The following is a 144,179-nucleotide window of genomic DNA, read 5'->3' on the forward strand; positions in this document are numbered from 1 at the left end:
AAATTTGCGTGCAGACCAATTTCTGAGGGAGCGCGGAGGCACTCTAGGGCCCCGTTCTAGGGCACGCCAGTGGACTCCCACTTCGCTGGCGGAGTTGAAGATATTTTTGGGCCTTACCCTCAAAATGGGGTTAGTACAGAAACCCACCTTGCAGTCCTACTGGACGACTCGCACGGTTTGGGTAACTCCCATCTTCGCACCATACATGAGCAGAGATCGTTTTTTGCTACTGCAGCGCATGCTGCATTTCAATGACAATTCTGCTGCATTGCCCCGGGACCATCCAGATCATGACAGGTTGTTCAAAATTCGGCCTGTCGTGGAACATTTGTCTGCCAGGTTTCCAGAGATCTATACTCCTGGAAAGAATATAGCAGTCGATGAGTCCTTGATCCTGTACAAAGGACGGCTGCTTTTCAGACAGTACATTGCGAGCAAAAGAGCTCGCTATGGCATAAAGCTGTACATGCTGTGTGAGAGCTCTACTGGCTATGTGTACAGCCTGAGAGTGTATACAGGGAAGGATTCTACCCTAAACCCTGTAGGTTGCCCTCCCGCGTTAGGGGTCACAGGTAAGATTGTATGGGAACTTGTCCAGCCACTTCTTCACAAAGGTTATAACCTTTATGTGGACAATTTCTATACAGGAGTAGAGCTGTTCAGTGAGCTCTACAAAGCAGGCACTGTGGCCTGCGGTACAGTTCGTTGTAACCGCAAAGGATTCCCGCGGGAGCTTGTTTGCAAGAAGCTCCAGAAATCACAGAGTACTGCATTGCGTTCTAACGAACTGCTCGCAGTCAAGTTCCTAGATAGACGTGATGTATACGTGCTCACTACAATTCATGATGAGAGCACTTCTCCCATCACGGTTTGGGGTCAGATGGCCGAAGTCCACAAGCCCATCTGTATACTCGATTACAATAAGTACATGGGTGGAGTGGACAAGAACGACCAGGTTCTTCAACCATACAATGCGTGTCGTAAAACTCGCACTTGGTACAAGAAACTGTTTACCCACCTGATTCAGATGGCAACATATAATGCGTATGTTGTTTACCGTCAGACAACAACAGGAAGACTCATGACTTTCCTTGACTTCCAGTTGTCTGTAATTGAAAGCCTCACTGCTGTTACTGAAGAAGCAGCAGCCTCCACCTCATATGTTCTGGAGGATGTGGCAAGGCTGCAGGAGCGACACTTTGCTGATCGCATACCTAAAACACCCAAAAAGGATCGCCCATGTCGTCGCTGTAAAGTGTGCTCAAAGCATGGAAAGCAGCAGGAGAGTCGGTATTACTGTCCCCAGTGTCCATCACAACCAGGCCTCTGTATCCCTACTTGCTTTACGCTGTATCATACTAAAGCAAAGTTCTGGGAAATCGACTGAGGTTGAGCTGCTGTTGGGTAATCCTTTCAGTGGCAGTGCATGAATACCGAACGTCCATGGGCCACTGCTTCGTTAGGCAAGGAGCCACAGAATTTTACTTCATCATGGACTTCCTTTTGGCGTGGTCGGTGTTCTGTTCAATTAACATGCATTTTCTTCCCCCTACTGCATATACTAGTAGACAGAACATATGCCACATTGCCACGGAGTACCCTTTCTTCACCTGCATGTCTTCCTTACTTTCAACGGTAGATATTCTCTCTCAGTTCGAGAAATCACTTTGTAGGGCATACTTGGAAGCCCCCAACTTGCTTCCACAAACTAGTATAGGTTCACTTGGCTATTATACAGGATTAGCCAGGACTCTGATGAGAACAGAGACATGGATGGGTAAGGAAAGCTTATGGTAGGAGTGCCTTCACAGGGTTATTGCACAGGTAGAAGGCAGATAGTAAAGGTAGTACAGATGTACATCATCTACACCTAGGATTCAAACCCATTGGTGCCATCCCAGCACTAAAGGAGAATGACTTGTATAGGTCAGTGTTTGACCTGCTTTTCATGTTCATCCTCCATCAGAACTTAGTAGATGTTCAGTTTGCTGTATAAGTGCATTATAGTCACATCACTGCACATAATGTTGGCTGGGACATATGCTACGTTCTCATGGACTCCCCTATGTACCAAACACTACCCTTTTCCATAGCCTATGACCTTCTCTTTAGGGAACATCATGAGAAATCCCCAGCATGTCTCCCTTAGTTTCAAAGGTAGATAAGCTCACTCAGTTCGAGGAATCGCTTTGGACGGCATACTCGGACACCCCCAACTTGCATCCACAAACTGGAAGGAGTTGGATTTAGCACAGAGATTGTGCTAAAGGCGCATGAAAAACATGTCTTCCTGAGCCTCAGGTGGCTGTCACAGGAGTCATTAGTAAAGGTTTGTTACGCATGCATTTGGTAATGTTAAGGAAGAAGGAGGCAGGTAGCCTATGACCTTCTCTTTAGGTAACAGCATGAGAAATCCCCAGCATGTCTCCCTTAGTTTCAAAGGTAGATATGCTCACTCAGTTCGAGGAATCGCTTTGTACGGCATACTCGGACACCCCCAACTTGCATCCACAAACTGGAAGGAGTTGGATTTAGCACAGAGAGTGCGCTAAAGGCGCATGAAAAACATGTCTTCCTGAGCCTCAGGTGGCTGTCACAGGAGTCATTAGAAAAGGTTTGTTACGCATGCATTTGGTAATGTTAAGGAAGAAGGAGGCAGTTACTTGACAGGTGGTAAAATGTAGTCAAACTTATTCCGTTCTGTGGCGTGTGAATGTGATGGGCCCTTGTCTGGCAGCGGTAAGTTAATGTGAGTGGAGTGATTGATTGGATTGGGCCCGTGGCTGGCGATATGAAAGGGTTGTTTGTTGTGCGTGAATGGCGTGTGAATGGACCATAAAGAGGTTGGTGCCTGGACGCGGCTTTATGGCCCACCTTCAGAAGGCTTGGTTTCAACATTCAGATACTTTGATAAGTAATCATGCTTTAAAACCATCATTTCTGGAGGTGCTAAAACCAACCAGTGTGAGTGGTGGGTTAACTTTAACAAACTAGTACCAGGGGAGACCAAGGGTGCAGGACTTGCATGGCTCTCACCAGTTTTCCTTCACCCAGAATCCCCTTGAAATTACATTATGTGCTTAAAAAACACATTTTCCTTGCATTCCAATGAGCAGAAGTCCAGGGATCTGCAGGGATCCTCAAAATTCCTACCACCCAGTGTTTCCCCACTTGTCCTGATAAAAACACAACCCCGCTTGTGTGCCTGAGCCTAGTGCCTGCTTCAGGAATGAATCACTCCAGGGTTAACAGTAGACCTCAAGCAAGGACTACCATTGACCCTTGTGTGATCCATTCCTGTCGCGGGCGCTAGGCCTACCCACACAAGTGAGGTATCATTTTTATCGGGAGACTTGGGGGGACGCTGGGTGGAAGGAAATTTGAGGCTCCTCTCAGATTCCAGAACTTTCTGTCATCGAAATGTGAGGAAAACTTGTTTTTTTAGCCACTTTTTGAGGTTTGCAAAGGATTCTGGGTAACAGAACCTGGTCAGAGCCCCGCGAGTCACCCCATCTTGGATTCCCCTAGGTCTCTAGTTTTCAAAAATGTACAGGTTTGGTAGGTTTCCCTAGGTGCCGGCTGAGCTAGAGGCCAAAATCTACAGGTAGGCACTTTGCGAAAAACAGCTCTGTTTTCTGTGATGTGTCCACGTTGTGTTTTGGGGCATTTCCTGTCGCGGGCGCTAGGCCTACCCACACAAGTGAGGTATCATTTTTATCGGGAGACTTGGGGGGACGCTGGGTGGAAGGAAATTTGAGGCTCCTCTCAGATTCCAGAACTTTCTGTCACCGAAATGTGAGGAAAACTTGTTTTTTTAGCCACTTTTTGAGGTTTGCAAAGGATTCTGGGTAACAGAACCTGGTCAGAGCCCCGCGAGTCACCCCATCTTGGATTCCCCTAGGTCTCTAGTTTTCAAAAATGTACAGGTTTGGTAGGTTTCCCTATGTGCCGGCTGAGCTAGAGGCCATAATCTACAGGTAGGCACTTTGCAAAAAACAGCTCTGTTTTCTGTGATGTGTCCACGTTGTGTTTTGGGGCATTTCCTGTCGCGGGCGCTAGGCCTACCCACACAAGTGAGGTACCATTTTTATCGGGAGACTTGGGGGGACGCTGGGTGGAAGGAAATTTGAGGCTCCTCTCAGATTCCAGAACTTTCTGTCACCGAAATGTGAGGAAAACTTGTTTTTTTAGCCACTTTTTGAGGTTTGCAAAGGATTCTGGGTAACAGAACCTGGTCAGAGCCCCGCGAGTCACCCCATCTTGGATTCCCCTAGGTCCCTAGTTTTAAAAAATGTACAGGTTTGGTAGGTTTCCCTAGGTGCCGGCTGAGCTAGAGGCCAAAATCTACAGGTAGGCACTTTGCAAAAAACAGCTCTGTTTTCTGTGATGTGTCCACGTTGTGTTTTGGGGCATTTCCTGTTGCGGGCGCTAGGCCTACCCACACAAGTGAGGTATCATTTTTATCGGGAGACTTGGGGGGACGCTGGGTGGAAGGAAATTTGAGGCTCCTCTCAGATTCCAGAACTTTCTGTCATCGAAATGTGAGGAAAACTTGTTTTTTTAGCCACTTTTTGAGGTTTGCAAAGGATTCTGGGTAACAGAACCTGGTCAGAGCCCCGCGAGTCACCCCATCTTGGATTCCCCTAGGTCTCTAGTTTTCAAAAATGTACAGGTTTGGTAGGTTTCCCTAGGTGCCGGCTGAGCTAGAGGCCAAAATCTACAGGTAGGCACTTTGCAAAAAACAGCTCTGTTTTCTGTGATGTGTCCACGTTGTGTTTTGGGCCATTTCCTGTCGCGGGCGCTAGGCCTACCCACACAAGTGAGGTATCATTTTTATCGGGAGACTTGGGGGGACGCTGGGTGGAAGGAAATTTGAGGCTCCTCTCAGATTCCAGAACTTTCTGTCACCGAAATGTGAGGAAAACTTGTTTTTTTAGCCACTTTTTGAGGTTTGCAAAGGATTCTGGGTAACAGAACCTGGTCAGAGCCCCGCGAGTCACCCCATCTTGGATTCCCCTAGGTCTCTAGTTTTCAAAAATGTACAGGTTTGGTAGTTTTCCCTAGGTGCCGGCTGAGCTAGAGGCCAAAATCTACAGGTAGGCACTTTGCAAAAAACACCTCTGTTTTCTGTGATGTGTCCACGTTGTGTTTTGGGGCATTTCCTGTCGCGGGCGCTAGGCCTACCCACACAAGTGAGGTATCATTTTTATCGGGAGACTTGGGGGGACGCTGGGTGGAAGGAAATTTGAGGCTCCTCTCAGATTCCAGAACTTTCTATCACCGAAATGTGAGGAAAACATGTTTTTTTAGCCACTTTTTGAGGTTTGCAAAGGATTCTGGGTAACAGAACCTGGTCAGAGCCCCGCGAGTCACCCCATCTTGGTTTCCCCTAGGTCTCTAGTTTTGAAAAATGTACAGGTTTGGTAGGTTTCCCTATGTGCCGGCTGAGCTAGAGGCCATAATCTACAGGTAGGCACTTTGCAAAAAACAGCTCTGTATTTTGTCAAAAAATGGGATGTGTCCACGTTGTGTTTTGGGGCATTTCCTGTCGCGGGCGCTAGGCCTACCCACACAAGTGAGGTATCATTTTTATCGGGAGACTTGGGGGAACATAGAATAGCAAAACAAGTGTTATTGCCCCTTATCTTTCTCTACATTTTTTCCTTCCAAATATAAGAGAGTGTGTAAAAAAGACGTCTATTTGAGAAATGCCCTGCAATTCACATGCTAGTATGGGCACCTCGGAATTCAGAGATGTGCAAATAACCACTGCTCCTCAAAACCTTATCTTGATCCCATTTTGGAAATGCAAAGGTTTTCTTGATACCTCTTTTTCACTCTTGATATTTCAGCAAATGAATTGCTGTATACCCAGTATAGAATGAAAACCAACTGCAGGGTGCATCTCATTTATTGGCTCTGGGTACCTAGGGTTCTTGATGAACCTATAAGCCCTTTATATCCCCGCAACCAGAAGAGTCCAGCAGACAAAACGGTATATTGCTTTCAGAAATCTGACATCGCAGGAAAAAGTTACAGAGTAAAACATAAAGAAAAATGGCTGTTGTTTTCAGCTCAATTTCAATATTTTTTTATTTCAGCTGTTATTTTCTGTAGGAAAACCTTGTAGGATCTACACAAATGACCACTTGCTGAATTCAGAATTTTGTCTAGTTTTTAGAAATGTTTAGCTTTCCGGGATCCAGCATTGGTTTCACACCCATTCCTGTCACTAACTGGAAGGAGGTTGAAAGCACCAAAAATAGTAAAAATGGGGTATGTCCCAGTAAAATGCCAAATTTGTGTTGGAAAATGTGGTTTTCCGATTCAAGTCTGCGCGTTCCTGAAAGGTGGGAAGATAGTGATTTCAGCACCAGAAACCCTTTGTTGATGGCATTTTCAGGGAAAAAACCACAATCCTTCTTCGGCTGCCCTTTTTTCCCATTTTTTTGGAAAAAACGAAATTTTCACTGTATTTTGGCTATTTTCTTGGTCTCCTCCAGGGGAAACCACAAACTCTGGGTAGCATTAGAATCCCTAGGATGTTGGAAAAAAAGGACGCAAATTTGGCGTGGTTAGCTTATGTGGACAAAAAGTTATGAAGCCCTAAGCGCGAACTACCCCAAATAGCCAAAAAAGGGCTCAGCAATGGGGGGGAAAAGGCCCAGCAGCTAAGAGGTTAATGTCAACAGCAATTAAGTAAAACACAAAACAGAAGACAAATCCAACAACAATTTATAAAAATAGATTACATTTTTAGCTTTAAATGACACCAAAAAAAAAAAAAATTCAAAAAAGGGAACTGGAGATATGAATTTTTAAAGATTAAGGCCCTCATTACAACCCTGGTGGTCGGTAATAAAGTGGCGGTAACACCTCCAACAGGCCGGAGGTAAAAAAAAATGGAATCATGACCACGGCCAACACATACAGCCACTTTAACACTCCAATCGCCACAGTGGTAGCAACAAACACCGCAACGGTAACCGCCAACAGTCAAGCGGAAGACAAGGTTCTGCCCGCTGTATTACAAGAGGCCTCTCCGCATCTTTTCTGGGGCGGTACAGACGCCATCAAAAGCACGGCGGAAACAGTGTTCTGAAGGGAAAAGACTCACCTCCTGACACTCAAGGTAGAACCAGGACGCCATGGAACCCGAGCTGCAGGTCTTCCCCATGCTGGTGTATCTGCTCATACATGAGGAGTACCAACGCCGGAAACGATGACCACGGTGAGTACTGCACCTAGCACACAGGGGAAGGGGGGAAAGAGAGTGACACAGACACGCAACACGCAATACCCCCCACCCCCAACATCATACACACAAACACATGCAACAACATTACATATACAGCCCGTAACCCTCTGGAATAATGCAAGGACTAAAGGAATGGATTAAAATGAGTGTTATATTAGAAATAGTTGGAAATACGTTTATTATTCAAAAACAGTATTTACAAAATATATAATATTTACAAAAGGTGGGACAATGTCCACTCAAAATGTCCTTGGCCAAAACACATAGGCAAAGCCCACACTTTACTCCTGCCTCAATACGGAGAGAACACTGCAGGGGAATCAGGTCGAAAACACACAGGCACCTCAGGGGGACGGGGAAGGGGGGCACCTCAGCCAGAAGATGGTACAATGCCACTGCTCCTGGAGAGGGCTACATGCCCACTACTCGGTCCTGGGGAGTGCAAAGCCACAATCTCTCAAGTGGGTGGTTTGCCCACTGTTTGGTACTGGGGCGTGCAACGCCACAGTCTCTCAAGTGGATGCCTTCTTCCACTGGTTCTGGAGGGGGCTTTGTGCCCAGTGTGCTTCATCCTGCCAAGGATAGGGTGAGTGGATGCCTTCTTCCACTGGTTCTGGAGGGGGCTTTGTGCCCAGTGTGCTTCATCCTGCCAAGGAGGGGCTGAGTGGATGCCTTCTTCCACTGGTTCTGGAGGGGGCTTTGTGCCCAGAGATGCAGCACATGGGGTGTGCAAGGTCACTGTCACTCACCTGGGTGTCAGATCCACACGATTTTCTGTGGGCAGGATGCATGACACACCATGGATGCAGGACTACAGTCCATCCACTGGCAGGGACAGCTGTACAATGGTTGCAGTGACAGTGCAGGTATAGGTGCTGACAGTGGAGGTGGGAAGGCTCTAGCCCTTCCCCTGCAGCCTCGGAAGGCTGCCCACTGGGGCTGCTGCTGCTGGTCGTGGTGCTTGCGGCGGTGCTTGCGACAGTGCAGGTGCCGCTGCTGGCCGTGGTGCAGCTGGCACTGCTGGCCGCGGTGCAGCTGGCACTGCTGGCCGCGGTGCAGGTGGCAGTGCTGCCAGTGGAGGGGGGAGGCTCCAGCCCTTCCTCTGCAGCCTTGAATGTTTTCCCACTGGTGCTGCTGCTGCTGCTGGTAGTGGTGCTGCTTGCGGCAGTGCTTGAGGCGCTGCTGGCCCCGCTGCAGGTGGTGGTGCTGGGCGCGGTGCAGGTGGCGGTGCTGCCAGTGGAGGCGGGAGGCTCCTGCCCTTCCCCTGCAGCCTTGGATGGCTAAAGTGCCCTGGCTGGTGTTCTGTGCCCCTTCCTGCCCTTGGCAGATGGTGGTGCCTCCTTGCTTCTGCCAGCTGGAGTCTTTGCCCTGGCCTTGTTGGATGGTTGTGCCTCCTTTTCCTTGCTGGATGCTCTCCCTTTTTTGCCCTTTCCTGGTGGCAGAACCTTCATGGCCTTGGCAGGTGTTGGTGGCACACTGGCTGGCTTGACGGGTGCCTCGTTAGAGCCTCTCAGAGCTGCAGAAACCACAGCGGACGTGGACTTGGTGGCTGAGGTGATGGGCTGGGTTCTGGCCACCCTAGCCTGAGGTGAAGGATGGGGGGAGGGGTAGGGAAGAGGTCAAGGGTGGTGAGGAAAAGCTTCTTAGGGACACTGAGGTGGGAAGAGGGTGAAGGTTTGGGAGTGGAGGAAGAGAGAAGTGTTGTAGGAGGGGTCAGTCTGCTGTGTTTGGGTGCAGGTGCATGAGCTGGATGCTATTGTGAGGTGGATGGCTGTTGGGTGAGTGTGTGCTTGCGTTTGTGTACTATGGGAGGAGGGGTCACTGACACAGTGGGAGAGGACACAGGGGACGTGTGCATGGATGTGGGGGTGGTGACTGCCAGTGAGGGGTGCATAGTGGTAGGCGTGCTGGTGATGGAGGTAGTGGATGAAGATGTAGTGCATGTAGGTGTAAGTGGAGATGCTACTGGGAGGGAGGTGGATGAAGAGGAGGAGGGGGACAAAGTGGAGGCAGTGGATGTTGGTGTGTCTGCTTCTGGATAGTGTTTGTGTGAGTGCCTGTGGGATGATGTGTGGTGCTTGTGTTTGCCTGAGACACTTCTGTGTGTTGATTTTGGTGAATGCTGGTCTGAAGGTGTGCTTGGGATAGGTTTGGGTTGAGGGGATTGGAACTGGGTAGAGGAAAGTGGAGGGGGTAGGCTGGAGACAGGGACAATGGCTGCCATCAGTGCGGAAGTCAGAGCCTGAAATGCTCTCTGTTGGGCCGCCACACCAGAGTGAGTGCCCTCCAGGTATACATTTGTTTGTTGCAAATGCCACTCGACACCCTGGATGGCATTCAGAATTGTTGACTGCCCGACAGTGAGGGATCTCAGAAGGTCAATAGCCTCCTGACTCGGGGCAGCAGGGCTGACTGGGGCAGGGCCTGAGGTGCCTGGCGCAAAGGAGATGCCCACTCTCCTGGGTGAGCGGGCACGGGAAACACACTGATGGGCTGCTGGGTGGGCGGTGCTGGTACGGGGTGGAGGCTGTACCTGTTGTTGGGGTGAGCACAGAGGTGTCCACCACTGCCAGGGAGCTTCCATCGGAGGAGGATTCGCTGTCTGTAGTGTCCCCTCCTGTCTCCGTCATGGTACTCCCCTCGCCCTCCGTCCCACTGGTGCCCTCACCGTCAGTGGATTCTGCCTCCAGGCCCATGTGGGATGCAGCTCCCTCCGGTGCCTCTGCTCTTCTGACAGATGATGCTAATGCACACAAGAACAGGGTGACAAAACAAAAAGGGGTGGGAGAAACAAAGGATACACTTGGTCAATGCTAGCAACAACACTACTGTTGGCGTGTACAACACACAGGGATCAGCCCTATGCACTAGGCCATGCACTACCAGTGACAATGCTAGTCACCAGCCCATGGGGTACATTGCCCAACACCATTGCCTGCACACCTGAAACCAACAGGACCCTGCCCAGTAGTAGATGCCCACTATTACTATTGGGGTTGGAGTGCTTCAGAGCGTGACAAACAAGGGACCTAACCCTGCCAGTTTGTTCTGGCCTAGGGGCACCCACAGCTCACATCCCCTACCCAGGTACAAGCTTAACCCGCGCAAAGTAATCTGAATCTGTACTCACCCCCTTGTGGCTGCTGTGATGCCTTCAAGCACCCATCCAACTCTGGATAGGCCACCGCCGGGATGCGGAATATCAGGGTGGTCAGGGTACGATGGGCACCCATTCCTCGTTGGGAGGCCAGCCCCAGCTGGGCCTCTGCCGCCTTCCTTGCCCAAGGCGCAGGTCCTCCCACCGTTTGTGGCAGTGGGTGCTCTGCCTGCCAAAGACCCCCAGGGTCCGCACCTCCTTGGTGATGGCACTCCAAATATCCTTTTTCTGATGGGCACTGACCTGCAGGAAACTGTGCATAGAAAAAAGGGATTAGTCGTACCAACCGGACTGTTACATTCATGTCCCACAATATCCCTTCCATCCCCTTACGCACAGACATTGACCACCAGACATGCAGCACTATGCCCAGGGACCCTCAGCCCCCCCTACACGAGGCTTACACACACAGCAATCCATACATTCATGGCCCACGCATCATGCTCACAGTGTACTCACCTGTTTGTCTGGAGGACCATAGAGTAAAGTATACTGGGGTAGGACCCCATCCACCAGTCTCTCCAACTCCTCCGAAGTGAAGGCGGGGGCCCTTTCCCCAGACACTCGATCCATTGTTGCTTCCAGACAAAGGTCACAGTAGCACTTGCAGTGTACGTCCTCTCCTGTTGAAGGGCAGGTAGCAAGTGATTGAACAGACAGAACATGGGGTCACGTGCGCGGTGGTTCGTACCGTCACCGCCCTCGTACATCGCCATTGGCTCCTGGAACTCATAGGGCCCAATGATAACCAATGTGAAGTTGCGCAGCGGTCATCGACCACCGACCGCAACTGTGCACAGCGCCAGCGGAATTACCTAATTTCCACTTGTCTCTCCTCACAGGCCAGGCAGCCGCCATTTCAGGTGGGCACAGTTCATGGCAACTAACTGCGTCACAGCAGACATTGGCACATCAACTGACTTTCGAATTCACATACTTGTTTCTGTAAAGGAAGAAATGCATTTTTATTTTCCCATATGTGCGAATATGACCCTCTGCTCACCGTTTTCCACCCTAAAGTTCAACCACTGAGGATGAATAGGAGATGAAGACATCCTCTGTGTACAGACCGCTGGTGGACCTGGCGACTATGGAGGACAGGCACATTATCCTTACCTACAGACTTGATTGGGCCACAATCCAAGAACTGTGTGCCCAATTGGAGCCAGACCTGATTTCAGCTATCCGCCAGCCCACAGGTATCCCCCTCTAGTGCAGGTCCTGTCAGTGCTCTAAGTGGTTCCTTCCAAACAACAGTGTCCATGGCATCATGGATGTCTCAGCCAATGTTCTCCAACGTGTTGACCAGAGTGTTGTCTGTCCTGCTGAAACACATGCGCAGCTACATCGTATTCCCCCAGGTGGAGGATTTGGCCAGAGTGAAGGCTGACTTTTATGCCCTGGGTCATATCCCCAACATCATTGGTGCCATTGATGGTACACATGTGGCATTTGTCCCCTCCCTCCCAGAGAAATGAACAGGAAATGTTCAGGAATAGAAAAAGCTTTCACTCTGAATGTGCAGATGGTGTATTTGGTGGACCAGTACATCTCCAATGTGAATGACAAGTATCCTGGCTCTGTGCATGATGCCTTTATCTTGAGGAATAGCAGCATCCCATATGTGATGGCTCAACTCCCGAGGCACCAGGTGTGGCTAATAGGTGAGCCCAAGGTCCCCACCTAGTATATGTTGGTGTATGGGTTTTGGGTTGTCCCTAAGGGTGAGTTTGTCGCTAACTGGTGTCCCTCGATATTTGCAGGTGACTCTGGTTACCCCAACCTCTCATGGCTTCTGACCCCAGTGAGGAATGACAGGACAAGGGCAAAGGAACGTTACAATGAGGCACATGGGCGAACAAGGAGGATAATTGAAAGAACCTTTGGCCTCCTGAAAGCCAGGTTCAGGTGCCTCCATCTGACAGGTGGATCCCTGTACTACTCACCCAAGAAGGTGTGCCAGATCATCGTTGCATGTTGCACAACCTGGCCTTGAGATGCCAGGTGCCTTTTCCGTAGGAGGATGAGCCTGGACATGGTCTTGTGGCAGTGGTGGAGACTGTGGACAGTGAAGAAGAGGAGGCAGAGGATGAAGATGTTGACAACAGAAGCTCTCTCATTCAACAGTACTTCCAGTGACACACAGGTAAGACACTTGAACTTCTCTTTACATTGCAGTTTTGTGTTAGATATTGGACACGGCAGCCTGATTTCCCTATGTCTATGGCCACTTACTGTACCCTTTGTCATCTCTATTTTCAGATCTCTGTAGCCCACTCTGGCTCCTGGTATGTTTACTGCTGCCCACTACAGATCATACCAATGTATATATAACTGTACATATTAATTGAAATGTTTACAGCTTGTGAAACTAATACATAGTTCAATCAATTGACAGACTCCATACTTGTATTTGTTCCAAGTGTGTTTATTTAAGTGCTAAGAGGTGGAGGGCGATGTGCAATGGGTTGGGGTGATGGTGAAGAATGTCCAGATACAGTCCAGTCTATTTGTATCACAGGTGCATTGTCCCAGGTGGCATAGGAAGTGGAGCAATGGCAGTTCAAGGTGGACAGGGTGACAGAGTAGGACATAAGGGTGACAATCAGGAGTGTCTTCTTTCTTGGTGGGGGTCTTGGCAATGTTCTCTGGCTTCAGCCTGGATCGCAGGGACCGTTTGCGGGGTGGTTCTCCTTCTGCAGGGGGTGGGGTGCTGGTGGCATGTTGGTCCTGTGGCGGGGCCTTCTGTCCACTAGCACCGGCGGAGGTGGAGGGCTGATCTTCAGTGTGGCTAGTGTCAGAGGCCCGTTGGTGTGCCACTGCCTCCCTCATGGTGTTGGCCATGTCAGCCAGTACCTCTGCAATGCTGACCAGGATGGTGTGGATGTGTTTGAGGTCCTCCCTGATCCCCAGGTACTCTCCCTCCTGCAGCCGCTGAGTCTCCTGCAACTTGGCCAGTATCTGGCCCAAAGTCTCCTGGGAATGGTGGTATGCTCCCAGGATTCCTGCAAGTGCCTTATGGAGAGTGGGTTCCCTGGGTCTGTCCTCCCCCTGCTGCACAGCAGTCCTCCCAGCTTCCCTGTTGTCCTGTGCCTCTGTCCCCTGAACGGTGTGCCCACTGCCACTGACCTCAGGCCCCTGAGCGTCCTGTGTTTGTGGGGTTGCCTGCGGTCCCTGTAGTGGTGGACACACTGCTGATTTTAGTGTCCTGGGGACAGTGGTATGGGCCCGCTGGGTGTGTGCTGTGCTGGTGTTTCCTGAAGGGGGAGGCTCTGTGGTCGAATGGGACTGTGGTAACCGACTGTCCAGAGGTCCCTTATGGGCCAGGTTGGTTATTGTGCAGAGCTGCTGTCATCACTGTGGGCCTCTTCTGGGGGGGGGGTGACTGGATGTTGGTGGCACCTCCTCTCCAGTGACGTTGAGTGGGGGTCCTGTGGGGATGTAAATGAAGTGTTATTGTATCTGCGTGTGCTATCTTGTGCATGGGTGTGTTGCCCTGTATGGTTGAGATTGCCCTGTCAGCTTTGCCTTGTGTGAGTGGTGATTTTGTGGGCTAGGTCATTCTCTCTAATGTGCATGCAGGTCTGTGATGGGTGTCCATGCATTGGTGTGGCATGCAGGGTTTGGGTTTGGGATGGGTGAGTTGTGATAGTGGGGTATGTGTGAGGTGGTGGAGTGATGGGGGTGAGGGTAGGGGTAGGAGAGTGTGATAGCATGCAGGTAGGGTGGGGGTTATAATAGTAAAGATTTGACTTACCAGAGTCCAGTCCTCATGCTACTCATGAGAGAACCTCAGGATGCATTATTGCCAAGACTTGCTCCTACCATGTTGTTAGTTGTGGGGGAGGAAGTGGGGGTCAACTGCTTGTCCTCCGTACAGCTTCCTATTGTCTTCCACCCACGGAACGCACCTTTCCCCGTAGGTTGTTCCACTTCTTCCTGATGTCATCCCTTGTTCTGGGTGCTATTTCACGGCATTGACCCTGTCCACGACTCTCTGCCATAGCTCCATCTTCCTAGCAATGGAGGTCTGCTGCACCTGTGATCTGAATAGCTGTGGCTCTACCCGGATGATTTCCTCCACCATGACCCTTAGCTCCTCCTCTGAAAACCTGGGGTGTCTTTGAGGAGCCATGGATGTGGTGTGAGTGGTATGTGTGAGGAAGTGTGGGGTGATGTGTTGGGGTGTGTGCTGTGAGGTGCGTGGATGGTGTATGGGTGATGATGTTCTGTGGCTCAGATTGAGTGGGTGATCCTGGCTTGTCTCTCTCTCAGTTAGCAATCTTTTTTTCGTTGAATGTGGGTGTGTGTTTTATAGTGGTCTGAGTGTGTGAATGTGGTGTGTGTATGTGTGTCAGGTGTGTGTATTTTGTATTGTCCAATGTGGTATTTTGAGTGCGGCGATGTGTACTGCTAATGGTTTACCAGGGTTGAAAGACCGCTGCGGTGATTCGTGGGTCCTGAGACTGTGGGTGTGTTTCTGTTGGCGTAACGGTGTAGGTTTTGGTACCGCTAGTTTATCACTGACCTTTGGTCTGGCGGACTTGTGTGGGTGTCTGTATAGTGGCGGATTTCTCTGTGTGGGTCATAATACCCGTAACGGTATACCGCCGCGGTCACAGTATGTTGGCGACCGTCAGCACGGCGGCAGGCGTCATTCACCGCCAATGTTGTAATGAGGGCCTAAATGTTTTCTAGCATCTCGAAATCAAAAGGGCCACTTTGGACATCTGGTCGCACTCTACCGGGGCAAAGTATTACCTTCACACTTAGTCGTTTTCTTGAAGATTTCCCTCGACTGGGACAAAGTCACAAGTTGAGGTCGACCTTGATGGAGTCCTCTTTGGATACGATGCGTGAGAGGCCTCGGTCAAGGTTTCAAAGTTTGGATGTAGAAACTTTTTCAGGACAGAATCCTTCATCTGGGATCAAGTCGAAAGTTGAAGCCAACCTCGCAGGAGCCTCCTCAGATACACTGCGTGGGAGGCCTCGGTCAAAATTTTACCTTTGGACATGGAAACTTTTCTGGAAATTTTCTTCCCCAACCTCCGAGTACCCTCCTCAGCAAGCCGATTTCAATGTGACGTCATCAGATTGCCTTTCCATGAGGCCCGAGTCAAATTCTGGAAATCTAGGGTTCCAGAGCATTTCAGCAGGGTGAGCCTGCAAGTCAGGCTGGGTCAAGGTTGAAGTTGGCCAGCTTCACTCACAACATCGGGTGGGTTCACTTATGGAGCTTTTTTCCAAAGTTTCTCCAAACTTCTCAAAACGTCTGGATCTTTTTCCAGAAGTACTTTTAAGGTCCTTCAAGTGTCCACAACATACCACAAGATTCCAGAAGCTCTGAGGTACTCCTTGGGGGGTTAGGTCTTCAACTCCCATTGTGCACCTAGTTCAAATCCTAAAATGACCCCTGGCCACTGGTCAGATGGGTTTTTTGTGGGACTTGATGCAGAGGACTCTGGTCAGCTCCTTTCTACCTGTAGCTTACAGGGAGTCCCTTTTTTGATTTGTAGAAGTAAGGCAAAGGCTTTTTCTTGGTGAAACCCAAAGTGTGCAGCTGGTGCAGTCCTTCTGATTGCAAGGTCCAGGTGCAGGCCAGGAGTCCAGCAAGGCAGTCCTTCTTCTTCTTGTCTTTTTCTAGTAGGGATCTGAAGTGTGGGGCAGCTCTGCCAATTTTATCCTTTCTCCTGGAGTGGCAAGCAGGAGGGTGCTCTGTTCAATCACATGCAAACTATTTTGGTGGTGCTTTGTGTTTATTTACTTCTACTATCCGATGTGTTTTTTGTGACTCTGGATTGTAAACTTATCTCATAACGTGATCATTAATGAATAACTTGGTTTGCTTTGGGTGTTAGTGATCATTTTTATATTTGACTACCACAATTAGGTGTTGACTTTCTGTCATTCCTTTTTCACATTTGAGGTCTTCTATTTTCTGGCGTCCATTTTTTCTCTTGTGGTTTTCCATTCACAGTATCTATTGGTGTGGGTTTCGATACAAATTTTTACTATACCATCTATTTCAAGTGTTCTGTTTTGATTACATTTCAGCCCTGAGGAAGTCGTTGGGGTATTCCCCTAAGATGAAACACGTGTTGGCTGTTTTCTCAGTTGGAAGGACTTTATTAACAGTGAACCGAAGAGTTTGTTAGCTTCATCATAAGAACCTTATGTATTCAACTGGAGAAGTAATACCATTCTACGGAATACAGAGCACTATGTGACTAAATTACAAAGACTGGTAAGTTATACGGAGAACTGTATACATATTATTTCCTTTTCTGGACTCTCAGCAATGTTTTACAGTATGTGAAGTGACTGTAGCATCAATTTTTCTTGTGAAATTACAAGAATATTGAATTTGCTGTATTTCAGTGAGTGCCTCATATATATTTTGTACACTTCTGGAACCAAGAGGAACCTCTGCCAAGGAGAAGAGCTGAAGATTTGAGGAGAAGTGCTGCCTCTGCTTGTGACTGTGCTTTGTTGGGCTTTCCTGCAGTTGCTGCTTCTGCCTGTGAAAGGGGACAAAGACTGGACTTTGTGGTGCATTCCTGCTTGAGAAGAATCTCCAAGGGCTTGAACTTAGCTTGCTTCCTGTTGTTGAAGTCTCAGGACCATCAAAGACTTTCCCTGCCAGCACCTGGACTCTCTGCTGAGACTCCTGCCCTGCCAAGTGGTGCCCTATCCAGTTCCTGGGCCCTTGAAAGGTGAAGTTGGCAGACAAGAACTGAAAATCCACTCACAGACCGCCGTACAGGGAAATTTACAATGCACCTTCCGTGACGGGGCTGACAATCGACGCGCCGGAGGTTTTGCGGCTGAAATCAATGCTCCACCTGCATCATGGATAGGAGATCAACGCAACACATCTGGAGAAACAATGCGCAGCATCTGCTAACGGAGGCTGATAACGACACAAACCCAATGCTGCATGGTTTCTGGATACCGTGCAACCCGATTTTTCACGCATCATCCCTAGGCGTAGAAGTCAACCCGACTCTGAGCGGATCAGAGGTGCCCCCTCTGGAAATCGACACATCGATCTCTTGCAGGAGAAAAAGAATGCATCGCCAACCGGGGAATGAAACAACGCACTTCCTCACTTGCGAGTAAGGAATCAACACATCACTGACTTTTTTGGATGCACGCTCACCTGTGTGGCTTATTTTTATACTAACCAGGTACTTTGTGTAGCAACAGCATTCTCACTGTTTTCTAAAGGATAGAGGGCCACATGTACTAAACTTTTTGCATGTCGCAAACAGCAAATCTGGCTGTTTGTGATGTGCAAAAAGCAAATCGCAATGCACAAACCCAGTTTTGCGATTCGGTAACTTAGTTACCGAATCGCACAACGGGTTTGAGACTCACAATTAGGAAGGGGTGTTCCCTTCCTAATTGCGAGTTGCAGTGCAATGTAGGATTGTTTTGTGACCGCGAACGCGGTTGCAAACCAATCGCAGATTTCACCCATTTCAAATGGGTGCTAAGACATTCGCAAAAGGGAAGGGGTCCCATGGGGCCCCTTCCCCATTGTGAATGCCACTGCCTGCTCTGAAAAAATTAAACAAAAACGTTTCATTTTTTGTTTTTGTAATGGAAAACGGGCTGCATTACAAAAACAAAACACTGCTTTATTGAAAAGCAGTCACAGACATGGTGGTCTGCTGTCCGCAGCAGGCCACCATCCCTGTGAGGGCCGCCATTTGCAAGGGGGTCGCAAATTGCGACCCACCTCATGATTATTCATGAGGTGGGCATTTGTGACCCCCTTGCAAATTGCAGATGGTGTCAGGGACACCACCCTACATTCTGATTTGCGACTCGCAATTTGCGAGTCAGAAATCTGAACCTACCCACATGTGGCCCTAAGACTCTTATGCTTTTGAAAATTCATAACGACTTGTATATTTTGGATTTTTATCATTTTGGTCTTGTTTTGTTTAGATAAATATTACCTATTTTGCAAAACCTGTGTTGTGTAATTTTGTAGTGTTCTCACTGAGTTACTGTGTGTGTTGGAACAAATATTTTACATATTGCTTCTGAAGTTTAGCCTGCCTGCTTGTGCCAGGCTACCAAAGGCGTGAGCGGGGGTTAACTGAGGGTGATTCTCCTTTACCGTGACTAGAGTGAGGGTCCTTGCTTGGACAGGGGGTAGCCTGACTGCCAACCAAACATTTCCAACATTGGTGATCAGCAATGATGATTAGACTTGTATTGGTACTTGACATACATTAAGTGTACACTACTGTTTTCAGTGCAGATCATTCCAAGACCACATACAGCTTGTTTTTCTTTCTTCTCTTGTGGATTGTTTTTTCCTACTTCCATAGTTTTTCTGATCTTTGATTGACTTTTTGAAATTCATTGGGAACTCTTTTTTATCTGCCTTGGAACTTGCACTTTTGTTGATTCTTCATCATGTCTCGATCTAGAGATGCATCAGCTGGAGCTGCTTTTGAATGAGGGGAACTGGAGAGCTATACAGTTGTTCATTTGAGGCAGTTCTGCAAAACTCTTGCCTGTCCCATTAAGGGATCCACCAGGAAGGTAGAGCTGCAGAAGACACTGAGGGACTGGGTGACAGCCAAGGAAGTTGAGGGGCATACAGAGGGGGAGGGGGAGGAGGTGCAATCGATACACAATGGTATAGTGGGTGGGCCTGTTATGTTCAGTGAGAAACTCTCCAGGGCAGGTAGCAGTGTGCCATCCAACAGTCTGACTCCTGAAGAGTTACAGGACAGACAAGCAGAGAGGGCTTACCAGCTGGACTTCGAAAAAGTTTAAGATGCAAAGAGAGATGGAAAAGAGGAGGATGGCCATAGAGGAGAATAAGATATGGTTGGCTCAGGAGCTCAGCTAGAGGGAGCTGGATCAGAGGAGCCAGACCAGTGGGGATTGTGCCAGCAATATCACAGTGCAGCCTGAGAGGAGGGTGCACATTCCTAAAGACCTTGTGAAGGATTACAAAAGGGAGGATGACATATTCTTTTGGTGCAAGGGGTATGAGTCTGCTCTCCATATGAATCTGGTCCCTAAAGCTCATTGGGGGGTGGGTCTGTGGAAGCACTTTGAGGTAGAGGGGAGGGATACTCCTACATCCTTAGGGGAGGCTCAGTAGCTCACCTACTCTATAATGAAGGATGCCCTACTCACAAGATATGATCTCACCTTTGAGAAGTATAAGGACACATTTAAGTCCTATAAGAAGAAGGAATCCCAAACATGGTTGAAATGTGTTGATTCGTATTGCAGGTCACTGGATGGTTGGGTGAAGGGCAGTAAGGTGACATCGTATGAGGGGCTTTACAATTTAATTGCTTGGGAGCAATGTACAGGTTATCTTTTCCAGAACTGCACCAGCACCTAATTGACAGCAAGCTGACTGACTGTAGGAGGCTGGCCTCATTTGTAGTGGGTACCTTGGGTACTTACACCTTACACCAGGTCCAGTTATCCCTTGTTAGTGAATGTAGTAGTTTCCTAGCAGCTTAGGCTGATCGAGGTAGGTATAGCAGAGCAGGTTAGGTTGAACTATGAGACATGCAAAGCTCATGCAATACCACTTATAGTAACACAGTACTTATACACAAGTAAAGACAGTACTCAGTGCTACCAAAAATAAAGGTCTTTATGTGGGTGACACAGTACCAAAAATATCTTAGAGACAATACTCCTTCTGGAGGTAAGTATTATACACAATATATGCACAAGACACCAAAATTAGACAAGTAAATAGTCATAGAACAATGCAAACAGCAGGAAATCCTATAAAATGCAAAGGGAGAAAATAGGTCTAGGGGCAACACAAACCATATACTAAAAATGTGGAATGTGAATCACGAATTCCAGCCTAGACAAGTGTAGTGTGGGCAGAATCACTGTGAGAGTAAGAATACAGTAAAGGTAAGTAAATTACCCCAACCCAGAGCCCAGAAAAGCAGGAGTAAAGTACTGCAAGCTTCCTTAGGACACACTGCACCTCGTTTTTGGGATTTTGCAGCAGCCAATCAAGTCTGCAAAGAACAACTGCTGGATTATTGGTCCTGAAGACCTGCAAAGGAAGGGGACCAAGTCCAGAAGTTGAAAGAAGTTCCAAGAAGGACAGGAGCCCCTGCCAACCCAGAAGAGGGTGCAAAAGAAGAGTCCACAGTTAGTCAAAGACTGCAGAATTGCACCCTAGGAAGATACCAGCAGGTTACTGCATGATTCAAAAAATGTCCCACAGTGAGAAGATTGTTGCAGATGAGATTTCATGTTGGAAGTCACCAACAAGCCTTGGCTACGACAAAAGTGATTTTTTTTTATCAAAATGGCGCTGGATGGACCCAGGAGGGACCTGGGGGCCTCAACTCTGCATGAGGAGGAAGAAGGGGCTATCAGCACTTTAGAGAGCCCTCAGGATGCCAGCCAGCACCCCCAGAAGTCACAGGATTGAGGTTCAAAGGAGATGCAAAACGCAGTTGATGCAGCACAACAAAAGAAGGTCCCATGCCGCCAGAGAACAACTCAGTGAGTTGAGCATCACAGGATGGAGTGCTGAGGAGCTGGACCAGTCTGTGCATGAAGGAATTTTGCAAAGAGTGCATAGAGGCTTTAGGAGGTGAATAAGATACAGTACACGGGTACCATCGTTCTTGGAGAAGGCAAGGTCTTACCTCCTCCAAATTGCATCAGCAGGACCTCAGGACAGTCTATGTCGATGATGCCCACCCTCTGTGTCCTTAGGAGCATGCTCATCATTGTGAGAGGAGTCCCAGGTTACAGGTTGTCATCTTGGAAGGAGCCTGCTTGGACCAGGGGAGTGACTCTGGCACTCCACTGGAGATTTCTTCGATTCTTCTGGTGCAGGATGAAGACAGGGAGTCCCCAGAGCGTGCACACCATGGAAACTGTTGCAGTTGCTGAGTTGGAGTTGAGATTGGTGAAGAAAAATGTCTCTTGTAGATACTTTGTTGCAGTTACAGCGTTTCTTAGAGCAGGCTGTGGTTGATCTGAGGTCAGAAGAGTCTGAAGTTATTGCAAAGGATTCCTGAAGGAAACTTACAAGCAGAATCCGAAGAGAACCCACAAGAGAGACCCTAAATAGCCCTCAGAGGGGGATTGGTTACCTTATCAGGTATGGACCTATCAGGAGGAGTCTCTGGCGTCACCTGCTGCCACTCAGAGCCCTCTAGAGTGCCCCCACACCTTGGAAAGCAAGATGGCTGAATCTGGGACACACTGGAGGAGCTCTGGGCACCACCCCTGGGATAGTGATGGACAGGGGAGTGGCCACTCCCCTTTCCTTTGTCCAGTTTCCTGAAAGAGCAGGGGAGAAGGGGCCCCTGAACTGGTGTAGACTGGTTTATGCAAGGAGGGCACCATCTGTGCCCTTCAAAGCATTTCCAGAGGTTGGGGGAGGCTACTTCTCTCCAGCCTGTAACACCTATTTCCAAAGGGAGAGGGTGTAGCACCCTGCTCTCAGAGGAAATGCTTTTTTCTGCCTTCCTGGGACTGGGCTGCCCAGACCCCAAGAGGGCAGAACCCTGTCTGTGAGGTGGCAGCAGCTGTAGCTGTAGTGCAAGCCTCAGAGAGTTGGTTTGGCAATACTGGGAGTCCATGGTGGAGCCCACAGGATGAATTGAATTGGCTCCTCAATACCATATTTGGAATGGGGGGACAATTCCATGATCTTAGACATGTTAAATGGCCATATTCGGAGTTACCATTGTGAAGCTACATATAGATATTGACCTATATGTAGTGCACACTTGTAATGGTGTTCCCACACTCACAAAGTCTGGGGAAATGGCCCTGAACTATTTGGGGGCACCTTTGCTAGTGCAAGGGTGCCCTCACACTTAGTAACTTTGCACCTAACCTTCTGCAAGTGAAGGTTAGACATATAGGTGACTTATAAGTTACTTAAGTGCAGTGAAAATGGCTGGGAAATAGTGTGTGCACTATTCCACGCAGGCTGCAATGGCAGTCTTGTGTAAGGGTTTGTCTGACCTCCTCATGGGTGGCAAAAGAAATGCTGCAGCCCATATGGATCTCCAGGAACCCCAATGCCCTGAGTACCTAGGGACCATATACTATAAGAGGGGTCCAGTATGCCAATTGAAATTGGTAAATGAAGTCACTGGCCTACAGTGTCAAAGTTAAAAGCAGAGAGAGCATAAGCACTGAGGTACTGGTTAACAGAGCCTCAGTGACACAGTTAGACACTACACCGGCATACATATTAGGCTACAAACTATGAGCTCTGGGGTCCTAGCTAGCAGAGACCCAGTGAGACAGGCAAAACATACTGACATATAGGTTTTTATCTATGAGCACTGGGATCCTGGCTACCAGAATCTCAGTGACACAGTAAAAACATACGGACACACACTCACAAACAGGCCAAAAGTGGGGGTACCCATGCATGAAATAGGCTACTTTCCTACACTGACCCCAGGAAGCTTGTACAGGAAGTGGACTGCTGGGAGAGCGCCAGCATCCAGAAGAGGTATGGGGGAGGCCACGCCAAGGGTGAGCAGGGTCCGTCTTAGAAGAAAAGTGGGGTAAGAATAAACAGGCAAAGTTCTCTAAGGGGCCCCAACCTAGTTCCTAGGGTAACGATTTCCAACCCTCCGGTGAAAAGCCATGGTTCTCCAAAGTGAAATCTGTTGAAGGGGGTCCCCCACTTAAGTGTTATGCATGTGACCAGCTGGGTCATGTGAGGGGGGACCCCAAGTGCCCGAGAGTACACTGGTACCCACTGGTGCTCAGTCCCAGGGTTTGGCCACTGTAGCGCTTGGGGAGGAGTTAGTTCTAGGTGGTTGGTAGCAAGCTGAGATGACCCTTGTCTCACTAGGGGACAGTGTGATGGTCCAGAGAACCCTAGTGCCTGAGAACACTAAGAAGTACAGGCAGTGAGTGACCATTAATGGACAGAGGGTGGAGGCTCTTAGAGACACAGGAGCCTGTGTGACTACAGTGAGGAGTCACCTAATATCTGAAGAGCAGATAGATCCCCGTGTACTTCACAAAGTATTTGCAGTGGACAACTCAGAGCGCCTGTGCAGAGTGGCACAGGTTTTCTTAGAATGGGGGAGGTCTCAGGTTCCTTGAAGGTAGCTATGAGTCCAACCATGCTTGTGGATTGTTTGCTAGGCAATGACCTGGAGGATTCCCCTTGGAAGGAGGTGGACCACAGGTCACACTCGGAGATGTTGGGTCTGCCTGGGTGGGTATGAGTATCCACCAGGTCAATTGCAGCCCACCAGGGTGGCCAGGAGCCCCTAAAGCCTGAAACAGTGGCCCAGGGGACTGCCAAGAAGAGGAAGGGCAAAGGGCACGGGAAACCGGCCCCAGATGTTCCCACAGTCCGGGAGGGGGCAGAACCTTGAGGGTGACACCCTGGAGCCTACAGGGAAATAGGTGGCTGAGCTGGTGGAGGTCCCTCAGTTGTCACAGTGGCAGCAAGAGGGGGGCCCACCATGGAGGCGTTCTGTGAGGCACAGAAATGATGCTCTACTCTAGTGGGTTTGCGGCAGCCGGCTGCAGACCAGGCGCCTGGCAAGGGGCCAGGATTTAACTTGATTTATTGGGAGGATGGCCTCCTGGATAGTGAGCCTAAAGTTGCTGAGCCTAGGTGAGCCCGTGTGCTGGTGGCACCCCAGTGCTTCAGAGTCTTCTTACTGGGTATGGCTCATGATTTGCCTTTAGCTGGACATTTGGGGCAGGACAAGACCTTTGCATGGCTTGTCATCCACTTTTACTGGCCCCTAATGCGCAGGTACTCAGATGCTCATTGCAGGTCTTGCCAGACTTGTCAGGCAAGTGGCAAGAGTGGGGGGAAATGTGAGGCTCCTCTCCAACCTTTTCCAGTGGTTAGCACCCCCTTTGAAAGGGTCGGTATTGACGCTGTGGGGCCTCTGGATCCCAAGACAGCCATAGGTAACAGGTTCATCCTGGTCTTGGTGGGCCATGCCACCTGGTACCCAGAAGCCACTCCTCTGAGGTCAATCACTTTCCCTGTTGGGGGTCGTGCATTGATGGAGGGTTTTCTCCACATGGGGTTCCCCCAGGAAGTGGTATCTGATATGGGTACCAACTTTATATCTACTTATATGAAGTCTCTGTGGCAGTAACATATACGTTCAGCACTCCTTATCACCCTTAAAACAATTGTCTGGTTGAAAGTTTCAACTGCATCTTGAAAGGCATGATCATGGGTCTGTCAGAGCCCTTAAGCTGAAGTGGGACGTCCTCTTGCCATGCCTTCTGTTCGGCTACAGGGAAGTGCCTCAAAAAGGGCTTGGATTTAGTCCTTTTGAGTTACTGTATGGCCATCCTGTCAGGGGACCTTTGAGCCTGGTGAAGGCGGGCTTACAGAAAGCCCCCAGCAAACCTCCCCAGGATGTATTTAGCTACTTGCTGGCCTTCAGAAACCAGACTGCCCGCTTCAGAGCTCTTGCACAAGAGAACCTGGAAGCAAGCCAGGCAGACATGAAACGGTGGTATGACCAGAATGCCACTCTGGTTGAGTTTCAGCCTGGGCAAGAAGTGGAAGTAATGGCTCCAGTGGAGTCCAGGGCGCTCCAGGACAAGTGGATGCAAAGACACCTACCTGGTGGACTTGTGGACTCCCAGGAATCCCTTACGGGTCCTTGCTTGGGCAGGGGGTAACCTGACTGCCAACCAGAGACCCCTTTTCTAACAAGAGTACTTTATCCCCTAAGGGTTCGCAGATCCAGTTTAAATTGACCTCCCACCCACTAAATCATGCAGGCCAGGGGATGGAGAAGTCCACTTTGATCCTCATTTAATAACACCACTCCACAAAACAGCTCAGTGTGAATCAACAGGCACTCATATGCTGATAGATTGGCAAAAGGAAGGGTCTCTAGACCTAATATAAAATAAGGTATAACTTCCACTGAGATTATACTACTTCTGCCTATCAGGGGGAACCTAGTGATAGAGAGATGTGTGAATGACAACAGATTGTAGTAAAGCAAAGCCCTTCACACCTGAACACAATGTGCAGGGAGGGCACTCCAGGGTTTAAACTGCTATCCTGGAATAGTGTAGGCATCAAGGTCAAAGTGAATGACTCTGATTGTGGTAAATTTATAAAATATGACATCTGTGTATTTCAATAAACTTGAGCCTTGCAACGTGTATATACAGTAGATAAGGCTTTATCAATTTTAGCATTGAAGGTACACCATCATCGGCTGGTCGCTTATCAGGAGAAACTAGTGATATGGACAAATATTTCATTGGCTTTTAAAGTAACACAACCTTATCACAAATCTACGGATTTATTGTGGATTGATATAAGCTTTGTGAACTGAGCCCAGTTTTGTCACGTTTATACTTTACCTCAATGTTTTGAATAACAAACTTTACGATTGCAATGGTGATCCTCTGAAATTGGCAAGTCAGAGAATCCCAGTTCTAATCTTTGTGGATGATATGCTATTAATCCTATTGGTGCGTGTGACATGCACATTCTCCCTGGTGCATATGACAGCCATTTCGCCGTCACTAGGGAGGGGTTAAAAGAATTCTCTGGTGAAAAGCACTGGAGAATTTGTTCCTCCTCCCAGCGGGGAGGAGATGCAGAATCACTTCCACGTCTCCCCTCCCTTCCCATCTGTGACTGCAGCATGCCAAGATGTGCAAGGAACGTCACATTTTTTTCCCAACCGAAGCTGAGACACAGCAGGTAAGGCTGCTCTCTACTCTGGTGGGTAAAAAAGGCCAAAACAGCCTCTACAGCTTTCAGGGATGCCTTGTTTGTAAATGAGAGAGTCTCCCCTTTATAACAAGGCCTTCCTGAAAGGGTTTGCTGGTTGTGGATCAGGGCCACCTTGCAGTCCATGTCCAGGAAACCCCACTAAATGCCAGGGATTTCATACAGGGGTATGCCCTCGTGTATGTGGGCTGCTACCTCCATGGAGTTATACCTTTTGTTATAAATATGTTGGTTTCCAACTGAAGGGCACAATCCCCCAGGGGTTAAAAGTAAAAATATATATATAAAGCTGCAAAATTAAGAGGGGGTCGGCCCGTGAGGAGGTTCAATCCTCTGTCAGGGGATTTTTTTTTTTTTTCATAGATGTGTGATTTATAAATGCAGGGAGAGAGAGCCTCCTTCTTTAGATATATATACACAAGGCTACGGCTGAAACGCATTGGTGTGGGAGCGTGTAATTCTGTGATTGTTAATTAAATAGTATTTGGGCAGTGCCAAGTAGTCCGGATCCTTCTTTACATTAACCTGTTCTGTGCCTTGGACGAGATGATCTCGTCCAAGGCTACAGTTCCCCTGTGCCTTGGACGACTCGTCCATGGCATAGGGGAACTTGGGGGAGCGCTAGCACGCACCCCCCAAGCCGGGGATGGAAGGGGAAGACCTTCCCCTTCCACCCCGACCCCCCCCCCCCTGTGACGTTAGCATGCGAGCGCACGCTGATTAGTCACAGGGGCCTCCCCCATCGCACTGGAAGCAGAGCTTCCAGCGCGATTGAAAGAGAAATGCTAAACATTTCTCTTTCAATCACGTGGGGGAGGCCCGGAGGGGCTTCAAAGAGAAGGAAATGTATTTCCTTCCCTTTGAAGTCTCTCCGAGGGTTTCAAAAGCCGGATTGCTTGCAATCCGGATTTTGAAATGCCACTAGACACCAGGGATTTTTTTTTTTTGTTGGTGATATTGTGATAAGGGAGCGACACCTTGGGCAAGGGTCGCTCCCAGGGGGGGCATGTTTTCGGGAAGGCCTTTTCTGCCCCCCCTGGGGGCAGAAACCTCTAGGCGCCAGGGCAAATTTTTTTTTGGTGTTTTTTTTTTTGTTTGTTTGTTTTTTTAGAGATGGGTAGCGACCCATCAGGCAAGGGTCGCTGCCCTGGGGGGGAAATTGTATTTAGGCCATTTCTGCCCCCCTTGGGGGCAGATTGGCCGATTTTAGGTCAATCTGCCCCCAAGGGGGCAGAAACCACTAGGCACCTGGGATTTGTTTTTTGGTGCCAATGTCACGCAGGGGGAGCGACCCCGTAGGCAAGGGTCGCTCCCGGGGGGGGGGGGGGGGCTGGGGGTTGGGGGGCCAAATTTATGTTTGGCCATTTCTGCCCCCAGGGAGGGCAGAAACCTCTAGGCGCCAGGGGATTTTTTTTTTTTTGTTTGTTTGTTTTTTTAGAGATGGGGAGTGACCCATCAGGCAAGGGTTGCTGCCCTGGGGGGCAAATTGTATTTAGGCCATTTCTGCCCCCCTTGGGGGCAAAGTGGCCGATTTGAGGTCAATCTGCCCCCAAGGAGGCAGAAACCACTAGGCACCGGGGATTTGTTTTTTGGTGTCAATGTCACGCAGGGGGAGCGACCCCGTAGGCAAGGGTCGTTCCCGGTCAGGGGGGGTTTGGGGGGGGGTGTGGGGGGTCAAATTTATTTTAGGGCATTTCTGCCCCCCCCCTCCCGGGGCCAGCTGAGCTAGAGGCCAAACTCCACAGGTAGGCACTTTGCAAAAAACACCTCTGTTTTCTGTGAAAAAATATGTTGTGTCCACGTTGTGTTTTGGGCCATTTCCTTTCATGGGCGCTAGGCCTACCCACAGAAGTGAGGTACCATTTTTATTGAAAGACTTAGGGGAACGCTGGGTGGAAGGAAATTTGTGGCTCCTCTCAGATTCCAGAACTTTCTGCCACAGAAATGTGAGGAACATGTGTTTTTTTAGCCAAATTTTGAGGTTCGCAAAGGATTCTGGGTAACAGAACCTGGTCCGAGCCCCACAAGTCACCCCATCTTAGATTCCCCTACGTCTCTAGTTTTCAGAAATGCACAGGGTTGGTAGGTTTCCCTAGGTGCCGGCTGAGCTACAGGCCAAAATCCACAGGTAGGCACTGTTTTCTTTAAAAAAATGGGATGTGTCCACGTTGCGCTTTGGGGCGTTACCTGTCGCGGGCGCTAGGCCCATTTTTATCGAGAGACTTAGGGGAACGCTGGGTGGAAGGAAATTTGTGGCTCCTCTCAGATTCCAGAACTTTCTGCCACAGAAATGTGAGGAACATGTGTTTTTTTAGCCAAATTTTGAGGTTTGCAAAGGATTCTGGGTAACAGAACCTGGTCCGAGCCCCACAAGTCACCCCATCTTAGATTCCCCTAGGTCTCTAGTTTTAAAAAATGCACAGGGTTGGTAGGTTTCCCTAGGTGCCGGCTGAGCTACAGGCCAAAATCCACAGGTAGGCACTGCTTTCTTTAAAAAAATGGGATGTGTCCACGTTGCGCTTTGGGGCGTTACCTGTCGTGGGCGCTAGGCCTACCCACACAAGTGAGGTATCATTTTTATCGGGAGACTTGGGGGAACGCTGGGTGGAAGGAAATTTGTGGCTCCTCTCAGATTCCAGAACTTTCTGCCACAGAAATGTGAGGAACATGTGTTTTTTTAGCCAAATTTTGAGGTTTGCAAAGGATTCTGGGTAACAGAACCTGGTCCGAGCCCCGCAAGTCACCCCTCCTTGGATTCCCCTAGGTCTCTAGTTTTCAGCAATGCACAGGTTTGGTAGGTTTCCCTAGGTGCTGGCTGAGCTAGAGGCCAAAATCTACAGGTAGGCACTTCGCAAAAAACACCTCTGTTTTCTTTCAAAAATGTGGATGTGTCCACGTTGCGCTTTGGGGCGTTTCCTGTCGCGGGCGCTAGGCCTACCCACACAAGTGAGGTGTCATTTTTATCGGGAGACTTGGGGGAACGCTGGGTGGAAGGAAATTTGTGGCTCCTCTCAGATTCCAGAACTTTCTGCCACAGAAATGTGAGGAACATGTGTTTTTTTAGCCAAATTTTGAGGTTTGCAAAGGATTCTGGGTAACAGAACCTGGTCCGAGCCCCACAAGTCACCCCATCTTAGATTCCCCTAGGTCTCTAGTTTTAAAAAATGCACAGGGTTGGTAGGTTTCCCTAGGTGCCGGCTGAGCTACAGGCCAAAATCCACAGGTAGGCACTGCTTTCTTTAAAAAAATGGGATGTGTCCACGTTGCGCTTTGGGGCGTTACCTGTCGCGGGCGCTAGGCCTACCCACACAAGTGAGGTATCATTTTTATCGGGAGACTTGGGGGAACGCTGGGTGGAAGGAAATTTGTGGCTCCTCTCAGATTCCAGAACTTTCTGCCACAGAAATGTGAGGAACATGTGTTTTTTTAGCCAAATTTTGAGGTTTGCAAAGGATTCTGGGTAACAGAACCTGGTCCGAGCCCCGCAAGTCACCCCTCCTTGGATTCCCCTAGGTCTCTAGTTTTCAGCAATGCACAGGTTTGGTAGGTTTCCCTAGGTGCTGGCTGAGCTAGAGGCCAAAATCTACAGGTAGGCACTTCGCAAAAAACACCTCTGTTTTCTTTCAAAAATTTGGATGTGTCCACGTTGCGCTTTGGGGCGTTTCCTGTCGCGGGCGCTAGGCCTACCCACACAAGTGAGGTGTCATTTTTATCGGGAGACTTGGGGGAACGCTGGGTGGAAGGAAATTTGTGGCTCCTCTCAGATTCCAGAACTTTCTGCCACAGAAATGTGAGGAACATGTGTTTTTTTAGCCAAATTTTGAGGTTTGCAAAGGATTCTGGGTAACAGAACCTGGTCCGAGCACCGCAAGTCACCCCATCTTAGATTCCCCTAGGTCTCTAGTTTTCAGAAATGCACAGGTTTGGTAGGTTTCCCTAGGTGCCGCCTGAGCTAGAGGCCAAAATCTACAGGTAGGCACTTCGCAAAAAACACCTCTGTTTTCTTTCAAAAATTTGGATGTATCCACGTTGCGCTTTGGGGCGTTTCCTGTCGCGGGCGCTAGGCCTACCCACACAAGTGAGGTATCATTTTTATCGGGAGACTTGGGGGAACGGTGGGTGGAAGGAAATTTGTGGCTCCTCTCAGATTCCAGAACTTTCTGCCACAGAAATGTGAGGAACATGTGTTTTTTTAGCCAAATTTTGAGGTTTGCAAAGGAGTCTGGGTAACAGAACCTGGTCCGAGCCCCGCAAGTCACCCCATCTTGGATTCCCCTAGGTCTCTAGTTTTCAGAAATGCACAGGTTTGGTAGGTTTCCCTAGGTGCCGGCTGAGCTAGAGGCCAAAATCTACAGGTAGGCACTTCGCAAAAAACACCTCTGTTTTCTTCCAAAAATTTGGATGTGTCTACGTTGCGCTTTGGGGCGTCTCCTGTCGCGGGCGCTAGGCCTACCCACACAAGTGAGGTATAATTTTTATCGGGAGACTTGGGGGAACGCTGGGTGGAAGGAAATTAGTGTCTCCTCTCAGATTCCAGAACTTTCTGCCACAGAAATGTGAGGAACATGTGTTTTTTTAGCCAAATTTTGAGGCTTGCAAAGGATTCTGGGTAACAGAACCTGGTTCGAGCCCCGCAAGTCACCCCTCCTTGGATTCCCCTAGGTCTCTAGTTTTCAGCAATGCACAGGTTTGGTAGGTTTCCCTAGGTGCTGGCTGAGCTAGATGCCAAAATCTACAGGTAGGCACTTCGCAAAAAACACCTCTGTTTTCTTTCAAAAATTTGGATGTGTCCACGTTGCGCTTTGGGGCGTTTCCTGTCACGGGCGCTAGGCCTACCCACACAAGTGAGGTGTCATTTTTATCGGGAGACTAAGGGGAAACCCGGGTGGAAGGAAATTTGTGGCTCCTCTCAGATTGCAGAACTTTCTGCCACAGAAATGTGAGGAACATGTGTTTTTTTAGCCAAATTTTGAGGTTTGCAAAGGAGTCTGGGTAACAGAACCTGGTCCGAGCCCCACAAGTCACCCCATCTTGGATTCCCCTAGGTCTCTAGTTTTCAGAAATGCACAGGTTTGGTAGGTTTCCCTAGGTGCCGGCTAAGCTAGAGGCCAAAATCTGCAGGTAGGCACTTCGCAAAAAACACCTCTGTTTTCTTCCAAAAATTTGGATGTGTCCACGTTGCGCTTTGGGGCGTTTCCTGTCGCGGGCGCTAGGCCTACCCACACAAGTGAGGTATCATTTTTATCGGGAGACTTGGGGGAACGCTGGGTGGAAGGAAATTTGTGGCTCCTCTCAGATTCCAGAACTTTCTGCCACAGAAATGTGAGGAACATGTGTTTTTTTAGCCAAATGTTGAGGTTTGCAAAGGATTCTGGGTAACAGAACCTGGTCCGAGCCCCGCAAGTCACCCCATCTTGGATTCCCCTAGGTCTCTAGTTTTCAGAAATGCACAGGTTTGGTAGGTTTCCCTAGGTGCCGGCTGAGCTAGAGGCCAAAATCTACAGGTAGGCACTTTGCAAAAAACACCTCTGTTTTCTTTCAAAATTTTGGATGTGTCCACGTTGCGCTTTGGGGCGTTTCCTGTCACGGGCGCTAGGCCTACCCACACAAGTAAGGTATCATTTTTATCGGGTGACTTGGGGAAACGCTGGGTGGAAGGAAATTTGTGGCTCCTCTCAGATTCCAGAACTTTCTGCCACAGAAATGTGAGGAACATGTGTTTTTTTAGCCAAATTTTGAGGTTTGCAAAGGATTCTGGGTAACAGAACCTGGTCCGAGCCCGCAAGTCACCCCATCTTGGATTCCCCTAGGTCTCTAGTTTTCAGAAATGCACAAGTTTGGTAGGTTTCCCTAGGTGCCGGCTGAGCTAGAGGCCAAAATCTACAGGTAGGCACTTCGCAAAAAACACCTCTGTTTTCTTTCAAAAATGTGGATGTGTCCAGGTTGCGCTTTGGGGCGTTTCCTGTCGCGGGCGCTAGGCCTACCCACACAAGTGAGGTATCATTTTTATCGGGAGACTTGGGGGAACGCTGGGTGGAAGGAAATTTGTGGCTCCTCTCAGATTCCAGAACTTTCTGCCACAGTGATGTGAGGAACATGTGTCTTTTTAGTCAAATTTTGAGGTTTGCAAAGGATTCTGGGTAACAGAACCTGGTCCGAGCCTGCAAGTCACCCCTCCTTGGATTCCCCTAGGTCTCTAGTTTTCAGAAATGCACAGGTTTGTTAGGTTTTCCTAGGTGCCGGCTGAGCTAGAGGCCAAAATCTACAGGTAGGCACTTTGCAAAAAACACCTCTATTTTCTTTCAAAATTTTGGATGTGTCCACGTTGCGCTTTGGGGCGTTTCCTGTCACGGGCGCTAGGCCTACCCACACAAGTGAGGTGTCATTTTTATCGGGAGACTAAGCGGAAACCCGGGTGGATGGAAATTTGTGGCTCCTCTCAGATTGCAGAACTTTCTGCCACAGAAATGTGAGGAACATGTGTTTTTTTAGCCAAATTTTGAGGTTTGCAAAGGAGTCTGGGTAACAGAACCTGGTCCGAGCCCCACAAGTCACCCCATCTTGGATTCCCCTAGGTCTCTAGTTTTCAGAAATGCACAGGTTTGGTAGGTTTCCCTAGGTGCCGGCTGAGCTAGAGGCCAAAATATACAGGTAGGCACTTTGCAAAAAACACCTCTGTTTTCTTTCAAAATTTTGGATGTGTCCACGTTGCGCTTTGGGGCGTTTCCTGTCACGGGCGCTAGGCCTACCCACACAAGTGAGGTATAATTTTTATCGGGAGACTTGGGGAAACGCTGGGTGGAAGGAAATTTGTGGCTCCTCTCAGATTCCAGAACTTTCTGCCACAGAAATGTGAGGAACATGTGTTTTTTTAGCCAAATTTTGAGGTTTGCAAAGGAGTCTGGGTAACAGAACCTGGTCCGAGCCCCGCAAGTCACCCCATCTTGGATTCCCCTAGGTCTCTAGTTTTCAGAAATGCACATGTTTGGTAGGTTTCCCTAGGTGCCGGCTGAGCTAGAGGCCAAAATCTACAGGTAGGCACTTCGCAAAAAACACCTCTGTTTTCTTCCAAAAATTTGGATGTGTCTACGTTGCGCTTTGGGGCGTCTCCTGTCGCGGGCGCTAGGCCTACCCACACAAGTGAGGTATAATTTTTATCGGGAGACTTGGGGGAACGCTGGGTGGAAGGAAATTAGTGTCTCCTCTCAGATTCCAGAACTTTCTGCCACAGAAATGTGAGGAACATGTGTTTTTTTAGCCAAATTTTGAGGCTTGCAAAGGATTCTGGGTAACAGAACCTGGTCCGAGCCCCGCAAGTCACCCCTCCTTGGATTCCCCTAGGTCTCTAGTTTTCAGCAATGCACAGGTTTGGTAGGTTTCCCTAGGTGCTGGCTGAGCTAGATGCCAAAATCTACAGGTAGGCACTTCGCAAAAAACACCTCTGTTTTCTTTCAAAAATTTGGATGTGTCCACGTTGCGCTTTGGGGCGTTTCCTGTCACGGGCGCTAGGCCTACCCACACAAGTGAGGTGTCATTTTTATCGGGAGACTAAGGGGAAACCCGGGTGGAAGGAAATTTGTGGCTCCTCTCAGATTGCAGAACTTTCTGCCACAGAAATGTGAGGAACATGTGTTTTTTTAGCCAAATTTTGAGGTTTGCAAAGGAGTCTGGGTAACAGAACCTGGTCCGAGCCCCACAAGTCACCCCATCTTGGATTCCCCTAGGTCTCTAGTTTTCAGAAATGCACAGGTTTGGTAGGTTTCCCTAGGTGCCGGCTGAGCTAGAGGCCAAAATATACAGGTAGGCACTTTGCAAAAAACACCTCTGTTTTCTTTCAAAAATGTGGATGTGTCCACGTTGCGCTTTGGGGCGTTTCCTGTCGCGGGCGCTAGGCCTACCCACACAAGTGAGGTATCATTTTTATCGGGAGACTTGGGGGAACGCTGGGTGGAAGGAAATTTGTGGCTCCTCTCAGATTCCAGAACTTTCTGCCACAGAAATGTGAGGAACATGTGTCTTTTTAGTCAAATTTTGAGGTTTGCAAAGGATTCTGGGTAACAGAACCTGGTCCGAGCCTGCAAGTCACCCCTCCTTGGATTCCCCTAGGTCTCTAGTTTTCAGAAATGCACAGGTTTGTTAGGTTTTCCTAGGTGCCGGCTGAGCTAGAGGCCAAAATCTACAGGTAGGCACTTCGCAAAAAACACCTCTATTTTCTTTCAAAATTTTGGATGTGTCCACGTTGCGCTTTGGGGCGTTTCCTGTCACGGGCGCTAGGCCTACCCACACAAGTGAGGTATCATTTTTATCGGGAGACTTGGGGGAACGCTGGGTGGAAGGAAATTTGTGGCTCCTCTCAGATTCCAGAACTTTCTGCCACAGAAATGTGAGGAACATGTGATTTTTTAGCCAAATTTTGAGGTTTGCAAAGGATTCTGGGTAACAGAACCTGGTCCGAGCCCCGCAAGTCACCCCATCTTGGATTCCCCTAGGTCTCTAGTTTTCAGAAATGCACAGGTTTGGTAGGTTTCCCTAGGTGCCGGCTGAGCTAGAGGCCAAAATATACAAGTAGGCACTTTGCAAAAAACACCTCTGTTTTCTTTCAAAATTTTGGATGTGTCCACGTTGCGCTTTGGGGCGTTTCCTGTCACGGGCGCTAGGCCTACCCACACAAGTGAGGTATAATTTTTATCGGGAGACTTGGGGAAACGCTGGGTGGAAGGAAATTTGTGGCTCCTCTCAGATTCCAGAAATTTCTGCCACAGAAATGTGAGGAACATGTGTTTTTTTAGCCAAATTTTGAGGTTTGCAAAGGAGTCTGGGTAACAGAACCTGGTCCGAGCCCCGCAAGTCACCCCATCTTGGATTCCCCTAGGTCTCTAGTTTTCAGAAATGCACAGGTTTGGTAGGTTTCCCTAGGTGCCGGCTGAGCTAGAGGCCAAAATCTACAGGTAGGCACTTCGCAAAAAACACCTCTGTTTTCTTCCAAAAATTTGGATGTGTCTACGTTGCGCTTTGGGGCGTCTCCTGTCGCGGGCGCTAGGCCTACCCACACAAGTGAGGTATAATTTTTATCGGGAGACTTGGGGGAACGCTGGGTGGAAGGAAATTAGTGTCTCCTCTCAGATTCCAGAACTTTCTGCCACAGAAATGTGAGGAACATGTGTTTTTTTAGCCAAATTTTGAGGCTTGCAAAGGATTCTGGGTAACAGAACCTGGTCCGAGCCCCGCAAGTCACCCCTCCTTGGATTCCCCTAGGTCTCTAGTTTTCAGCAATGCACAGGTTTGGTAGGTTTCCCTAGGTGCTGGCTGAGCTAGATGCCAAAATCTACAGGTAGGCACTTCGCAAAAAACACCTCTGTTTTCTTTCAAAAATTTGGATGTGTCCACGTTGCGCTTTGGGGCGTTTCCTGTCACGGGCGCTAGGCCTACCCACACAAGTGAGGTGTCATTTTTATCGGGAGACTAAGGGGAAACCCGGGTGGAAGGAAATTTGTGGCTCCTCTCAGATTGCAGAACTTTCTGCCACAGAAATGTGAGGAACATGTGTTTTTTTAGCCAAATTTTGAGGTTTGCAAAGGAGTCTGGGTAACAGAACCTGGTCCGAGCCCCACAAGTCACCCCATCTTGGATTCCCCTAGGTCTCTAGTTTTCAGAAATGCACAGGTTTGGTAGGTTTCCCTAGGTGCCGGCTAAGCTAGAGGCCAAAATCTACAGGTAGGCACTTCGCAAAAAACACCTCTGTTTTCTTTCAAAAATGTGGATGTGTCCACGTTGCGCTTTGGGGCGTTTCCTGTCGCGGGCGCTAGGCCTACCCACACAAGTGAGGTATCATTTTTATCGGGAGACTTGGGGGAACGCTGGGTGGAAGGAAATTTGTGGCTCCTCTCAGATTCCAGAACTTTCTGCCACAGAAATGTGAGGAACATGTGTCTTTTTAGTCAAATTTTGAGGTTTGCAAAGGATTCTGGGTAACAGAACCTGGTCCGAGCCTGCAAGTCACCCCTCCTTGGATTCCCCTAGGTCTCTAGTTTTCAGAAATGCACAGGTTTGTTAGGTTTTCCTAGGTGCCGGCTGAGCTAGAGGCTAAAATCTACAGGTAGGCACTTCGCAAAAAACACCTCTATTTTCTTTCAAAATTTTGGATGTGTCCACGTTGCGCTTTGGGGCGTTTCCTGTCACGGGCGCTAGGCCTACCCACACAAGTGAGGTATCATTTTTATCGGGAGACTTGGGGGAACGCTGGGTGGAAGGAAATTTGTGGCTCCTCTCAGATTCCAGAACTTTCTGCCACAGAAATGTGAGGAACATGTGTTTTTTTAGCCAAATTTTGAGGTTTGCAAAGGATTCTGGGTAACAGAACCTGGTCCGAGCCCCGCAAGTCACCCCATCTTGGATTCCCCTAGGTCTCTAGTTTTCAGAAATGCACAGGTTTGGTAGGTTTCCTTAGGTGCCGGCTGAGCTAGAGGCCAAAATATACCGGTAGGTACTTTGCAAAAAACACCTCTGTTTTCTTTAAAAATTTTGGATGTGTCCACGTTGCGCTTTGGGGAGTTTCCTGTCACGGGCGCTAGGCCTACCCACACAAGTGAGGTATAATTTTTATCGGGAGACTTGGGGAAACGCTGGGTGGAAGGAAATTTGTGGCTCCTCTCAGATTCCAGAACTTTCTGCCACAGAAATGTGAGGAACATGTGTTTTTTTAGCCAAATTTTGAGGTTTGCAAAGGAGTCTGGGTAACAGAACCTGGTCCGAGCCCCGCAAGTCACCCCATCTTGGATTCCCCTAGGTCTCTAGTTTTCAGAAATGCACAGGTTTGGTAGGTTTCCCTAGGTGCCGGCTGAGCTAGAGGCCAAAATCTACAGGTAGGCACTTCGCAAAAAACACCTCTGTTTTCTTCCAAAAATTTGGATGTGTCTACGTTGCGCTTTGGGGCGTCTCCTGTCGCGGGCGCTAGGCCTACCCACACAAGTGAGGTATAATTTTTATCGGGAGACTTGGGGGAACGCTGGGTGGAAGGAAATTAGTGTCTCCTCTCAGATTCCAGAACTTTCTGCCACAGAAATGTGAGGAACATGTGTTTTTTTAGCCAAATTTTGAGGCTTGCAAAGGATTCTGGGTAACAGAACCTGGTCCGAGCCCCGCAAGTCACCCCTCCTTGGATTCCCCTAGGTCTCTAGTTTTCAGCAATGCACAGGTTTGGTAGGTTTCCCTAGGTGCTGGCTGAGCTAGATGCCAAAATCTACAGGTAGGCACTTCGCAAAAAACACCTCTGTTTTCTTTCAAAAATTTGGATGTGTCCACGTTGCGCTTTGGGGCGTTTCCTGTCACGGGCGCTAGGCCTACCCACACAAGTGAGGTGTCATTTTTATCGGGAGACTAAGGGGAAACCCGGGTGGAAGGAAATTTGTGGCTCCTCTCAGATTGCAGAACTTTCTGCCACAGAAATGTGAGGAACATGTGTTTTTTTAGCCAAATTTTGAGGTTTGCAAAGGAGTCTGGGTAACAGAACCTGGTCCGAGCCCCACAAGTCACCCCATCTTGGATTCCCCTAGGTCTCTAGTTTTCAGAAATGAACAGGTTTGGTAGGTTTCCCTAGGTGCCGGCTAAGCTAGAGGCCAAAATCTGCAGGTAGGCACTTCGCAAAAAACACCTCTGTTTTCTTCCAAAAATGTGGATGTGTCCACGTTGCGCTTTGGGGCGTTTCCTGTCGCGGGCGCTAGGCCTACCCACACAAGTGAGGTATCATTTTTATCGGGAGACTTGGGGGAACGCTGGGTGGAAGGAAATTTGTGGCTCCTCTCAGATTCCAGAACTTTCTGCCACAGAAATGTGAGGAACATGTGTCTTTTTAGTCAAATTTTGAGGTTTGCAAAGGATTCTGGGTAACAGAACCTGGTCCGAGCCTGCAAGTCACCCCTCCTTGGATTCCCCTAGGTCTCTAGTTTTCAGAAATGCACAGGTTTGTTAGGTTTCCCTAGGTGCCGGCTGAGCTAGAGGCCAAAATCTACAGGTAGGCACTTCGCAAAAAACACCTCTATTTTCTTTCAAAATTTTGGATGTGTCTACGTTGCGCTTTGGGGCGTTTCCTGTCACGGGCGCTAGGCCTACCCACACAAGTGAGGTATCATTTTTATCGGGAGACTTGGGGGAACGCTGGGTGGAAGGAAATTTGTGGCTCCTCTCAGATTCCAGAACTTTCTGCCACAGAAATGTGAGGAACATGTGTTTTTTTAGCCAAATTTTGAGGTTTGCAAAGGATTCTGGGTAACAGAACCTGGTCCGAGCCCCGCAAGTCACCCCATCTTGGATTCCCCTAGGTCTCTAGTTTTCAGAAATGCACAGGTTTGGTAGGTTTCCCTAGGTGCCGGCTGAGCTAGAGGCCAAAATATACAGGTAGGCACTTTGCAAAAAACACCTCTGTTTTCTTTCAAAATTTTGGATGTGTCCACGTTGCGCTTTGGGGCGTTTCCTGTCACGGGCGCTAGGCCTACCCACACAAGTGAGGTATAATTTTTATCGGGAGACTTGGGGAAACGCTGGGTGGAAGGAAATTTGTGGCTCCTCTCAGATTCCAGAACTTTCTGCCACAGAAATGTGAGGAACATGTGTTTTTTTAGCCAAATTTTGAGGTTTGCAAAGGAGTCTGGGTAACAGAACCTGGTCCGAGCCCCGCAAGTCACCCCATCTTGGATTCCCCTAGGTCTCTAGTTTTCAGAAATGCACATGTTTGGTAGGTTTCCCTAGGTGCCGGCTGAGCTAGAGGCCAAAATCTACAGGTAGGCACTTCGCAAAAAACACCTCTGTTTTCTTCCAAAAATTTGGATGTGTCTACGTTGCGCTTTGGGGCGTCTCCTGTCGCGGGCGCTAGGCCTACCCACACAAGTGAGGTATAATTTTTATCGGGAGACTTGGGGGAACGCTGGGTGGAAGGAAATTAGTGTCTCCTCTCAGATTCCAGAACTTTCTGCCACAGAAATGTGAGGAACATGTGTTTTTTTAGCCAAATTTTGAGGCTTGCAAAGGATTCTGGGTAACAGAACCTGGTCCGAGCCCCGCAAGACACCCCTCCTTGGATTCCCCTAGGTCTCTAGTTTTCAGCAATGCACAGGTTTGGTAGGTTTCCCTAGGTGCTGGCTGAGCTAGATGCCAAAATCTACAGGTAGGCACTTCGCAAAAAACACCTCTGTTTTCTTTCAAAAATTTGGATGTGTCCACGTTGCGCTTTGGGGCGTTTCCTGTCACGGGCGCTAGGCCTACCCACACAAGTGAGGTGTCATTTTTATCGGGAGACTAAGGGGAAACCCGGGTGGAAGGAAATTTGTGGCTCCTCTCAGATTGCAGAACTTTCTGCCACAGAAATGTGAGGAACATGTGTTTTTTTAGCCAAATTTTGAGGTTTGCAAAGGAGTCTGGGTAACAGAACCTGGTCGAAGCCCCACAAGTCACCCCATCTTGGATTCCCCTAGGTCTCTAGTTTTCAGAAATGCACAGGTTTGGTAGGTTTCCCTAGGTGCCGGCTAAGCTAGAGGCCAAAATCTGCAGGTAGGCACTTCGCAAAAAACACCTCTGTTTTCTTCCAAAAATTTGGATGTGTCCACGTTGCGCTTTGGGGCGTTTCCTGTCGCGGGCGCTAGGCCTACCCACACAAGTGAGGTATCATTTTTATCGGGAGACTTGGGGGAACGCTGGGTGGAAGGAAATTTGTGGCTCCTCTCAGATTCCAGAACTTTCTGCCACAGAAATGTGAGGAACATGTGTCTTTTTAGTCAAATTTTGAGGTTTGCAAAGGATTCTGGGTAACAGAACCTGGTCCGAGCCTGCAAGTCACCCCTCCTTGGATTCCCCTAGGTCTCTAGTTTTCAGAAATGCACAGGTTTGTTAGGTTTTCCTAGGTGCCGGCTGAGCTAGAGGCCAAAATCTACAGGTAGGCACTTCGCAAAAAACACCTCTATTTTCTTTCAAAATTTTGGATGTGTCCACGTTGCGCTTTGGGGCGTTTCCTGTCACGGGCGCTAGGCCTACCCACACAAGTGAGGTATCATTTTTATCGGGAGACTTGGGGGAACGCTGGGTGGAAGGAAATTTGTGGCTCCTCTCAGATTCCAGAACTTTCTGCCACAGAAATGTGAGGAACATGTGTTTTTTTAGCCAAATTTTGAGGTTTGCAAAGGATTCTGGGTAACAGAACCTGGTCCGAGCCCCGCAAGTCACCCCATCTTGGATTCCCCTAGGTCTCTAGTTTTCAGAAATGCACAGGTTTGGTAGGTTTCCCTAGGTGCCGGCTGAGCTAGAGGCCAAAATATACAGGTAGGCACTTTGCAAAAAACACCTCTGTTTTCTTTCAAAATTTTGGATGTGTCCACGTTGCGCTTTGGGGCGTTTCCTGTCACGGGCGCTAGGCCTACCCACACAAGTGAGGTATAATTTTTATCGGGAGACTTGGGGAAACGCTGGGTGGAAGGAAATTTGTGGCTCCTCTCAGATTCCAGAACTTTCTGCCACAGAAATGTGAGGAACATGTGTTTTTTTAGCCAAATTTTGAGGTTTGCAAAGGAGTCTGGGTAACAGAACCTGGTCCGAGCCCCGCAAGTCACCCCATCTTGGATTCCCCTAGGTCTCTAGTTTTCAGAAATGCACAGGTTTGGTAGGTTTCCCTAGGTGCCGGCTGAGCTAGAGGCCAAAATCTACAGGTAGGCACTTCGCAAAAAACACCTCTGTTTTCTTCCAAAAATTTGGATGTGTCTACGTTGCGCTTTGGGGCGTCTCCTGTCGCGGGCGCTAGGCCTACCCACACAAGTGAGGTATAATTTTTATCGGGAGACTTGGGGGAACGCTGGGTGGAAGGAAATTAGTGTCTCCTCTCAGATTCCAGAACTTTCTGCCACAGAAATGTGAGGAACATGTGTTTTTTTAGCCAAATTTTGAGGCTTGCAAAGGATTCTGGGTAACAGAACCTGGTCCGAGCCCCGCAAGTCACCCCTCCTTGGATTCCCCTAGGTCTCTAGTTTTCAGCAATGCACAGGTTTGGTAGGTTTCCCTAGGTGCTGGCTGAGCTAGATGCCAAAATCTACAGGTAGGCACTTCGCAAAAAACACCTCTGTTTTCTTTCAAAAATTTGGATGTGTCCACGTTGCGCTTTGGGGCGTTTCCTGTCACGGGCGCTAGGCCTACCCACACAAGTGAGGTGTCATTTTTATCGGGAGACTAAGGGGAAACCCGGGTGGAAGGAAATTTGTGGCTCCTCTCAGATTGCAGAACTTTCTGCCACAGAAATGTGAGGAACATGTGTTTTTTTAGCCAAATTTTGAGGTTTGCAAAGGAGTCTGGGTAACAGAACCTGGTCCGAGCCCCACAAGTCACCCCATCTTGGATTCCCCTAGGTCTCTAGTTTTCAGAAATGCACAGGTTTGGTAGGTTTCCCTAGGTGCCGGCTAAGCTAGAGGCCAAAATCTGCAGGTAGGCACTTCGCAAAAAACACCTCTGTTTTCTTCCAAAAATTTGGATGTGTCCACGTTGTGCTTTGGGGCGTTTCCTGTCGCGGGCGCTAGGCCTACCCACACAAGTGAGGTATCATTTTTATCGGGAGACTTGGGGGAACGCTGGGTGGAAGGAAATTTGTGGCTCCTCTCAGATTCCAGAACTTTCTGCCACAGAAATGTGAGGAACATGTGTTTTTTTAGCCAAATTTTGAGGTTTGCAAAGGATTCTGGGTAACAGAACCTGGTCCGAGCCCCGCAAGTCACCCCATCCTTGGATTCCCCTAGGTCTCTAGTTTTCAGAAATGCACAGGTTTGGTAGGTTTCCCTAGGTGCCGGCTGAGCTAGAGGCCAAAATCTACAGGTAGGCACTTTGCAAAAAACACCTCTGTTTTCTTTCAAAATTTTGGATGTGTCCACGTTGCGCTTTGGGGCGTTTCCTGTCACGGGCGCTAGGCCTACCCACACAAGTAAGGTATCATTTTTATCGGGAGACTTGGGGAAACGCTGGGTGGAAGGAAATTTGTGGCTCCTCTCAGATTCCAGAACTTTCTGCCACAGAAATGTGAGGAACATGTGTTTTTTTAGCCAAATTTTGAGGTTTGCAAAGGATTCTGGGTAACAGAACCTGGTCCGAGCCCGCAAGTCACCCCATCTTGGATTCCCCTAGGTCTCTAGTTTTCAGAAATGCACAAGTTTGGTAGGTTTCCCTAGGTGCCGGCTGAGCTAGAGGCCAAAATCTACAGGTAGGCACTTCGCAAAAAACACCTCTGTTTTCTTTCAAAAATGTGGATGTGTCCACGTTGCGCTTTGGGGCGTTTCCTGTGGCGGGCGCTAGGCCTACCCACACAAGTGAGGTATCATTTTTATCGGGAGACTTGGGGGAACGCTGGGTGGAAGGAAATTTGTGGCTCCTCTCAGATTCCAGAACTTTCTGCCACAGAAATGTGAGGAACATGTGTCTTTTTAGTCAAATTTTGAGGTTTGCAAAGGATTCTGGGTAACAGAACCTGGTCCGAGCCTGCAAGTCACCCCTCCTTGGATTCCCCTAGGTCTCTAGTTTTCAGAAATGCACAGGTTTGTTAGGTTTCCCTAGGTGCCGGCTGAGCTAGAGGCCAAAATCTACAGGTAGGCACTTCGCAAAAAACACCTCTATTTTCTTTCAAAATTTTGGATGTGTCCACGTTGCGCTTTGGGGCGTTTCCTGTCACGGGCGCTAGGCCTACCCACACAAGTGAGGTATCATTTTTATCGGGAGACTTGGGGGGAACGCTGGGTGGAAGGAAATTTGTGGCTCCTCTCAGATTCCAGAACTTTCTGCCACAGAAATGTGAGGAACATGTGTTTTTTTAGCCAAATTTTGAGGTTTGCAAAGGATTCTGGGTAACAGAACCTGGTCCGAGCCCCGCAAGTCACCCCATCTTGGATTCCCCTAGGTCTCTAGTTTTCAGAAATGCACAGGTTTGGTAGGTTTCCCTAGGTGCCGGCTGAGCTAGAGGCCAAAATATACAGGTAGGCACTTTGCAAAAAACACCTCTGTTTTCTTTCAAAATTTTGGATGTGTCCACGTTGCGCTTTGGGGCGTTTCCTGTCACGGGCGCTAGGCCTACCCACACAAGTGAGGTATAATTTTTATCGGGAGACTTGGGGAAACGCTGGGTGGAAGGAAATTTGTGGCTCCTCTCAGATTCCAGAACTTTCTGCCACAGAAATGTGAGGAACATGTGTTTTTTTAGCCAAATTTTGAGGTTTGCAAAGGAGTCTGGGTAACAGAACCTGGTCCGAGCCCCGCAAGTCACCCCATCTTGGATTCCCCTAGGTCTCTAGTTTTCAGAAATGCACATGTTTGGTAGGTTTCCCTAGGTGCCGGCTGAGCTAGAGGCCAAAATCTACAGGTAGGCACTTCGCAAAAAACACCTCTGTTTTCTTCCAAAAATTTGGATGTGTCTACGTTGCGCTTTGGGGCGTCTCCTGTCGCGGGCGCTAGGCCTACCCACACAAGTGAGGTATAATTTTTATCGGGAGACTTGGGGGAACGCTGGGTGGAAGGAAATTAGTGTCTCCTCTCAGATTCCAGAACTTTCTGCCACAGAAATGTGAGGAACATGTGTTTTTTTAGCCAAATTTTGAGGCTTGCAAAGGATTCTGGGTAACAGAACCTGGTCCGAGCCCCGCAAGACACCCCTCCTTGGATTCCCCTAGGTCTCTAGTTTTCAGCAATGCACAGGTTTGGTAGGTTTCCCTAGGTGCTGGCTGAGCTAGATGCCAAAATCTACAGGTAGGCACTTCGCAAAAAACACCTCTGTTTTCTTTCAAAAATTTGGATGTGTCCACGTTGCGCTTTGGGGCGTTTCCTGTCACGGGCGCTAGGCCTACCCACACAAGTGAGGTGTCATTTTTATCGGGAGACTAAGGGGAAACCCGGGGTGGAAGGAAATTTGTGGCTCCTCTCAGATTGCAGAACTTTCTGCCACAGAAATGTGAGGAACATGTGTTTTTTTAGCCAAATTTTGAGGTTTGCAAAGGAGTCTGGGTAACAGAACCTGGTCGAAGCCCCACAAGTCACCCCATCTTGGATTCCCCTAGGTCTCTAGTTTTCAGAAATGCACAGGTTTGGTAGGTTTCCCTAGGTGCCGGCTAAGCTAGAGGCCAAAATCTGCAGGTAGGCACTTCGCAAAAAACACCTCTGTTTTCTTCCAAAAATTTGGATGTGTCCACGTTGCGCTTTGGGGCGTTTCCTGTCGCGGGCGCTAGGCCTACCCACACAAGTGAGGTATCATTTTTATCGGGAGACTTGGGGGAACGCTGGGTGGAAGGAAATTTGTGGCTCCTCTCAGATTCCAGAACTTTCTGCCACAGAAATGTGAGGAACATGTGTTTTTTTAGCCAAATTTTGAGGTTTGCAAAGGATTCTGGGTAACAGAACCTGGTCCGAGCCCCGCAAGTCACCCCATCTTGGATTCCCCTAGGTCTCTAGTTTTCAGAAATGCACAGGTTTGGTAGGTTTCCCTAGGTGCCGGCTGAGCTAGAGGCCAAAATCTACAGGTAGGCACTTTGCAAAAAACACCTCTGTTTTCTTTCAAAATTTTGGATGTGTCCACGTTGCGCTTTGGGGCGTTTCCTGTCACGGGCGCTAGGCCTACCCACACAAGTAAGGTATCATTTTTATCGGGAGACTTGGGGAAACGCTGGGTGGAAGGAAATTTGTGGCTCCTCTCAGATTCCAGAACTTTCTGCCACAGAAATGTGAGGAACATGTGTTTTTTTAGCCAAATTTTGAGGTTTGCAAAGGATTCTGGGTAACAGAACCTGGTCCGAGCCCGCAAGTCACCCCATCTTGAATTCCCCTAGGTCTCTAGTTTTCAGAAATGCACAAGTTTGGTAGGTTTCCCTAGGTGCCGGCTGAGCTAGAGGCCAAAATCTACAGGTAGGCACTTCGCAAAAAACACCTCTGTTTTCTTTCAAAAATGTGGATGTGTCCACGTTGCGCTTTGGGGCGTTTCCTGTCGCGGGGCGCTAGGCCTACCCACACAAGTGAGGTATAATTTTTTATCGGGAGACTTGGGGGAACGCTGGGTGGAAGGAAATTTGTGGCTCCTCTCAGATTCCAGAACTTTCTGCCACAGAAATGTGAGGAACATGTGTCTTTTTAGTCAAATTTTGAGGTTTGCAAAGGATTCTGGGTAACAGAACCTGGTCCGAGCCTGCAAGTCACCCCTCCTTGGATTCCCCTAGGTCTCTAGTTTTCAGAAATGCACAGGTTTGTTAGGTTTTCCTAGGTGCCGGCTGAGCTAGAGGCCAAAATCTACAGGTAGGCACTTCGCAAAAAACACCTCTATTTTCTTTCAAAATTTTGGATGTGTCCACGTTGCGCTTTGGGGCGTTTCCTGTCACGGGCGCTAGGCCTACCCACACAAGTGAGGTATCATTTTCATCGGGAGACTTGGGGGAACGCTGGGTGGAAGGAAATTTGTGGCTCCTCTCAGATTCCAGAACTTTCTGCCACAGAAATGTGAGGAACATGTGTTTTTTTTAGCCAAATTTTGAGGTTTGCAAAGGATTCTGGGTAACAGAACCTGGTCCGAGCCCCGCAAGTCACCCCATCTTGGATTCCCCTAGGTCTCTAGTTTTCAGAAATGCACAGGTTTGGTAGGTTTCCCTAGGTGCCGGCTGAGCTAGAGGCCAAAATATACAGGTAGGCACTTTGCAAAAAACACCTCTGTTTTCTTTCAAAATTTTGGATGTGTCCACGTTGCGCTTTGGGGCGTTTCCTGTCACGGGCGCTAGGCCTACACACACAAGTGAGGTATAATTTTTATCGGGAGACTTGGGGAAACGCTGGGTGGAAGGAAATTTGTGGCTCCTCTCAGATTCCAGAACTTTCTGCCACAGAAATGTGAGGAACATGTGTTTTTTTAGCCAAATTTTGAGGTTTGCAAAGGAGTCTGGGTAACAGAACCTGGTCCGAGCCCCGCAAGTCACCCCATCTTGGATTCCCCTAGGTCTCTAGTTTTCAGAAATGCACAGGTTTGGTAGGTTTCCCTAGGTGCCGGCTGAGCTAGAGGCCAAAATCTACAGGTAGGCACTTCGCAAAAAACACCTCTGTTTTCTTCCAAAAATTTGGATGTGTCTACGTTGCGCTTTGGGGCGTCTCCTGTCGCGGGCGCTAGGCCTACCCACACAAGTGAGGTATAATTTTTATCGGGAGACTTGGGGGAACGCTGGGTGGAAGGAAATTAGTGTCTCCTCTCAGATTCCAGAACTTTCTGCCACAGAAATGTGAGGAACATGTGTTTTTTTAGCCAAATTTTGAGGCTTGCAAAGGATTCTGGGTAACAGAACCTGGTCCGAGCCCCGCAAGTCACCCCTCCTTGGATTCCCCTAGGTCTCTAGTTTTCAGCAATGCACAGGTTTGGTAGGTTTCCCTAGGTGCTGGCTGAGCTAGATGCCAAAATCTACAGGTAGGCACTTCGCCAAAAACACCTCTGTTTTCTTTCAAAAATTTGGATGTGTCCACGTTGCGCTTTGGGGCGTTTCCTGTCACGGGCGCTAGGCCTACCCACACAAGTGAGGTGTCATTTTTATCGGGAGACTAAGGGGAAACCCGGGTGGAAGGAAATTTGTGGCTCCTCTCAGATTGCAGAACTTTCTGCCACAGAAATGTGAGGAACATGTGTTTTTTTAGCCAAATTTTGAGGTTTGCAAAGGAGTCTGGGTAACAGAACCTGGTCCGAGCCCCACAAGTCACCCCATCTTGGATTCCCCTAGGTCTCTAGTTTTCAGAAATGCACAGGTTTGGTAGGTTTCCCTAGGTGCCGGCTAAGCTAGAGGCCAAAATCTGCAGGTAGGCACTTCGCAAAAAACACCTCTGTTTTCTTCCAAAAATTTGGATGTGTCCACGTTGCGCTTTGGGGCGTTTCCTGTCGCGGGCGCTAGGCCTACCCACACAAGTGAGGTATCATTTTTATCTTGAGACTTGGGGGAACGCTGGGTGGAAGGAAATTTGTGGCTCCTCTCAGATTCCAGAACTTTCTGCCACAGAAATGTGAGGAACATGTGTTTTTTTAGCCAAATTTTGAGGTTTGCAAAGGATTCTGGGTAACAGAACCTGGTCCGAGCCCCGCAAGTCACCCCATCTTGGATTCCCCTAGGTCTCTAGTTTTCAGAAATGCACAGGTTTGGTAGGTTTCCCTAGGTGCCGGCTAAGCTAGAGGCCAAAATCTGCAGGTAGGCACTTCGCAAAAAACACCTCTGTTTTCTTCCAAAAATTTGGATGTGTCCACGTTGCGCTTTGGGGCGTTTCCTGTCGCGGGCGCTAGGCCTACCCACACAAGTGAGGTATCATTTTTATCGGGAGACTTGGGGGAACGCTGGGTGGAAGGAAATTTGTGGCTCCTCTGAGATTCCAGAACTTTCTGCCACAGAAATGTGAGGAACATGTGTTTTTTTAGCCAAATTTTGAGGTTTGCAAAGGATTCTGGGTAACAGAACCTGGTCCGAGCCCCGCAAGTCACCCCATCTTGGATTCCCCTAGGTCTCTAGTTTTCAGAAATGCACAGGTTTGGTAGGTTTCCCTAGGTGCCGGCTGAGCTAGAGGCCAAAATCTACAGGTAGGCACTTTGCAAAAAACACCTCTGTTTTCTTTCAAAATTTTGGATGTGTCCACGTTGCGCTTTGGGGCGTTTCCTGTCACGGGCGCTAGGCCTACCCACACAAGTAAGGTATCATTTTTATCGGGAGACTTGGGGAAACGCTGGGTGGAAGGAAATTTGTTGCTCCTCTCAGATTCCAGAACTTTCTGCCACAGAAATGTGAGGAACATGTTTTTTTTTAGCCAAATTTTGAGGTTTGCAAAGGATTCTGGGTAACAGAACCTGGTCCGAGCCCGCAAGTCACCCCATCTTGGATTCCCCTAGGTCTCTAGTTTTCAGAAATGCACAAGTTTGGTAGGTTTCCCTAGGTGCCGGCTGAGCTAGAGGCCAAAATCTACAGGTAGGCACTTCGCAAAAAACACCTCTGTTTTCTTTCAAAAATGTGGATGTGTCCACGTTGCGCTTTGGGGCGTTTCCTGTCGCGGGCGCTAGGCCTACCCACACAAGTGAGGTATCATTTTTATCGGGAGACTTGGGGGAACGCTGGGTGGAAGGAAATTTGTGGCTCCTCTCAGATTCCAGAACTTTCTGCCACAGAAATGTGAGGAACATGTGTCTTTTTAGTCAAATTTTGAGGTTTGCAAAGGATTCTGGGTAACAGAACCTGGTCCGAGCCTGCAAGTCACCCCTCCTTGGATTCCCCTAGGTCTCTAGTTTTCAGAAATGCACAGGTTTGTTAGGTTTCCCTAGGTGCCGGCTGAGCTAGAGGCCAAAATCTACAGGTAGGCACTTCGCAAAAAACACCTCTATTTTCTTTAAAAATTTTGGATGTGTCCACGTTGCGCTTTGGGGCGTTTCCTGTCACGGGCGCTAGGCCTACCCACACAAGTGAGGTATCATTTTTATCGGGAGACTTGGGGGGAACGCTGGGTGGAAGGAAATTTGTGGCTCCTCTCAGATTCCAGAACTTTCTGCCACAGAAATGTGAGGAACATGTGTTTTTTTAGCCAAATTTTGAGGTTTGCAAAGGATTCTGGGTAACAGAACCTGGTCCGAGCCCCGCAAGTCACCCCATCTTGGATTCCCCTAGGTCTCTAGTTTTCAGAAATGCACAGGTTTGGTAGGTTTCCCTAGGTGCCGGCTGAGCTAGAGGCCAAAATATACAGGTAGGCACTTTGCAAAAAACACCTCTGTTTTCTTTCAAAATTTTGGATGTGTCCACGTTGCGCTTTGGGGCGTTTCCTGTCACGGGCGCTAGGCCTACCCACACAAGTGAGGTATAATTTTTATCGGGAGACTTGGGGAAACGCTGGGTGGAAGGAAATTTGTGGCTCCTCTCAGATTCCAGAACTTTCTGCCGCAGAAATGTGAGGAACATGTGTTTTTTTAGCCAAATTTTGAGGTTTGCAAAGGAGTCTGGGTAACAGAACCTGGTCCGAGCCCCGCAAGTCACCCCATCTTGGATTCCCCTAGGTCTCTAGTTTTCAGAAATGCACAGGTTTGGTAGCTTTCCCTAGGTGCCGGCTGAGCTAGAGGCCAAAATCTACAGGTAGGCACTTCGCAAAAAACACCTCTGTTTTCTTCCAAAAATTTGGATGTGTCTACGTTGCGCTTTGGGGCGTCTCCTGTCGCGGGCGCTAGGCCTACCCACACAAGTGAGGTATAATTTTTATCGGGAGACTTGGGGGAACGCTGGGTGGAAGGAAATTAGTGTCTCCTCTCAGATTCCAGAACTTTCTGCCACAGAAATGTGAGGAACATGTGTTTTTTTAGCCAAATTTTGAGGCTTGAAAAGGATTCTGGGTAACAGAACCTGGTCCGAGCCCCGCAAGTCACCCCTCCTTGGATTCCCCTAGGTCTCTAGTTTTCAGCAATGCACAGGTTTGGTAGGTTTCCCTAGGTGCTGGCTGAGCTAGATGCCAAAATCTACAGGTAGGCACTTCGCAAAAAACACCTCTGTTTTCTTTCAAAAATTTGGATGTGTCCACGTTGCGCTTTGGGGCGTTTCCTGTCACGGGCGCTAGGCCTACCCACACAAGTGAGGTGTCATTTTTATCGGGAGACTAAGGGGAAACCCGGGTGGAAGGAAATTTGTGGCTCCTCTCAGATTGCAGAACTTTCTGCCACAGAAATGTGAGGAACATGTGTTTTTTTAGCCAAATTTTGAGGTTTGCAAAGGAGTCTGGGTAACAGAACCTGGTCCGAGCCCCACAAGTCACCCCATCTTGGATTCCCCTAGGTCTCTAGTTTTCAGAAATGCACAGGTTTGGTACGTTTCCCTAGGTGCCGGCTAAGCTAGAGGCCAAAATCTGCAGGTAGGCACTTCGCAAAAAACACCTCTGTTTTCTTCCAAAAATTTGGATGTGTCCACGTTGCGCTTTGGGGCGTTTCCTGTCACGGGCGCTAGGCCTACCCACACAAGTAAGGTATCATTTTTATCGGGAGACTTGGGGAAACGCTGGGTGGAAGGAAATTTGTGGCTCCTCTCAGATTCCAGAACTTTCTGCCACAGAAATGTGAGGAACATGTGTTTTTTTAGCCAAATTTTGAGGTTTGCAAAGGATTCTGGGTAACAGAACCTGGTCCGAGCCCGCAAGTCACCCCATCTTGGATTCCCCTAGGTCTCTAGTTTTCAGAAATGCACAAGTTTGGTAGGTTTCCCTAGGTGCCGGCTGAGCTAGAGGCCAAAATCTACAGGTAGGCACTTCGCAAAAAACACCTCTGTTTTCTTTAAAAAATGTGGATGTGTCCACGTTGCGCTTTGGGGCGTTTCCTGTCGCGGGCGCTAGGCCTACCCACACAAGTGAGGTATCATTTTTATCGGGAGACTTGGGGGAACGCTGGGTGGAAGGAAATTTGTGGCTCCTCTCAGATTCCAGAACTTTCTGCCACAGAAATGTGAGGAACATGTGTTTTTTTAGCCAAATTTTGAGGTTTGCAAAGGATTCTGGGTAACAGAACCTGGTCCGAGCCCCGCAAGTCACCCCATCTTGGATTCCCCTAGGTCTCTAGTTTTCAGAAATGCACAGGTTTGGTAGGTTTCCCTAGGTGCCGGCTGAGCTAGAGGCCAAAATCTACAGGTAGGCACTTTGCAAAAAACACCTCTGTTTTCTTTCAAAATTTTGGATGTGTCCACGTTGCGCTTTGGGGCGTTTCCTGTCACGGGCGCTAGGCCTACCCACACAAGTAAGGTATCATTTTTATCGGGAGACTTGGGGAAACGCTGGGTGGAAGGAAATTTGTGGCTCCTCTCAGATTCCAGAACTTTCTGCCACAGAAATGTGAGGAACATGTGTTTTTTTAGCCAAATTTTGAGGTTTGCAAAGGATTCTGGGTAACAGAACCTGGTCCGAGCCCGCAAGTCACCCCATCTTGGATTCCCCTAGGTCTCTAGTTTTCAGAAATGCACAAGTTTGGTAGGTTTCCCTAGGTGCCGGCTGAGCTAGAGGCCAAAATCTACAGGTAGGCACTTCGCAAAAAACACCTCTGTTTTCTTTCAAAAATGTGGATGTGTCCACGTTGCGCTTTGGGGCGTTTCCTGTCGCGGGCGCTAGGCCTACCCACACAAGTGAGGTATCATTTTTATCGGGAGACTTGGGGGAACGCTGGGTGGAAGGAAATTTGTGGCTCCTCTCAGATTCCAGAACTTTCTGCCACAGAAATGTGAGGAACATGTGTCTTTTTAGTCAAATTTTGAGGTTTGCAAAGGATTCTGGGTAACAGAACCTGGTCCGAGCCTGCAAGTCACCCCTCCTTGGATTCCCCTAGGTCTCTAGTTTTCAGAAATGCACAGGTTTGTTAGGTTTCCCTAGGTGCCGGCTGAGCTAGAGGCCAAAATCTACAGGTAGGCACTTCGCAAAAAACACCTCTATTTTCTTTCAAAATTTTGGATGTGTCCACGTTGCGCTTTGGGGCGTTTCCTGTCACGGGCGCTAGGCCTACCCACACAAGTGAGGTATCATTTTTATCGGGAGACTTGGGGGAACGCTGGGTGGAAGGAAATTTGTGGCTCCTCTCAGATTCCAGAACTTTCTGCCACAGAAATGTGAGGAACATGTGTTTTTTTAGCCAAATTTTGAGGTTTGCAAAGGATTCTGGGTAACAGAACCTGGTCCGAGCCCCGCAAGTCACCCCATCTTGGATTCCCCTAGGTCTCTAGTTTTCAGAAATGCACAGGTTTGGTAGGTTTCCCTAGGTGCCGGCTGAGCTAGAGGCCAAAATATACAGGTAGGCACTTTGCAAAAAACACCTCTGTTTTCTTTCAAAATTTTGGATGTGTCCACGTTGCGCTTTGGGGCGTTTCCTGTCACGGGCGCTAGGCCTACCCACACAAGTAAGGTATCATTTTTATCGGGAGACTTGGGGAAACGCTGGGTGGAAGGAAATTTGTGGCTCCTCTCAGATTCCAGAACTTTCTGCCACAGAAATGTGAGGAACATGTGTTTTTTTAGCCAAATTTTGAGGTTTGCAAAGGATTCTGGGTAACAGAACCTGGTCCGAGCCCGCAAGTCACCCCATCTTGGATTCCCCTAGGTCTCTAGTTTTCAGAAATGCACAAGTTTGGTAGGTTTCCCTAGGTGCCGGCTGAGCTAGAGGCCAAAATCTACAGGTAGGCACTTCGCAAAAAACACCTCTATTTTCTTTCAAAATTTTGGATGTGTCCACGTTGCGCTTTGGGGCGTTTCCTGTCACGGGCGCTAGGCCTACCCACACAAGTGAGGTATCATTTTTATCGGGAGACTTGGGGGAACGCTGGGTGGAAGGAAATTTGTGGCTCCTCTCAGATTCCAGAACTTTCTGCCACAGAAATGTGAGGAACATGTGTTTTTTTAGCCAAATTTTGAGGTTTGCAAAGGATTCTGGGTAACAGAACCTGGTCCGAGCCCCGCAAGTCACCCCATCTTGGATTCCCCTAGGTCTCTAGTTTTCAGAAATGCACAGGTTTGGTAGGTTTCCCTAGGTGCCGGCTGAGCTAGAGGCCAAAATATACAGGTAGGCACTTTGCAAAAAACACCTCTGTTTTCTTTCAAAATTTTGGATGTGTCCACGTTGCGCTTTGGGGCGTTTCCTGTCACGGGCGCTAGGCCTACCCACACAAGTGAGGTATCATTTTTATCGGGAGACTTGGGGAAACGCTGGGTGGAAGGAAATTTGTGGCTCCTCTCAGATTCCAGAACTTTCTGCCACAGAAATGTGAGGAACATGTGTTTTTTTAGCCAAATTTTGAGGTTGGCAAAGGATTCTGGGTAACAGAACCTGGTCCGAGCCCGCAAGTCACCTCATCTTGGATTCCCCTAGGTCTCTAGTTTTCAGAAATGCACAAGTTTGGTAGGTTTCCCTAGGTGCCGGCTGAGCTAGAGGCCAAAATCTACAGGTAGGCACTTCGCAAAAAACACCTCTGTTTTCTTTCAAAAATTTGGATGTGTCCACGTTGCGCTTTGGGGCGTTTCCTGTCGCGGGCGCTAGGCCTACCCACACAAGTGAGGTATCATTTTTATCGGGAGACTTGGGGGAACGCTGGGTGGAAGGAAATTTGTGGCTCCTCTCAGATTCCAGATCTTTCTGCCACAGAAATGTGAGGAACATGTGTCTTTTTAGTCAAATTTTGAGGTTTGCTAAGGATTCTGGGTAACAGAACCTGGTCCGAGCCTGCAAGTCACCCCTCCTTGGATTCCCCTAGGTCTCTAGTTTTCAGAAATGCACAGGTTTGTTAGGTTTCCGTAGGTGCCGGCTGAGCTAGAGGCCAAAATCTACAGGTAGGCACTTCGCAAAAAACACCTCTGTTTTCTTCCAAAAATGTGGATGTGTCCACGTTGCGCTTTGGGGCGTTTCCTGTCGCGGGCGCTAGGCCTACCCACACAAGTGAGGTATCATTTTTATTGGGAGACTTGGGGGAACGCTGGGTGGAAGGAAATTTGTGGCTCCTCTCAGATTCCAGAACTTTCTGCCACAGAAATGTGAGGAACATGTGTTTTTTTAGCCAAATTTTGAGGTTTACAACGGATTCTGGGTAACAGAACCTGGTCCGAGCCCCGCAAGTCAGCCCTCCTTGGATTCCCCTAGGTCTCTAGTTTTCAGAAATGCACAGGTTTGGTAGGTTTCCCTAGGTGCTGGCTGAGCTAGAGGCCACAATCTACAGGTAGGCACTTTGCAAAAAACACCTCTGTTTTCTTTCAAAAAATTGGATGTGTCCACGTTGCGCTTTGGGGTGTTTCCTGTCGCGGGCGCTAGGCCTACCCACACAAGTGAGGTATCATTTTTATCGGGAGACTTGGGGGAATGCTGGGTGGAAGGAAATTTGTGGCTCCTCTCAGATTCCAGAACTTTCTGCCAAAGAAATGTGAGGAACATTTGTTTTTTTAGCCAAATTTTGAGGTTTGCAAAGGATTCTGGGTAACAGAACCTGGTCCGAGCCCCGCAAGTCACCCCTCCTTGGATTCCCCTAGGTCTCTAGCTTTCAGAAATGCACAGGTTTGGTAGGTTTCCCTAGGTGCCGGCTGAGCTAGAGGCCAAAATCTACAGGTAGGCACTTTGCAAAAAACACCTCTGTTTTCTTTAAAAAATTTGGATGTGTCCACGTTGCGCTTTGGGGCGTTTCCTGTCACGGGCGCTAGGCCTACCCACACAAGTGAGGTATCATTTTTATCGGGAGACTTGGGGGAACATAGACTAGCATAACAAGTGTTATTGCCCCTTGTCTTTCTCTACATTTTTTCCTTCCAAATATAGGAGAGTGTGTAAAAAAGACATCTATTTGAGAAATGCCCTGTAATTCACATGCTAGTATGGTCACCCCGGAATTCAGAGATGTGTAAATAACCACTGCTCCTCAACACCTTATCTTGTGCCCTTTTTGGAAATACAAAGGTTTTCTTGATAGCAATTTTTTACTCTTTATATTTCAGCAAATGATTTGCTGTATACTCTGTATAGAATGAAAACGCACTGCAGGGTGCAGCTCATTTATTGGCTCTGGGTTCCTTGGGTTCTTGATGAACCTACAAGCCCTATATATCCCCACAACCAGAGGAGTCCAGCAGACGTAACGGTATATTGCTTTTGATAATCTGACATTGCAGGAAAAAGTTACAGAGTAAAACGTAGAGAAACATTTATGTTTTTTTCACCTCAATTTCAATATTTTTCTTTTTCAGTTGTTACTTTCTGTAGGAAACCCTTGTAGGATCTACACAAATGACCCCTTGCTGAGTTCAGATTTTTGTCTACTTTTCAGAAATGTTTAGGTTTCTGGGATCCAGCATTGGTTTCATGCCCATTTCTGTCACTGACTGGAAGGAGGCTGAAAGCACAAAAAATTGCAAAAATGGGGTATGTCCCAGTAAAATGCCAAAATTGTGTTGAAAAATTGGGTTTTCTGATTCAAGTCTACCTGTTCCTGAAAGCTGGGAAGATGCTGAGTTTAGCACCGCAAACCCTTTGTTGATGCCATTTTCAGGGGAAAAACCACAAGCCTTCTTCTGCAGCCACTTTTTTCAATTTTTTTGAAAAAAACGAAATTTTCCCTGTATTTTGGCCAATTTCTTGGCCTCCTTCAGGGGAACCCACAAAGTCTGGGTACCTCTAGAATCCCTAGGGTGTTGGAAAAAAAGGACGCAAATTTGGCTTGGTTAGCTTATGTGGACAAAAAGTTATGAGGGCCTAAGCGCGAACTGCCCCAAATAGGCAAAAAAAGGAGTGGCACAGGAGGGGGAAAAGCCCTGGCAGCGAAGGGGTTAAGAATTTTACTTATTATATATCTTACTAGAGCAGCTCTCCACCTAAAATTGGGAACTTCCCAGAGTTCTCCTTTGTTTTTTGTATAATGTTTGCGCACTCTAATCCTGAAAGGGCCTTGGTTTGACTTATACTGGGTGCTCCCTTGTGTCTGGACAAAGCTATACCCCTCTGAAGAGTTCTAATGAGAGCGAAACACGTGTCAGGGGTTACTTTACTCATTCCAGGTTGGCTTGGATGGTATTTGACCAGTCCAAAGCTGTAATACTGTGCCTGGAGTGGTAAATGGCTTTTGTCATTTTACAGCTCGGCGAGGATGACACTGTGTCAATCCTATGCTTAAAGATTTTGCTGTACAAATGGCAAAATACTTTGTCACTATCTAGCTCGGCAAGGATAGCACTGTGCTGATCCTATGCTTAAAAACTTTGCTAGGTAAGCAGACATTTGAGGTGAGCAAATCTAGAGTGTTGCTGGTGTTGCAGGGTGCTCCTTACTAGAGCAGCTCTCCACCTAAAATTGGGAACTTCCCAGAGTTCTCCTTTGTTTTTTGCATAATTTATGCGCACTCTAATCCTGCAAGGGCCTTGGTTTGACTTATACTGGGTGCTCCCTTGTTTCTGGACAAAGCTATACCCCTCTGAAGAGCTCTAATGAGAGCGGAACACGTGTCAGGGGTTGCTTTACTCATTCAAGGTTGGCTTGGACGATATTTGACCAGTCCAAAGCTGTAATAATGTGCCTGGAGTGGTAAATGGCTTTTGTCATTTTACAGCTCGGCGAGGATGACACTATGTCAATCCTATGCTTAAAGATTTTGCTGTACAAATGGCAAAAGACTTTGTCACTATCTAGCTCGGCAAGGATAGCACTGTGCTGATCCTAAGCTTAAAAACTTTGCTAGATAAGCAGACATTTGAGGTGAACAAATCTAGAGTGTCGCTGGTGTTGCAGGGTGCTCCTTACTAGAGCAGCTCTCCACCTAAAATTGGGAACTTCCCAGAGTTCTCCTTTGTTTTTTGCATATATATATATATATATATATACAACAACTCTTTATTTAGTTAAATAATATTAACTATAACTCACATAAATACATAACATATGAGATACAAAACGTTTAGAAAAGAATAAAAGTTCACATATTTAAAATCTTAAAAGCTTCCAATTTCATTTACAGTTAAAATAAAAAATAAAAAAATAGTTAATAACTAAAAAGAATTTACACTGTTCCGCCAACTTAAAGCTCTTTTTAAGAAGGACCCACCCCGACACACCAACACATTCGGGACCATACACAGCCACAAATAGGCTGGCCGGTATGCACGAAACCCTTTTTTCTCAGAAGGGGGAGTTAATAATCTTTGTCTAAAGGGTGCATAAAAATTACAAAACATGGTAAAATGTATTAAAGACTGTAAGGACACCCCATCACATGGGCAAGTTTGCATGGATTTCAAATCGGTCTAGCCCAGCGGGAAGCACAAATTTCTTCTAATTACTCCTAATCGGAAGCGAGTAATGAGTGACCTTTCCCACAGATTTTGTACCATCAAAAGATCCAGCTCCAGACCGACCTGCCCCTTTACCATTAAGAAGTCCCTCACCATTGGTTTCCTTAATACCTCTCCCTCCCTTTTTGCTCCCAGAATTTAAAAAAGTTCTCCTTTGCCCATTGTTTATCAGTAGGTATTAACCATTATGGGGCAGAAAACATTTCTGGGATGTGGTCACCTCTTTTATATTTCCCAACCAGGGATATCCAGAGCTCGATCACATGCCAAACAGTGATGCAACATTTTCCTATTTAGGCAGGCACAATCATTTGACCAGATGGAAATCCATAGCATAAGGGGCGCAATCTTAATCCCATCCTCCACAAATTCGATTCCTCGTGTAGGCAAAAGCCAGAGATATTTTACTGCAACATTTGCAATACAATTATTGATGAGAAATCTGTGCGTGATGGGGGTGCGAATTATAGTTACCTTTGGGCGTGAGTTATAGCTACTTGAATTAACCATAAGTATGAATGCTGAATTTCCATGGTTTTGTGTGAGACATTCAGGACCTAACTATAATGTCCCTGTAACCTTTGGTTATTTAGTTTATATATATATAAACTAAATATTTATATAGCTATAACTCACGCCCTAAGGTAACTATAACTCGCACCCCCATCATGCACAGTTTTCTCATCAATAATTGTATTGCAAATGTTGCAGTATCAATATCAATGATGCCATAGAAGGTGTCATCAATGATGTAATATGTGGATTAATTAGCTGTGCATGGCAAAGTCACAAGTTAGAGTTACCTTAGGGTGCGAGTTATAGTTACTTGAGTTAACCATAACTATATCTGCTGAATTTCTATGGTTTTCTGTGAGTAAATCCAGAACCTAATTATAACATCCCTGTAACCTTTGTTTTTTTCAGTGCATTTTTTTGTTTTTTTAGCACGCACAGACATAAATATAACCAGGCCTTGCACAGCCTTTGGCCGTGCTCAGCGTGAGGTTAAATGCATTGTGTTTTTTTTTTTTCAATTTTTCTCATGACCTGGGGATCCACTGGTGGATTTGCGAGTCCGAGTCTGTGGATCAGACAAAAAAAATAATTGAACAATTTTTTACATATGAGAGGTCCCTAAGAGACCTCTCTATTTGTCCCCTATGTGTCCTATGGGGTCAGGATACCTGTCTTCTGACCCCTTCTGTGTTTTTGCCCTAATCTTTTCCCACCCCAATGCAACAAACAAAATTGTAGCAGCAACTTTTTTGTCAGGTTGTGACCAGCCAATCAGGACCTAGCTTTTCCCCCAGATCTGCTAATCCGCACCCGGATCTGTTGGTCCTAATCAGCAGAGGATTTGTGTCCCTATATATCTATATTATTTAAATTCCAATGTCTCTTCGGGCTGTAGTCGTGTTCAGAAATTTGAAAAATCCCATTGATGTAAAATGGGGAAAAAATGTTTTGGGACCCTCCCTTGTTTCAGTCTTGATTATCCTGAAACTTTCAAGACACCAGCTGAACTGACCAAAGTATAAGTTTTTAACATTTTGTGAAGATTCATCAAACGGTGCCAAAGCTGTTGGCAAAAAAAAAAGCATATATATATATATATATATATATATATATATATATATATATGTGTGTTACCTACTGCCAGTCACCAGTTAGTAGTTATAGGGAGGACCATGTTTCAACAGAAAACACATTTTTTGACTTTCCTATATCTTTGCCACCATTTGGATCCCCGGTGATTCTTGTTGCACGTGAAATTTTCAGTGTGGTTGGTCAAGCAGGATCAGAGAAAAAAGGGGGTCAAAAAACATTCTTTTCCCATGTTAATTCCCATAGGAATTCTCACAGCCCGAACCACTGGATGGAATTTCACCAAGTTTGGCAGAAAGCTAGCTGTTGGTACGCACATTGTGCTTTATGGTATTTCCTGTAAAACCATTAAGTAGTTTTTGAGATGCTGAAATTTGTATATCTCTGGCCAAGACAACTTCACAAATAAATGAGCTCATATAGGGAAATGTGGAGCTTTGCTTGGCTGCCAGCACTTCAAACAGGAATTGTTGGCAGCCATCTTGGGACTCGACTTCAGCTGAGTCCGAACAACAAATGCCCCCCCAAAAAAAAGGGGCCAGGGTAGGTACACCCTGACCCTTTAGCTTTGCTGTGGAGTCCTAGAAAGACCCAGCCAGAGAAAATATTTTGTCGCAAATTTACTGCGAATCTGCAAATTTGCAGATTTTTTTTTTTTTAAAGCCTGGATTTTTAAAGTACCCAAATGGGCTAGGTACTGGGGGCATGTAAAAATGAGATGGTCATGAAGCCCAACCTCCATGGCTTATTGTTCCTCGGGGACCACCACCTCCCCGGGGCTTTAATAAAAAGTAATATGGGGATGCCTGGCCCTGCCACAGCCACAGGGGCTGCCACCTTCCCAGGGCAATTGATTGCAAATAAAGAGGGGCCACATGAGTGGGCAGGCAGTGATGGCTGCAGGGCAATACCTCTGGCCCAGTCCTGGGCCAACCTGCTATAACCACCCAACCCCGCAGGCATAAGTCTCTGAGTGGCTCTGTGAGTGTTTCCATAAATACCTCAGTGGGTCTGTTAATGGGTGCATGGGTCTCTGAATCGGTCTGTGAGTGGGTGCATGATCGTCTGAGTGGTTATGTGAGTAGGTAGTTGATGATCTGAGTGGGTCGGTGAGTGGGTGCAAGAGTGTCTGAATGGGTTTGTGAGTGGGTGCATGAGTATATGAGTGGGTCTGTAAGTGAGCACATGAGTCTCTGGGTGTGCCCCCCCATGGTCTCATTGCACACTGAGTGTCCTGAGGGGCACTCAGGAGACAGGGGGCCAGGCTCCAGGGGATGGGGTCCCCAGAGCCAAAATCATTGTGTTTACTCAACAATTCCATATTGAAAAACAATCTGAAATTCTTCATGGGGGTGAATTCATTGTTGAGCTGCTGAAGCGCAATCTGTATGTTACTGTGACAAGTTGGTACTTTCTTGTCCTCTCCTGGTGAGAGCAGAGTCCATTGTTCTCCTTTAAATTGCTACAAGTATGCAAATGTACAAATCACCTGGAAGCTCTACCCGCCTGGCCCTGTCCAGTCCACCTTAGTAGTATGCAAAGGTCTTTCCGCCATTTACCAGGCTGATAGATAGCTTATCAAAGCGCCCCCTCAGTACATTTCCTGCTGATTTGGGTAGCTCATTCTTGATGGCTCCTGCTGGAGCCAGCATTGCTATTGCACCCAGAGAGCTGCTAAACATGCAGCTCCCTGTGAGCAAGAGCAATCATTTCATCTGTTTCCCTGTCCGCATCTCTGCAGGTAGGGAAAAAGATGAAATCTCTGCTTCCAGCAAGCGAAAGCACTTTGATAGCTTTTGTCCCCTGGATCCCGAGTGTTTGCTCTGACTTGGTGGGAGCTGTCAATTCTCCTGCCAAGTCAGAGCAAACAGCTATGTCCTAGGAATGGGTACCCCGAGACATAGCAGGAGCCAGCCCTGAGGGGTGGTGGTCCCTAAAGCCATTATTGATTCATGGATGGGGCGTAGGGAGATAGTGGTCCCCAGGGCCATATTTGGCCCATGAGAGGGTCCGTGTGGCCCCTCTCCCATTCTTTTTAAAACATTTAGTTCCAGGGAGGCGGTGCTTCCACTTGCCCAGAAGTGTCCGCGGGGACACCATTACATGTAATTTAGCCCCACGTGGGTGGTGGCCCCTGGGGCAACCGGGGGTCTGCATGGCTCCGTCATTACTGCTCATTTAGCCCCAGGGAAGTGAGATCTCTGAGGCCTATAGAGCCCCAGGAGGAGGGCCCAGTGTGCCCCTCCGCTTCTTTTCTTAAACAATGCCCGCGGAACCTGGCCCACTCCGGTGCTTTTTTTCAAAATGAGTGCAGGAGCCAACGCTTGATTTAAAAAAAAAAAATTGGACCTGAGTCATGGATCTGCTGCGATTTTCGGTGAAAATTTTTAAAAAATGCTTTTTTGTTCTGTGTGCGGGGTGGTTCCTCTGGGAACCCAGCACCAGAGTTAATGGGTGAGGGTGTCCCTACTCTGGCCCATTTTTTAAAATCTTTTTTTCAGACTTCCAAGGGGGCAGCAGCTAAGGGGTTAATACAAAAAATGCATTGGTTTGCAGAATCTCACAAATAAAATCCTCAACTTTGAGCAACTAATACAGCTTATAAATCAGCGCTTTGTAAGCAAAATGTATGTCCTCTCACAACAGTGAAGTTAGATACCTCCCCCTTAGAAAAGGAGTTTGATTACTTGGGAGTGGTAATTGCTTTTCATGGGCTCCACAAATAGTGAAAAGCCAATTGATTTTAGAGTATGCTGGATGCACAATTGTTAGGAAGCTAAATCAATCAAACTACCGTCCAATCAAACCCACACTAGAAATATATCATGCCAGAGGGCATGCAGAGGCTCTGTGTGAGCAAAGCTATGGGGTTCAAAACAAAACCAGGGGACTAGAAAAAAGTAGAAAGCAGATTTATGTGAGCTGTTTTCAAACTGCCCAGCAGTACTCCACTTATCCTGGTGTGTCTTGACCTGAAAGTAAAAAATATATCACAGGTAGCAGCCTTGAAACCACTGATTTGCTAGTTGAGAATATGGACAAGTAAATCTCTGATTTCCTTGTGGAAAGAGCTTCTAGAGGTAAGCGATCTGATAAAAGTGGGCTCATTACCCTGGTTTAGACTCATTAAGTACTGGGGCCCATATTTATACTTTTTGACGCAAAACTGCGCTAACGCAGTTTTGCGCCCAAAATATTAGCGCCGGCTAACGCCATTCTGAAGCGCCATGCGGGCGCCGTATTTATTGAATGACGTTAGCCAGCGTTAGCCGCCGGCGCTGTCTGGTGTGCGTTAAAAAAAACGACGTACACCAGGCAGCGCCGGCGTAGGGGGAAAATGGCGTATGGGCGTCCACAAATGGTGCAAGTCAGGCTGAGGCAAAAAAATCGCCTTAACCCGATTTGCGCCATTTTTTTACGACGCCCATCCCCCATTGAAATGACTACTGTCTTAGCAAAGACAGGAGTCATGCCCCCTTGCCCAATGTCCATGCCCATGGGACTTCTGTCCCCTGGGCATGGTCATTGGGCATAGTGGCATGTAGGGGGGCACAAATCAGGCCCCCCTATGCCACAATTTTTTTTTTTTAAAAATACTTACCTGAACTTACCTTAATGTCCCTAGGGTGGGTCCCTCCATCCTTGGGTGTCCTCCTGGGGTGGGCAAGGGTGGCAGGGTGTGTCCCTGGGGGCAGGGGAGGGCACCTCTGGGCTCATTCTGAGCCCACAGGTCCCTTAACGCCTGCCCTGACCCAGGCGCTAAAATCCGGCACAAATGCGGGTTTTTTAGACCCGCCCACTCCCGGGCGTCATTTTTGCCCGGGAGTATAAATACGACGCATATGCATCGAAGTCATTTTTTAAGACGGGAACGACTACCTTGCATATCATTAACGCAAGGAAGGTGTTCACGCAAAAAAATGACGCTAACTCCATGAACTTTGGCACTAGACGCGTCTAACGCCAAAGTATAAATATGGAGTTAGTTTTGCGTCGAATTTACGTCGAAAAAAACAACGCAAATTCGTCGCAAACGGAGTATAAATATGCCCCTGGATGTTTGAGTTAGGTCTACACTTAGTTTGGTATAATCCAGAGCTGATCAGCAAAGATATGCTACCCCACTGAAAGGCAAGGTACTGGAGGTATATTGCAGAAGGTTGGCAGAATAAGTACAATAGGGGTTCTGTGATAAATTTCTGAATTTCAAATGTAATATGAGATTTCGAGCTATTATTAGATCGCATAGAACCGCCACTAGTGGGATCCATCTTTTTAAAATTCAGGTATACAATTTTACCTTTGAATAAATTTAAAAGCAGTTGGCAAGAGTGTTCTGTCTCTTCCATTTGGCCTGTACATAAAGAACATCATGAGTTTGAGGAACACTTTTGCTTCTTCCAAATTGAGGAAGACATGGATTATTCCAGTGTGCCATATTTTGTCCATAGTCTGTGTAAAGGAATCAATTTGGATACTAAGGGCCAGATGTATGAAGAAAGCCCTCTGAGAATCGCAAATAGCGATTTTTAAGAAATCGCTATTTCTGAGTTGCAATATGCTATGTAACATATTTGCGATTCGGAATTAGCGATTTCTTAAAAATCGCTATTTGTGGTTTGCGAGGCCCAAATACTGAATCGCAAAACATTTGCGATTCGGTAATTGAAAATCGCAAATTGCGAGAACGCACACCTGGCAGAGCCTGATGACATCACAAGCAGGAAGTGAGTCATCCCAGGCAGTTTCCAGGTGCCACACCCAGAGGAGCAGTGAGAGAGACACAGCCAAGCCACAGGGAGAAAGTCTGTGAACAAGCAGGACTGCACATCACCATGGACACCTTTGCACATGGAATGGAGAAGGGAGAGAGGAAAAGAAAACTCAAGTTCAGTGAGCAGGAAATGGAGGTGCTCACTGAGGAGGTGGTGAGGAGCCATGACCGTCTGTTTGGGAAGAGGTCACTCCAGGTCCCTGAGAGTGAGAAGCGCAAACTCTGGGCGGACATTCAAACAAAAATCTGCGCTGTCGGAGTTGTGCAGCGCTCAGTGGAGGAGCTCAAAAAGGTATGACCTCAGTTCCCGTGCCAAGGAGAGGGTGGCAAGAAGACTACAGGAGGCGAGGAGCACAGTAGGCGGACCATCCACCGAGACACCCTCCACCACGATGGAAGACCTGGTGGAGTTGACACTCCTCCCAGAAGCTGTCAGTGGGGTCACTGACATAGACACATCCGGCACATCAAGCACCAGTAAAGGTAAGTGCAATATTGAAATGTAACCCCATATGGGTATGTACAAATGCACCTTAGGAATTAGCAAGTAGTGCAAAGCATTGTGAGAAGTAGTCCATTCCACATTGTAGAAGCGGCACAACAATGCCTTATGGGAGTGGTAGTCCACAACCCAGAGCTGAAAGTAGCACATAGAATGTAATTAGGCAGAGCGACACCCAGAAGAACAGAACACCCACTACATAGTGATATGATGTAACTGTACATTTATTACCATTGTTGAACCTTTGGTGATACATACATAACTGACATGCTGCACATTGTCGTTGCAGGTGGCCCAGGCCCAGCAGCATCTGCAAGTGCCGTTGTGGGGGATGCTGAAACTCACCCTGCATCAGACTCAAACACCAGTGAGTCACTGAATATTGCGCCTCTCAGACGCAGGGCTAGGGCTGTACCACTACCCGAATTGAGCCAGGACTCAGACGACATGCAGGATGACGGCCACACACCTTCCCCAGACAGCAGATCCACTGTTATGCAGGAGTCCCAGCCCCAGCGTAACTCAACACCCCGCTGGAGGCCTCAGTATGCAGGCGCACAGCACATGGAAGCAGGAGAGGGCCCATCAGTCTTCGGTGGCCTGGAATCCGCTATGCTGAAACAGCAGCGCCTGCAAAACAGGAAAATATCAGCAATGCAAAGGCAGATGCAGGCACACAATGCCAACATGGGGGGGCTGCATCAGCAGTTGGAGTGCCTCAATTCCAACGTCTCAAAACTGCATGAGGGACAGATCACAGCTTCTGAGAACACCAGGGAGCTGACAATTGCAGTGAGGGAACTCTGCACAGAGCTAAGGCACGACAGAGTCAGCCACCGCAGGCAGGAGAGGTGTTTTATGGGCATGTTTGGTGGATTCTGTCGCTCGGTCAATCGCCTCGCTACTTCAACAGCCCTCATATTGTGGCGTGCTGTGGCCACACAGGTGGAGGCAGCGCACAGCAGTAGGGATGTGGCACAGGGACGGGTCCAGATCACTAATGTGCTGGATAATATGCCGGGTAACCGCTCTGCTACACCCAGTGAACTTGGACTAGGGGAGACTGAGGACTCATCTAGCCTCAGCAGCGTAGCAGTGCCCACCACTGATCCTAGGCATCGCAGTGCCAGGCACAGCACTGCAACTGAGGCCGATAACAGAGGTGCCAGTGAGGCCACTGCACACTCGAGTGGCTTGCGTGGCCGTAGAAAGTGACTGTAATGGCCACAGGGGACTGTTTACTTCTTTTGTGATACAGTAAACTATGAATCAATAGTGAGACACTGTTATCTGCTTATTCTAAGACACGTATTATTTTGTTTTTTCTGCTAGTGAAACTTCTGTTACCTGACGTTAAGGTAATAAATGTTGTAACTACCAGCACACATGTCAGTGAAGTTGTGTTGTTATTACTTACATCTGAAATGGTTGTGCGTGATGTCTGCACGCCTTTGCCTGCCCTCTGCTGCACTGGTTCTGCCTGCTGGCTGGGATCATCATCCTCATCAGAGTCTGAATCTGATATTTCCACAGGCATGCCCCTGGTGGTAGCTATATTGTGCAGGATTGCACATGTGGCCACTATTCTACAGGTCGTCTCCGGGCTGTACTGTAGTGCCCCTCCACTTTTGTGGATGCACCGGAAGCGACTCTTCAGAAGCCCAAAGGTGCGCTCCACCATATTGCAGGTTGCCCTGAGTGCTGAATTGTATCTCCGTTCTGCTGGTGTTGTAGGATTGAGGTAGGGCGTCATCATGTAGGTGCGCAATGCGTAGGCAGTGTCTCCTGGAAGGAACAGAAGGTACAATGAGTAAATGAGCCATCTGACGTCACAACGCCATCAATGCGCCAGTGTACAGAGGGACAATACCTAGTAGATATCCTTTACCAAACTCCCCAGCTAGCAGTCTTGTGTGAATCCCGCTGTGACTAAAGATGTATGAATCATGTGTGCTCCCTGGGTACCTGGCCACGAGATCAGTTATGATGTAGGAGGCATTGCATATCACCTGTATATTCATTGAATGTTGGTATTTACTGTTGCGGTACACATATCCTGTGGCCGATGGTGGACAGATTGCAACATGTGTTCCATCTAGGACATGGGGGTACTGTGCTATCTGGTAGAAATCTATTTTTTTCTGCTGTATTTCCTGTGAGGTGTGGGGGAATCTGATGTACTGGTGTATCCTACTCAGCATGGCGTTGATAAATGCATTGAAAAATCTAGAGAGGGCACTCTGTTTTACTCCACCAGCTGTACATGGGTGGGTATGCTATGAGTCCTATGTGTTGTGCGCTGCAGTATGGGTTGTAGCTCAGCTATCAGGTCAAGTATCATGGCTGAGTTCAACCTGTACTTATCATATATCTCCTCCTCAGTCTGATCAAAAAGGGTAAGACGCACTCTGAAAATGCGCTCCTGTCTCTTCCTCTCTCTCCTCAAACCTCCTCCTCATTCTCCTCGCCATGACGTAGAGTGCAGCCATTGTGGAAAAGAGGCTGAGGCATCCTGGGCCTCTTTATAAAGGTTGCACCTGGTTACCACCTGGTTTCACCTAGTGGTAATTTGCATGTGCAAAAGGCCATTCTGCGAAAAATCTTAATTAGTGATTTTTTGATGCACCGAATTGCAACTTGGTTTTGTGAGTCGCATTTTGCGTCTCACAATTTCCGACTTGAAATACCGAATTGCTAATTGCGATTCGGTATTTCATGTCGCGAATTGCGAGATGCAAATTGCAACACGCAAAATCAAGTCGCAACGCAAAAAATCACTATTTTTGCGATTCCTTATTTTTTGGCTGAGAATGCCTTTCATGCATCGCAGACCACGTTTTTGCATTTGCAAACGGCCAAATTTAGCTATTCACACCGTTTGCGAATGCAAAATCGTTTGATACATCTGGCCCTAAGATCGGAAACCACAGAATTTGTTGTTTACTTAGTATTTTGATATTTATTGTATGCATGGTACTGTAGTTGTAAAGCCTCCCAAACATGCTGAATTATAACTAGAACATGCGATAAAAGGGGGGTATTATATTTTATTTATGTAATACATATAGCAATGATGTATGTATCTTTTTATCTTTTGACATATAATGTAATTATGATGATTGTTCTAGTATTTTTAATGAGAATTATTTCCTGAAATAAATGAATAATTATTATTTTGCATTTAATTTTTTATATTTTGCAAGGGAAAAGGTTGCACACTTCAGTGCATTTTACAATTTGGACTAGTCTGCCCATGAGCCATCAACCAGTATTAATCATGGGCACATTAAATAACTGTTTCTGATATATATGTTATTTAAAACATCTTTTAGGCCATGGATGGCATTGGATGAATTAAAATGTGTTTTTTTGTATTTCAAATTTTTTTCTTGCAAAAAGTGGATTTTGGCGGGGTAACATTTTGGGGGTCATTCCGACCCTGGCGGTCCATGACCGCCAGGGCCAGGGACCGCGGAAGCACCGCCAACAGGCTGGCGGTGCTTCCTGGGCCATTCTGACCGCGGCGGTAAAGCCGCGGTCAGAAAAGGGCAACCGGCGGTTTCCCGCCGGTTTACCCCTGGCCCAAGGAATCCACCATGGTGGCGCTGCTTGCAGCACCGTCATGGGGATTCCGACTCCCTTCCTGCCATCGTGGTCCTGGTGGTAAATACCGCCAGGAGCAGGATGGTGGGAAGGGGTGTCGTGGGGCCCCTGGAGGCCCCTGCACTGCCCATGCCTCTGGCATGGGCAGTGCAGGGGCCCCCTCACAGGGCCCCATAATGATTTTCAGTGTCTGCACAGCAGACACTGAAAATCGCGACGGTTGCCACTGCACACGTCGCACACCAGCAACTCCGCCGGCTCCATTCGGAGCTGGCTTCATCGTTGCTGGGCCTTTCCCGCTGGCCCGGCGGGCGGCCTTTTGGCGGTCGCCCGCCGGCCCAGCGGGAAAGCCAGAATTGCCGCCGCGGTCTTTTGACCGCGGTGCGGTCATTCGGCGGTAACCACATGGCGGGCGGCTACCGCCGCCCGCCGTGGTTGAAATGACCGCCTTTATGCCTTGGGAGGATGTGTATTGTTGTAAACTTTGTAGAGCTCACTTAATTTTCATTTTTAGCATTCCTTAATTAATGTTAGTGTTTTCTTCATTGTTGCCATGCTTCCTTTGTCTGGCCAATGTGTGTTTGCCATAGACCACAATTTGTCTTTATTTGTTCTTCTTGCCATGTGGCCGGGGGTCATTTTGTGTAATCTGTGTTCATAGGCCTGAACTTGATCTTTGTTATCAATGCCTCCTTGTGCGCTTTTGCCATTGGCCTATATGTGTTCTTTGTTGTCCATGCCTTTTCACTTGTTATTGTCTAACCATGTGGCTGCTGATTATTTTGTGTAGGTAGTCAGTGTGCTTTTGCCATATACCTGCATGTGTTCTTTGTTCTCACATGCCTTCTTGCATGCTGTTGTTGTTTGACTATGTGGCCAACGGCAATTTTGTGCAGCCAGCCATTGTGCTTTATTTTCATAGGCCTACATGTGTTCTTTATCTCCATGCCTCCTTGCCTTTTGCTCATTTTACCATGTGGCTGGTGGCCATTTTATGTAGGCAGTCAGGGGCATATTTATACTCCGTTTGCGCCGGAATTGCATCGTTTTATTTTACGCAATTCCGACGCAAAACTAACTCCGTATTTATACTTTGGCGTTAGACGCGTCTAGCGCCAAAGTCCATGGAGTTAGCGCCATTTTTTAGCGTGGACACCTACTTTGCGTTAATTATATGCAAGGTAGGCGTTCCCGTCTAAAAAATCGACTCCGAGGCATGTGCGTCGGATTTATACTCCCGAGCAAAATTCACGCCCGGGAGTGGGCGGGTCAAAAAAAATGCGTACTGCCGTTTTTGCGCCGTTTTTTAGCGCCTGCAAAAGGCAGGCGTTAAGGGACCTTTGAGCTCTGAAGGAGCCCAGAGGTGCCCTCCCATGCCCCCAGGGACACCCCCTGTCACCCTTGCCCACCCCAGGAGGACACCCAAGGCTGGAGGGACCCATCCCAGGGACATTAAGGTAAGTTCAGGTAAGTGTTTTTTTATATTTTTTTTTGTGGCATAGGGGGGCCTGATTTGTGCCCCCCTACATGCCACTATGCCCAATGACCATACCCAGGGGACAGAAGTCCCCTGGGCATGGCCATTGGGCAAGGGGGCATGACTCCTGTCTTTGCTAAGACAGGAGTCATTTCTATGGGGGTTGGGAGTGAAAAAAAATGGCGCAAATCGTGTTGAGGTGAAAAAATTGCCTCAACCTGACTTGCCCCATTTCTTGACGCCCAAGCCCCATATCCCCCTACGCCGGCGCTGCCTGGTGTACGCCGTTTTTTTTAACGCACACCAGACAGCGCCGGCAGCTAACGGCGGCTAACGTCATTCGATAAATACGGCACCCGCATGGCGCTTCAGAATGGCGTTAGCCGGCGCTAATTTTTTTGACGCAAAACTGCGTTAGCGCAGTTTTGCGTCAAAAAGTATAAATATGGGCCTCAGTGTGCTTTTTCCATAGGCCTGCATGTGTTCTTTGTTCTCCAATGATTCCTTGCTTGCTGTTGTTGTTGTTTGACCATGTGGCCAATGGCCATTTTGGGAAGTCACACAATATGCTTTTGTCATAGGCCTGCATGTGTTCTTCTTTGTTGTTCATGCCTCCTTGCTTGTTATTTTACAATGTGGCCAGTGGCAATTTTGTATAGGCAGTCAGTGTTCTTCTCCCATAGGCCTGCATGTGTTCTTTGCTGTGATCATGCCTCCTTGCTTGTTGTTGTTGGATGACCATGTTGCCAGCAGCCAGCCATTGTAATCCTTTTTTTCAGTTTCCAAAGCCATTTTCTATGGAGTTTTAAAGGAGAAGACTATGCCTTTTTGTTTTAGTTTATTTCTTGTACTCTTCTCAGATATCAATTTAATATGCTTGAGGATCATTGTAGCATATGTAAAACAGTGTTTAATATTAAGGTCCTGATTTATACTTTTTGACGCAAACCTGCGGTAGCCCAGGTTTGCATCAAAAAGTTTACCGCCGGCTACAGCCATTCCTAGACGCCAGCTGGGCATCATATTTAAGGAATGATGCTAGCCTGCACTAAGGCCCGGTCACCATCAAAATAAATGATGCTAACTCGGTAGGGGAGGCGTAGGGGAGACTGGAGGTTGTGCGTCAAAGAATGATGCTAGTCAGGTTAGCATCAAAAATATTGACTATAACCTGACTAGCATCATTTTCTGATGCACAACCCCCATGGACATGACACCTGTATTAGCAAAGACAGGAGTCATGCCCCCCTGCCCAATGGCCATGCCTAGGGGACTTATGGCCCCTGGGCATGGCCATTGGGCACAGTGCCATGTAGGGGGGCCCAAGTTAGGCCCCCAATGGCACTTAAAAAAAAAAAGAACTTACCTGGACTTACCTTGGATGGGTCCGCCCATCCTTGTGTGTCCTCCAGGTGTGGGTAAGGGTGGCTGGGGGCTGTCCCTGGGGGCAGGGAAGGGCACCTGTGGACTGCTTCCATGGTCTCTGACTATGGAAACTAGCCCACAGGTCCCCTAACGCCGGCCCTGACCCAGGCGTTAAATAATGGTGCTAAACAGGCTTAGCACTATTATTCAATCAATCAATCAATCAGTAATTTGTTAAGCGCTCTATTCACCCGGTAGGGTCTCAAGGCACTGGGCGGGGGGAGCTACTGCTCGAAGAGCCAGGTCTTGAAGGTCAAGAGGTCCTGGGTCAGACGTAGGTTGACGCAGAGGGAGTTCCAGGTCTTTGCGGAAAGGTGGGAGAAGGATCTGCCCCCGGCTGTGATACGGTGGACACGGGGGACGGTGGCGAGGGTGAGGTTGGTAGAGCGGAGCTGTCGTGTCAGAGTGTAGAAGTTGAGGCGCTCGTTGAGGTAGGCAGGTCCGGTGTCGTGGAGAGGCTTGTGGGCATGGATCAGGCGTTTGAAGGTGATCCTTTTGTTGACTGGGAGCTAGTGAAGGTCTCTGAGGTGGGCTGAGATGTGTTTGTGGCAAGGGAGGTTGAGGATGAGTCATGCTGAGGCATTCTGGATACGCTGGAGTTTTCTCTGGAGCTTGGTAGCTGCTCCTGCGTAGAGTGCGTTACCGTAGTCCAGTCTGCTGCTGACGAGGGTGTGGGTGACCATTCTTCTGGTTTCTATGGGAATCCATCTCAAGGTCTTACGAAGCATGCAAAGGGTGTTAAAGCATGAAGATGAGATGGCGTTGACTTGCTGGCTCATAGTGAGCGATGAGTCCAGTATGAAGCCGAGGTTGCATGCGTGGGTGGTGGGCGTTGGGGTGGTTCCCAACATGGCAAGCCACCAGGAGTCGTCCCAAGCTGCTTTGTTGGATCTGAAGATGATGATTTCGGTCTTCTCCGAGTTTAGTTTGAGGCGGCTTGCCTCCATCCAGTTGACAATGGCGTGGAGACCGGTGTGGAGTTTGGTCTTGCCGGTTGCGGGGTCCTTCGTGAGAGAGAGGACTAGCTGAGTGGCATCCGCGTAGGAGACGATGTTGAGGCCATGGGATCGGACGATGTTGGTGAGCGGAGCCATGTAGACATTGAAGAGGGTGGGGCTGAGTGAGGATCCCTGGGGGATTTTGACGGTAATGGTGGGAGGCGGACTCTTTGGGTTCTGCCAGAGAGGAAGGATGTGAGCCAGTCCAGGGCTTTGTGGCGGATTCCAGCATCGTGGAGGCGTGTGTGAAGTGTGTGGTGACAGACGGTGTCGAAGGCTGCGGAGAGGTCAAGGAGAATGAGGGCAACGGTTTCACCTTTGTCGAGTCTGCTCCTGATGTTGTCGGTGGCAGCGATAAGGGCGGTCTTGGTGCTGTGGTTCTTGCGGAAGCCGGACTGGGAGATGTCGAGTAGGTTGTTGTCCTCCAGGAAGCGAGATAGCTGGCTGTTGACTATTTTCTCGATGACCTTCGCAGGGAAGGGGAGCAGGGAGATGGGCTGGTAGTTCTTGAGGTCTTTGGGGTCGGCTTTGGGCTTTTTGAGCAGGGCATTGACTTCGGCGTGTTTCCAGCTCTTTGGGAAAATGGCAGTTTCGAAGGAGCTTTTGATGATTATCCAGAGTTGGGGGCGATGATTTGGCTGGCTTTATTGAAGATGTGGTGAGGGCAGGGGTCTGCCCTTCTCCTCCAGTGCATGATTTTTGCACTGGAGGATAAATAAGGCGCAAAGGCCTTAGAGTCATTTTTGCCCGGGAATGCCTACCTTGCATCTCATTGACACAAGGTGGGTTTCCACAGTAAAAAAATTACGTTACCTACAATATTTTGACGCTATACGGGTCTAGCATCAAAATAGAAATATGGAGTTAAGATTGTGCCGGATTTGCGTAAAAAAAAATGACGCAGATCTGGTGCAAACAGAGTATAAATTTCCCCCTAAATGTATTTATTCAGTTTTTCACCTGCACCTCCATGCATCCCAAATCCCAATGGGCTCCTTGCAGTTCCCTATTACGCCAGCAATAAAGTATTATTTATTTAACTTTTTCATTTTTATTACATGTTTCTTAACATTTTAGTTTTTTAAAATGTATTAAATTTTTTTTGTTTTAAAAAAAATTGTTTTGACATTTTCCCTCCATCCATTCCCTGACTGCCATAGATGCCTGCCACACACCACAATTTGCTTTTTAAGGAGTGTTATTACTCATTTTCCCCCCGGACCTTCGTCACACAGCCACACACACACATCAGCATTCATTTTTTAAGGATTATTCAATTTTTCTCTGAACCACCCTGAATGTTATAGGTACACACCTGCACTCTTTTTGTAAGGGTTATTCGATATTCCCCAGGACCACTCTGCCTTCCACAGGTGTCTCCCCTTACAGTTATATCTGTATGTTGTTATTCTGAGTGAAACTTAAATGTTTTACGTTATTGTAGTGTTGTTTGACCTTGGAATTAAAACACTAACCACACTAAATTACATTGCCTGTCCTGCGAATAATTAAAACTGCAACAATTCCACATTTCACTAAATATTTTTCATGCTTGTTTGCTTTTAGGTGCAGAAGAGATATTACCCACAGAGTGATGCCAGACAGAATGCCTGCAGAAAGTGATGTGACCTCAAAACGTGCAGTCTCTTCATCTTGTGCCGCTTCCAACTGACCAAGCTTGAAGATGGTCCCAAAGAAAGGTGCTGCCAATGAAGTGTCCAGGGAGGAGGAGAAGAAGAAGCAGATTTCCAACAATGGCAGAAAAGTGTGCCTGTTGCACAGTCCTCTGGCCAGCAATGTCATCAGCCCAACCTAGGCACAAAGCCATGTCTTTCAGCAAGGCAGCAACAATGGCGATGAGCATTGAGTCTGAATTGGAGTTGCCTTAGCCAGAAACTAGTACTCAATCATTGCAGGAAACTGAACAATGTAGACAGTAAATCTTCCTGATGAAGGAGCAGAACAGCAGCTTCCTCCTGAGCAAGATGTAGTTATTCTTGAACTATTGGCTTCCCAATCTCCAGCAATAAAAATGAAGGGATATTCCATCATGTTCTCCAAGCCCTTTCTGATGACATTGACATGGATTGTATCCCAACTGAGTCTGAGGCCCATCATGAGAGAAAAGGGAAAAAGAAAGTTTCTGAAAACCTTACGATTATTAAAGAGGATGAGGAGGACCAGCCAGTCATTGTCTTTGAAGCTGGATCAGAAGGCACCAACATTACCCCCTCCTATTCAACCTGCTCCAAGGGATGTGGCACTGGTACCACCACCACTGCCAACTTTCATATGTGTAGGGCACCAGCTGAGACCTGCATCTAACATTACCTCAGTTGAAGTACGCGCTCCAGAGAGGCAATTTTCAACACACCCACATACCTCTTGTTTGCGCATTTTCAGTGGCACCAGTGGCCCACTAAAAAAGTTCTCCTTTCCAGTTTGGGACTTCTTTATGATTTGCAAGCCGGAGAATAACATTGCAGTATGCTTCATTTGTCACATGAGTGTTCGTCGAGGTAAGCATGGTTCACACCATGGTACTGGAGGCCAAACGACACGAATGAAAAAACATCATGCAATCCAGTAGGAGGAACACCTTAAAGAAATGGCTTCAAGTCATGATGAGTGAGGAGACTCAGCTCAGATCATGGTGGGAGGTGGAGGTGATGAGCAAGAAGAGGATGACAGCTTTACCAAAGCGTCCCTTTACCCAGCAGCGCACCAGTATTAGTTGCATCAGCTACCTCGAAATGGCACAAGAGTCAGATGGAGACACCACAGCATATAGTGACTGCTCCGAAATGTACATTGAGCCTAAATCCGCCTCGTTCATTTGGAAGTCGCCTGCATCAGTGGCACTAGAAAAGAAAAAAAAATCTAGACTACTATTATGGCAAGGTGTTTGACAGGCTGCAATCCAGAGGTCTTACAAATGGATTTGTTGCTACAGACAATGGCAGTAATGTATCCTAGGCCAGGGCCGATGGTAGCTATTTTAGGGTCCTGTAATTGGCATATTGCATCAACCTGATTGTGCAGGAATTTCTCTCAAAAGAAGACATACTCAGCTCCATTCTGACCATCTGCAGAAGAATCTGCACAGATTTCAGTCATTTTTTTAAAGCCTGGAAGCAAATGAGGATCATTCAGCATGCTGATAGTATAGCAGATAAAGCCCTCATAAAGGAGGGACCAACATGTTAGAGCTCGACCTATTACATGTTGCAACGTCTGTTTGAGCAGTATAAACAGATCAATTACTATATCATTCAAAGAAGACAGGATGCAACTGGAAAAGCATGATTGTGCATGCAGACAGATGGGACCTAGTCAAATGCTGGATACAGATGGTACTTCCTTTTGATGTTTTCACACAGGAGGTCAGCAAAGAAGACAGCACATTATTCAAAGCTATCCCGTTGTTGCATCTTCTACAGGACCAGTTAAAAAAGTTGTTGCAAAGGTTCGCCGTAGTGAATAGCAACAGAGAAGCACATCAATTGTTCAAGAGCTTGATATATTATTGATTGTGGGTGAGAACCGATGATTTATTTGGTAGGTGGGTGTTCACCAAGTAATTTGTAAACTTGATTTTGATGATTTGCAATCTTTGGGAGCTGATTGGTGTTTTTGTCTGAAGATGATTCTCATTTCACACTTATCTAGATTGACTTGCTATACTTTTTTCTGGTTCTTCAGAGACCAGGCGAGTTAGTTTAGTTAATCAAAACAAATCTGTGTAAAATAGTAAAATTATGAAGCTTTTCTTTTCTATCAACAACAGTGCACTACAGATCTATCTCTTTCAATCTTAATTGTGTCAAGAGGTGGACTGTTTCATTACTCGGAGTCAGGACTTATTGCAGGACTACCTCAACAGCCAGAAAAAGAAAGATATCTACTTCAAAGGGAAACTTAACCAACATGATGATGACTCTAAGAAACCCACTCTACCCTGTGGATTGGAGAGAGGTGCGTTGATTTTGGAAATGCTAAGTGGTGTGCTGGCTGAAATGAATGTCAAACTCCTCTATCATGTGGGTGTGGTCGGGGGCTATAACTGGAGACAGAAATGTGATAAAGTCACATCATCAGCATCACATGATGTACTCACTCAGCTAAATGTTATGACAGTTGTGAGATTGATCAGCCAGGTACATGTAGCTACATGTCTGGGATTGATTGTACAATTGCTCTCACTTCTCACTCTTAATCATAATGACTCATGTGTGGTTTATAGCAGCAGCTCATGGCCTTGCTCTGCCTCTTGGTCCACCCCTCATGAAACTTACCTTATGTCCCTTTTCTTAACTCTACAATATTTTCACTGTTTTACAATCCATAGGCCTTAACTTCTGCACGAAAGGCGGAAGCTCCACAACATTCCTGTTTACCTTACCAGACCGGTTATGCCAGGCACCCAAGACAGACATTCTGGACATTCCAAGAAGAAAGCATATGCACCGGCCAATTTGGCATTTATATACAGTATCATTTTACTTTGAATGATCCTAATTTTCAGAACTGTGTGGGTTCAATCACTCCTCCATAATTTGCATTTTTAAAACCTAGATGACAGAACATTTACATAATATCTTGAGACTCTGGAGCTGAAGGACTGTTTGAAATGCAGTTAATTGAAATGGCATTCCTTAATTTCCTTCCACAAAAGATTTGATGATGATGATGTGCTGCTCATCACCCTGATGAATATTGTTGTTGTTTAGTGTTTCTCTTTGCCACACCTTTCTCCAACTCTTCTTTCCCATCCATTCAACAAAGCTCTAACCCTCTTCCCCCAGGCAGTGTTATTTATTCAGGTGTGACTTAAGTTACACCATAAATGGATGACACACTTGGAGGGGCAGATGTGGTGGAAAGGACACCAAATCACTGCAGGATCTTGTAGTACCTGAGCAATTGTTCTCTGTATAGAGCATGTGATACTGCTAATTTGTTTTCTTGTTCATAGAGTTTTATGATCTGCAAAAGAAAAACAACCATTATCACATTCATTACCTATTTTGCTAATTAAACATTTTTAAAGAAAAAAACCTCTCTAACTTTTACATACCCAACATGACTAAGGCTATTGCTTCTCTTCTATGTGTGTATGACATTATGTATGAGAATTAGATGTTGTTTTAGAAACGTTGATGATTGTACTTCTGTCTATATTAGGAACCTTCTTGTTCCTTTGATTTTTACTCAAAATTGTTCACAACTTGCCAACTGGTTTTCTTTTCCTTTTAAAATATATAAATATACTGTATATTGAACTTTCATTAATTGTCTTTTCTTATAGGAGGTACTGGCCAGCTCCAGAAAGAACAAGGCCCAAGCAAAAAAAACAATAACTTTAGCTTTACAGATTCTGTAGTTTTAATTTCCTTTTCTTATTTCTTTAAAACCTCTGACCTTTCCATGAAATGAATCTTAAAAGTACACTGCTAAGGTGAGAGTAATTGTTAAATTCAAGGTCAAGCCAGTTCACTGAAATGCCATGTAGGAAATAATGTTTTGTTTACTCTAAACTCTCTTTCTGACAGAGACATTTTCCTATCCTGGAAATGTATAGTTTAGAGTGTCTATCATTAAACCAATCTAGGTACAATTTTTCTCAAACACAAAGAAAGGAAGGCATTGAAAATAAAATGCAGTGGAAAGACCTTTGTGACAGTAGGAGGCTGGCCTGATTTATAGTGGGTACCTATGGTACTTACACCTTATACCAGGTCCAGTTATCCCTTATTAGTGTAGAGAAGGCAATGTCTAGAAACCAGGCTCTCTAGAGGTAGCTGTGGATGAGCAGCCAAGGCTTATCTAGAAGACATGCAAAGCTCATGCAATACCACTGTAGTCACACAGTACTCACACACATGAAAGAAAATACTCAGTGTTACAAAAATCAAGGTGACACAACTGCCAAAAATACCATGGAGACTATAGTCCCTTAGGAGGTAGATAAGACACAACTGATGTAGACTAGTATGCAGAAATAGGCATAAAACATTTAGAAAACAGTGCAATTAGTGAACATCACAATAGTTAGAAATAGGTCTTGGTGGAGCCCAAACCATATACTAAGAAAGTGGAATGCGAAAGTTGGTCACCCACCTAGGAAAGTGTAGTGTGTAGAAGGGAGCTGGGAGTACTAGAGAACGCCAAAGGTAAGTACCAGAACCCACCCCAGTGCCGAGGAAAGCAGGAGTAAAACACAGTAACTTTCCCAGAACACACACAGAAATAAAAAGGATTATGCAAGAACCAGAAGAGAAGGCAAGGCACCAATAGTGCATTCCTGGACCTGAGGAGCTGTGGAAGAAGGGGACCAAGTCCAAGAAGCACAGAGGAGTCCAGGAAGAACAGGAACACCTGCTAACCCGGATGAAGGTGCAAAAGAAAAACCACCGGAGAGGAAGAACAGTCAGTATTGCACCCAAGAAGACGGAGTCGGATTCTGGTTGGTGCAAGTGATGTCTCACACCGGATGGAGGATTGCAGTCTGGTTTGCGTCGCTGGAGTCCACCAACAAGCCATGGCACACACAAAGCTTGCAGTTAGCAGAAAATGGCATTGCATTGGACCAGGAAGGACCAGGTAGACTCTACCTAGGAGGGGGAGTCGAAGGGGGCTTTCAGCAACTCAGAGAGCCCACAGAAGACCAGGTAGCGAGTACAGGAATCCCACAGTACGGGTAAAAGGAAGGTGCAAAAAGAGGCCCATGCAGCACTACGACAAATGCTCCCACGCTGCCGGAGAACAACTCAGGAAGCTGTGCGTTGCAGGACAGGATGCTGCGGGCCGGAGCTGCAAGATGCACAAAGAACTTTGTGGAAAGATGCCAACAAGCCTTGTTAACTGTAAAACACACAGTGCATGGGGCTACTGTCTTGCGTGGGGAGGCAAGCTCTTACCTCCACCAAAGTTGGACAGTGGTCCATCAGGACCACTTCAGTCAACCACCCATAATGCAGGATCCACGGAGCTCAGCAGGACAGGGGATCCACGCAGCCCGTTGTTGTTGCAGTAGGTGCCTGCTAAAGCAGGGGAGTGACTCCTTCACCCCAAGGGAGATTCCTCCGCACTTTTGGTGAAGGCTGAAGACGGGCTGTCCTCAGAGGATGCACGACCGGGAAACAGTTGCAGTTGCTGGCAGGAGCTGAAGGTACAATGTTGCAGAAGGCGTCTTACTCATTGGTTGCTGTTTGTAGAGTTCCTGGAAGGTCCAGATGCAGTTTCTTTGGTGAGAAGTTGAAGTGGAGGATGGAGAGGATTCCAGATGGAGTTTGGCAATCCTAATCTGAAGAACCACCCAAAGGAGAGACCTAAATAGCCCTGAAAGGGGGATTGTCCAGCTAGCCACGTAAGCACCTATCAGGGGAGGGCTCTGACATCTCCTGCTGGCACTGGCCACTAGAGTAGCTCGGAGCACCACTTCTGGGGTGGTGATGGACAGGGGAGTGGTCACTCCCGTTTCCTTTATCCAGTTTCACACCAGAGCAGGGACTTGTGGTCCCTGAACCAGTGTGGGTTGGTTTAAGCAAAGAGAACACCAAATGTGCCCTTCAAAGTATTTCCAGTGGCTTTGGGAGGCTACCCCTCCCAAGCCTGTAACACCTATTTCCAAGGGGTGAGCGTGTAACACTCGTCTTCCAAAGGAAATCCTTTGTTCTGCCTTCCTGGGCTGGAGCTTTTCAAGCAACAGGAGGGCAGCAGCCTGTCTGTGAAGTGACAGCAGCTAGGGCTATATGGAAAACCTCAGAAGGCTGTAATGGCAGTACTTGGGGTCCTCTAAGGAGCCCCCAAATTGCATGGGATCATACAGCCAATGCTTGGAAAAGCATGAGTGTATGATTCCTACATGTGTGATACCAAACATGCCTATGTTCAGAGTTACCATTATGTAGCTGGACATAGGTTGTGACCTATGTCCAGTACACGCGTAAAATGGTGTCCTCGCACTCACAAAGTTATGAAAAAATGGTCCTGGAGGTCATGGGGGCACCTCTGCTAGTGCAGGGAGGCTATCACTCACAGGTACTTTGCATGCTGCCCTCAGGGCTGGAGGGCCTGCCATAAGGGTGACATATAAGTGACCTAGTGCAGTGTAAATGGCATTGAAAGGGTGCTTGCACCTTTTTTATGCAGGCTGCAATGACAGTCCTACAGAAGCCTTTGCAGTGGCTCCCCATGGGTGGCAAAATATAAGCTGCGCCCATAGGGATCCCCTGGAAACCCATTGCCCTGGGTACCTAGGTACCATGTAACAGGGAATTATAAGGGGGCACCAGTATGCCAATTGTGGATGAAATACTGTGTTAACAGTATCCAACAACCATTTTGAAGGGAGAGAACATAACTACTGGCATCCGGATTAGCAGGACCCCAGTAGACACAGTCAAGCACACTGACATCAGGCAGAAAATGGAGGTAACCATGCCAAGAAAGAGGGTACTTTCCTACAGTGACCGAATGGAAAAAAATAAATATTTACCTTCCTAATCCAGGCTGCTGACACAGGAATTCTGAACCCGAGACACTAAAATGATGCTAAAATACCGACCCCTCTACCTTAACTAGTTTTCCAATGGAGACTCTGGAGAACGCTATTCTCAGTAAAGTAAATTCTTCAGTGAATTGCACATTCCTAGGTAGCATACACTTCACATTCCATTTGTGCTTGGAGGAGAGAACAACTAGTGCGCTGCAGAGAAAACTGATCTGGCAGCCCTCTTGAGTTTCCAGCACTGCCAGTTCTGTTTCCAGTTGTTTGTTTGTTTTCCTACTTGTTTCCTATTTTTGATTTTGGTTGACACTACACTGGTGATTAGAGTTTTGTCAAAAGGGATCCTTCATAGGATCCTGACAGTACCCCCTCTCAAGGAGGATCCTTCCGGTCGTGGTTTAGTTGGAAATTTCTTATGAAAGGCCTTAGTTAAACGAGGAGCATGTACATCAGTGTGCTTTTCCCAAGACCTTTCATCTGGTCCATGGCCCTTCCAATCAATCAAGTAGAAAAGTTGATTATTTACTCTTTTTGAATTGAGAATTCTTTTTACTTCAAATTCAATCCCTCCTTCTACTAGTAATGGTCTAGGAGGAGTAGTCATTCTTAAGTCGGATGGAGCCTTTTTTAATAAGGAGAAATGAAAAACTGGATGAAAGCCACAGTCTCTGGAGCGGATGGCTTCTCCACTGGTTCTGGAGGGGGATTTGTGCCCAGTGTGCTTCGTCCTGGCAAGGAGGCGGTGAGTGGATGCCTTCTTCCACTGGTTCTGGAGGGGGCTTTGTGCCCAGTGTGCTTCATCCTGGCAAGGAGGGGGTGAGCGCATGCCTTCTTCCACTGGTTCTAGAGGGGGCTTTGCGCCCAGTATGCTTTGGTAATGTCAAACAAAACATCACAGGATTGATGATTCTTTCTATAGGCTATGGCCCGACAAAACGAGGTTGAGATTTCCAATCACCCCTTAGTTTCAGATTTCGGGTACTGAGCCAAACTTTGGCCCTCATTACAACCCTGGCGGTCGGTGATAAAGTGGCAGTAATACCGCCAACAGGCCGGCAGTAAATAAAAATGGAATTATGACCATGGCGGAAACCGCCAGCACAGACAGCCAAATTAACACTCTGACCGCCACGGCGGTAGCAACAAGCACCGCAGCGGTAACCGCCAACAGCCAGGCGGAAGACAATGTACCGCCCACTGTATTAACACAGCTCAATCCACCAGATTTTCTGGGGCGGTACTAACGCCATCAAAAGCACAGCAGAAACAGTACACTGAAGGAAAATGACTCACCTCTCGACACACAAGGAAGACCCAGGACACCATGGAGCCCGAGCTGCACATTTTTCCAATGCTGGTGTACCTTCTCATACACCAGGAATACGAACGCCATTGAAGACGACCACAGTGAGTACTGCACCTAGCACACAAGGGAGGGGGGAAGAAAAAGAGAGTGACACACACACGCAACACGCAACACCCCCACCCTCACCCCCAACACCATACACACAAACAGATGCAACAACATTACATATACACCCCTTAACCCTCAGGAATAACGCAAGAACAAAAGGAATGGGTTAAAGTGAGTGTAATACTACAATTTAAGATAAATACATCCTTAAAACAATAAACAGTATGTACAATTTATACAAAAGGAGGTACAATTTCCATTACAAAATGTCCGTGGCCCAAGGAGCCATACACATAGGCCAAGGCCACACTTGACTCCTGCCTCAATACGGAGAGAACACTGCAGGCACCTCAGGGGGATGGAGAATGGGGGACACCTCAGCCGGAGGATGGTACAGTGCCACTGCTCCTGGAGGGGGCTACATGCCCACTGCTTGGTCCTGGGGAGTGCAAAGCCAGGGTCTCTGTAGTGGGTGGTTTTCCTACTGCTTGGACCTGTGGAGTGTAAAGCTACAGTTTCTCTAGTGGGTGGGTTGCCCACTGCTTGGTCCTGGGGAGTGCAAAGCCACAGTCTCTCTAGTGGGTAATTTGCCCACTGCTTGGTCCTGGGGAGTGCAAAGCCACAGTCTCTCTAGTAGATGGGTTGCCCACTGCTTGGTCCCGGGGAGTGCAAAGCCACTGTATCTGGAGTGGATGGCTTCTCCACTGGTTCTGGAGGGGGCTTTGTGCCCAGTGTGCTTCCTCCTGGCAAGGAGGCGGTGAGTAGATGCCTTCTTCCACTGGTTCTGGAGGGGGCACCAATGTGCTTCCTCCTGGCAAGGAGGCGGTGAGTAGATGCCTTCTTCCACTGGTTCTGGAGGGGGCACCAATGTGCTTCATCCTGGCAAGGAGGGGGTGAGCCATGCCTTCTTCCACTGGTTCTGGAGGGGGCTTTGTGCCCAGTGTGCTTCATCCTGGATGGTGCAAGGTCACAGTCCCTCACCTGTGTGTCACATCTGCAGGTGTTGCAGGGGTCAGGACGCACTGCAGCCCATGTAGTCATGACTATACACTGCTCACTGGCAGTGACGGCTGTTCATTGGATAGCAGTTGCGGTGCAGGTGGCAGTGCTGTCAATGGTGGGGGGAGGCTCCAGCCCTTCCCCTGCAGCATCAGACAGCTGCCCACTGGGGCTGCTGCTGCTGGCAGTGGTGCTGCTGGCGGTACAGGTGGCGGTACAGGTGGCGGTGCTGGCGGCGGGGCAGGTGGCGGTGCTGGCCGCGGTGCTGGCCGCGGTGCAGATGGCGGTGCTGTCAGTGGTGGGGGGAGGCTCCAGCCCTTCCCCTGCAGCCTTGGACAGCTGCCATGGCTGGTGATGTGTGCCCCTTCCTGCCCTTGGCAGATGGTGGTGCCTCATTGCTTCTGCCAGCTAGTGTTCCTTTCCTGCCCTTGCTGGCTGATGGTGCCTCCTTCCCCTTGCTGGCTTGTGTCCCCTTCTTGCCCTTGCTAGGTGACGGCCCCTTCTTGCCCTTGCAGGTGGTGCTGGCACATTGGCTGTGCTGACAGGTGCCTCCTTGGAGCCTCTCACACCTGCAGTAGCTGCAGAAACCATAGTGGCTGTGGACTGGGTGGCTGAAGTACTGGGCTGGGTTCTTGCCACCCTGGCCCGAAGTGAAGGACGCGGGTGGCTAGGTAGGGAATAGGTCAAGGTTGATGAGGAAAATCTTCTTAGGGACACTGGGGTGGGAAGACGGTGAAGGTTTGGGAGTGGAGGAAGAAGGAGTGGTTGTAGGAGGTGTCTGTCTGCTGTGTTTGGGTGCAGGTGCATGGCTGGATGCTGTTGTGAGGTGGATGGATGTTGGGTGTCTGAGTGTTTGCTTTTGTGTACTTTGGGAGGAGTGATCACCGACACAGTGGGAGAAGACACAGGGGACGTGTGCATGGATGTGGGGGTGGTGACTGCCAGTGAGGGGATTCTAGTCATAGTTGTGCTGGTGATGGAGGTAGTGGATGAGGATGTAGTGCATGCAGGTGTGAGTGGAGATGCTACTGGGAGGGAAATGGACGACGAGGATGAGGGGGACACAGTGGAGGCAGTGGATGTTGGTATGTCTGCATCTGGATGGTGCTTGTGTGAGTGCCTGTGGGATGAATTGTGGTGCTTGTGTTTGCCTGAGCCACTTCTGTGTGTTGATTTGGGTGAATGCAGGTCTGAAGGTGTGCTTGGGATAGGCTGGGGTTGAGGGGATTGGGACTGGCTAGAGGAAGTTGGAGGGGGGAGGCTGGAGACAGGGACAATGGCTGCCATCAGTGAGTTGGCCAGAGCCTGGAATGCTCTCTGTTGGGCCACCACGCCAGAGTGAATTCCCTCCAGGTATGCACTTGTTTGTTGCAAATGCCCTGCTAGACCCTCGATGGCATTCAGTATTTGCGACTGCCCAACAGAGAGGGATCTCAGGAGGTCAATAGCCTCCTCACTGAGGGCAGCAGGGCTGACTGGGGCAGGGCTTGAGGTGCCTGGGGCGAAGGAGATGCCCACCCTCCTGGGTGAGTGGGCATGGGAAACATGCTGAGGGGGTGCTGGGAGGGCAGTGCTGGTATGGGGGTGGCAGCTGTACCTTTAGTTGGGGTGGGCACAGAGGTGTCCACCACCGGCAGGGAGCTTCCATCGGAGGAGGCGTCGCTGTAGGTACTGTCCCCTCGTGTCTCCGTCGTAGTGCTCCCCTCGCCCTCAGTCCCACTGGTACCCTCACCGTCAGTGGATTTGGCCTCCAGGCCCATGTGGGATGCAGCTCCCTCTGTCGGCGGTGCCTCTGCTCTCCCGCCAGATGATGCTGATGCACACAAGGACAGGGTGACAAAACAAAAAGGGGGGGGAGAGACAGAGGATACACTTGGTCAATGCCACCAACAACACTACAGTTGGTGTACACAACTCACAGGGAACAGCCCTATGCACTAGGCACTACCAGTTACAATGCTAGTCACCAGCCCATGGGGTACAATGCCTAACACCATTAGCTGCACACCTGAAACCCACAAGACCCTGCCCAGTAGTAGATGCCCACAAAATTTTTTGGGGTTGGAGTGCATCTGAACTTTCACATCACGGAACTTACCCTGACATGCATAGGGGCACCCACAGCCCACATCCCCCACCCAGGTAACACCTTAAAGCGCGCAAAGTCACGAATCTGAATCTGTACTCACCCCCTTGTGGCTGCTGTGATGCCTTCAAGCGCCTATCCAACTCCTGATAAGCCACCACCAGGATGCGGAACATCAGGGGGGTCAGGGTACAACAGGCACTCCTGTCTCGTTGGGAGGGCCAGCCCCAGCTGGGCCTCTGCCGTCTTCCTTGCCCAGCGGCGCAGGTCCTCCCACCATTTGCGGCAGTGGGTGCTCCGCCTGTTAAAGACCCCCAGGATCCGCACCTCCTTGGAAATGGCACGCCAAATACCCTTTTTCTGATGGGCACTGACCTGCAGAAAAAGATACAGCAGAGAAGGTATTATTCATACCGTCCGGACTTTCATGCTCATGGCCCAACATATCCCTCCCATCCCCTTACACACATACATTGACCACCATACATGCAGCACTCTGCCCAGGACGCCTCAGCCCCCCCTACACAAGGCTTACACACACAGCACTCCATACATTCATGCCCCATGCATCGTGCTCACAGTGTACTCATCTGTTGGTCTGGAGGACCATAAAGTAAACAGTACTGGGGTAGGACCCCATCCGCCAGTCTATCTAACTCCTCTGAAGTGAGGACAGGGGCCCTTTCCCTAGACACTTGAGCCATGGTCGCTTCCAGACACAGGTCACAGCAGCACATGCAGTGTAGGTCCTCTCCTGTTGAAGGTCAGGTAGCAAGTGAGTGAACAGATAGAAAATGGCAGTCACGTCCGCAGCGATGCGAACTGTCACCGCCAGCATACATCACCATTGGCTCCTGGAACCCATAGGCCCCAATGATAACTAATGCAGTGTTGCACGGCGGTCATCGACCGCCACCCGCAACGGTGCACAATGCCAATGGAATTACCTCATTTCCACTTGTCCCTCCTCACAGGTCAGGCAGCCGCCATTTCAGGAGGGCACAGGCCATGGCACCTAACTGCGTCACAGCAGACATAGGCACATCAACTGACTTACAAGTTCACATATTGTTTCTGTAAAACAAAGATAGCATATTGATCTGAGTATATGTTTGACCATGACCTTCTGCTCACCGTTTTCACCCTAGAGTTCAACCGCTGAGGATGAATAGAAGATGGAGACATACCCCCGTGTACAGACCCCTGGTGGACCTGGCGACAATGGAGGGCAAGCACAATATACTAGCCTACAGACTTGATAGGGCCACAATCACAGAGCTGTGTGCCCAATTGGAGCCAGACCTAATTTCAGCTATCTGACACACCACAGGTATCACCCCTCTAGTGCAGGTCCTGCCAGTGCTCCATTTCTTGGCAAGTGGTTCCTTCCAAGTGACAGTGGCCATGGCATCAGGGATGTCACAGCCTATGTTCTCAAACGTGCTGACCAGAGTGTTGTCTGCCCTGATGAAACACATGCGCAGGTACATCGTATTACCACAGGTGGATGATTTGGCCACAGTGAAGGCTGGCTTCTATGCAATGGGATATATCCCCAACATCATTGGTGCCATTGATGGTACACATATTGCCTTTGTCCCACCCCGGAGAAATGAACAGGTGTTCAGAAATCGAAAGAGCTTTCACTCTCTGAATTTGCAGATGGTGTGTTTGGCGGACCAGTACATCTCCCATGTCAATGCAAAGTATCCTGGCTTTGTGCATGATGCCTTTATCTTGAGGAACGGCAGCATCCCATATGTGATGTCTCAAGTCCAGAGGGACAAGGTATGGCTAATAGGTAAGCCCATGGTCCCCACACAGTTGATGTAGGTATATGGATGTGGATTTGGCCCTAAGGGTGAGTGTGTGGCTAGTAGGTATCCCTCGATATTTACAGGTGACTCTGGTTGCCCCAACCTCTCATGGCTACTGACCCCAGTGAGGAATGCCATGACAAGGGCAGAGGAACGTTACAATTAGGCACATGGGCAAACAAGAAGGATCATTGAGCGCACCTTTGGCTTCCTAAAGGCCAGATTCCGGGGGCTCCACCTGACAGGTGGATCCCTGTACTACTCACCCAAGAACGTGTGCCAGATCATTGTTGCATGTTGCATGTTGCACAAACTGGCCTTGAGACACCATGTGCCTTTTCTGCAGGAGGATGAGCCTGGAGATGGTCATGTGGCAGCGGTGGAGCCTGTAGACAGTGACGAAGAGGAGGCAGAGTAAGAGGATGTGGACAACAGAACTACTATAATTCAACAGTACTTCCAGTGACACACAGGTAACACACTTTAACTTCACCTTCCATTGCAGTTTTGTGTTGGACATTGTACATGGCAGTCTGATTTCCCTATTTCTATGGCCACTTACTGTACCCTTTGGCATCTCTATTTTCAGATATCTGTGCCCCACTCTGGCTCCTGGTGTGTTTACTGCTGTCCACTACAGGTCATACCAATGTAAATATAACTATACATTTGAATTGCAATGTTTACAGCTTGTTAAACTAATACATATTTCAATCAATTGACAGACTCCATCCTTGTTTTAGTTCCAAGGGTGTTTATTTCTGTGATAATAAGTGTAGGGGATATTGCAATGGCCTGGGTTGATGGTGGAGAAATGTCCAGGATAGAGTCCAGTCTATTGGTATCACAGATGCATTGTCCAAGGGGGCATAGGAAGTGGCCCAATGACAGTTCAAGGTGGAGAGGGTGACAGAGTGGGACACAAAGGTGACATTCAGGGGAGTCTTATTTCCTGGCGGGGGTCTTGGCAATGTTCTCTGGCTTCTGCCTGGATCGCAGGAACCTTTTGCGTGGTGGTTCTCCTTCTGCAGGGGGAGGGGTGCTGGTGGCCTGTTGTTCCTGTGGTGGGGCTACCTGTCCACCAGCGTCGGCGGAGGTGGAGGGCTGTTCTTTGGTGTGGCTAGTGTCAGGGGCCCGTTGGTGTGCCACTGCCTCCCGGGTGTTATCCATGTCTGCCAGCACCCCTGCAATGGTGACCAGGGTGGTGTGGATGTCTCCCAGGTCCTCCCTGATCCCCAGGTACTGATCCTCCTGCAGCTTCTGGGTCTCCTGCAGCTTGGCCAGTATCTGGCCCATGGTCTCCTGGAAATGGTGGTATGCTCCCAGGATGTTGGTGAGTGCCTTGTGGAGAGTCGGTTCCCTGGGCCTGTCCTCCCCCTGTCGCAAGCAGTCCTCCAAGCTTCCCTGTCGTACTGTGCCTCTGTCCCCTGAACCGTGTGTCCACTGCCACTGACCCCAGGTCCCTGATCGCACTGTGTTTGTGGGGTGGCCTGGGGTCCCTGTAGTGATGTACACACTGCTGATTGACTTGTCCTGGGGACAGAGGGATGGGCCCGCTGGGTGGGTGCTGTGGTGGTGTTTCTTGAGGGGGGAGGCTCTGTGGTGGTTTGGGAATGTGGCTGGGTTACCAACTGTCCAGAGGTCCCTGTTAGGCCAGGTTGGTCATCCTGATCCAGGCATGCAGAGCTGCTGTCATCACTGTGGGCCTTTTCTGGGGGGGTCTGGATGTGGCTGGCACCTCCTCTCGGGTGACGTTGTGTGGGGGTCCTGTGGGGATGTAAATGCAGTGTTATTGTTTCTGCGTGTGCCATCTTGTGCATGGGTATGTTTCCCTCTATGGTTGTTATTATCATGGCAGCTTTGGCTTGTGTGATTTGTGATTTGGTTGGCTAAGTGATTGTCACTAGTGTGTATGCTGTGGTGATGGGTGTCCATGCAGTTCTGTGATGGGGGTCCATACAATGGTGTAGCATGCAGGGCTTGGTATTGGGATGGGTGGGTAGCGATGGTGGGGTATATGTGAGGTGGTGGAGTGATGTGGGTGAGGGTAGGGGTAGCAGTTTGTGATGGCATGCAGGTAGGGGGGGATAATGTAGTAAAGATTTGACTTACCAGAGTCCAGTCGAGTCCTGCTACTCCTGCCAGGCCCTCAGGATGCATGATCGCCAAAACCTGCTCCTCCCATGTTGTTAGTTGTGGGGAAGGAGGTGGGGGTCCACCACCAGTCCTCTGTACAGCTATCTGGTGTCTTACAACTACAGAATGCACCTTCGCCCGTAGGTCGTCCCACCTCTTCCTGATGTCATCCCTTGTTCTGGGGTGCTGTCCTACGGTGTTGACCCTGTCCACGATTCTCTTCCATAGCTCCATCTTCCTAGTAATGGATGTCTGCTGCACCTGTGATCTGAATAGCTGTGGCTCTACCCGGATTATTTCCTCCACATTGACCCTTAGCTCCTCCTATGAGAACCTGGGGTGTCTTTGTGGTGCCATGTGTGTAGTGTGAGTGGTGTGTGTGAGAGTGTGTGGGGTGATGTGTTGGGGTGTGTGCTGTGAGGTGCGTGGATGGTATATGGGTGATTGTGTTTTGTGGCTCTGATTCAGTGGGCGCTCCTGGCTTGTCATTCTCTCAGTTGTCAAATTCTTTGTGTCGTAAAGGGTTGTGGGTAGTGTGGGTGTGTGTTTTATATTGGTGTTGGTGTGTGGGTGTGGTGTGTGTATGTATGTCAGGCGTGTGTAGTTTGAATTGCCCAATGTGGTGTTGTTTTGTTAGTATGTGTGTATTATGAGTGCAGCGGTCTGTACCACCAGTGGTTTACTGTGGTCGAATGTCCACCGCTGTGATTTGTGGGTCATGATGCTGTGGGCATATTTCTGTTGGCGTAACGGTGTGGGTTTTGGTACCACCTTTTTATCACTGACCTTTGGGCTGGCGGACTTGTGTGTGTGTCTGTATAGTGACAGATTTCTATGTGTTGGTCATAATACGTGTAACTGTATACCGCCGCGGTATGTTGGCGGCAGTCAGCATGGCGGTAAGCGGCACTTACCGCAAATGCATGTCATAATGAGGGCCTTTATCTCTAATTTGAAAATATGGTTCTTTTCTTCTTTTCTTATCAGCAAAAAATGTATAAAGTTCCTTAGCTTGAATTAGATTCTCTACTGCTGACTGATGAACCTGTGCTAAATGCTGTACAATGTATTTTGCTGCTGGTAATGATATTTCCTGGAATTCAGTCAATGAGTTAGGGTGTCTGCCGTAGTTTATATAAAATGGTAAAAACCAGTGGACACTGTTTTTGTATTATTGTGAGCAAATTCTGCTGTCCATAGATATTCTGGACAATCTCCTTCTTGGTCTAACAAGAACAACATGAGGTATTGCTCCAATTCTTGATTTCTTCTTTCTCTCTGCCCATCTGTTTCTGGCTGGAAACTAGTTAAGTACCTGGTTTCTATATTCAGCCCACTAGTGAAAGCCTTCCAGAAATTGGACACAGTGACCCCATGTCAGAAATTAGAACCTTAGGTATACCATGCTCTCGGATTATGTGTTGATTGAAAGATAGTACTAGTTGCTTAACAGTTGGAATTTCCTTTAGTGCTACAAAAGGTGTCATTTTGGGGAAAGTATCTACAAGGATTAGAATGGTTTTGTAACCTTGACTGGAAGGTAGGTCTAATATGATGTCTAAGGACACAGTGTGCCAAGGGTAGGGTGAAGTAGGTAAGGGTTGTAACAGACCCCTGGGAGTGTTTTCCCTGAGCACAGATCTCGCAGCTGATTACATAGTGGTGAATATCTTTGTTCATTTGTGGCCACCAAAACTTCTGCTTAACCAAATCTTCGGTTTTCAGAATTCCTTTATGACCAGCCAAAGGATTGTCATGGTATTCATAAAGGGCCAGATGTAGGAAACTGTTTGCGACTCGCAAACGGCAAAATTTGCCGTTTGCGAGTCGCAAAACGCAGTTTCCTATGCAGAAATGCATTTTGCGAGTCGGAACCGACTCGCAAAATGCATTTCCGACTCGCAAATAGGAAGGGGTGTTCCCTTCCTATTTGCGACTCGCAGTGGGATGCAATACCATTTGCGACTGCGTATGCGGTCGCAAATGGCATCGCAGTTACCATCCACTTCAAGTGGATGGTAACCCACTCGCAAATTGGAAGGGGTCCCCATGGGACCCCTTCCAGTTTGTGACTGGACCCAAAAATATTTTTTCAGGGCAGGGAGTGGTCCAAGGGACCACACCCTGCCCTGAAAAAATACCGAAACTAAAGATTTCGTTTTTTTTTTAAGTGCAGCTCGTTTTCCTGTAAGGAAAACGGGCTACACTTAAAAAAAAAAACTGCTTTATTTAAAAGCAGTCACGAACATGGAGGTCTGCTGACGACAGCAGGCCTCCATGTTTGCGAGTGCCTATACTCGCTATGGGGACGCAATTTGCGACCCACCTCATGAATATTCATGAGGTGGGTCATTGCGACCCCATAGCGAGTCGCAGTCGGTGTCTGAGACACCGTACTGCATACCAAATTGCGAGTTGCAATTTGCGAGTCGGATGGATTCGCAAAATGCAACTCGCAATTTGGTTTGTTGCTACATCTGGCCCAAAGTACTTTAGTTTGCATTTCTTTAGTGGGTAGATATAAGGCTCCATCTTGATAGGGTAAATGGTCTCTAACTTCTCTCTTTGAGTTTTGATCTGCCTATTCTTTCATCTCCTCAGGGTTCATGGACTGAATTATTTGTTCTTCTAGAGATCTTTTAAAAATGGCTCCAATAATCTTTGTTTATGGGATTATCTTTTGGCTTTCCACTGAGCTCTTCTGATTTTCTGTATCCAATCTTGATAAGGCATCCGCCTTTCTGTTTTTGCTTCCAGGTCTGTAAGTGATAATAAGTAATTATCAGCAAAATACAGTCCATCTGAGTTGCAGCAGAGTTAATGTTCTATCAGATTTCAAGAATTTCAGATTCCTATGGTCAGTAAATACTGTTACTGTGTGTTTGGCTCCCATTAGGTAGTGCCTCCATTCCTTCAAGGCATCTTTAATTGCCAATAGTTCTTTTTCTGTTATAGTGTAATTCTCTTCAGCTGGAGTTAACTTCCGGGAGCGATAGGCTACTGTGTGCAATTGTACAGTTACTTTATGTCTTTGAGACAGGACTCCACTGATTGCTAATTCTGATGTATCATTCTCCGGATAGAATGGTTCTGATGGATCTACATAAATTAATATGGGTGGCGAGGTGAAACTCTTCTTCAAAGAGTTGAATGCTTCTTCAGCTTGTTATGACCATCAAAAATGTACTCCTTTTCTCAACAACTGTGTAAGGGGAATTATTTTTTGGTAAAAGTCTTGAATGAATTGACAGTAAAATTTGGCAAAGCCAATAAAATTCTGGACTTCTTTCACCGTAGTCAGTGATTTCCATTCTGTGACTGCTTTTACTTTGTGTTCATCCATTGTTACTCCCAAAGGGGAAAATTAGTTTTCTCTAAGTTGCTGAAGCAGAGCTCTGACTTGTTCTTCCTTTGTTGTTGAGTGAATCAAAATATCATCTATATAGACTATTGCACATCTGTCTATGAATTCATTTAGAACGGCATTATTTAAATGCTGGAAGGCAGCGGGGGCGTTGCAAAGTCCATATGGCATTACCTGATATTCAAACAGACCATACTTCGTCCTGAATGCCGTCTTCCACTCGTCTCCTTTTCGTACTCCTATCAAATGATAAGCTCCTCTGAGGTTGAGTTTGGTGTAGATTCGTGCCCCTTTGACCCAGTCTAGAAGCACCGAGATAAGAGGTAATGGATAGCGATTTTTCACTGCGATCCGGTTTATTGCTCTATAATCAATGCACATTCTCAAATCGTCTCCTTCTTTCTTTGGCACGAAAAAAGTGGTGGGGATACAGGAGAATGAGATCCCTTATAAATCCATTGGCTAAATATTTTTGTATACATTCCCTCAGATATTGATTCTCCCTCTCAGTTAACCCATAGATTCTGCTGCAGGGTAAGTTTGAGCCCGGTTCCAGTTCGATTTTGCAGTCATAAGACCTATGTGGGGAAGTTTCTCTGCCTCCACTTCATTAAAAACATCTTTATAATCTCTTTAATCTTCTGGTATCTCCTTGGTTTGTATCACGTGAACTGTAGCTCCACTTTCACAGAGTAAGATTGCTGCACTTAACTCTTGTTGAGATTCACACCTTTTGAAACAATTTTCTCAATAATATTCTGAGTTCATCACTATTGTTCAGGTACTTCAGTCAATGATGTGGTTATGCTCTGTTAACTATGGAGATCCTAGAATAAATTAAATTGAATGACTTCTTGATGGCCTTCCTGAGATAGCAATTTAATTAGTTCAGTGTGGCTTACTATTGGTCCAGAAGAAAGATTGGTCCCATCCACAGCTTGGACTGATTCACTCCTTGTTTTCCTGTGGCCATTAATCCAATTTGTTCTGAAAATTTCAGGTCACAAAAATTGCCAGTGGCTCCAGTATCTATCCTTATAGTTATCTCCTATAGAATAATGTGTTGAAACTCTAGTGGCACTGAAAGAACTAGATGAGGTGATGATGCCTGCATTGTGTTTGCTATCTGATGGTTTCCTGGAGTTGTTTCCTGATATGCACTCACCAGTCCAACTCCTCTTACTGGTGGTGCTCCAAGTGTTCCTTCAACGGTAACTTAGGCTTCTTTCGGCAGGCTTTCACAAAATGCCTTCTTATGCCACAATACAAGCATAGATCAGTCTTCCTGCTTTTCTCCTTTTCTTCTTTAGACAGTGGACCTCAGATTGTGCCTATTTGCATTGGCTCCACACCTGATGAGGTTTCTGTCATTTTTGTGTTTTCCGTTTTCATTCTGTCAAACCTTGGTACACTCAAACTGGAATTCCCATTTCTTTTCTCCTCTCCTCTCACTCTGCTGAGAATCTATCTCCAATGCCAAATCCACTAATGCAGAGATTTATGTTGGTCTGTTAGGTATTTGTGCTAATGCATCATCATTTAGACATTGGTAAAATACTAATATATGTATATATACATACATATCTATGTTTTGTATAAACTCTTAACTTTGTCCACTTTATTCCTGAGTCCATTTGTAACAACTCAAGGATTTCATAAGTTCAATTAAATACTAATCCCCATTGCATAGAAGAAGTTTCTATTGCTAGTGTTTGTTATAATATCAGGTCTTTGTGTGACGGTGGTTGTCTGGTCTCAGTCTTTTTAAAGTTATGATATAAATTAATAACGCACTAACTCTGTGTTTTCTTTCAATCTAGTGCCTGCAATGGATAAGCCTTCTGATTAATCCTACACTTGGAGTTCATCTATGTGGGAGTGGGACCTCACTTGCGATGTCTTTCCTGTTAGCACGCTAGCCTGCTACTACTACCACCACCATTAAGAAGGCACCTTGGGAAACCCTTTAGTAAGGCTTTGGAAGATGGTGAGAAGTAGCAAGTGTCACTTTATCCATTCAGGTAAGAGAACTATGGTGTGAAGTGTACTAGTTTAGTTGGTAGCTAACCTGTACTGAAGAGTAAGAAGTAATTTATCCTGTTTTTTGTAGGAAATATAAGCGTAGGCAATTGCATATCCTCCCAGTTGACAACATAGTTATAGAGGGTAGTAGGACACGGGTATAACTAACTAGTATACACTTTGATAAGCAGATAAAAAAACAGTCTGTTCTAAAATAATAATTTCCCTTTATTTTTTTAAAGATGTAAACACACACTTTATATGCACAACAGGCACATCCCTCTTCCCAAACAACCCCGTCCCCAACTAATGCCCAAATTGTTCAAAGAAAAGTCAAACATCCCGTTCCCTTCGCAGTTCCCTCCCTCTACCCCCACAAGAAGTTTCTTGCACCAAAAACAAAAAATAAATGAAGGGCAGAAATGAAAGGCAGGCTTGACAGCTTGAACCTCCTGGCAAAGGCTTGCCACATCCTGGCAAAGCAGCACCAGCTCTCTCAGCACAAGGCATTGGAAGTGGCCTGGGTAGGATGGGGGACAGCAGTAGAGGAAAGGGAAGATCCCAGCTGCTGGCAGAGCTGGAGATGTTGTGGCTGGGATGAAGGCGTTAGCAGCTGGCTGAAATTACTGGGGCCCGTAGTAGGGGCAGGTGTCTCTTCCTCCTCCTCCAGAGCCACTAGCAGATGACATTCAGCTCAGAGGTCCTCCATCCATTGTCTTTGCAGCCAGTCTACTATCTCCTGCTGAGATGGTCCACCAGCAGGAATAGTTATATCAAGAAAGAAAAAAATGACAAATTGTAAATAATGCTCAGTGCAAACACTTGTTTATATAGCGGACAGTAGCAGTACATTACTGGTTCCCTAGGACCACTGGCATTTTTGATGTGATTACTCATGGGGCCACATTCCCCCATGTATGCCTCACATAAAAGCACTGACTGGCTGCAAGGAATTAAACCAAAAAAACACTAGATTAAAACTTAGTGATTCTTTTCTTTAAAGGATTTCCCAGTGAAAAGACTAAACAAACTCTTTGTGTGTAAAAATAAAAATAAATTACCCCTCAATATTGAGTAAGGCATTATGCACTAGTCAGCACAAGCATTCTTGTTGTGCTTAATTAATGCCAGCATGCTAGCATGTCGGGTACTTTGCTACTCTTGGTAGTCTGGAGCTGGTTGCAGCTGGAATAGACAGTTTATTATCCTACTTTGATTCTAATGATCCTGCTCTTCTATGACTTCCTTTCATTTCTACCTTGACACGAAAGAGGCAGATGAATAATATTAATAATAATACACCACACATGTCACGTATAAAACACAGATATCCTGTCTGCCTTAAGTAGACAGTAAGAAAAAAGATGCACTGCAGTACAAGGAACGAAACGGTGTACAGATTGTATTTGGTACATTCTTCAGAGAGTATGCCATCTGCCAAACTCTAAATCAGGCAATTAGTCCCTCTTTACTCCCTAGCCTCACCCTTCACCACAAATTATTCTCAATAAATCCCTTCAGTTGGCAGTAAGGAAACTCACTTTACTGCAGGGTAAGTTAGAGGAATTAGGGTAGATAGAGGTCCCAATCTAGAATAGTGATCGGGTATCACTGATCATCAATGATGTGCTAAGCTTTGGCTTAGTGAGTCACTGTAATTGATGAATGATGAAAGGGCAACATTTGAACCAACGTAAATCTGTTATGAAAGCCATGAAAAATAGACATATAAATCAGTTGGCCAGAAAAATTTGCCACATGCCAAGAAAGGATTTTTCTGTTTTTTTTGGGAGGCTGAGACAGAACTTAGGAAAGAATAAAGGAGTGAAGTACTAAGAAGTGATTGAGTGGGCACTGGGAAACATAACTTGTTATCAGTTTGTAATGCATTGAAAACTTCATAAATGATGCATTAACTGAAGCAAGTGCACATTGCAGAGAGCTATGAAGACTCTGAGTCATTGCAGTGCAATGAAATGGCAGAATAATGGTCAAAGTAGGACATGTGGTCTTGGTTGGGAAATGCAATGGGACTTCATACTTTCCTATCATGCGACTGACTAGTACAGACAGGTGGAAGTCAGCTACAGAAACATGAAATACAGAAAAAAGGATAACACAAAATTAATAAACATTAGGTAAAGGAGTTGAAAAAGGGGACAGTATAAAAAATAAACTATGCAAAATGATTCTAATAGTTTGGAGATGTAAATGTTAGGGAAATATTGCTTATGGGCTCGTGGGAGGAGCAGGTACTCCGCAACTTTGAAGGGTACGCTGAACATGTGACATTATTGGTCAGATGTACAGACGACAGCTTTTTCTTATGGAAAGTGACATGAGATCTGTGACTAAATTTGGCACTAAATTGAATGACAATCATTTGAATTTGCATTTCAGTGGGCAATGAAGAAGGATATGGTTAAATTTCTTGATGCAGAAGTCAAGGTGGTAGAGAATAAACTAGAGACAAAACTGTGTAGAAAAGTGACAGCGGGCAATAGTCTATTATTTGTAAAAGGTCCCCACCCGGCCAGTTTAATTCAAAGTATCTCTTTTCATGAGCTTCTAAGAGCTAAAAGAAATTGCAGCACATTAGAAGCCCATTCAGAAGAAAATGAGGTCATGATAGCAAAATTCAAAGAGAGGGGATACTCAACAGATACTATCAAAAAGCCAGTAAAGAGGGTTTATACTATATCTAGCCATAATCTGCTATATAGTCAAAAGGAACAAAATGAGGAATATACTTAATAAACACTGGCATATCCTGCAGACGAACAAAGTATTGAGTAACTATGTCAAAGTCAGTCCACAATAACATTTAGAAGAAGCTCATCTTTAAGAGATACTCTGAGGAGGAATGCTGTCATTAGTGAGCCTCCCCCAAGGTAACACAACAGGGTTTTGTCTGTTGTGGAAATTGCAAAGCATAGAGGAATAGCACAGATGTAACTACATTCTGTATCCCTAAAATGACTTTTTTTTTTTACTATTAGAAAATCTACGTCTTGCTATACAGATTTTTGTGTATACTGCTTATTATGGCCGTGCAAGTACTTGTATGTGCGCAGAACAATTCACAACACGAAGAAAAGAGTGTATCAACATCTAAGGGTTATAGTGCACAATAATTCACAGTGCCCTGTTTCACTACACTTTGCGAACACACATGACTTGGTACAATTCTTTGTGATTGTGATACATAAAAAAAAAAATGTTACAGGTACATTATAGTTAGGCTCATAATTTTAACGTACAAATCCATAGAAATTCACCAGTTGAAGTTAGAGTTACCTCAAGTAACTATAACTCATGCCTTAAGGTAATAGCTCGCGCCCTTGCAATGCACAGTTTTTTCATCAAATTTGTGGGGTAATTAGAAGTGGGTCTGTGTGCCTGAGTGTCTGAGTGGGTGAAATTGATCAGGGGCTCCTCGCAGTCCCCTATATATTTATTTGTTTACTTAACTTAAAAACATTTTTTTGTTTTAGTACAACGTCCTTTACGGGCTGTCTGGCACTGCTGGGAAAGGCTCAAGGCCTCCCCCGCTGTACCATTGCTTCAACAAGCATGGAGCTTCTTTGACAGCGGCTCTGTGCTTGCTGAAGCATCCCATCTCTGTTCCCTGTACACGTACTGGAAAGAGAGATGAAAGCTCATCTTTTCACAGCAGGACCTGTTTTACAGATCCCGCTGTCAAAACCTGAAGTGTTTGTTGTGGATTGGCTGCAGCTGAAGAGCTGCAGCCAAGCCACAGCAAAGATCTATGTCCTGAGGGTGGGCACCCCAGACATAGCAGGAGTTGACCTTTAGGGGTGGTGTCCCCACGGCCATCTGTGGCTCTACGAAGGGGGGTGTGGAGCCCCCTTCCAATGTTAAGGTAGCCCTGAGGAGCTGGGAGTCCCTAGGGTTAATGGGGGTCCCAAATGGATTCCCTTTACTTTATTAAGTATGAGCCCTGAGGGGTGGTCCCTGGAGCACGGGGGTCACAAAGGGGGCCCCTTTTCTTTTTTTTAATAGTTGGGGCTTCCTGCAAATAAATTACATGTTGCACCGGGTTGGTGGTCTCTGGGGGTGCAGGAGGCCACAGGCCCCCCTGCAAATTATTTCTTAAATGCCCCAGGGAGATGGTGGTCCCCAGGGCAGCAAGAGGGGTGGGCTGCCATCCTGAATGTAATAACACAGCCTTAGGGAGGCGGTGGTGGTCCCCAGGGCAGTGGGGGGCACACATCCCCCCACACATACATTATAAGCCTAAGGGAGCTGGCAGTCCCCAGGCCAGAGGGAGGGGCCAAGAAGCCCCCCACATTTCTAAATAAATGCACCTGGGGCTTGGCCCACATAGGGGCTATGTGATAACAAAGTGCAGGAGACTGGGCTTCATTTAAAAAATATATATTTTACAGCAGATCCATGGATTCGCTGTGGATCCAAGCGTGGAATTAAAAACAATACTTTTTTAGCCCTCACCACCAGAGCTAAGGGGTCAGGGTGTTTGTACCCTTGCCCCTTTTTCATTCTTTATTATTTTTTTCTGGGACTCATCTTTAGCCAAGTCCCAAGATGGCAAACAACACTTATGTTGTTGAAGTTTTATCAGCCAATCAGATCTTAGCACAAGATCAGGAGGGGTCACTAATCCGTTGCATCCCTATATGTAAAATTTGGATTTTCTTAAATTTCTCAAATACTACTAAACAGATTCACACCAAATAAAAAAGGGCTCTTTCTGGACCTAGAGCTACCTTTCTGCCAAACTTGGCGCAATTCCATCCAGTGTTTTTTGCAGTATTCTTGTTCAATTTCTCCTATGGGAATTACCATTGGAAATGCTCTAAATTTCTAATTTGTGAAGATTCCTCAACTGACGCCACAGCTTTTTCTATACAAACTAGGTCCTAACTATAGCTCCTAGTGGCAACCACCACTAGGTAATATATCTATATATATATAGATATATATAGATATATATATAGATATAGATATATATATACACATATATATATATATATATATATATATATATATATATATATATATATATATATATATATATATACCAAAACACAGAAAACACATAAAATGCACCAGTGGTTCCAAAACTGTGGTCCAGGGATCCTGGGGGTACCTTGAAGCATACTCACAGGGTCAGTGACTGCTTAAAAATGAACTATTATAATCAGATTAATAAAGTTTATATAAATAAAGTGGCAAATGTCCAATTAAAAGTTTTAAAATGTACTGTAAATATCAAGAAATTTTAAATTGCAGGCTACAATTTAAATTAGTATCCTCAGATTGATTCATCTGAGCAATGCAGATGCATTAAACAGAATATAGTGGATAATGTGTGGCCTCAATTGAAGTTAGAAAGGCTCAAAAGCTCCAGCCTTCCTATTAAAGTTAAAATTTGTATTTGTTTATTTTGTTTGTTTGCAAATTAAATACAATGTGTTATCACATGTGCATGATTTGAAGGAATGCTTGTTTCTGTATTTTTTGTGCATTGTTTTGCAGTTCAAGTCATCAACAATGTTTATTCCTGGGTCTCCTGCTTCCAGTAATGACTGATTAGGGGGTTCCCGGATTCCAATAATGATTCAGTGGAGGTCTCTGGGTTCCAGTAACAATAAAGTGGGGGTCCACAGAAGTCAAAAGGTTGAGAACTACTAAAATACACAATACCAAATAACAATCACATAATACTTACCTAAATGATAAAATATAACATCTCCTGCTCAAAACACATGAATTAAGTATGACTTACTCTTTTGTAGTTGTAGATCACCCTCTATATCCATTTGTCAAAAAGTATAATCCACTAAAACCTGGAAAAATATTTTCCCAAAAGTCCAAAAGAATGCAAAAATAGAACCAATCCAATAGAGATCCATTGAAGCAATCCAAAGTATGCAGGACCCATATAAAACCCCTTGAACGTTTTTAAAAAAGGAATTCTTCTGGAAACCCAAAAATAAGGAAATCAAGGTAAAAACTGTTTGTTTATTAGAAAACAAAAACAAGATTTCCTCAAAAAAAGCTAAATCTAAATGCCCATAGAACACATTCATAAAGGAAAACCTGCAAAGTAAAACAGGGAACTCACCCGCAAATAACAGCACAATCAAAAGTTACATATAAATTACACTTAATCATCAAAAAGCAAGTAACACAACACTATATGATATAAAACATTGGTACATTAGTAAAACGGAAACCTTAACCAACACACCATTGAAAAACACTGCAATTACTATAAGTAAATGTACTAAAAACCCACAACCAACACCATAACTAACCTCCATAACTCCCCTCTCTATCCCCGAACCCTCAAAACCCATAACATTTTTATAGAAAAGACTTACATGGTCCTATGAACACCAGCACCTTTCCATGGCCAGGATCCTAAACAATAGACTACAAATGAGACAAATAGACCCTAAAATGGAAGGTATTCATAAAAAAGTACCCCTAAATGATACTCAACAAAACTTATTGCCCCATAAAAATGAATGGGAAAATAAAGTAAATTGTTTACAAATGTTTTAAAAGTTTTAACAAAAAATCAATAACATTTTAAACAAGTTAGAATTGTTGTTAAAATGTGCAAAGTATAAATAATAAAAATGGTACTATGTACAAAAAAAGTTATATCAAATTATGTTAAGAATATGTGTACAAAGCAACTGAATGAATAAGTTAAACAATAGAAAGAAAACAAAACAGTACACCATACTATGCTATTTTAATATGATGTACACTGTTTTTTAATAATACAAGTGTATTTTAAATGGCTTTATTATCAACATATAAATATTTTTATAACCAGAACTATATATATAATTATAAAAAAATTAAAAATATAGATCACATACAATTAAAAAAAATAAAGAAAATTCACAAAATGTATCAAATATCTTATTTCTAAGAAAATATGTAACTGTTATTGTTATTTGTTACAATTTACACCCAACTACCATTTTAATAATCTTTCGCGACATTAAGAATACTAATGAAATGACATGAGCTACTCTTTTTAGATAGAATATATGTTTTAACAAAGGAATTTGACACTAAAATTGTTACATTAAATATTCCAACTCCAACCTAAACCATTATGGACAAGGAGTTGGACATTAAAAGGGTGACATTTACTATTCACACTCTAATCTAAACCAATTTGGGGCAGCTGTTGGACACTAAAAGTGGTGACATTTACAATTTCCACTCCAATTTAAACCATTTTTGGGAAGGTATTGGCCGTTAAAGGGGCAACATTTACTGTTTCAACTAAAATCTAAAGCATTTTTGGGAAGCTGTTAGGCACAAAAGGGACAACATTTCCCATTCCCACACCAATCTAAACTAATTTGGGGAAGATATTGGACACTAATGGAGTTACATTTACTGCTCCCTCTCGAATTTTCACCATTTTGGGTAAGGTGCTGGACAATAAACCATTTTGCAGAAGGTGTTGGACATTAAGCAACAACATTTACTATTCCCACTCAAATCTAAACCATTTTGCAGGAAGGTGATGAGCACTAAGGAGACAACATTTACTATTGCCACCTCACACTAACCCATTTTGAGAAAAGTGTTGGACACTAAAGGGTCTACTTTTACTTTCCAACATTATCTAAACCATTTTGGGGACGGTGTTGGGCACTAAAAGAGTGACATTTACTATTTACACTCCAGTGTAAACTATTTTGAGGAAGGTTTTGGACATTAAACTGGTAACATTTACTATTCTTACTCCAATCTAAACCTTTTAGGGGATGTGATGATACTAAAATTTTCTCTACACCATCAATAGTCCATACTCACTCATTATTTTGTATTAAAAAAAAAAAGTACTTAGCAAGCATGCACAACAACCCAAACTAAAAACCTGTATATGTAAAATTAAAGATTATGGGGCGTGGCTTAGTGGAAAATGGTGGCGGATGTGCTTGGCTGAGCCCCTGCCATCCAATGGGCCCCAGAACAGCTATCCTGATGCTGCCTCCCCGAGCCGGACAATAATAAAAGGAGAGGAGGATGTGTTGATAGCTGTGATGTGGTAGATGCCACATACAACCCCGGGAAACATGAAAAAGCTGCAGGAGTAAAGGTCAGGGACAGTGGGGAAAACCGCATATAACATGGCCCTAGAAAAATCACACTGAGTGCGGTGTGAGTAAGTGCAATAAATTCACACACCCGAAGGTTCCTGGGGAGTAACCTACTTCAATCAGACTACATAGAGATATAGGCAGCATACCAGGGGCGCCAGGACAAGGACCCAAATAATAGCACCACAGCAGGAACACATTTTGTAAAGCCTAAACATGGGTATTTCTCACCTTTGGGGTCCTTCGCAATTAGGAGATATGAGATATCTCTTACAGGAGATCATCAATACATTAAGGCCCTTATTTATACTCGGTTTGTGCTGAATTAGTGTCATTTTTTTAGTCTAATTCAGCGCAAAACTAACTCCATATTTATACTTTGGCGCTAGACACGTCTAGGTCCAAAATTATGGAGTTAACGTTGTTTTCTGGCCGTGAAAACCTACCTTGCATCAATGAGAATCAAGGTAGGCGTTCCAATCCAGAAAAGGGCGGTATGGCCTTAGCGCCATATTTATCCCCCGTGCTAAAATCCAGCATGAGGGAATAGGGGCCTTAAATAATGGCGTTAAGCTTGCCTAGCCCCATTATATAATGCCTGGGTATGGGTAGGCGTTAGGAGACCTGTAGGCATATTTCCATGGTTAGAGACCATGGAAAGAGAACACAGGTGCCCTTCCCTGTCCCCGGGGACACCCCCACCCACACCAGACGGACACCACAGGATGGGGGACCCATCCCAGGTAAGTCCCTGTAATGTTTTTTTTTCACGTTCCGGGGCCCTGACTTGGGGCACTCTGCATGGCTCTGACCCCAGTGGCCATTTTTACTAAGACAGGAGCAATGTCAATGGGGGTTGTCTGCCAGAAAATGGCACTATACTGCTTAGAGGCATTTTTTGGCGCACAAGCTTGGGTTTCCCCCACGCCTTCCTCACTCTGTTAGCGTCCTTTGCAAGGACGCTAACAGGGCATTAGCGCTGGCTAGCTCCATTCCATAAATATGGCGCCCGGCCTGTGGCTCGGAATGGCGCTATACTTTTTCACGCAAAACTGCGCTAACGCAGTTTTGCGTAAAAAAGTATAAATATGGGCCTAAGAGAGCAAACAGCACAAACTGGATATACCTAGGGAGATCTAATACTGCACAATATACACACCTAAGACTCCAGAAAATCTAACTTTGCCTATAAACAACAACCTGATATGAGACATTGTGGAGTGGCTCCCCACAAACCACCCTCTGAAATCAAACATTAACAAATCTAAAGGGATGAGGAGAAAAATGTTGGAAACAGGTACTGAGGGAACTGGGGAAGATGCCACATCTCGAACGAATGAAGAAGTCTCTCTGGGGGCACATATTGCAGTAATACTGGTTCCTATTAAGACACCAAAATCTAGAGGTGCAAATAGCAACTGTGGTGAATAAAGGTTGTATGCTAAGAGCTGATCACAAGAAAGAGTACATGAGGCAGAACTAAAGTTGGCACAACACACCCAGTGGTCAAGGTCCTAATGAGGAAATGTGCACAGTTGGAAAAGGGTTGGCAGCCATGGAGGACTAACTGGAAGATACAGAGAAGAGGTCAGGAGACACAATGTAAGTCCCTGAAAGAGCAGAGGGCCAAAATATCAAACCTTTCATTGAGGGTTGAGTGGACAAGATGGTATTCCAAGGACAGTCATCACACTTTTTCTCAGTTGAGAGAGCACATAGGACACCAGTGAGGGTTCCGGCCCCGGGGCAACCACATGACCAATCATTGATCAACTAATTAATTTTAAAAATCGGGTCAATATACTCCAGCTATCCCGCAAACATGGCCCCTAAAACATGGAAGGACAGGTAGTAAATATCTATCCAGATTACACATCACTGGTACAGCGGCAATTAAAAAAATACTGCACCAGTTGGCTCCCAAATACGCCCTTATATTTCCAGCAAAATTATGAGTAATATTTAAAAAGAAAGTACATTTTCTGCTCTAGGCAAAAAAGGCTTGGCATTGGGTGGAACAGCGAGGACTATGGACGGATCAGGACACCCCAACAGAGTCTAAATATTAATGGCGAAGAGTGAAACCCAGGAAAGGAAGAGATGCAGGCAGCACATCCTCCATGATGAAACTGAAGATGAAAGTGGAACACATGAAAGTTGTTGAAGAAATCAAGATCTGTAATGACATACTAGATAATAATAAATGGAGAGTTATTACGCCAGAGGGAGGAAAGAGCAAAACATATCTGACAGGCTCCAGCATGGAAAACAAGGGGGTACATCTGCTGGTGTTCACCCCAATGACTTCAGATCACATTGTCTGACTTTAACCTACCACATCTACTAACAGATTGTAAGTACAGAAATGGCTGATACTGGTCCAAGGGATCAGGCATGCATAAAAATGGGCTGCCTAAAGAGACCCGACGGAACTGCTGAATATGCTCTGGGCCTGCAATAGAACTAGTGGGGCTGGTGACTTTGGTTCCTTAATAACCTGCTAAAGCACTGGCGTGGCTAAACCCCACATGCACAGCACATAAAGTTGTTTGTATTTCATGTTCACATGGGTACACACATGCCATGAATTGGGGGTGGTCATGTTCCAGATCACAGCATGGTAAGGTAGGGTTAGAGGGGGGAGATCTAGGGATAGTTACACTTGATTAGTATGCATGGGCATCACATCAGATACACAGAGGAAGATATACCCCCCTTCTAGGATAAAGGTGCTCACATAGAAACATATAAATGGCCGACTACAAAACTTAACCTTGGTCTCCTGAAACATCAATGTCCTGGTAACAAAACAAAGAAAGGCCTGCTGACTAGGACCCTGAATAGATATGGTGCAGACATAATACTCCTCATCGAATGAACCCGCAACATAACAGCCTTGCATGAGGTAAATACAAGATAGCGTGTTATGTGCAACACACCTCGGGCTCGCAAGGTGTGGCAACACTACTCAAGAAGTCACTGATATTCCATATTCCCTCATACATGGTCAGATGATGCAGGATGCTATGCAGCCCTCCTTGGGGAATAGGAGGGGTAAACTATAGTCCTCCTCAAAATATACGCTCCACCAGGCCTTCAGATGCAGATTCTACTGCGAGTGGGAGAGCTCCTAACTGGGGTCCAAAGGCATTCACTATTGTGGGAAGATATTTGGATATGGCAGTTGATACACACCTGGATAGAATGAGCACCAAGGCAGAAGGGGAGGCCACAGCTGGAAACTAGAGGGTTTCATACAAGCTATGGGTTTGGTGTATGTTTGGAGGTTTTTATACGGGCAGGAATGAGGGTTTTCCTTCTACTCGCACCCACAAACCATGTCCTCTAAGCTGGATTACATTTTCACAACTTCAAGACAGTAGAGATTTTTGTGGAGGCCAAATATCTAGCAAGAGGGATATCTCATCACTCTCCCCTGCAGGTAACTCTATCCACCACTAAAGATATAGGATCCCGAGGTTGGCAAATGGCCACCTGGAGATTAGTCAATAAACAGGTATTAAAAGCAATTGACTTGGCTACTAAACTCAACTTTAAAAAAAATTAAGGCACAGTAGATAGTGCATTCTCTGTCTGGGAAGTGTATAGGGCCAGGTATTAATAATAATTATAACAATAATATTATTAATGGTAATAATAATAATAATAATAATAATAATAATAATAATAATAATAATAACAGAGGGGTATACAAGGGGGGAGCAAGAGATAAGAGAGAACATCTGCAAAGATTAGTGATACTACAGCTCAAGATTGAGGCATTAGAAAGGGAACACACAGCTCAACCCACAGTATTCCTCTGAAAAAATCTGGAGCACAAGCACACAGAATATAGGGAGGTAGCCCGCCATGAGGTGAAGACATCCTATTTAGTAAAACAGAAATGTATCCATGAAACTGGAGATAAGGCTGGTAAGTTATTGGCCTGGATAGGCAACAGATATCAGGAATTCAACTAGATAAGGGAACTCCAAATGGACTCAGGAGAAGTGGTTCAAGGTGGTACTCAAATTGCAGAAGTTTTTGCAACACATATGGCAGCCTTTTATGTCCCCTGGTCTGAGGCCCCAGAGAACGAGACAAGGGGCCTGATTATGACCTTGGCGGATGGGATACTCCGTCACCAAAGTAACGGATATCCCGTCCGCCATATTACAAGTTCCATTATATCCTATGGATGGTATCCCATCCACCAAGGTCGCAATTAGGCCTAAGGTCCTTTGTGTGGGACTGCCTATTAAAGCCCTGAGACCTGAACAAAGGGAAACTCTGGAAGCAGACCTCATGGAGGCTGAAATTATGGTGGCTTTGTCCCAGATGCAGGCAGGGTAAACTCCAGGCCCAATTGGGCTGCCAGTAGAATTCTTTCGTAAGATGGCCAGAAGAGTAGCAAAACTACTGCTCTCAATGTACAGAAAAGCTTTCCATGTGGGGTCATTACCGGCTGATCGCCGTGCGTTGACAAGTGTTCTCATGTCCAAAGAAGGGAAGCCTGCACATAGATGCAATTCTTATAGACTGATCTTGCTACTGCATGTAGACATCAAAATACTGGCAAAAGCACTGGCCGATAGACTCCGTACAGTGGTGGAAGATCTGATCCATGCAGACCAGACAGGCTTTATGCCCTGCCCCTTGACTACACTATACCTGCTCCAACTTTATAAATATAAGACACAGTCCAACACAGGGGAACTCTGGGCATTGTGCCTTTAGATACTAACAAGACATTTTACTTGGTGGAGTGGCCCTTTTTGTTTTTGCTCCTAGAGAGTATGGAGTTTGAACCCAATATCAGATGTATTAAGCTACTATACCAAAACCCCAGTGCCAGCATAAGAGTTAGTGGATGCACTTCAAAAGATTTCAAAATGGAGAGAGAAACAAGGCAAGGATGCCCTCTATCGCTGATGCTCTTCATGTTGGTGATGGAACCCCTGGCTAACATCATGAAGTTGGATGCTAGGATCTGTGGTTGGACAGGGGCCTTGGGCTGGGAGGAAAAAATTTATTTATAGGTGGACAACATTCTGCTTTATCAAACCCATGTTGAGGACTCCTTGACAAGAATCAAAGATGTGTTCCAAATATTTGGGGAGTTTTCTGGTTGTGCCATTAACAGGGAGAAATTGCTCCTATTGCCGGTGAGGAAATGGGGACAAGAGACTTCAATGTCACTGCAAATAGAGCCACACAGATTTAGATATCTAGGCATCTAGATTACCAAAGATGCTCTCTCGTTAGCTCATGCGAACCTTGCCCCGCTGCTTCACTGACTGGAACAGAATGTGCAGCACTGGAGTACATTACCACTATCGCTGGTGGACAAAGCAGCACTGTTCAAAATGATTATCCTCCTCCGACTGAGGTATGTTCTGCAAAATGACCCCTGTTAACTCTCAAAGACATTTTTTAATTAACTGGACGCCCTTAAATGGATGTTACTCTGGACTGGGGGACAGTCCTGTATAGCAATGTGTACCCTCCAATGTTCCAAATTTGAAGGAGGGATAACACTCTACAACATAAAGAAATATTGTGAGGTGGCGCAGATTGGTGGGGTGAACAATTGGATATACACTGACAGGGATGATCCAACTTGCCAAGCAGATAGGTGGAGAATGGAAAGACATAGTTGCATGCACACCTTATGCAGGGGTCACCTTTGCAAAAAGACATGTCCAGCAACAGTGATGGTATGTAGGGTCTGTAACAGTCTAAGTAGGGAACCTTGGGAGCGCACATGACTGCGACAAGTAGCCGCTCTGGAGTGCTTCCATGGATGGGATACGAATGACATATCCACGCTGGCAGAAGTGTGGGATGCAAATGGGGTGGTCCCCTTTTCCCATTTGAAAGGGGAATATCAGATGCCTGCTACCCAGTGGCTCAAATACTGATAGCTAAGACACCCATTTACACAAACTATAGATGATAACGAAGGGATGCAGGAGGACTCCCCACTGGAAGGCAGGCGGTTGGAGTGGGAAGTCTGGCATTAACTAATATCCCTGACATACGGAACACTAATGCGGAACACCCAGGGGACGCTGACATCCCTAAGTGATAGATGGGAACAGTATATTTGGAAACTAGACAATGATGACTGGCAAGAAGCATTGAGATATTCAACAGAGGGGACTATCAAGTCTAGTTACTAATCAAACTTAAAATCTTACATAAATCTTAATCTTACATAGGACATACTACACTAGATTACTGCTTCACAGGATTGGAATTTTTTTTAGTTAGACATGATCAAAAAGAGAAAAAGATGTTACCATCTCACAAAGGAGATAACTAATAACAAATACCAAAGACACAAGCTCATTAAATACAGTCTTCAAACAAATGGCATAGAGGGGTAATATATATTACATAATATTATCAAGCAAAAAAGAGAGAGTGAGAGAGAACAATGAAAAACCAACAAAGATGGATCATTAAAACAGAAAACAGCTTATCCGCTCCCAGCTCAAACCATCACAAACTCCTAACTGCTAGGCTGAACCCAAAGCCGAGTGTCTCAGCTAAATCCTCCTCAAATTTGTCCCAGTTTTTCAAGAGAACATGCACCGCTCGCCGTGGCCTATGCTATTTCGGACCCATATATTCCGTGAATGGTGGCCCACCACTCAGCAGTTCTTAGGGGTAGGGGAGACACTCATTTCATTGCAATGCAAAGTCTTGCTGTTACAATAGCAATATCCAACAGCTGCTGAAATCCTATATCGAGTTCCAATCTGTATCCAAGTAAGATCTCCTTGGGTTTAAACTATACTTGACGTCCTAGACAGGAGGTTAAAATTTGGGTCACCCTTGCCTAAAAATCTTGCAAGATGGGACAGATAACAAACATATGTAAAACATAAGCTGCATGGCAACCACATTTAGGGCCTCATTAGGAGTTTGGCAGGCTGTGGACTGCCATTGAGGTGGTGGCGGTACAACCAATGTTAGGTCGGCGCGCAGTCAGGTTGGCGGTCGAACCGCCGTATTAGGAGTCATAAGGGCCTATGGAGCAAAAAACGCTGCGGTTCTACCGACACCGCCTGGCAGTGCAGACTACCTCGGTCACAAGGCAGCACAAACAGGCTAGCGGAGCCTGTGTTTCAGCCGGACTCATTATGAGGTTGCATACCACCAATGTGACTGTGGCGGTGCAACCACCACATTCCAGCAGGCAGAAACAGACAGTATAAAGGTAGACACTCACCTACAGGCAGCCTTACACGTCTTGTGTCGCCATGGAGCCTATCACACATGTTCTGCCACTGCTGCTGCTCATCAAAGGTACGCAACCAACCTTAAGTACACACACCTACCAGTGTCATTACGCTCAACAACAGATCATAAAACCGTCATCCACATGATAAGGAGGTCAAGCTAAGGCCATCAAGTACACGTCATTGTGTCCCAATTCAGAATAATTCACGAAGAAGAACACATTCACAGTCAAAAAATGCCCCCTTTGGGCCGGTCACTCAAACTTCACCTCAACACTGCACAAAACACACATCTGCTCATCTCAGGCACAAGGACAGTGAAATGTACACAACATTGTGTCACAAAACACCAACACAGCAACATCACATCTACAAATACAACTCACACATCCCCATTGCACACTTGCCATTTACTGCTGTCACATGGAAAAACACATATGTATGGATGTGTCATGGAACACAATCACCACTCCCATGAACCAGCCCTGCAACGGACAAACAGATCACCCATATTACAACACTATGGAAGGACAATGGAATGCACAATAGTCAGTGAGACAAACATACCAAGCTCCCTATGCAAACAATACATGTTCAATAGGAATGGGGCATCAGGAGCACTCAGGGCAGGATGCTGCGCTGGGACACATTTCAATTTGCACATGACCCTAAAACAACATTTGCACAGGAACTGGCCCTACATGTATCTCATGGACAAATAATACTTGTGTCAAGTGGCATGCCAATCTGCACAGTGTGGAAGTGCAAGTCAACATAGCAAATACAACTCCAACTGCATGGGACATACATCTATATGAAGTAGCTGCAAGGTACACACAGCAAAATGGACACATGCACAGTCAAATGTAAACAAAGGGAGCACAATTGAACATCCTCCACGCCTGCACTAAGATCTCAAGCTGTCACACATTGGATGAATCTACAATCCATATCAGAGGGACAAGTCTAACACCATACATGCTCACATTGGGCAACATAAGATGAAATATTTACCATACCAAACAGAACTCAAAGCTATGACACCAAAATTGCATTTACACCCACATATCCGTACAGTCAACATATACCTTTGTCTTGAGTGCCACCAGCACTGCCCACAAAGTCAGATATTGCAAACAACAGCTAATGGATCAGCAAGCAGGATGAAACACACACAACTGTAGGCAGACAACACAAATTAATCAGGAGCAACATAAAGGTAGATAAGGATTTGCAGGGCAAATGCGTACTCAAAAAAAGACAACTGTTTCGGTTTATTTGAAACCAAATGTAAATTGCCAAGGCTGTTAGCCAGACCATATTATAGTCTTTCATAGCATTGAAGTGTGCAAACACTTGACTCCTATTACTTCCAGGGAACCCAGACAGGAAGGAGCATCAAGTGGGCATTCAGGCACTGCAGGGATCATCCTTGGGGGATCAGATTTGGAATGATGGGTTTGGGTTTGGGAGGGGGGGACTGCTTCTTTGGAGGGGTGGGCTTCTTTTTGGGGGAGGATATGGGTGGTTGCAAGGGGGCAGGTGTGACAGGATGGGTTGAGAAGTGGGTCAGGGCCTCTTCGGTTTGGGACATGGGGTGGAGGGAACAGGGGAAAGGGAAAGCTGAAACAAAAAAATCTTCTTTGGAACGCAGGAAAGGTCAGCAGAAGGGGGTGGGGATTTGGTGGTGGAGGGAGTGGTTGTCTGCTGTGTCAGTGAGGATGTCTTGGGTGTGTGCGTGTGTAAATATGCTTATGTTTGGGTGGTATCTGTTGCATGTGTGAGTGTGGGTGTTTGCATGTCTTGGGGGCGTGGAAGGTGGAGGGGCTGGGTGGTGGACTGATGGATGTGTGTGTGTCTATTGGGGTGCTGTCAGCAGGTTTGCTTGTAATGGTTGAATGTGTATGTTTGTTGGGGTGGTGTCTAGGGGTATGGTGAGCGTGGTAGACATCTGTGTGTTTGTTGGGGCAGTGTCTGTGGGTATGGTGGGTGTGGTAGGTGTGTCACTGCCTGTTGTGGTGGTACCTGTGGGTTTGCTTGATGTGGTGTGTGGGCAGATGGTGGGGGTGACTGGGGAAGTGGTGGCTGTTGTTGTGTGTGTGAGTGTCTGTTGAGTGCTTGTGTGCTGGTGTGTCTTGTAGTATTTGTGTTTATGTGTGCTGATTTTGTGTTTTGAGGTGGGTGCAAGCAGATCTGTCTCTGTGCTTGGGATAGGTACGGGAGCGGGGGAATTGGATTGGGAAGAGGGAGGCAGAGCGGTGACAAAATGTATAGGGTGACTGGCTGCCATCAGCTAGGTGGCCAAAGAGTGAAAAGATCTCCGTAGGCCAAACATTGGACTAAGAAAGCCTTCCAGGAATGCTTCTGTCTGCTGCAGGTGGGTGGACAATTCCTGAATGACATTCACAATGGCAGTCTGACCCACAGAGATACTCCTCAGGAGGTCAATAGCCTCCTCACTCAGGACAGTAGGGGTAACGGTCTGGGGCAGAGAAGCCTGTGGCAAAAGAGACACCCACTCTCTTGGGTGAGCGGGGAGAGCCAATTGGGTTGGGAGCAACAGGAAGGGTGGCAATTGAACTAGGGGTGGCACGCAACGATGGTACAGGAGTACATCGTGATAGGTCTGCCACCACTAGGTAGTGCCCACTGGAGGAAGAATCCAGTGATGATAAAGATGTAGATCCAGTTTCCCCCGTGGCACTTCCCTCACCCTCTTGGCCCCTGGGTCCCTCTGTGTCTGCAGTGTCTTGTGGTCAGATGCTTCCTCACTTGGCTGTGTTCTGTCTCCTTCGCTTCCCTCGGCTGATGCTGCAAATACAAAGAGAAATAGGGTCATCACATGTCCATGATCACACTTGAACAACAGTTGTGATTAGAAAACTTTACCATGATGTCAAGTATGCCCCAACAGCAAACTCCAGCTAAGTGGCCCCTACATGTACCATACCATATGCATGCATGCCATATGACCTGTCAAAAGGTGCCAACAGGAAAATCAGGATCTCAGACAACTACAATTGCATGGCTGAAGTTGTGCAATCACAGTAACCACTGAACAATTAGAAGACCACATCACCTTCAATGCTGTGCCTCATGGAGCATACATAATTTACCTGTTGTCATAAAATAGTCGGGCAACTGCATTCCCACAGATCCCTCACAAGGTCATGCAGACATCTATTTGTCACATACACAATAACACAACTGTATGATGCTCTCAGAACATGCTATGTTGCTGACAACAGTACAATAGCCTCGAGAAATATTTGTCACACTGGAAACATATCCGCAATGCACACTTCATCAAGTTAAATTTGTCCCAGTGGAGTCATGGAGGTAGTACCAATGTTGCTCAGATATCCCTACATTTGGCATGGAAATGTACACTCTAAACAAAATATGCAAAATATGCAAAATGTCAGGGAGAAATGTCTCTAAAATCCACAACAGAATGAATCAGAAAGTCCCAGGGAAATCACCACTAATGTCTGTCACCCCTTACAATTACATATCCTGAGTACATCAGTAGACACCAATAGCCCTTTGGATGTTAGAGAGGCCCAGAGATGTGCATGGCCCTCAGCATGTTGCCCAATAGGAAGCTACATCATTATCTCCATTTTGGTCACTCAAACCCAGATGTCTGTGGATGAATGTTTGAAACCAAACACATATGATTCCAACGTAACTGCAAAGCACTTTACTACATGATCTACATCAATGGCATGGAAAGGTACATTGTGGTAAAAACTCCAGGCCTACCTATCATGTCCCTCATTGTTATTGCAGTTGTACATGACAAATGACATACTATGATGGGTGAGGGTATGTATCAGCCAATAATCAATGGTGACACACTCCTGTCTGTAGCATCACATGAAAAGTACACCCACTGTGAATGTCCTATCCCATGGGATACAGAAATGATCCCATCAACACAGGCAGACCATGCATGAAAAAACAGCTTAGAAATGTTTTTTAAAAGAGAGAGGGATGCATGCTAACATATAGGCACAAGGAACACTGGCAACAGTGATGGCACATAGTCATGTCAATAGACATTCCCCACTTACCAAGGGAAAGTATTGATATGTAGCTGCAACTCCCAAAACATTATGGACTGTCACATGTTTGATGACCATCTTCACGTCACAGACAGTAGTGAGGCACCAGCACCCGTCATACGCTGAAGACAAGTAGCCTCTGCGTGGGAGATGCGAGTTTACTCATTTCACCAGACACAAGGATGGGGACAGTGTTCCATCACTACCTTTCAGTTGGCCTGTAACACTGAGGAGTAGTGGTCTGTTGCATAGAAATGACACTCACTACAACAACAAACAGTACTTGATTGATCAATGTACACAGCCATATGTTGTCTTGGAAAGCCAATTGCTTGTGGATTGTGCACAGTTTTGTCCTAGGTCACGGGCCAATAGGCAAGGAGCACCAGTATGCACCACATGACATGTCTACACAATCCCTCATCTACTGTGTTATACATGGCTCATCTCTAATCGTCAGGTGGAGCTGTCAGAACCTAACACTTGGCAATGTGACAGGCAGGAATATGCCCTGTACTCACCCCCCTTTGGCTGTTGTGCTGTCCTCAAATTTCATTCAAGGTCTGGGTAGGCTAGCACCAGAATGTGGGCCATTAAGAGGCTCGTGGTCCAATGTGCACCCCATCCATGTTTGAAGGACAGACCCAGCTGGACCTCAGTGATCTTGTGGGCCCAGCATCTCAGGTCCTCTCACCTCTTCTGACAGTGGGTGCTCCAGTAGCTGTGGACCCCCCAGGTCGTCACCTTCTGGGCGATGGCTATCCATAGCTCCTTCTTCTGATGGGCTTTGACCTGCATGGATAAAAAAGACAAATCGAGAGATTAAAATCACAAGTTTTTGGAACAAAGAGTTAAGTCACATACATGGCAGAAACAACAAACTAGAACTTTTCAGTTTGTTAACACTCCACAAGTGTGAAACACACAAGCCAGTAAGTACAGGGACATGGCCACAGACATATGTTTTTCCACCTGCAGACTAACTCACTACCCTGCTCAGGGACTAAGCAAGCTTATTGACATCAGTAGCCCATGCTCCAGCAACCTGTACTGTGATGCAAGCCACAATAAAATACTACATACCTTTGTACTGTGATGTGAGCCATAATGAAGCACTATACACATTAGTGGCTTATGAAGGGTAAACTCCTTAGGCCTGAATAGACCAACAATTTCAATCTCTGTGAGATTGACTCATTGCATACAGTCCCTACAGGCATTTGTCATAGTACAAACATCATCATTACACTTGAGTGACAATCACGGAGCTGGCATGGCGGGTACAGAAAGTGACTACATGTCCATGCATGGACATGTGGCCTACCAAATGCGGCCTCATGCCACTTCAGGGGTGAATTCTATTGTATGTACCTGTACCACAAAACAGTCCTTTGGACACATGTGTTTATCCTACAGAGATGGCATCCGACATACAAAGGCATGCATTGTACAGTTTCTGCTGTGTGACCAAGCTACTAAGACACATATCATGGCCTCCCAGGAATCAACACACTGTCTGCACTGTGGGACTGACATTTGTGCAATAAGCCTCTACAGGACAAACATGACCTGTGTGAAGGTGGCCACAGAGCTGTGGGAGGAAGGGACATGTCATGAGCCAAAGGCACACGTTGACAATAATGCAAAATGCACATATAGATTAGTTTAATGATTTACCTCTGTACCCATTCTTAATCTAATCAAAAGACTGAGGCACTCAGGGCAGGTTTTTCCACTAAAGCCTCATATTGGCCACATCCCAGGATCTGCTGGTGTATGGGGAGTGGGCACAGTGCCACATTTGCATAGCCATAGTGATTCTCATACAGCCTGGACTAGGTGCCATACTGAGAGATACATTTGACAGGCTCTGGTCTCTGCAGGCTGAGCAGACAGAACCTATTGGCAATACATTTCCATCACTTTCATGCATGGCAGTACATCATGTGGACATCAGCAATTTGCCATGTGGTTTGTGGGTCAACCTGAAGGGCAAAGTGAGTCATGATATGCTTCCCGCACAACAGTTTTGCAAGGCCAGATGTGGGTTGAAAGATTTATGGCATCATACACATTGCTCGCATGATTCTCAAATGACTCATACAAGCTGCATACACAGCTCGTGTTTTCATGCACATACATGTTGTCCAACATTTACAACAATAATGAAGAAAGAAATATCATTTGATGGCAGAAATGCCTCCTTACCTAGTTATGTGCATCCAACACAAGGAGGTTCTAGGACCCCAAAATCACAAAATACAATGTGACTGAACTTAACATATGGTACTGGCCACCAATACCTTTCCATTGTACATCCCATTGAGGCACCCAAAAAGTCTAACTGGCATGTAGGGGAACATTGTAGCCTGTGAGGAGGAACATGATGATGAAGTACAGAGAAAATTGTGCAGATGAGGTACTTACCTGCTCCTCTGGTCAGCCATAAAGCTGTCCATACAGGGGTAGGACCTCATTAATTAGCCTCTCCAGCTCATCTGGAGAAAATGGCAGGGGCCCTATCACCTGCTAGATGTAGCATGATTGTTCCCAGAGGTGGCACACATCAGCTCAGGTCATAAAGGTATTGCTGGCAGCAGTGTCAGGAGACAAGTTAGTGAATCTGTACAACATGGCAGTCACACCCACCATGTATGCAGTCATCACCACCAGCAAACACAGCCATTGGGCCACGATCACCACTGGCTACACCGTTAGCCTATGGTTGTGTCCGCCATGGTTGCAACTACTTACCACCATGACAATTTCTGCCAACAGTCGCAAGCTGTTCCTAATGTCCAGTTGAGTAGGTTAGGCATCTGTCATTTTGGCAGCCTGAGATGCTGTGTTGAGCTTTATAAACTGTTTCACCCCTACAAAACATGTTTTGTTACCTCACAAACATCCTTATCATTTTTTGTTATGTAGGTCCTTCTACTCAACTACCATTGTAGTATATGGCAGGGCATGATGATTTTTAATAGGGGTGAACAGCCCATCCCACCGACATTTCGAGGGGCAATTGTGTTGCACATCTTTGAGTTTGGTCCAAATCCATGTTGTGGACACATTTGTTGAAAATCATTGGGGTCACATGTGACCCTTGTATAGTTGCCAGCTGTGATGTGTACAGGGTGCCAAGCCTATACAGTCAGAAATGCTTTGTCACATGAGATCATTGGCATGCTTCATGTATGTTGATGTGAACACACTGACTAATGTTACATATCATGTATTTCCACACATGGGTACCAAGCAAGAGGAAGGATGCCACAACTTCCTGTCTACAATCCACTGCCAGACCTTCAGATCACGGAGCAATGCCACATAATCATGAACTACCTCCTGGATATGCTAACAATAGTGGATTTATATTGTCAGTTGGAGCCAGATTTTATGTCAACTATAAGTTATCCAACCAGCACACCACCCATTGAACAAGTCATGACAGTATTGCACTTCCCAGCAACAGGGTCCTTCCAACATGCAGTGGCCCTTTCTGCTGGTATGTCCCAACCTATGTTCACTCTGGTGTTGAAGGATGTCCTCACTGCAATGTTGAAACACCTTGACAGCTATATCAGGTTTCATCGATGTGAGGACTTAGCCAGTGTGAGGGCTGACCTTTATGGTTCTGCCCACCTAACACATGTGGTGGGGGACATTGATGGCACCCATATTGGTGTGGTGCCACCCCATTCCAATGAACATGTTTATCAAAACAGAAAGTACTTCCATTCCATCAACATGCAAGTTGTCAGTTAGGCGTATATCTACAGTTCACACGTCTGTGCTAGTTATCCTGGTTCAGTCCATGATTTCTTCATAATGGAGAACAGCACCATACCCAAGCTGATGTCATAACTGTACCCAGAGGGGGTCTGGCTGGTTGGTAAGTCACCTCTGTCCTGATTGTGTGTGTAATGGCAGGTGCTACAATCTGTGAGTGATTCTTTGTTGCACATATGTCCCATTCCTTAACAGGACACTCCGCTTATCCAAACCTTGGTTGTTGTGTCACTGAGGAATCCAACTGTGCCAGGGGAAGTCTGCTTCAATAAGGCCCATGGAAGAACATGGTGGGTAGTGGAGCGGGCTTTTGGGCTCCTGATGGCCAGATTTAGGTGTCTGGACCAGACTGGTAGAGCCCTCCTCTAATCACTGGGGAAAGTGTGTCAGTTCCCTGAGGCATGCTGCATGTTCCACACTATCCCCCTGTGGAAGAATATCCCATACATCCCAGAGTAGCCTGTAGTGCCACCAGGTGACACTCCTGAAATGCCAAGTGAAGATTGCAGTGATGAAGAGAAAGGAGCTGACTTGTGGGAAGATTTCATAGCAGCTACTTTTCATGAGTGTAAGTATGTCATGTGAAGTTATAATTGTGATTGTACAAAGAACTGTAGTTGTAAGAATGCATGGAGTTTATTGTTTTAGAAACATCTAGGGAGCTGATACTCTGCACTATTCAGGCAAAAGCTGCTTGATGAGTTAGCTTTTGACACATCCCCTCCTTGATGAAGTTGCTTTGTGTCAGTTTCATTGCATTGTATTTTTTTCCAGATGTTTGCTATGTGATTTGTGTCTTATGTATGTTTTCAAGCCTATACTCATTGTTTTTTCTTTGAACAGGTACCTTCACAATTACGTCCTCAAGTGGGCATTTCAGAGTTGTGACATTGGCAGACAAAATGGACATGGATTGTTCGAGTTTGGGTGTGTGAGACTTGTTTGACTAGACACTTGTACTAATGCGTTTGTGTGGAATGGTTGTTATCCTGAGTGGGACACTGTGTACCTGTACAATATCCCTGCTTGCACAAATGGCTTGTGTCTTCATCATATGGTTCAGATGGTCTTATATCTCTACATAGCAAAATGTGAAAATTAAGCAGGCAGACAATGAGTTTGTGATGAGTAAATTTATTATTGGACAGACCGGAACAAAAATGAAAAGTGAAGGGGTCAGTCATGGTAAATGAAATCATTGAAGTGGGTGCCACACCACTGGTCCACTAAGCCCAGAGTACTCCTCTCATTGGAACTGGTAGGTGGTTGGGGATCAGTCAACAGAATGAATGTGTGGCACACAAAGGAGGTATTTTAGGAAGAGATCACTTGCTGGCAGTGGTGGTTGCCTTGCCATCAACACCTCCTGGATTCTTAGCTGGACACCCCCTCTAGTGTTGGGGGAGATTCTGCTACTACAGAGACAGGGTTGTCTGGTACAGGTTCTTCCTATGGCACAGCCTCCCTTTAAGTGGCTGGCACCGATGTTGATGTGCCTGATGGTGATGAGCCACAGGAAAGAGAAGATTGGTTTTGAAAAGCCCTGCTAAGGACTGTGTGAATGTCCCTCAGCACCCCTGTAGGGGAGGCCATGTTGGTATTGCAGGCCTCTATCTGTTCTCACATGTCTCTATGCGTGTCCCTCTGTTGCTGCTTAATTTCCCAGAGTTCGGTCAAGACCCGCCCATGACCAATTGGGAGTCCTGATAGACCCCTGAGATGTGGTTGATGGTGTCATAGCCAGGGACAGCCCCAATTGCCTCACCCCACTGGCCCACAGATTCCTTCCCATGCACCCAACCACCACAGGCCTGTGCCCTGGTCCCAGGGTGACCCTTTCAAATGGGTTGTGGAACCTTATTGTCTTATTGAAGTGTTGCGCTGCATTCAGGATCCAGGGGGGCATGAGATGGTAGAAACTGTGCTTGGTACACAGGTGGGGGGCTAATGGCTGCCTGTGATATAGAGGCAACCGGGCTATGATGTGTTGATGTGGCCACAGTGAGAATCACTCTTGGTGTCTGACCAGGTTAACCAGATTGCCCAAAACTGCCCTCCACATCCAGGAGTGTCTTTGGCCCTGAGGACTCCATCCAGGGGGGTAGTGGCAGTCTGTTTTGTGGCCTCTGTGTGCCTAGTGGCTCTTTGACTGAGAAGCATGCCCACATTCAGCGCCTTGAGTCCTTATGGGTGATTAGAAACGCTCTACAAATCCATGATTGATTGATTGACCTGTTGTTTTGAAACGTACAATGTTACTGGTTGTATTGTGACATCTACCTCTAACAGTTTAGTGTTACAGTAAGCATAGACCTTGTTCAAAGTTAAATTGCAGTTAGTCTAATTGTGGACAGTACCCAAGGTATTGGTTGTTTTAACATGACTGGTGGAGCATGCCAGATCTTTTTGACTGAAGCAGCTGCTGAAATGTGAAGATCATTAGCAGTTGGGAGGATGGGCTGAGAATTACATCCTCTCACCAGTGCAGACAAAGCAGTGGCTAGGCAAGATATGGCTTTGACCATTTGGAGGCTAGTTGGTTGTGATGCAGGCAGACCCAGAATTTTGTTGTATATGTGACTGGAGTCATCATGTGCATAGTACAGTGTGAATGTGTCTGTTGCCAATACCAATCTGGTGATGCATCTTGAGGCCTTAGGAATACTTGTTATATACACTGGGCAAGATATCATTCCTTTTCTCAGTAGTTTTATCTTGGGTTAGCTGGTCAAGATGAGCTAGGTAGACAGACACATCTTAGATGTGGGCATGGTTTGTATATTGATCACTCTAAGGTAAGTACACTTCAATTGAGAGTTAACAAACATGGGTATTTGGGCAATTGACCAGCAGGCTTGTGTTTGGAGTTGCAGAAACAAAGCCTGCTGGCCTTAGCAGTCATGTCACTCCCTCTACTTCACCCACTTGATACATGTTATCCCCTCAGGCGAGTACACTTCATTTCTTAGTTCCTAAACAAGGGTATATGGAGAAGAGAATACTGAACTGGTGGTTGGATTGACAGTTACAGAGCCTCCTGCGAGCTGCAGTAAGGTACTGTACTACACACACTATGTTTATATTATCCCCCCGGGTGAGCACACCTCATGTGTGAGTTAAGAAACAGGGGTCTTTGGAGAAGAGGACACTGGACTGGTGATTGGAGTAACAGGAACAGAGCCTCCTGGCCTTAGTATTCATGTCACTCCCGGTACTACACACACTATATAAATGGTATTGTCCCACGTGAGTATACTTCATTTGGGAATTGACAAATTGGGGTATATGGGCAAGTGACCACTGGGCTGGTGTTTGGAGCTACAGATACAGGGCCTGCTGTCAGGTCACTCTCTCTAGTACACACACTATGTAAATGGTATCCTCCCAAGTGATTATACTTCAATTGAGAGTTACCAAACACTGGTATTTGGACAAGAGAACACTGGGCTGGTGGTTGGTTTACAGACACAGGACCTTCCTGGCCTTAGTAGACATGTCACTCCCTATACTTTCCACATTTGACAAATGGTATCCCCCTAGCTGAGTAAAACATACATTGGGAGTTGCCAAATAGGGGTCTTTAGACAAGTGAACACTCTCCTGGTGTTTAGAGTGAGAGAAACAATGGTTCCTGTGAGGTGCTATCAGGTTATCCCATCTACTTCACACACTTGACGAATGTTATCCCTCTAGGTGAGTAAACTTAATCTGGGAGTTGACAAACAGGGGTCTTTAGACAAGAGAACACTGGGTTAGTGTTTGGAGTTGCTGAGAAAGAGCCTCCTGCGACTGCAATCATGTCACTCTCTCTACTACTGTAATCCCCCCAGGTGAGTCCACTTCAATTGATAATTGTGAAACAGATGTATTAGGTCATGTGACCACTGGGCTATCGTTTGGAGTTGCTGAAACAGTGCCTACTGTGAGTTGCAGTCAGGCCACTCTCTCTACTACACACTTGACTAATGTTCTCCCCCCAGGTGAGTACACTTCAATTGAGAGTTCACTAAAAGATGTATTTTAGCATGTTATTATTGTGCTATTGTTTGTACTTAATGGAATAGTGCCTTCTGGGAGTTGTAGCAAAGTCAGTCCCTGAGCTACACACACTTGACAAATGTTATCTCCTCAGGTGTGTACCCTCAAATTGATAGATAACAAAAATTTATTTTGGACAAGAGAACACTGGTCTAGTGTTTAGAGCTCTAGAAACAGTGTCTGCTGGTTGTAACAGTCCTGTCAGTCCCTGTACTACACACACTATACACATGTCATCTCCTCAGGTGAGTAAAGTTCAATTGTGAGTTGCCAAATAGAGGTTTTTGGACAGATAAACACTGGGCTGGTGAGTAGAATAACAATAAATGAGGCGAAAGTTGAGCTGTGAGAATGCATGACATAGCATTTTTGGGGACATTGTATTTGTTGTAACTTACCAGACTCTACTCCCCAAGGTATTCCTGTCAGGCTCTCAGCATTCAGAATGGCCAAGACCTTCTCCTCCCAGGGAAAGAGACATACTGGGCACTGGGAGGGCCACCACCAGTCTTCATGTCCTGCAGCTGGTGCCTGGAGATCAGGAAACAGACTTTGCCCTTTGAGGTCATTCCTCCTCTTTCTAATGTCCTCCCTTGTCCGCAGGTTGGTGCCTACAGCATTCACTCTATCATTTATACTTTCCCACGTTTACATTTTCTGACAGAGAGGAGTATGCTGAACTTGTGCTCCAAACAATTTTGGCTCCACTCTTATGATTTCATCCACCATGACGCTTAACTCATCTTTCGGAAAACACAGATTTTTTTAATGTGGTATGATGGAACAAAAAAAAAGTGGGTGACAGTGACATACTAGACAGCGGAAGTGCAAAAGTGTGTGAATGGACAAAAGTGTGTGCAGGGTGTTCAATGGGATTGAGAAAAAAGGGGTGTCTAATATATGGACAAAAAGCATTCTGGCTTCTGTGTTTTGCATTGTAAAAACAAAGGATTGTGGTCTATGAGTGATCTTTGCAGGTGTGTCCAATGTGGCAATGTGTGCCAGCTGTGTTGTTTTCACAATCATTCAATGTGAGTTGTGTATTACTTTGCTAACTGTAAACCGTCAAGGTTCGGACCGCCAATGGCTGACTGCCATGGGGGACCGCCATCGCGACTGTGTGCTTGTAATAGGCTTGGTGGTTGGTCGCTGTGCTGTCGCCGCTGGAGGTCAGACTGCCTATTTCAGGCCATGACACTGCTAGCGGTCTGCCTTTTTTGGTTGGCGGTCAGCGGTCCTGCCCGTACAACTTGTAATAGGGCAGTCTCAAAGATCGACTACATGGCAGTCTTTTCAGGACTCGTAAAGAGGCCCTTTTTCTTATCTAATCTTGGATTTCTGTTTAATTTCGAGATTTTCTGGGGCATATAATACAACATACAAATAGTTTTAAATTATTGTAATTTTAAATTCGTAGAGTGCACTGAGCCATCAACCATCTCCAGGGCAGAATGGATTTCAGAAGGCAGGATCCCCAGTGCGAGCACTCTACTCCATTTAAGAGCAAATTGCAATCTGTCATTCACCTTTTGCTTGCACACCTAATAAATTGAGCTGATAAGCGAGATCCTAGGTGATCTATATAAGGAAGAAAACATGTCTGAGCCTGTCAGATCAATTGAATATCTGCATCCTAACATAAAAAAATCCCTTATCTGCAAGTATTAAAAAAAAAATTATGGGGAAGGGAAAGAGAAACCTGGAGCCCACCAAATGATCAAAACCCATTGAGATCATATAGCTGCTCAACCGTCTCAACCCCACACCTTATCCAGGCCTTACTGATTGAATTGTGGGATAGAGCTGTTAATGGGGGATTAAACTAGAGTGTAGGGTCCACATGAATTGATGGCAGGGAATATTTTACACATACGTCTCGCCATATAGTACAAATGTCACAAATACACTTACATCTAAGACATTTGAAGTAGTTGGGACCCAAAAGTCTATATAAAAACAATCTATAACCAGACCTGAATGCAAACTGAAAACAAAAAGCTGAAGAATGTTGATCGCCTTGTGTTAGCAGATTACGCAAACTACTAGTGAATGCAGCCCAAATATACAGCTTGAAGTCAGGTAGTTGTAGCCCATCCTGCTCATAGGGAGAAATTTGAATAGTCAGAAAGCCCATCTAGCATGTCTATAACCCCAAATGAAACTGCCAATAGCACCTTCCAACTGTTTAAAAAAGAAATTTGGAGACCAAAAGGGAACTGCTTTGAACAAATGCAAGAATTTGGGCAGCACATTCATTTTGATGATATTGCAGTGCCGATGTGGATACACGGGAGCCTGTACCAAAATCATAGCTTTTGTATAACCAAAAGATAGCAAGGGTTTGTAGTACATTTTAATGATTGTATCAACCTGGGGTCTAAGCCACACACCAATTATATGTAGCCGTTGATGTAACCCCAGTTAATGGTGCATCAGGTTCATAGTTGACAAGCACTTGGGTTTTGGCTATATTAAGTGTATAACCAGGATAGTGTCTGATTCTCTCTGCTTCTTCTACGATATGATTCAGTGCAACTGTTTGATTAGTAGAGAAGATGGCAACATCCACATAGGCAGTAACCTTAAGACAGAAGTCTCAAGAACGTATAGGTTGTATACCAACATTCTGTCAGATATATCTCAACTACAGATCAATATATAAAACAAACAGAAGAGGGGAAATAGGACACCCTTGCCTGGTGTAAACCAACTTGGCAGATGGGTTCCTGTAAAATAACTTCACCCACTTACTAAACTGGTCCTTAATACCAACAGTGCGCATTGATACTCAGAGACATTCCCTTGCAACACTGTCAAATGCCTTCTCAGCATCTGAAAGTTTCATACCTATTTTTGCCTGAATTTAGCTGCAACATCAAATGCCACAAAAGCAGTATTAATATGACATGTGGTATCTCTGCCGGGTATGAAGCCTTGCAGTTGCTGTGAGACTAAGGCCCCCATTATGACCCTGGCGGTCACCAGACTGCCAAGGTCAGGTTCGCGGTCGGACCGCCGCCAAAGTGGAGGTCCAGACGCGACATTACGACTGTGGTGAAAGTGACACGGTCACACTGCCAGCCCCGCCAGGTTGCTACAAGCTGGCCTGGCAGTCTCTGCTGTTGTAATCCTCCAGGGCAGCGCCCTGGGGATTGCGAGTCCTCTTTCCGCCAGCCTTGGCATGGGCAGTGCAGGGGTCCCCATGTACAGCCGTGTTGCGCTTTTTACTGCCCGAATTACGGGCAGTGGAAAGCGTGACGGGTGATGGTGCACCTGCCGCATTGTCACATTGGTGCCAACTCTAATTAAGAGCCAGCGTCAGTGTTAATGTCCTGTTCACCACCGGGCAGAAATGCTGTTTCTGCCCTCCGGCCCTGCAGTGAACTCCTAATAGGGCTGGCGATGTTCAGTTTTTGCCCGCCGGCCCTGCAGTGAACTCCTAATAGGGCTGGCGATGTTCAAGCCGCACCAGCGGCCTGATGGCGGGACGAGTTTGGAAGGCGGCCCCTGCCTCCCACCAAACTCATTATCAAGGGCTAAATGTGATAACGGCGTAGCAAGTTGAGTAGCAAGAATTTTTGGCAAACACCTTAGCAGCAGCATTAATGAGAGATATGGGGTGCCCTTTTTTTAAAAGATAATAATATTAGTCATATTCTAAGTACTGAGAACTGTTCCACTCTTGTCAGTATGCTCAATAACTCCGAGAAGTGTAGGGATAATGATATCCTTAAATGTTTTATAAAATTCAAGTGGGATTGTGTCCTCACCTGCTGCCTTTGCCTGATGGTAAAGCCGAGAGTGCTGCTTCAATTTCCTCAGAAGAGACATCTACTACAAGTGTTTAAGAGTTAGAAAGATAGAAAATTGCTCAGCTATAGCCTGAGGGTGGTTATGTGTGACACAGTCAGTGCCTTTGATATACTGGATTATACCCCTAGCTTTCTCATCTGAGATTTGATGTGTCAAAACTCACCCCAATCTCTCCCCCTACTAATTTTAGAAGTTACAGTTTTTAAGCTACCTAGCAACCATCTGCTCCTGCAGAGCCTTCTCAAGAAAAGAGAGCCTCACAATCAGGTCAGAGTGTAAATACTGTGGGTGTTCAGGAAGTGGGAGCAGCCACTGTGAAAAAAATGAGGAACCATGACCAGCAGCAGATTCATTTCCAGTCTAATATTGAAGATTTGGAGAATCAGCAGTGAATAAATAATCTACTTCTATTTGACATACCAGAAGGAAAGGAAGGTGATGACTCTTGGCAGTTTATTGTGCAACTCTTCAGTGGCTGGGCTGGGACATGAATTATCAGATTCAGTGGGCACGTATTCAAATCAATCGAAATAGCTCTCCTACCTCTGTCAGTTCTAAAATGTCACATACGCACCCAATACTAATTTATATTGGTAGTTTTTTACTGCAAGAAACCATCTTTTTGAAGGCCCGTCCTTCTACTCTGGTCACAGTTGATTCAATGATAATTGAAGCTCACTCAGATCTTTCTAAATCCACGATGGAGAGATTGTGAAGCTCCATCAGATGATTGACCATTTAAAAGTTGTTGGAGCCCAAGTGTCTCTAAGGAACCAGCTTGGTTAAAAATTCTAAAAGATGGACGGACACGCATTTGTTTTACGGAGCGTCAGGCTCAACATGCTCTTCATACTCTGCAGGGGACTATGTTGCATTAAGTTACCAAGGTGGCCTCTTGATGTGGCACTATATTCCACACTTCCACACCTCGACACGTCAGCTCGGCTCCGCCAACCTCGCCGTCGCCACGTCCCCCCGCGTCCACCGTACCACAGCTGGCAGCAGATCCTTCTCCCACCTGGCTACAAAGACCTGGAACTCCCTCCCTGTCAACCTACGTCTGACCCAGGGCCTCCGGACCTTCAGGAAGCTCCTCAAGACATGGCTCTTCGAGCAGTTGCACCCCCTCCCCAGTGCATTGAGACCCTACCAGGTGTGTAGCACGCTTAACAAATTACTGATTGATTGATTGATACTGTATTGGTGTAGATTTTTTTATTTTTTTGAATTTCTGCTGTCCAGGGGCCTGAGGTGGGCTGTCTTCACTCATCAACAGCCATGGGGTAGGGAGGATTCCTTTCACCAGATATGGGGTAGGTAGTATTGGGGTTTGTAGGGTGGGTGTGGTATATTGGGACACTTCAACAAAGTTTGGTAAGGTATAGGTGGGAGAGGAGTAGGATAAAACAAGTCAGGATCATGGTCAGTTGTTTGATTTGATAGTGTCTGCCCAAATGATTATCATGCAGGTTGGATTGGGGCATCGGTATGAGATAGCTTATGCTCAGATAATGGGAAGAGAGCTTTGCAATGGCTAAACTGAGAAGTAGGTGCTGGAATGTATCCGGTCTCAATCATTTTTCAAAACAACAATTAGTTCAGGAGGTATTTAAAATGTATAAATCACAATTATTATCTCTTACTGAGACCCACCTTGCCTATAAGGATCACCATCTTTTAAAGCAATTAGGGTATGATATTATCATTTGTACTTCTCAACCTGTCTCCATTCGTGGGAGAGCCATTTTGTCTGACACAAATATTGCACTTAAGACATTGAAAACTGTTGCGGACCCAAGGGGTCGTTCGGCGCTAGCACAGGTTTTCACGTTTTGCCGTAAATATGTGGTCTGCACAGTCTATGGGTCGAAAGTTGATGGGCCTAATATTCTGGATGTCTCTGTTTGGAGCTGTTGGAATGGTCTTGGAAACTACTTGTAATGGGCGACTTTAACTGTGTTATGGACCATAGGATTGATTCTATGAATCACTTTTCATCCCCATGTGGGGAAAACAAGGGCAATGATTCTTGAATTAGCTTGTCTGCAGGGTCTGGGTGAATTATGGGGAACACTCTATTCAACTGAGCCTGGCTTCACTTTCTACTCATGCCCACACAGGCATTATTCCAGGATAGATATGTTTTTTACAAGGTGGGGTTTGGTTCAATGTGCGGGTATAAAAATCTGCCCAAAGATCACTTCTGACCATAACCCCATAATTATTTCATTTAATTTCTCCGCCTAAAAGTTGGAGCAGTAAAAGTTTTTGTTTCCTCGCTATCTCTTATCTTATCCTGGGTATTATGATTTTATGTCCAGCTCGCTCGCAGAATTTCTTTAAGTAAATTGTGATGCTATGAAGACATATATTCGGGGGACTATGTTACAGTTTATACTTTGTAAATCAGGACTGTGCCAGGCAGCTCAGACAGTCCAGTAACAGGCTTGATATACAGATTTACAATGTGACCTGATTGTGAAGCGCTCTTTCCTTAGGCGGGCAAATAATCCAAATTTGAAAATCATTGAACATATAACAAAATGTAAAACTAATTTTCTAAATAGCCGATAAATATACTTTATGTTGTATTTAAATTAATAAATATTAGAATACATACTCCCAATAACAAAACTCATTACAATAATTGAAATAATAAAAGTCACCTTATTATATTTTAATAAAAAATGTAATAATTAAACTATAACATAAACATACAAATAAATCTTAATTAATACATTATAATTATAAATATGTATTCCATTTTCATAATTTTATTTTTAATATTTTTTATTTTTTATTTAAAAAAAATAAAATTAGAAAAAATAAAACAATTTTAAAATAGCATTATAGTTTCCAACTTTAAAAAACAGAAAAATATAACATTTTCAACGTAATAACATTAGGGGGGTTATTACAACTTTGGAGGAGGTGTTAATCTGTCCCAAAAGTGACGGTAAAGTGACGGATATACCACCAGCCGTATTACGAGTTCCATAGGATATAATGGACTCGTAATACGGCTGGTGGTATATCCGTCACTTTACCGTCACTTTTGGGACGGATTAACACCTCCTCCAAAGTTGTAATAACCCCCTAAATGTATTAAATTAAAAATATGCAATAAACCTAAATTTTTCAAAATGTTTACAATAAATGTAGTGATCATAACATAGTTTAAAGTTCATAAATTTTATTTTTTTCCAGACTTTCTATTATTAAAATATGTATGATAATTTTTACAATAACATGCCATTTTTAAAAAATGTAATACAGTTTATCAATGCATTCAAAATAATTCTGAAATATTTAACATACAAATCAATCATTAAAAAATACATTATTGATTTTTCTATAGTAATGTGCTTATCATTGAAAAACGAACATTGCATATTAAAAACAAAATATTAACTTTTATTAAAATAAATTATTTATGTGTTATGTTAACATGTTAATACAACAAAAAAATGTTACATTTTCAAAATGTATACATTGTCATACTAAACACACAAATAAGGAAGTACCTCCAAGGGTCAACTGGCTCACATACTGTTTAAGCTACAGGGACTCAAAAAAGATTCAAGGGCCCTCTCCTTCATCCCAGCTGACCAGGCCCAAAAGGACCTGACCTGGTTCCCTCCCCTGTCCTTTGTGGATGAGTCCTGACCTATGAAGTGCTGCCATTTGCATCATGGATGTTTGGATGACACCTCTACTGATCAGATTTTTATTGTTTTGGTGTCAGTTTAATTATTATAATTTAGGGGGTCATTCTGACTTTGACGGGCGGCGGAGGCTGCCCGCCAAAGTCCCGCCGGCAGAATACCGCTGCGCGGTCAAAAGACCGCCGCGGTAATTCTGAGTTTCCCGCTGGGCTGGCGGGCGACCGCCAGAAGGCCGCCCGCCAGCCCAGCGGGAAACCCCCTTCCATGAGGATGCCGGCTCCGAATGGAGCCGGCGGAGTGGAAGGGGTGCGACGGGTGCAGTTGCACCCATTGCGATTTTCAGTGTCTGCTTGGCAGACACTGAAAATCTTGGTGGGGCCCTGTTAGGGGGCCCCTGCAGTGCCCATGCCATTAGCATGGGCACTGCAGGGGCCCCCAGGGGCCCCACGACACCCGTTCCCGCCAGCCAGGTTCTGGCGGTCAAAACCGCCAGAGCCAGGCTGGCGGTAAGGGGGTCGGAATCCCCATGGCGGCGCTGCCCGCAGCGGCGCAATGGAGGATTGCCCAGGGCAGCGGGAAACCGGCGGGACACCGCCGGTTTTCCGTTTCTGACCGCGGCTGTACCGCCGCGGTCAGAATGCCCATGGGAGCACCGCCAGCCTGTTGGCAGTGCTCCCGCGGTCGTTGGCCCTGGCGGTTCATGACCGCCAGGGTCAGAATGACCCCCTTAGTCTGTTCTTTTAAATTAACCACGGTTTGAGTGCTGCATGAATGCTTACAGATTTCCTATAGGTTAAGCCTGACTGCTGTTGAGCCAAGCCACTGGGGGTTAAGCACACGATTATTTGGTGATTTTAGAGGGTGTTTATTTTTTGAGTGGGACTCTCTCCCCTGTTAACTATTAATCCAATTTCTAACATTGCTTTTGGTCCAAATAGTAAACAAAAATCTGAAAAATATAGTAAATTAAACACTCATATCATTTCAGTATACTTAATATGAGTGCTTGCTACCTGAGTGTACAAATAAAGGCAACTGTATTGACTTTTAATTGCCTAAATATTTACCTAAAATAAATGCCCTACCTTTTGCTGGAAACCAAATAATAAATACGAACATTAGATTTTAGTTCATAACTCTGCAATGCATACATACAAATAAACTGTCAGAAACTTGACAGCGAACATTTAAGACTGAACTATGCTACATATACAGAAATAGACTCACTGCAAACAATTGGACCCACAACCAAAATGTCTGTCTTGGGCCTTGCAAGGGTTCTCGTAAAAGCTCATACTTGTTTTTTCGTCATCTCAGTATAGTCATTGCCTCGTTGATGGATACAGTTGTTGCTCCCTCTATAGGCTGTGGCATGAAATATTTGCCAATTGGACTATAACAGTGTCATTACATGAATCATTAAGTGAATGAGGTACAGACATATAAAGTGCAACTAAAGCACTTAGGGCCAGATGTAGCAAACAGTTTGCACGTCGCATACAGCGAATTTCGCTGTTTGCGACGTGCAAACTGCAGTATGCAATGTAAAAAAAACCTTTTGCAATTCGGTAACCTGATTACCGAATCGCAAAACGGGTTTGTGAGTCGCAATTAGGAAGGGGAATACAGTGCCAGATTGCTTTGTGACCGCGAACGCGGTCGCAAAGCAATCACAGTTAGCTCCCATTTCAAATGGGTGCTAACCCATTCGCAAATGGGAAGGGGTCCCCATGGGACCCCTTCCCCTTTGAGAACGGCATTAAAAACATTTTTTCAGAGCAGGCAGTGGTCTTATGGACCATTGCCTGCTCTGAAAAAATGAAACGAAAACGTTTCATTTTTTAGTTTTGTAATGCATCTCGTTTTCCTTTAAGGAAAACGGGCTGCATTACAAAAAAAAAACGGCTTTATTTAAAAGCAGTCACAGACATTGTGGTCTGCTGTCTCCAGCAGGCCACCATCCCTGTGAGTGCAGCGATTCTGAAGGGGGTCGCAAATTGCGACCCACGTCATGAATATTCATGAGGTGGGCCTTTGCGACCCCCCTGTGAATCACAGATGGTGTCAGGGACACCATCCAACATTCTGAATTGCGACTCGCAAATTGTGAGTCGGTCTGACTCGCAATTTGCGGGTCGCAATTCTGAAATTTGCTACATCTGGCCCTTAGGCCCTTATTTATGAAAAGGTGGGGCATCAGAGTTGATGCGCCACTTTTTCTGCGCCCCCCTACCGACACTTAATGACACCATGGTTGCACTGTATTATAATACAGCGTAACACAGCAGTAGTCAGTAAAATAGCGTCAATATTTTTTATGCTATTGTGGCGCTTTGCTACACTAGCTGATGTAACAAAGTGCAAGGAGTCCCATAGGTTCCTATGAGCAGGCATTAAAAATGTCGCCAAAAATGGTGCAGTGAAATCTGTTATGTTTCACTGTGCCATTTTTGCGGGCCTGCTAACAGGGAAACACCACCCTTGCACAAATTATGCCTGGCACAGGCATAACGGGGCGAGGAGGTTACAAAGTGGTACAATGCATGCATTGCACCACTTCATATATGGCGTGAGGGAAAAGGCCACCTTACAGCCACCTTAGCATGAAAAAAGATGCTAAGGTGGCGCTAAGGTGAAGCAAAGGGCTATTAAATATACCACTAAGCTACCTTGTGGATAAGACTTAAAGAAGAAATATTGCAAGACCAGTTATGAACACAGACGGACTTTAAGAGCCCTATGGAAACATGCATGATTAGTTGTACTCTGAAGAGCAATCAGCAGACAGTTCTAGGAATGCAGAGTCAGGAATGAAAAGGCCCTCCTCAGTGAGCACCTGGACCAAGAAGAGAGCGGTTCCCTAATCATAGTAAGCTAAAAGGACATGATCTCATAAAACTACAGTTCAGTCAATGTCTGAAAAATAGATGAGAAAAATAGAGGACCTGAAAATGAATACTATACAAAGGTAGGAGACAACGAAGACCACATCTGACCCAAGACATATGATGAGTTTTATAGAGGCCCCAAACTAAAGTCACAAAAGGTGATAGAGTGACTAACAAAGATTTAATCGCAACATGAAACTATCAAACCTCTGACAATACAACTGACAATCTAAGATGGCCTATGCCATGAATGACTCTTTAGCAGGCCCTACTTAGCTTTCTGTCCAGTTTAATTTAAAGCCTATTGCATTATGAGATTTGTAGTTTTTATTTTAACATTGTTTAAATAAATGCAAAACTTGTAAGAAGGAATTCTTTGCTCTCTGGCTACTAAAACAAGGGAATACAAAAATGCAGCATTAGATTGCTTTGTTCTATTGTCTACCCTGGTCTATCACAAAGAGCAGAGGAGCCCCATGGTGTATGAATTGGAAAAAGAATAACCTGCTCAGTTTCCAATGCTTCAATGTCATTCAGTCTTTGTACTCCTTTTGATAGTGAATAACAAGTTATCATCAACTGCCTGGATTCTTAATTGGGGATAAGATCATGGGCCTCATTACGAGTTTGGCAGCTTTTTTACAAGACCGCCATGGTGAGAGCCACCAAAAGACTGCCAGGTTGGCGGTAATACAACCGCCGTATTACATCTCACACAGCGAAGTCTGCCACAATCCAGTCAACATTCCGAAACCGGACACTGGAGGTCAGGAAAGAGGCGGTCTCACCACCAGTACTAACAGCCCGTCAAAAAAAACTCTGATCCAAATACGACTCACAAATCACGATAGCAGTTCATCCATGGTGGAATACCATTGGTGCTGTGAACCACGGTGGTTGGAAGTCACCACAGCAACACATTGGCTAGTTTGAAAAGCCCACACCCGACACACCTACAAACTACACTATAAATCCCTTCCCTTCACACGCCCCAATCCCTTGTATCTAAAATAACTATCTTAAGTCCATAGAGGCCACACAAAAAATAAGCACGATTTATAGAATAGGCTCCCCTGCACTTGTCACAGAGCACTAATCCCAGACCTGCACAACACACCTCAAACATACATTATTACCCCACACCTAACTGACCACTGTTCAACCACTCACAAAACTGCACCCATACCTCATCACCAATTTTATTTTTTTATTTTCCTTCCTCACTGTCACATCCACCACTACCATGTCCCCACACAAACATCCCTGTTTCACAGATGAGGAATTAAGTGCCATGATGAATGAAATAATCAGGGTAGAGCCACACCTATTTGGAGCCCAAGTCCAGCAAACATCTATCCCCAGGAAAATGGAGATGTGGCAAAGAATTGTTGACAGATTGAATGCTGTAGGCACCTATCCTGCACAAGGGAGGACATCAGGAAGAGATGGAATGACCTCAGGGGTAGGTCCTCTCAATGGCTGCCAGGCACCCTCAAGACTGACAGTGGACCCCTACCTCTACTTTCACATCATGGGAGAAGAAGGTCTTGGACATCCAGCATCCTGAGAGATTGACAGGAATACCTGTGGGAGTCGAGTCTGGTAAGTCACAATGCAACAACTGTACCAAACTGCAATGTCCTGCATGCTAACTGATCAACTCTGGCCACCTTAACAGCCAACCCACTCACCACCCCTGTGTCCAAATGTCCAAATACCAATCTCTGGTATACCACATGTCAACAAAACTCACCTGGGGGCACACTGTCTGTGTATGGCATGGGAAGCACAGGGACTGAGAGCACTACAACTTCCGGCAGGCACTATTCCACGTGTAAGAAATCTGGAACAGTGTACTACAAGTTAAATATCCTTGCATGTCAAACTAACAATCAAGTGAACCCACCTGACTTCTCCATTATTGTACAGTCTATGACAATGACATCAATGCTATAGCCATCTGCCAGTACTATTATAAGCGACACACACCTACAGCTGTATACGCAACTAAACTGGCCTTTATATCACCATCCAAAAAATGTAATGTACTCACCTAGGGGTTGTAGGACGCTGGCCTGGCTTATAGTGGGTACCTTGTGGTACTTACACCTTGTGCCAGGTCCAGTTATCCCTTATTAGTAGATTAGAGGTGTTCTAGCAGCTTAGGCTGATAGAGGTAGCTATAGCAGAGCATCTTAGGCTGAACTAGGAGACATGCAAAGCTCCTACTATACCACTTATATCACTTAGTACTATATCATAAGAAAACACAATACTCAGAGTTACTAAAAATAAAGGTACTTTATTTTAGTGACAATATTCCAAAAGTATTTCAGAGGATATATCCCCTTAGGAGGTAAGTAATATACACAAAATATACACACACAAACCAAATCAGGTAAGTAAACAGTTCGAAAAGTAGTGCAAACACTGTAGAAAAGAATAGAATGCAAAAGGGAAAAATAGGCCTGGGGCAACAAAAAACATATACTCCAAAAGTGGAATGCGAACCACAAATGGACCCCAGGCCAGTGTAGTGTGTAGAGGGTCACTGGGAGTGTAAGAAAACACTAAGGGTGTCCAAGACACCCCACCCCAAGACCCTGAAAAGTAGGAGTAACTACTACCACAGAAAGACAGTAAAGTTGAGATAGGGGATTCTGCAAAGACAACAACTGACTGCAAAGCACTGAAGACGGATTTCTGGATCTGAGGACCTGCAAAGGAAGGGAACCAAGTCCAAGAGTCACGCAAGTGTCCAGGGGGGGCAGGAGCCCACTAAACCCCGGATGAAGTTGCTAAAGGGCTGCCTCCGGGTGGAAGAAGCCAAAGATTCTGCAACAATGGAAGGTGCCAGGAACTTCTCCTTTGGTTAGGAGATGTCCCACGGCGTGCTGGAGGATGCAGAGTTCTATCCACGCAGAAAGACCACAAACAAGCCTTGCTAGCTGCAAGAGTCACGGTTGATGATTTTGGGTGCTGCCAGGGCCCAGGAAGGACCAGGAGGTCGCCCCTTGGAGGAGGAGACAGGGGGCGCTCAGTGCAACACAGAGAGCCCTCGCAGAAGCAGGCAGCACCTGCAGAAGCACCTGAACAGGCGTTCAGAAGATCTGAGCATGACGGTCGACTCAGCACAACAAGAGGGTCCCACGACGTCGGAGTCCAACTCAGCGAGTTGGGCAATGCAGGACAGAGTGCTGGGGACCTGGGCTAGGCTGTGCACGAAGGAAGTCTTGCAAAAGTGCAAAGAAGGCCGAGCAGCTGCAGTTCAAGCATTACACAGGATTACTATCTGGCGTGGGGAGGCAAGGACTTACCTCCACCAAATTTCGACAGAAGGGCTACTGGACTGTCGGGGATACTTGGATCCAGCTCCTATGTTCCAGGGGCCATGCTCGTCAAGATGTGTGGGGACCCAGAGGACCGGTGATGCAGAAGTTTGGTGCCTGCATTGGCAGGGGAAGATTCCATCGACCCACGGGAGATTTATTCTTGGCTTCCAGTGCAGGGTGAAGGCAGACAGCCCCCAGAGCATGCACCACCAGGAAACAGTCGAGAAAGCTTGCAGGATGAGGCGCTACAATGTTGCTGGTATTCTTCTTGCTACTTTGTTGAGGTTTTGCAGGTGTCCTGGAGCAGTCAGCGATCGATCCTTGGCAGAAGTCGAAGAGGGAAGTGCAGAAGAACTCTGGTGATCTCTTGCATTCTTTATCTGGTGAGATACCCACAGGAGAGACCCTAAATAGCCCTCAGAGGATTGGTTACAGAGAAAGGTAAGCACCTATCAGGAGGGGTCTCTGACGTCACCTGCTGGCACTGGCCACTCAGAGCTGTCCATTGTGCCTTCACACCTCTGCATGAGGTCTGGGACACACTGGAGGAGCTCTGGGCACCTCCCCCCGGAGGTGCTGGTCAGGGGAGTGGTCACTCCCCTTTCCTTTGTTCAGTTTCACACGAGAGTAGGGCTGGGGGAATCCCTGAACTGGTGTGGACTGGCTTATGCAAGGAGGGCACCATCTGTGCCATTCAAAGCATTTCCAGAGGCCAGGAGAGGCTACTCCTCCCAGGCCCTTCACACCTATTTCCAAAGGAAGAGGGTGTAACACCCTCTCCCAGAGGAAATCCTTTGTTCTGCCTTCCTGGGGCTGGGTTGCCCAGGCCCCAGGGGGGCAGAAACCTGTCCGAGGGTTGGCAGCAGCGGCAGCTGCAGAGAAAACCCCGGAAAGTTAGTTTGGCAGTACCCGGGCTCTATGCTGGAGACCCGGGGATGCATGGAATTGTTCTCCCCAATACCAGAATGGTATTGGGGTGACAATTCCATGATCCTAGACATGTTACATGGCCATGTTTGGAGTTACCATTGTGACGCTACATATAAGTATTGACCTATATGTAGTGCACGCGTGTAATGGTGTCCCCGCACTCACAAAGTCCGGGGAATTTGCCCTGAACAATGTGGGGGCACCTTGGCTAGTGCCAGGGTGCCCACACATTAAGTAACTTTGCACCTAACCTCCACTAAGTGAAGGTTAGACATATAGGTGACTTATAAGTTACTTAAGTGAAGTGTAAAATGGCTGTGAAATAACGTGGATGTTATTTCACTCAGGCTGCAGTGGCAGTCCTGTGTAAGAATTGTCTGAGCTCCCTATGGGTGGCAAAAGAAATGCTGCAGCCCATAGGGATCTCCTGGAACCCCAATACCCTGGGTACCTAGGTACCATATACTAGGGAATTATAAGGGTGTTCCAGTTTGCCAATCAGAATTGGTAAAATTGGTCACTAGCCTGCAGTGACAATTTTAAAAGGAGAGAGAGCATAAACACTGAGGTTCTGGTTAGCAGAGCCTCAGTGATACAGTTAGGCACCACACAGGGAGCACATACAGGGCACACTTTATGAGCACTGGGGTCCTGGCTAGCAGGATCCCAGTGACAGAGGCAAAAACAAACATATATACAGTGAAAATTTGGGTAACATGCCAGGCAAGATGGTACTTTCCTACAGGGGTGCACCAATATAGGAAGCTGGATGTTTTTGCAGTACACTCGTACAGAGGCCCAGGTATAATGGTTACTCCTATACTTTTGGCCAGCTTTCTTTCCATAGTACATTGTGCAGCTGTGAGGTAACTCAATAATGATACACACCTAACTTGGAGATCACCTTAAAATCTAAACTCAACAAACTGACAATAAATGAGTCAATGAACAGTCATCTAACCACAAAGATACTCCAACATCATGTAGCGAGGTGTATGCAATTGGAAATATATTTTTCCCACAAAGCTCTAACCCGGATTTGGAAGCAGCTGTCATTGTCATATCAGGGGATCAAGTACTGGCTTTGTGTGCATGTCACATAGAAAGTCTCCTGGTCACAGTTTGCTATCACTTGTTTTATCACTTTCAGAAACTGTGTCTTTCACATCTCTTACAAGTAACCTAGCCAATGTCACCATGGAAAGGACACTAGAAACTGTCACTTCCTCTCTGGATGAAACCTTCAGTGAGGAAAACACCCCTGGATGTGTGGACATTGAAGACGAAGCTGACCTGGTCAGTTAACAACTGTCAGCCGCAAACCTGCCCACATCTACTCCTCCCAGCCGTGTTGCTTCAACATCACAGGTAACCATTTTCCCCCAAATGTGTATTCCATGGACAGTGTCTACCATCTTGTGCCCCCTAGTGCAGGTACCTGAGTGTCCTGTTGTAAACCCAGACAATGATGGACCTAGCACTAGTGGGAGTAGCCAAACTGTGCCAGTGGCACAGGCACGTGGGGGTAGGGTGTGTGAGAGGGATGGCATGGGCTAGAGGGTGGAGGCACTTAGGAAACAACTGGCTAGAACACCATCTCCCAAGTTTTGGGAGCTTACCAGCAAACACAAAGCGTAATGGGCCAGGTACTTACCATGATGGGGGAGATCAAGTAGCTGCAGAGGGACAACCAAGAAGTTGTGCAGCAGTGGAAGGTCCAAAATGGCTTCCATTGCAGGGGAGCTGAGAGACATTTAATACCACCCTTCCCAAATAACTGGCCCCTTCTACTAGCAATGAGAGATCATCCTCTTCTACATCCGTGGCTGCCAGTGGAATGTAGGCCTTGCCAGGGGAGGGACATGCCTCAGACACCTCAGCTTCTGTAGCTGGCAAACCCCCCACAAACGTGGTCGCCTCTCCAAACATCCAGGAGGAGCCAATGCCAAGACCAAAAACACTGCCAGGAAGTGAACCTCTACTGATTGGTTCTCCTTGAATGTCACAGATACACCTTGTTTACTTTTCGTAAACCTATCTCCATTTTCCTATGGTACAAGGACACTGGACTTTTTTCTCCCAATGTTGTAGCAGCTACCCTGATGATTTTATTCACCATGACTGAACTATTCACTGTTTCCTTTGTGTTATAGTTGATCCAATTCTACTATTTTACTGTGCACTCGTTAATAATAACTACTTAACCACAGATCATGTGTGAGAGTCTTTTATCAACAATATTTAACTGTCATCTAAAACTGCACAAAAAAGTGTCCCACAAATTTATAACATTACATGTGTACAGTTTAATCACAGTAGATTTTGTATTGAATAATTATGATAGACAAAACTCTGTTCACTTTCATTGAACTTTCCCACATAGATGTTGGGAGAAAGCCAATTTTTACACAGTGAAGTACTAGTGTTCACTTCAGTGTTTCAGCATAGGAGTCAATCACTACCACCCCACAGACTACTGAAGTTAGCAACATGCCAGCCTTTCACTATACGAATAGGCAAACAGATTGGCTCAATGTATCATCAGCTAAAGCCTTATCACATATCCATACCATATCTCCCAAATGACCATACCCCTTGATACAGACAGAGGTCAGTACAAATGCCCCTAGTCATGGAACCTTCACTTACCATGGTCAGGTATCAGTAGGCATGTCACTCACCTATGTCATTCTAGATACTCATGCACAGTGGCCTGCAATGAGGAAACATAGTAACAGCTACATAATAGTTAGTAATTACCAATACAAATTATTCTGATGGTTGTGGGAATAGATAGCACAGGATGACATGTGCAATACAAATGAACACATACATGGCACCTTTGAACCAACCTCCCATGCCAAACAGGTCTATAGTGTTGAAAAGAACACTACCATCCCACTGCCCTGACAGTCTAGGCATAGACTTAACGCTCCACAAATCTCATGCCTGAAAGTACCTGGTTTAACCCATGTTGACCTACTTGTCAGTATGCAAATCCCACCTTCCTATGACACTGTCTGATATTGCCAAATGCGGATGACCTTGTGAAGTAATCTGCAAAATATAAATGTCAAACATAAGGTATAGGCAGCATTGAACCTAAAACATTATACAGCCATGTCCAATAGTAACTCTGACTGTGCATTGTGATAAACAGACTGTGGTGATCAAAAACCTGCACAACACTCATGTAATATTCTACATGTATATCTGAGTTATGGGCTTCAAAGCTACTTATGATCAGTCAGATGGTCATACTAGGACCCTTATCAAGCATCCCTAACCCCACCAATGCCGCACTGAGTTACTTAAATTACAAAAGATAACATACCTGAAAACAGGTAAAGTACTGATTGATGAGATCTGCCCGGGTGTTTTCAGCTTCATCCTCATCATACTCATCCTCACTTGGCAAATCTGCATTCTCACCCGCTGGAACTGCTTGCTCTTACTCATCTGGTATAAGTGTGATTTGATGCCTCAGGGCGAGGTTGTGGAGCATGCAGCAGGCAACATTGAGCTGACACACTTTGGCAGGTGAGTAGAATAGGGCTCCACCAGACTTCTCAATGTTATGTAATCTTGTCTTCAGGAGACCAAATGTCCGCTCCACAAGATGCCTTGTCCTTCCGTGTGCCTCATTGAAGCAGACTTCCCCTGGCGTAGTTGGGTACCTCACAGGTGTCAACAACCAGGGACATTTTGGGTAACCTGCATCCCCTGTAAAGAGATTAGAAAGGCAAACATAAGTAATGGACATCCACACATTTGTTAGCAGATAAAAGTTACAGACACACATGACATACATCACTTACCAACCAGCCGGGCCCTCTCTGTGTACTGTTGTGCCATCCACAGTGGGATATTGCTGTTCTGCATGATGAAAGGATCATGGACTGAGAAACTTGTGAAATGTAGCAGTCAGCCAAACAGACCACTTAGACATTAATAGAGTGGAGGATTTTCCTGTACCTATACACCTGTTCATTGGCATTTGGGGGAGCCAAGGCTACATGGGTGCCATCTATGGCTCCCACCACATGTGGGATGTGTCCCAAAGCATAAAAATCACCATTCACATGGGTCAAATCTTGATGTTGCAGAAATTGGATGTAGCTATCCAGGTGTTTCAATAATGCAGACAGTACAGCCTTCAAAACTAGATTGAACATAGGCTGAGGAATCTCTGCAGTAAGTGTCACCATATTTTGAAAGGATCCCGTGGCCAGAAAGTGCAGCACCGACATGACTTTTTCAATGGGTGGTATGCTATTGGGATTATGAATGGCAGGCATTAGATCTTGCTCAAACTGATGACAGAGTTTCATGATTGTAAGCCTATCCAGGCGGTAGATCTGAATCACGTCACTCCTCCATGGTCTGCAGGTCTGCTAATGGTCGGTACACTAGAGGTTCTCTCACTCTCCTCATGCCAGGGTAACTATGTGAGAGCCAACCAGAATTTATGTGTAGCAGTCATTCTGTACATCATATATATGATCATACATATGTCACATAAAATGCTCCAAAATGCCAAATGAAGGTGTTGAAACGTACACAGAACATACCTAACCAATTAATGGCTTATTACTGCATTCACATCCCCCTTCCTCTATCTGATTTAGAAATGGATAAGCATGTCACTGACAGTGTATGTGACAATAACATTCTTAACATTTCCACATTTATGAGACACCTATGCCATATGTCAGATTGACATTAGTCTGCTGACTATGCTACCACATTTGCATTACTCATAACACATCAATTTTACAACCTGTACATGATTCATGCATTTTCCTACATGTATGTTCAAATCCAGCAGTGAACACAATGTCGTTGATATGTTTCACAGCTTTTGACGCAACTTTTAAATCACTTTACCATTCATATATGAACCTTAAACCTACTGTACTGGACATTAGGAAATGACCTAACTCCAGCGACAGAAGTCATTATGGCGGTAGGCGGATACAACCGCAGTGGACATTGCTATTGGAAAACATTGCTGCCTTTGACGGTCTTAGGGAATTGGCGATGACTGCGAGCGGTGGCAGTAATTTACGTGGCAGATGTGACCGACATCTTAGACTTCATCTCTCACTTGACTCCTGACACTGCTGCCAGAAAGACCTCCACGACCGGAGCTGCTGTGTGCTGCCTCTGGGAGTAATCATACTACGTCCTACAGGTGATAGGCCACTGCTTTCTCCCCAGAGGAGCTTGACAAGATGTTGGAGGAGGTCCTACCCCTGTATGAAGAGCTATGTGGTGCACCAGAGGAACAGGTAATTGCAATGCAATTGCACTGTTTGAAGGGTTAAGTGTATGATGATGTCCAGGAAATATGGTAGAATGAAGTGTTGTGGTAATATTGGTGGGTAGATGGGCATGGGCATATGTGTATACATAGATTTTGAGCCTGAGACAGTAGAGAGTATGTGATGTATGTACCCTGACCCACCTGCAGACGGTAAAACATGATAATTGAAGGTGGTGTGACCAATGTTTGGAAAGAAATATCATGTTTAGAGATATGCTGGCGGTCTGGTCATGTGTTCCAAACTGACACCTGGTGATGGATATGCATGGTGTATGCCTGTCTCAACATCACACATGGCCCTACTGCAGATGGTCAGTCCTCATTGAATCAGATATTGAAGGCAATCTGTGTATGGATACTTGCCTCAACTTGTATCTCCACCCTGCTTGTTCTGGTATTGTGTATGTGGACATGACATTCCCTTCTTGTCTGTGTCATCCATGCTTGTCAATGCCCATCAGAAAAAGGGGATTGCCATCGCAAAGAATGTGCAGACCTTGGGGGTCCACAGCCGGTGGAGCGAAGCAGTCAAACAACCTGAGACCCTGGGCCTGGAGGACCTCAGAGGCCCAGTTGGGGATGGCCTCCCAAGGAGGACGGGGTGCCCGTTGGCCCGTTGGACCTTGACCCCCCCCCAATGGACAGCATATTGGTGGTGGCCAACCCAGAGTTGGCGTTTGAGGGCAGCACAGCAGCCACAAGGGGGTAAGTACAGACTTAACACATTTTCAACCCTTTACCAAGTTAGTGTATGATGTGTAAGATTCTAAGCTGTGACAATGTGCAAAGGGTCAAAGATGTCCAAGGTGCACATTAATGTACAGTCCCTAACATGGGAAACATCCTGAACAACTGTGAACGGCATTAAAAACATTTTTTCAGAGCAGGCAGTGGTCTTATGGACCATTGCCTGCTCTGAAAAAATGAAACGAAAACGTTTCATTTTTTAGTTTTGTAATGCATCTCGTTTTCCTTTAAGGAAAACGGGCTGCATTACAAAAAAAAACGGCTTTATTTAAAAGCAGTCACAGACATTGTGGTCTGCTGTCTCCAGCAGGCCACCATCCCTGTGAGTGCAGCGATTCTGAAGGGGGTCGCAAATTGCGACCCACGTCATGAATATTCATGAGGTGGGCCTTTGCGACCCCCCTGTGAATTACAGATGGTGTCAGGGACACCATCCAACATTCTGAATTGCGACTCGCAAATTGTGAGTCGGTCTGACTCGCAATTTGCGGGTCGCAATTCTGAAATTTGCTACATCTGGCCCTTAGGCCCTTATTTATGAAAAGGTGGGGCATCAGAGTTGATGCGCCACTTTTTCTGTGCCCCCCTACCGACACTTAATGACACCATGGTTGCACTGTATTATAATACAGCGTAACACAGCATTAGTCAGTAAAATAGCGTCAATATTTTTTATGCTATTGTGGCGCTTTGCTACACTAGCTGATGTAACAAAGTGCAAGGAGTCCCATAGGTTCCTATGAGCAGGCATTAAAAATGTCGCCAAAAATGGTGCAGTGAAATCTGTTATGTTTCACTGTGCCATTTTTGCGGGCCTGCTAACAGGGAAACACCACCCTTGCACACATTATGCCTGGCACAGGCATAACGGGGCGAAGAGGTTACAAAGTGGTACAATGCATGCATTGCACCACTTCATAAATATGGCGTGAGGGAAAAGGCCACCTTACAGCCACCTTAGCATGAAAAAAGATGCTAAGGTGGCGCTAAGGTGAAGCAAAGGGCTATTAAATATACCACTAAGCTACCTTGTGGATACGACTTAAAGAAGAAATATTGCAAGACCAGTTATCAACACAGACGGACTTTAAGAGCCCTATGGAAACATGCATGATTAGTTGTACTCTGAAGAGCAATCAGCAGACAGTTCTAGGAATGCAGAGTCAGGAATGAAAAGGCCCTCCTCATGAGCACCTGGACCAAGAAGAGAGCGGTTCCCTAATCATAGTAAGCTAAAAGGACATGATCTCATAAAACTACAGTTCAGTCAATGTCTGAAAAATAGATGAGAAAAATAGAGGACCTGAAAATGAATACTATACAAAGGTAGGAGACAACGAAGACCACATCTGACCCAAGACATATGATGAGTTTTATAGAGGCCCCAAACTAAAGTCACAAAAGGTGATAGAGTGACTAACAAAGATTTAATCGCAACATGAAACTATCATACCTCTGACAATACAACTGACAATCTAAGATGGCCTATGCCATGAATAACTCTTTAGCAGGCCCTACTTAGCTTTCTGTCCAGTTTAATTTAAAGCCTATTGCATTATGAGATTTGTAGTTTTTATTTTAACATTGTTTAAATAAATGCAAAACTTGTAAGAAGGAATTCTTTGCTCTCTGGCTACTAAAACAAGGGAATACAAAAATGCAACATTAGATTGCTTTGTTCTATTGTCTACCCTGGTCTATCACAAAGAGCAGAGGAGCCCCATGGTGTATGAATTGGAAAAAGAATAACCTGCTCAGTTTCCAGTGCTTCAATGTCATTCAGTCTTTGTACTCCTTTTGATAGTGAATAACAAGTTATCATCAACTGCCTGGATTCTTTATTGGGGATAAGATCATGGGCCTCATTACGAGTTTGGCAGCTTTTTTACAAGACCGCCATGGTGAGAGCCACCAAAAGACTGCCAGGTTGGCGGTAATACAACCGCCGTATTACATCTCACACAGCGAAGTCTGCCACAATCCAGCCAACATTCCGAAACCGGACACTGGAGGTCAGGAAAGAGGTGGTCTCACCACCAGTACTAACAGCCCGTCAAAAAAAACTCTGATCCAAATACGACTCACAAATCACGATAGCAGTTCATCCATGGTGGAATACCATTGGTGCTGTGAACCACGGTGGTTGGAAGTCACCACAGCAACACATTGGCTAGTTTGAAAAGCCCACACCCGACACACCTACAAACTACACTATAAATCCCTTCCCTTCACACGCCCCAATCCCTTGTATCTAAAATAACTATCTCAAGTCCATAGAGGCCACACAAAAAATAAGCACGATTTATAGAATAGGCTCCCCTGCACTTGTCACAGAGCACTCATCCCAGACCTGCACAACACACCTCAAACATACATTATTACCCCACACCTAACTGACCACTGTTCAACCACTCACAAAACTGCACTCATACCTCATCACCAATTTTATTTTTTTATTTTCCTTCCTCACTGTCACATCCACCACTACCATGTCCCCACACAAACATCCC

This window comes from Pleurodeles waltl, chromosome 1_2 (assembly GCF_031143425.1).
Source record: "Pleurodeles waltl isolate 20211129_DDA chromosome 1_2, aPleWal1.hap1.20221129, whole genome shotgun sequence".
NCBI classification, from domain to species: domain Eukaryota; kingdom Metazoa; phylum Chordata; class Amphibia; order Caudata; family Salamandridae; genus Pleurodeles; species Pleurodeles waltl.